General features: G+C 29.0%; 11 protein-coding genes and 2 non-coding genes across 14 annotated transcripts; 6 read left to right on the top strand and 7 right to left on the bottom strand.

The window, feature by feature from the left end:
• Positions 1–1,068: 1,068 nt before the first annotated feature.
• On the bottom strand, positions 1,069–1,641 carry LOC123300008 (histidine triad nucleotide-binding protein 1-like). The gene is made up of 2 exons (XM_044882460.1): positions 1,487–1,641; positions 1,069–1,429 (listed from the first exon to the last, which is right to left on the bottom strand). Exons 1-2 carry the CDS (start codon positions 1,595–1,597, stop codon positions 1,157–1,159), a joined length of 384 nt encoding a protein of 127 aa, XP_044738395.1. The 5' UTR covers positions 1,598–1,641; the 3' UTR covers positions 1,069–1,156.
• Positions 1,642–2,135: 494 nt separating this feature from the next.
• On the bottom strand, positions 2,136–2,768 carry LOC123300009 (histidine triad nucleotide-binding protein 1-like). The gene is made up of 2 exons (XM_044882461.1): positions 2,504–2,768; positions 2,136–2,441 (listed from the first exon to the last, which is right to left on the bottom strand). The coding sequence occupies exons 1-2, from the start codon at positions 2,600–2,602 to the stop codon at positions 2,169–2,171; spliced, it is 372 nt and encodes a 123-aa protein (XP_044738396.1). The 5' UTR covers positions 2,603–2,768; the 3' UTR covers positions 2,136–2,168.
• Positions 2,769–3,321: 553 nt separating this feature from the next.
• Positions 3,322–4,491, bottom strand: LOC123300005 (deoxyuridine 5'-triphosphate nucleotidohydrolase, mitochondrial). Its single transcript, XM_044882458.1, has 4 exons — positions 4,360–4,491; positions 3,946–4,176; positions 3,519–3,664; positions 3,322–3,455 (listed from the first exon to the last, which is right to left on the bottom strand). Exons 1-4 carry the CDS (start codon positions 4,379–4,381, stop codon positions 3,399–3,401), a joined length of 456 nt encoding a protein of 151 aa, XP_044738393.1. The 5' UTR covers positions 4,382–4,491; the 3' UTR covers positions 3,322–3,398.
• A 1,811-nt stretch (positions 4,492–6,302) lies between these two features.
• LOC123299974 (protein ERGIC-53) lies at positions 6,303–11,101 on the top strand. 2 transcript variants are annotated; one of them, XM_044882415.1, is made up of 8 exons: positions 6,303–6,531; positions 6,837–6,991; positions 7,048–7,220; positions 8,433–8,731; positions 8,827–8,918; positions 9,463–9,785; positions 10,450–10,746; positions 10,928–11,101. In XM_044882415.1, exons 1-8 carry the CDS (start codon positions 6,351–6,353, stop codon positions 10,962–10,964), a joined length of 1,557 nt encoding a protein of 518 aa, XP_044738350.1. In that variant the 5' UTR covers positions 6,303–6,350; the 3' UTR covers positions 10,965–11,101. The 2 variants fall into 2 exon arrangements, with proteins under 2 accessions (XP_044738350.1, XP_044738349.1); XM_044882414.1 differs by having other exon boundaries at positions 6,305–6,531; positions 8,806–8,918.
• Positions 11,102–14,394: 3,293 nt separating this feature from the next.
• On the bottom strand, positions 14,395–15,980 carry LOC123299998 (zinc finger protein 860-like). Its single transcript, XM_044882449.1, has 2 exons — positions 15,457–15,980; positions 14,395–14,639 (listed from the first exon to the last, which is right to left on the bottom strand). Exons 1-2 carry the CDS (start codon positions 15,974–15,976, stop codon positions 14,629–14,631), a joined length of 531 nt encoding a protein of 176 aa, XP_044738384.1. The 5' UTR covers positions 15,977–15,980; the 3' UTR covers positions 14,395–14,628.
• A 7,879-nt stretch (positions 15,981–23,859) lies between these two features.
• Positions 23,860–44,670, bottom strand: LOC123299985 (pyruvate dehydrogenase (acetyl-transferring) kinase, mitochondrial). The gene is made up of 7 exons (XM_044882432.1): positions 44,428–44,670; positions 27,910–28,117; positions 27,346–27,530; positions 26,734–26,910; positions 25,600–25,778; positions 24,726–24,950; positions 23,860–24,060 (listed from the first exon to the last, which is right to left on the bottom strand). Exons 1-7 carry the CDS (start codon positions 44,528–44,530, stop codon positions 23,875–23,877), a joined length of 1,263 nt encoding a protein of 420 aa, XP_044738367.1. The 5' UTR covers positions 44,531–44,670; the 3' UTR covers positions 23,860–23,874.
• Positions 44,671–50,764: 6,094 nt separating this feature from the next.
• Positions 50,765–50,836, top strand: Trnaw-cca. The gene has a single exon. It is a non-coding gene; the product is annotated as a tRNA-Trp (tRNA).
• A 13,959-nt stretch (positions 50,837–64,795) lies between these two features.
• LOC123299976 (glutamate decarboxylase) lies at positions 64,796–118,647 on the top strand. Its single transcript, XM_044882416.1, has 9 exons — positions 64,796–65,171; positions 85,700–85,936; positions 97,800–98,116; positions 98,537–98,788; positions 100,058–100,125; positions 115,022–115,100; positions 116,661–116,810; positions 118,118–118,312; positions 118,379–118,647. The coding sequence occupies exons 1-9, from the start codon at positions 65,066–65,068 to the stop codon at positions 118,550–118,552; spliced, it is 1,578 nt and encodes a 525-aa protein (XP_044738351.1). The 5' UTR covers positions 64,796–65,065; the 3' UTR covers positions 118,553–118,647.
• On the top strand, positions 103,435–106,314 carry LOC123299990 (luciferin sulfotransferase-like). Its single transcript, XM_044882440.1, has 2 exons — positions 103,435–103,622; positions 105,326–106,314. Exons 1-2 carry the CDS (start codon positions 103,520–103,522, stop codon positions 106,162–106,164), a joined length of 942 nt encoding a protein of 313 aa, XP_044738375.1. The 5' UTR covers positions 103,435–103,519; the 3' UTR covers positions 106,165–106,314.
• On the bottom strand, positions 116,838–116,930 carry Trnai-uau. The gene is given in 2 exon segments: positions 116,838–116,873; positions 116,893–116,930. It is a non-coding gene; the product is annotated as a tRNA-Ile (tRNA).
• A 3,427-nt stretch (positions 118,648–122,074) lies between the features above and the next one.
• Positions 122,075–125,494, top strand: LOC123299986 (fumarylacetoacetase). The gene is made up of 7 exons (XM_044882433.1): positions 122,075–122,240; positions 123,111–123,221; positions 123,283–123,404; positions 123,850–123,990; positions 124,058–124,518; positions 124,581–124,726; positions 125,250–125,494. Exons 1-7 carry the CDS (start codon positions 122,157–122,159, stop codon positions 125,439–125,441), a joined length of 1,257 nt encoding a protein of 418 aa, XP_044738368.1. The 5' UTR covers positions 122,075–122,156; the 3' UTR covers positions 125,442–125,494.
• Positions 125,495–128,367: 2,873 nt separating this feature from the next.
• Positions 128,368–131,783, bottom strand: LOC123300006. The gene is made up of 3 exons (XM_044882459.1): positions 131,436–131,783; positions 129,995–130,156; positions 128,368–129,139 (listed from the first exon to the last, which is right to left on the bottom strand). Exons 1-3 carry the CDS (start codon positions 131,503–131,505, stop codon positions 128,928–128,930), a joined length of 444 nt encoding a protein of 147 aa, XP_044738394.1. The 5' UTR covers positions 131,506–131,783; the 3' UTR covers positions 128,368–128,927.
• A 4,734-nt stretch (positions 131,784–136,517) lies between these two features.
• On the top strand, positions 136,518–141,282 carry LOC123300583. Its single transcript, XM_044883175.1, has 7 exons — positions 136,518–136,567; positions 137,081–137,267; positions 137,412–137,734; positions 137,884–140,529; positions 140,846–140,880; positions 140,968–140,989; positions 141,052–141,282. Exons 1-7 carry the CDS (start codon positions 136,526–136,528, stop codon positions 141,280–141,282), a joined length of 3,486 nt encoding a protein of 1,161 aa, XP_044739110.1. The 5' UTR covers positions 136,518–136,525.
• The last annotated feature ends 2,897 nt before the right edge of the window (positions 141,283–144,179 follow it).

Here is a 144,179-nt window from a genome sequence, read left to right as displayed (position 1 = left end):
ATTACATCGAATTTAACAACCTTCTATATGTTTTTTAAGAATTACATCGATATTTTTTAAAATAAACAAACGAACGTTTTGCTTTTATTGTGATTGCCATTTTGCATTTCGCCAAAATATTAAAATAGGATTAAGAAAATCTTCTATTTTTCTTCCCGTCCATGACATGTTCTTTTATGTATTCATTTTATAGCGTTCTGTACAATGTATGCATGTGTTGTTAAAAAAAGAATGGATAAAATTAAATCCCATAAATTCACCTTTTTTCTACGAAATGAGCTGTTAACAGTGTTCACCCAATTAGTGCAGGTTCTTGACTCCTAAAATTACGTCCAAATTCTCTACCCTAATTGATGGAATTTGTCTAAAGAATAAATTTCAATTATACAGGTACCTTACAACTTATTTTTACATTTGCTCATCTTAGTAAAATCTAGAAAAAGGTCTAAAATTTATTACATTTTGAATATTTGCAACATGATCATATAATATCGTTAGTAAATTTGGTCTACAGCAAAACCAAAAAGATATTTTTTTAAATAAAAAATCATTATAATGTGCGGATAGAAACCACAATGCATAATCTTTAATAAAAGCGTTTTTATGTACTTTTCACTCAAATAAATACATTCTTGATAGTATAATTCGAAAGAAAATCAATTTTTGAAAAAGCGTAAATATTCATCACATGCATATCATAATCAATATTTATCTCGAATATCCCAGGAAGTGGCAGTATTAAAAAGGCTTTGAAAACGCAACGAATTTTCCGATTTTTACATTCTATGTATATATTTTCAAGTGTTTTGGTTGTTTTGGCTGGTTCGATAGCCCGATCAATCTAAATTCTGGATACAAACACGCTAATGACCTAAATTACGCATAAATATGTCATTTTATACTTAGAAACATATCATCCATATAACACCATTCTTAAAACTTTCTAGTTAGCCCCTGATAAGAAAATGCTTTTGGTAGTCGATGTTCTAGTTATGAACATCAAACAGAAATGCAAAATGCAAGAAAAATCTGCTCTCGTGATTCCATTTATTAAAATAACAAAAAATATTTATTATCCACAAAATTTTTATTTAGAACTATTAAAGCACAAATTAAATAGTGTGCTAATTACAAAGAAAAATAGTATAAATGAAAATTATCCTGGTGGCCATTGCATTTGTCTACCACCTAAGATATGAATATGCAAATGAAAAACAGATTGAGCTCCATTTTTACCATCATTGATTACAAGTCTATATCCAGTTTCGTCAATTCCAACTTGTTTAGCAACTTTGCGAGCAGCAACTAACAAATGTCCTAAAACAGCTTCATCCTCATCGGTTGATTTTGATAACTGGCTAATTGGTTTGCGAGGTATCACTAGAATATGAACCGGTGCTTGTGGATTAACATCTTTGAAAGCTACACACTGCAAAAACAAAATTTTATCAATATTTTGAATTTATCCATTTAAAAAAATTCTTACTTGTTCATCTTCGTATAGAAATTCACATGGAATTTCTTTACGTAAAATTTTCCCAAAAATTGTATCTCCGCCTGCCTTGGCAGTTTGAGCTAAAGCTACTTCATCTGACATATCTGAATAAAAATAATTTTTCGACTAAAAACCATAGATAAAATATAGTGCTAAAAACGTGATAAAAGTACAGATTACCGGCGTCAAGTTCATTTCGTAAGGGGTGTACAATAATGACCATAAATCATGAGTGATTTTATAATAGCCTAGGCTTTCGCAACTTTAGAAATAATATTGACAAACTAAAATTACTGATTAAAAAAAATTCATGAATTACTTTTTTTAAAGGTATAATATAGTATGCCAGCCGATAGAGTTTCTAAGAGGACAAAAGACAAAATTTTTAAATTTTAGCACATTATTCATTAAAAATTCTACTCGCCAAGAAAGTAAAACTGTGGGGATTCCCGATATAAATCCCCTAGAGTTCAGTAATGAAGATATTTTTGGTTTATTTTTTTCATATTCAAGTAAACTTAGTAGATTCTGGGCAGCTTTTACTTAAAAATAATTGGAGAATATTGATTTTAATTTTTAATTATGGGGGAGGATTATGGGTATAAAGATAAATATAATGAAATAAATTTATTCGTAATTAGATACTTTTTTATTAAAAAATTAATTTTTAAAATTAACAAAAAAATGTCGAGACACCCCTGCATCCACCTAACACATGTACATGTAAATGAAATATGGTTTGATATCCATTAAATCCGTCATTAATTACAATACGGAAACCGTCTTTAAGGCCTTGTTCCTTTGCTAATTTTCGTGCCACAATTAATAAATGTCCTAATAATAATTCATCTTCATCCTTGGCTTTGGATAATTGTGGTATATATTTTCGTGGAACTACTAGAAAATGTACAGGTGCTTGTGGGTTGATATCGTGAAAAGCTATACACTAAAAATTAAAAAAAAAACTATTAAAATATTAAAATCGGCAGAATTGATTATTTTTATTACTTGATCGTCTTCATATATGATTCGAGCTGGAGCCTCTTTTCGTAATATTTTTCCAAAAATTGTATTATTTATTGTACATTGTTCATTTGGTGAAGCCATTTTATAGATTATAGTGAATCAATTTGGTACTAACTACTAAATTATATTTAATATTGACTGGGCAGGACTATCGATGCACTTGATTCTTATATTTAAGAAGAATTATTGCATGTTCTTCTTTTATTAAGGAAAACAAAAGTTTTTAAATCAATTCTTTTACGTAAATTTTACTTTTTTTCTCCCACTCTTTCCTGCACAATGATGAAGAGGAAGATGATTGTATATATTATAGGATAGGAGACGGTTTTTTTTTTTTTTTGTAAAAAACGCGGACAATAGACAAATTTTCATGAGTATATTAGCAAGTAAACCTTTTTTAGCAAAGTGTAGGAAATATAAAAAAAACTTTTAAAACAAAAAGAAAACCGACTTCATAAGAAAAACTTTTTCAAAACAAATTAATATGCACTAAAAAGTAAAAAAATAACGATAATATAATGTAGTTAAAATTATTGTTAATTTTGGAGTCGGTGTCAGCCAAGGAAACAATTCTGATAGAACAGTTTGCTACATTAGCTTGGCTGAAACCGACTCCAAAAATAACAATAATTTTAATTACATTATATTATCGTTATTTTTTTACTTTTTAGTGCATATTTATTTGTTTTGGAAAAGTTTTTCTTTTGAAGTCGGTTGAAAATTTACAGTTCTTCAAGAATTCGTCTTAACAAATATCAAATTTTAATAAATAAAAATTTAAAAAATCAAAACATATTTTATTAAAAATTAATATCGCAAAATTAGGTACAAAAAATCTTAAAAATAAATTCGAAAAAGCATTCACACATGAAAACAATTATTTGGTACCAGTGGATCCAAAACCTCCCTCGCCTCGTTCGGTTTCAGATAAAGACTGCAAAAAAAAATAGTTCAAATAAGTAAAGAATTTATCAAGTTATGAGAAAAATTATAATACCTCAACTTCTTCAAGTTCAGGGTAGTAAATTTGTTCACAAATTAATTGTGCAATACGGTCACCTTTCTTAACAACAAAAGGTACATCCGAGTGATTGAATAAAACTACTTTCAAATTTCCACGATAATCTTCATCTACAACTCCAGCTATAATAAATAAAACAAAAAATTAATTCATTAACCATGACACATCTAGTGATTGCTTCCAGGGCGCCAAAAAAAAAAAAAGAATTTTAGGACATTAATGTAAATAATATTTAAAAAAAGTTATTTTGGTTTTGAACTTATTTGTAATCATGCTCTTCGTTGTTTATTCAGTTCTGAGGTAACCTGGACAAAAGGCTCAAGTTTCCAAATTATCATTTTTTGGCGCCATAAACAAGCAACAGAATACTCTAGCTTTTTAAGTTAACAAATAAAATTCTTACCTCCAACGTCAATTCCATTTTTAGCTGCTAATCCTGAACGTGGTGCAATACGTCCATAGCATCCTCGAGGAAGCTCAATTTGAATATCAGTTGCAATTATTTCTTTTCCACGTGCAGGAACTAAACCATCATAAGCAGCTCTTAAATCGTAACCAGCAGCTGTTGCAGATCCTTTGGTTGGTGCACTAGCATTTTCAGATAATTTTGCAAAACGAAGTTTTACTTGTTGAACTGGCATATTGAAATATAAAATTTATGAATTAGACAGGAACTACTAACAAGTGAACTCGATGGCCGTTAACTAAAGAATGAGTTTCAATCTTTGAAGATATATCATTTAGGCGGCTAATTTATTGATTTGGCGGTTAATTTTGGGCGCGTAAAACATGATTTAATAAACGAAAAATAGCTCACCGATAAAACGATTTCTCCACATATTATTCTTATTTCACTTTCCATTAGAAAAATTTAATATCCCAGAATTAGATCGTTAAAATTGCTGAAAATGAAACATTCGCGTCATTGAATGATGATGGAATTGATAATTTTGACATTTGTTTATAAATGCCGCTATGACTTAGTGTTAAATTTTTAAACTAGATGGCTATTCATAAATCAAAGTAATCACAGACCTATATTAACTGTCTGATCCGACTGACTAGGAAATAGGAATAAACAGTGCTCAAAATAGCAGTGAATATCTGAGCATCCTTAAAGATATCACTGTTAATTATTATTTCAATTTCATGAACTTTTCCATTAATATTTGTTAAATTAATTTGTATAATTAGGAAAGTTGTTATAGACCAATACCAAAAGTTTTCAAAATATGCAGCTAGATAGGAAAACTAGGAAGAACCGAAGAAAGGTTTTATGAAATTTCGACACAGTGTGTACTCATGGATATAGGAATATTTTAAAAGGGATGGAGTATAATCGAGTGGGGTGAATCTCACTCAGGGAGGAGAGGCAGGGCTGAAAAAATTTTGCTCAAATTTTGTGTGTGGCCCAAATTACGTTAGCTGTTCAGTTTTATATTGTAATCTTTTGTACGAAGGAACGGAACCCTTCAGGTGCAAGTTAGATTCGCATTCGACCGGTTATATTTTTATACCATGTATATATGAAATATACATAGTATATTAAGTTTAGTCCCAAGTTTGTAATGCTTAAAAGTATTGATGCTACGAACAAAATTTTGGTATAGATGTTCATAGAATCACCTAATTAGTCCATTTCCGGTTGTCTGCCCGTCTGTCTGTCAACACGATAACTTAAAAACGAAAAGAGATATCAAGCTGAAATTTTTAAAGCGTACTCAGGGGGTAAAAAGTGAGGTCGAGTTCGTAAATGAGCAACATAGGTCAATCAGGTCTTGACCTATGGGTCCGTAGGACCATCTTGTAAACCGTTAGAGATAGAACAAAAGTTTAAATGTAAAAAATGTTCCTTATAAAAAAATAAAGAACTTTTGTTGAAAACATTTTTTTGTAAACATCACTGTTTACCCACGAGGGCGTTAATTAGGTGCAAATTTTATAGTATGTATTAATATAGAAATATCAGTTATGTGTGTGGCTATTTAAAAGTGGATATCTTCTGTTATTTACGTGACGTCAAAAAACAGACGATTGCGTCATCAACACTGTCTATAAATGGTATTTCAACAATAAACTCAGTCAATTGTTTGTTTTCATTTTGCAGCTTGAGTTTGAATACCTACACAAATCTTTAACTGTTTTTTTTATGAAACCAACAAATTTTTGAAAAAATATCATGTGTGTTTTCGATTTCGTGTTTTTTTTAACTCCTAAATTCTAAAAGAGAATGTATGAATTTGAAATATCAAATAAAACTCAAAGTTCAATTTTTCGAATAGAAGTTTAAATTGCCCTTATCTTTCGAATTTTTACTTTTCCACATATAGATTTTATGGACTATAATTTTTTCACTGCCTTAAAAGAATGTCAATTACAAATATAAAAAAGAATGTAAACAATAAATTTTTTGCTCTTATCAGTTTATAAAATTTGTTGGTAATTTTTTGCCTTGAAAAATTTTATAACGAAAAGTTATTTAACAAAAAATTTTTTGCTTTTATCAGTATACAAAATTTTTTTGGTAATTTATTTTCCTTGCTTGTGAAAAGTTTAAATATCGAAATGTATGTTTATAAATTTTATTGAAGAAAAAACAGGTAAGTTGCAAAATTTTTACTGCTTATTCATGCAATTTATTGTTATCAGACGTTCGAATTTAATAAAAAGTTTAATGTTATTACCTATCTATTGGTATTTTGAATGCATATATTAATTATTATTATTATTATATAAAAATGATTGAATAAAAAACAAGTATGGTTAGAGGATTCTTCATTAGATGACAGCAGGGTGTGCGAACACATCATGGCTGTGGATGTGCGATTTTTCAACTGCTCAAGTTTATTAGTGATTTTTTATATATTAACAAATTTTTTATTATGTAGTGCAAATATTCCACATCGTAAATTTGAATATAAATATTCGTTTAAACCCCCATATCTAGCGCAAAAAGATGGTACTGTACCATTTTGGGAATACGGTGGATGTAAGTATTAAAAAAAAAATCACAGCTTTAATAAATTAGACACGTAGGAGGTTTAATAAACATATACGTGGTTATTTATTTTGAACCATATATTTTACAATTTTTTATGTTTAATTTCTAAAAGAAAATGTCTAGGATTTTCAAATATTATTTGATACAATTTAATAAATTTATGAATTATTAAATAATTTTTATGATTTTGCCCATACTTATTTTATAAAAATATATTTGCCGGGGGACCATATGTAGAAATTTCGATAACAAATAGATATGTTTTTTAATACGTTCGGGGAATTAAATTTTAGATACAATCGCTAGTGCGGAAAATGTTCGAATTGTACCATCGTTAAAAAGTCAAAAAGGTGCAATATGGACTGTACAACCAACAAATTTCGATTGGTGGGAAGTCGAAATTGTTTTCCGAATTACGGGACGTGGTCGAATTGGAGCCGATGGATTGGTAAATATTAAAAATGTTTTTTTTTTGCTTGAAATTTAATTTTTTTTAATTTATAGGCTTTTTGGTATACGTCAAATAAAGGTGCTTATGGTGGAGATGTTTTTGGATCGTCTGATAAATGGAATGGTTTAGGAATATTCTTCGATTCATTTGATAATGATAATAAGCATAATAATCCATATATTTACGCAATTGTAAATGATGGAACGAAAGCTTTCGATCATCAAAAGTAAGAACCTTTTGATAAAAGTTAATAATTTTATTTTTCCTTACGTCTAATTCTCTGTTTAAATTCTATTAAAATTCTAATAATAATCCAGAAAATAGTCGCCATATTTTCTCTTGTCAATATTTAATCATGAATTATCAGTAGATACACATATTTTAAAAATAATGATAAGGATAATCGTAAACAAGCGTGTGTCCAGCTTCGAATCTAATCGAAGTTGTCGAAGTAATTTGGCCTTGCGGATTTTTTTTAATGTAAAGACGACTCACGATGGAAACCTGTTCGTGTACGAATATTATTTAGCTATTAAAAATAATATTCAGTTTTAAAATATATAGTGTGTCCCCGGATAGAGGTAACTATACTTGTAAATTTCCTTATTTTGCATTTTAAGAAAAAAAAAGTTATTCTTTATAAGATGTTTTGCTTATTATGAAAAGTATGTAGGAATATTTAAAACTTCTAAATAATGTATAGGGTAGCCAAAAATTTGGAATCACTATTTTTATTTTTGGTAAACTACCCTTCTTTTTTATAAGTTGGCGAAATGTTACTAAGAAAAGTTACTCGCAATTAACAATTATGACTCTATACAAAATATCAAGAAGATCCGTGTACTTTAATTATAGCATCAATTTTTATTTGAACAAAAGCTGTAATTATAAAAAAACGTGTCAAAGAAAATATTAATAAACCAATTAACATGTACTATTCGAGAGTCTAATTTTTTGTGAACTAGTTTAGAAAATTAAAAAGAAAATTTATTTTCTCGGATAAACATTCACTAAGAATGGAATTGTCAAAGTTGGAAAGATCTTCTTGATATTTTGTATAGTCATAATTGTTAATTTCGAGTAACTTGTTTTAGTAACATTTTGTCAACTTTTAAAAACGAAGAACGACTTGATTCCAGAAGTAAAATTTATTAAATTCAAAAACCCCCGACAAATGAAGTTTTTCCTTGCAGCTCTCTTCAAAATGAACTGATTTTGAGGATCGTCGCTTCTATTTTAGTTGTTTCGTGTAGGGAACCCTGAACTCGCAACTGAAACATAAACTTTTAAATAATAAAAAACAAAATCGGTTCATCCATTTAGGAGCAACAGTGCCACAGACAAGCAACACCCGTCTTTTTGGTTCAAGGGTTGATACAAATTTAAAAAGATGTATCAAATTTTATAAAAATAAAAATAACATTTTAATAATTTCTAGTGACGGAATGACACAAGCAATCGCAGGCTGTTTACGTGATTTCCGTAACAAACCATTCCCAACGAAAGCAAGAATTGAATACTATCAAAATACTTTAACCGTTTCATTCCATAATGGAATGACAAATAACGAACAAGATTTTGAAATGTGTTTACGTGCCGAAAATGTTTACTTACCAAAGAATGGTTACTTTGGTTTGTCAGCTGCTACAGGTGGTTTAGCGGATGATCATGATGTATTCCATTTCTTAACAACTAGCTTGTATCCACCTGGCCAATTTCCAGATCATACAGCTGGAGGTATTTTTTTGACTTTTATTATTATTATTTTTTTATAACTTATAGAATTCAATATGAATCATCTGTATTTTTAGCTGGAACGCCTGTTAACGAAGAAGAGCAATTGAAATTAAATCAGGAATATCAGGATTACCAGAAAAAATTAGAACAACAGCAAGATGACTATCGAAAGGAACATCCTGATCAGGTAAACTTCAATTCTTCAAAATTTTAACACGAGAAGGTATAATATGTAAAAAATGCTACTTTTTCTTTGCAACAGTCTGGAAAATTGGCAAAACACACCCTAAAATTACGTTTTTCTGTTGTAAACATGCTAGAAAGATGGAATTTTCACCAAACGACACGAAATAAAATCAAATTAATAGAATACTTCGAAAACTTTCATTACTCATATCATAATTCCCTGGAAAATCCCCCAAAACTACGTTTTTCGGTTTTATACATGCTAGAAAGATTTAGTTTTTTGCATTTGACGTGGAATGGCTTGAAACGGGAAAAATCGGAAAAAACTCTAAAAATTACGTTTTTCAGTTCTGCAATTTTCTTATAATTCATATTATTTCCTGTGACGCGGAGCCAAGTCCGATTTAAAGCAAAGTTTAATTTCGAGATTCGTTATCTGAAGGTCTAATAGACTTCAAATTAAATTTTGTTTAATTTTTACAAATTTACCTTAAGTCTTGTTTAAAATATAATTTTTAAGAATAACAGTTTAATTTTCTTTGAAGGTACCAAAACATAAACAAGAAGAATTAGATGAATGGTATGAAACAGATAATCAACGTGAATTAAGGCAAATATTCCAAGGTCAATCTTCGATATTTGAATCGATACGTGAATTAAATCGTAAACTAGATGAAGTTGTTGGACGACAAGAGCGTACACTAAGTTTATTATCAGCAACAGCGGGTAGTGTTCAAGTTCCAGTGGGAGGCGGTGTTCCACCTCCACCGGCAGGTGGCGCGGGTTATGTTGATACAATACGTAGACATGAAGTAGATGCTATCTTGACCAATCAAAATACAATTGTTCAGACAGCTCGAGAAATTAAGTAAGTATTAATAGATTATTTGACAGGCCATATTGTGTGTAACCACATCTTGGCTATTCAACTGTGCACGCCTGAAACTCACTAGAGCACAATTGAAAATAGTGGCGATATTCTTGACAGAACACTGTCAATTGAATTAGTACCTTCATAACAGAGGCATCTTTGTTGACCCCAATTGTAGGGCCTGTATGGAGGCGATGAAGTCTCCATACATGTTATTTGCATCTGTGAAATCTACAGGGCGTCAGGTTTAGAATGTTTGGGTCCGAAACCTTGAATCCATCAATCCTAGACTTTTTTCGTGGCGTCTGGCTTCGACAGATTCTATAGCTTTATCTGCTTAAAATAGTATCGTTTTTCCGGAGACGTCTCGCCTTCGGGTGACAGGTTGTTCTCAAAGAGAGCACAGAGAACCCTTTGGTCTAGGTGGTGCGGTACCCTTTGATGTATTATTATTATCGATTATTAAGGTGTTTCAAGAATAAACCAAAAACTTTTAAGAAAGAAATAAATGTTCAGTATCGTTTCACGGAGGAGATAAACATGGAATAATAATCCTGCTCCATTTTTCTCGTATTTTTAAAATGCCGTTTCTGCGCTAGTTATCTTCGGTATAAATTTTTTTTGCGTTTTATCTGTGTAATAATGTTTGATTTTTTTACAGGAATTTTGTGACTGATATTAAAGCACGATCCGATCAAATTATAAATACGCAAGCGCGTCAACCAACAGCTCAAGTTCAATCAGTTGGCTATGATATGCAATCAGTTGTAAATGAAATGCGTGATGGATTGAATCATGTTAAACAGAGTATAAATTCCGTGGCACAAGTATTAAATAGACCTGGTGGTGCACAAGCACAAGTTGCTCCATGTCCCACACAATCGTGTGTGTCTGTTACAACATTCTTAGTCATTGCAGTTGTTCAATTGGTTGTTACACTGGGATATCAAATTTACAAGTAAGTAATTTTTTTTTATGAGGTTTCTATTTAGTAAACTTGTACCAAGAAAAATGAAATACTGACATTAGAGAATATTCATTTATTTTTTTTATATTTTTAATTCATTGTTTATTTATTTTATTTTAACAATTAACTCAGTCAGTTGTTTGTTTTCACTTGTTTTTTTTTTAATTTTCAGGGACAGCAAAAATACACAATCAAAGAAATTCTATTGAATGGAAAAAGACTAGTTAATTGTTGAAAATTAAAAAAAAAAATATTGTTTGAAATTTTTTTATATGAAGCAAAAACTCATCCTACTTTGTACCATTTAAGTTCTTCCTTCCTACAAATATATTAAGTAGAAATTTTTTTTATAGTCTATAAGTATTTAAAGAAAAATAAAACTACTTAATCATTAGAAAAAAATAATTGAATATTTAAAATATTCAATTTATTTATTTTTTTTTTTAAACGAATTTCAAACGGAATATATAATCAAATCATGTTAAACATTGTTACAAAAAGCTGAGAAAAATTATCTTCAAATTGAGTCGAAATTTGAGAATCATTAATCAGGGAATTATTAATGAAATTCAATATTTATGATTAAAAAAAGAAAAACATTTTTCTAAGTCGAATTACTTTAGCAAAAGTAAGTAAAATATGAGTTTTTGTTTTAATCGCCAGGTTGGAATTTTTGAAATTTTTAAGTTTAAAAATCCAATCTAATAATTATTTTCATTGATAGGAGGTTCTTGTTTATCCAGTTCTCGCTCAGGGCTGCCCGTATTGCCAACCTTTTTTATTCCATTCGATCACTGAAATTAGAAATTATAGATTACTCCCAGGATTAATGGATCTAAAGTTTTGGACCCGAACATTCTAAATCTGACGCCCTGCAAATTCCTGCAGGTGCAAATAACATGTATGGAGGTTTCGTCGTCCTCCATATAGGCTCTACAAGTGGGATCATTAGATATCCCCATGTTATGAAGGTGAGTTTAATCGACAGTGTCCTATTGAGAGCCCCACTATCCTTCTCAACTGTGCTCTAGTAGGTTTCAGACGAGCATAGTCGAATGACTTAGCTTTGGTTATACACAGTTTGGCCTGTGATATGCCCTGCGTAAAGTGCCAGTAATCAAGATAGGCTTATCGTAGCCATTCTTTGATTCGATAAATAACGGAGCATCTTGCTATGGGAATGGCAGGCTCAGGTGAAAGGAGCGGTTGAGATGAAATATAGTTTACTTAAAATTCGAATTTTTCAATCATGAGTACGAGCTGGATACAGAAGATAACTAAATTATTCTGATTTTATATCCAATTATAGAATTTGGCAGCCCTATTCTAGCTAATCCAGGTTCGACTGTAAATTTAAAAACCTTCTTTTTTTGTGGGGGGTTAATTAATGTCGCAAAGTTAGTTTCCTACCTAATCGTGATGAAAATTTCGCTTGATGAAAAGAATATTCTTTTGGAAGTATTTTACGCTTAATCCAAAACCTCTTAAACTCGTCCTTACCCTGTGATGATTCCAAATACAAGTTTAATAAGCTACCTCTGTAAATCAAATTAACTAGTTTTTAATCATTTAGGCAACTCAATTTAGAAACAACGATGAAGATAATATTTGTAATTGAAATAATAAAACAGTAGTCTCAAATTCCAAAAACAATCGAAAAAAAAAAAACCGAAATGATTTTGGATGCTGTTAAATCGTTTCGTTTTTTTTAAAATCGTTTTCAATTTTTTTTTAGACCAGAAAATTATTTTTATTGTAAATATTGGTTTTTTTTGTGTGTAAATGAAGCATTTATTAAAGTTTTTCATTAACTTATCGCTAACGTTACTTGTGTATTAATTGAGATTATTATTTTTATATTTTATCTAATCAAATTAAAAATTAGTGATTAGTGTTGATTGAATTCAATAATTCTGATTCATTGATTCATTTATTTGATTTTATTCATCATAGAAACTTATTTTAAGATTTTAAAGAAGAAATGATTCAACAGCAGGGAAATATGAAATAAACCTTTGGGTCGTGTCAGTTAACAGACATTTTTACTAAACGACCTTAATACATCATTTAATGAACTGTCTGGCTGATTCTTAGGCCATTCATACATTATGGTCTAAGAATCAGCCAGAAAAAACTCATATTTGATTATTATTATTATTATCCAACTGTCGCAAAACATGCCAGTCTTCAAAAAGTTTGCGAAAAGTTAAGTTATTATTTGAGCTTGTGGTTTGTTTTTGTTTGTCCGTTTAGCGGAAAACCGGCATTAGAACCAACTACAAAATTGAATAATTTTTCAATATTTTAATAAAGAAGTTTTACTTTCCTTGTTATATAAGGAAACTTTCTTGGTACCATTTGTTTTATACAAATATGTTTAAAAAATGTCTCGTTTTGATTAATTCAATTAAAAGTTCATGAATTAGAATTATTCAATTCAATTAATTATTTAAAATAGTACTTATATTAATTTATATAAAAACATTCCAAAAAAATTTCCTGTAAGTACTATTCTGTTAAATTTTTTTATCTTCATTTGGATTTTCTGCAATCAAATTTCGAAAAAAAAAAAATTATGAAAATTAATTTTGAAAAAATAAAAACTAAATATCGCTGTATGATAAAATGATACGTCTTTTAGGTTGTGTATTAATTATAAAAAAAATTAATAAAATTTTGTACAAATTTTGTTGGGAAATAATAAAAAAATATTTTCAAATCTGATATAAAATTGTTGTTTCTGCCACACTGAGATCAATTTAATCTCTACAAAAATTTTACACTGCCAAAAGATGCTCAACAAGGAAAGGGGTGTAATAAAGTAGGCCTTCCCTGGTGGAAAAAATATTTGAAAAAATAATAAATCTTAATAAGTCTTAGGAAACTCTGAAAAAGTCTTAGAAACTTTAAAAAAGTATTAAGAACTCTGAATTAGACTAGTCCGAAAACGTTGAGAAATTCAAAGTTCCTAAGACTTTTTCAGAATTTCTTATTCTTCAAATATTTTTTCCACCACGGTTCAGTCTAACATTGAGCCTGTTCAGTATAATTAAAAGAGCGTTTGTTTCTCTCTGCCGCTCGCTTCTTACCATAGAAAAAATATCAGCCATTAATTTCTCTTATCCACACTTGGTCGCCCTTTATTTTAAATTTGGTTTCATTTTTTAAATTTTCTACTCTATTTTTTCTTTCAGTAAATACTTTTTAAAAATATTTAAAAATTAAAGAAATGTTATTTAAATGAACAAATTTTTATTTAATAACAAATAAAAATAAGTTTTACTTAAAATAGTTTTTATTTTTCGTACATTTCTACTATCAATTACATTAATCCCACAAGCTTGGGAATGCGCCGATCCGGAACTACAAGCGTTAGATACTTTGCAAGTTGAGCGGAATTTCTGCTGGACCGTTTGCAGTTACGAAGAGGAGCCTTGCTGAACCCATGTACTTTATACAAAATGCTTACTTCGTTGTTCCTTATCACTCCCTATAAAAGTATCAAGTGAGAAGATAGGTTTAGCAGTTCAAAAATAAGGTGATTTTACAGGTAAATAGGTTTCTTTATGTGATTTTTATTCTACATTTTCAATTTATTTATATTGTTACATTTTTAAAATTATAAAATAAATTATTATTAGCCACCATATACAATGTTACTTCGGTATTTCAACCTTTTTTGATAAGGTGATGAAAAAAATGACTATCCATCACCATGGTAGTTGATTTACGGGCTCCCATCAATCGGTCTTCATGATTATTTATATTAATCTCATTTTGATTACAGCACATTGCTCAAAAATTTTTTCCATTTGTTATACGAATATCATACAACGGCAATTTTATTTTATTTACAAATTTGTATCTGCTTTGTTACCCCCGAACTAAAAAAACGGGGTGTTATAAGTTTGACCGCTATGTGTGTCTGCTTTTCTGTCTGGTTGTGGCATCGTAGAGTCTAAACGGTTGGATCGATTTTGATTCTTTTTATTTCTTAAAAGGTAATTTAATGGAGAGTGTTATTAACTATGTTTTAAGTGCGAGTTTAGGGTCCTTACCCGAAAAACTCTAAAAATTGGTGATGTTCTTCAAAATCAGTTCAGTCTGGTAGTCTTTTCCAAGGAAAAGGGTAATTTAATGGAGAGTGTTCTTAGATACGTTTCAAATCCGAGTTTACGGTTCCGTATCTTAAAAATTTGTCGAAGATTTTTTAAATTAAATAAATAAAAGTAAATTTTACTTGTTATCGATTGTGAATACGTTTATGTCGAGATAAATTACTTTGTTGATTAAATGTTTTCTTACAAACATCACATGAAAATGGTTTTTCTCCATTATGAATACGTTTGTGATAAGCTAAAGAGCCGTGATGAGTAAATGTTTTATTACAAATTTCACATGAAAATGGTTTTTCTCCACTATGAGTACGTTTATGTGAAACTAAACGATGTTGGTGACTAAATGTTTTATTACAAATATTACATGAAAATGGTTTTTCTCCACTATGAGTACGTTTATGTATAATTAAAGCACTTTGATGTATAAATGTTTTCTTACAAACATCACATGAAAATGGTTTTTCTCCATTATGAATACGTTTGTGATGAGCTAAAGAGCCGTGTTGAGTAAATGTTTTATTACAAATTTCACATGAAAATGGGTTTTCTCCATTATGAATTCGTTTATGTCGAGATAAATTACCTTGTTGATTAAATGTTTTATTACAAATATTACATGAAAATGGTTTTTCTTCACTGTGAATGCGGTTATGTTTAGTTAAATAACCTTGCTGAGTAAATGTTTTATTACAAATTTCACATGAAAATGGTTTCTCTCCGGTGTGAATACGTTTATGTAGAATTAAAGCACTTTGATGATTAAATGTTTTGTTACAAAAATCACAATAAAATAATTTTTCTCCTAAAACAGTTTCATCTAATATTTCATCTTTAATAATCAGTTCAGTATGTAATTCTTTTTCAAGTTTAATATTTTCATAATTAATTGTGTACAAATGTTTATCATTTTCATCACTCACAGGTTCATGTTTTACACTCACAACACCATCACTTTCACTATCATTGCTGTCTTCTTCTGGGATTTCATTTTTAATCCGTTCCACTTCCATTACGACATTTTCATCTAATATTTCACTTTTATTAAGAATTAGTTCTGTATGTAATTCATTTTCGAGTTTAAAATTTTCTTCATTGATAATCATATGATTATTTAATATAAATATTATCGAAGATAATAAATGAGAACTCTAGGATATATCGAAATAAATTTCGATTTTTGCCCCAATTTCCTAGATCAGTATCCAAAAATGAATTATTTTGTTTAATCTCTTTTTATACTTGTTTTGCTTATTCAAGGTTCAAGCATCAATTTTCTTTAATACCTAACCTAACATATGTAAATTTATTTTGTGTCATATTCTCCTGATACAAATTCTTATAAAATTTTATATGAGATAAAGAAGATATCCAAAAAATATAAATTGTGCAAGAGTATCTATCATATAGGCAAAGCACGTTACAGGTTATTTTTAGCTTTTTGAAGTAAATATTTTAAAATTTGGTATTAGGAGAATATGTAATACAAGTGATTTTACATATTCAATAAGTCTATGAATATACATATTTTTTATGTCTATGGTAATATAATAAAGACACACCTCCTATTATATGAAGTATAATAAAAGGTGTGTCTTTATACAGCATTTCTATTGGTCGAAACTACAAAAAACATGGCTGCTTTAATAGAGTAAGATATATAGATATTGTATTGAACCAAAAGAGACAAGTATATTAGTAATACCAATGCTGCCAACACAAAGATATTGTAACCAACCAAGTATACCAACCTAACATATGTACTTTATTAGATTACCATAGACATAAAGAATATGTATATTCCTATAATATCTAACATATTCTCCTGTTACCAAATTTTAAAATTTTTACTTCAGAAACATAAAAATTACTTGTAACGTGTCTTGCCTATATGTTATTTATAAATCGATATTGTTAAATCCTGAAAGAAAGAATTAAAAATATTTTAAACATTATACATTGATTTATAATATTTGTAATTTCATATACAAAATAAATATATTCATTTGATTTGATTTTTTTTTTGGCTGGCTCTAAAGCCAGCCGTTTTCGAGATATACCCAATTTTCCATTTTCAGATGTCACTTTTTAAATACTAATTCAACCATAAATTTTTTAATTTAAAAATATAGATTCTGTTTGGTATTCCTGAAATCGATGTAAAGGATAAAAGATAAAGGTAAGTAAAATATTGAATATTAATAATTAAACCAGAAAAATTGATAAAAAGGATATTTTATTATATTCACATATTTGTACATATTTCACTTAAAATAAATATGAATGAATAATAATGAATATTATACAGTATAAAATCAATTTTCAGTATAACAATTTTTTCATTTTTTCTAAATTAATAATAATTAATATAAATAAATAAAAATCGTTATATTTTAAATTTTGTTTTATTTTTTTCTATACCATTTATCCTTTCAGAACAAAATTATTAACTAATTAATTATTCCTAAAAGTATTAAGTTAATTATATGGTTATTCATAATCCGAGTAGCTGAGTTGATATAACACTTGTCTATGAAACTACTTAATCAAAAAAATCTGACACTTCAACCACGTAATAGCTCAGAAACAACACACTGGGCTTCCACGCCGTCAACCAGTGTTCAAATCCCAGCTGTAATTATTTATTTTAACATAAAATTATTTTTTTCCCCATCAGTGATTCTCACCCGGTGAATAGACCAAAATATAATTAACACATAGGCAATGGGCAATAATGCTAGAGCGGTTGCCTAAAACTTAAAACAGGTTTTTAGTGTATTTTTCTGTAAATGAAATAATGAACATTTATAAACACACAATTTTTGAAATGTAATAATATAATTATCTGATTTGCTATTGCGAAATAGCAAATTTATATTCTAAGCAAAAAGCAAGGATGAAAGCTGTGTATAAACAGCTAATAACCTTAAGTTAGAACTTGAATGTATAAATGTTATGTAGTTAGTTTATCAAACTCTGTACATAAATGTAATTGTTATTTTATTGAATAAATTTTATTTGAAGTTGAAGTTGTCTATGAAACCAAGGTATGCTGGTTCGTACTATTTTTTCTTTTAGATTAAATGAATTTTTTCTGAAAGTCGTTATATATTTAAAATTTTCTATTCTATTTTTTATTTCAGAACAAAATTATCAATTAAATAATTATTTAGTAAAGGTAAGTTAGTATTAAGTTAATTACGTGGTTAGTATTAAGTTAATTACGTCATTCTTTAAAATCATACACATTCTCTTAAAGATAAGTATTAAGTTAAATATATCGTTATATACAAGCCAGGTAGCTGTGTGGATTTTGTGTTTAATTTAATTTTTTTTTTCTTTAATTGTATGACTGAGACTTATACATCCTCCACTCCCCTTTTTATTTACAGATTGAAAGTTTATAAATTTGAATTAACAGGTAAGGAATGAAGTGTATAAGATTTAAAAGAATGAGTTTAGGACAGGTAGGTTTTTAAAAATTATTTAAGTATTAAATTTTTAAGAGATAAAACATGTATCAAATAGCTCAGTAGGTTGCGCTTCTGATTACGGATACAAAGTACCCTAGTTCGCATCCAAACGGAGTTAATAGTTTATTTAAAACAAAAGTTGATAATTTTTTTTTAATTTAATAAGGTTTTAACTTAATTGTTTTTTTTTTTTTTTTTAATTTCCACTCACCACAAAAGTTTACAGACCAATAAATAACTTTCTGATTTTCGAAGTTAAAACAATTACTTACCTATCAGGATATTCCTTCCTGTTCATTATGTGTTTTCCTAGTAAAAATGTGAAAAAAATCAATCATTTTTTCCTCCATTCAATCAAATTGACTTACTTTTTCATCAAAAAGTACGAAAAAATCTTCAATTTTTCAACATTTGTACTAGGAGAACATAAGTACGAATTAGTAGTTCCTGATAGGGAGAAAAAGCAAGTAAGTGTTTTCACCCCGAAAGTCTAAAATTTTATTTTGACAGAAAGTTATTGGTCTGCCCAGAAGTCATACTCACCAAACACGGGTGTGCAGACCACTAACTTTCTGACTTACGAGGTGACAACAATTACCTTGCTATCAGGTACTACTAATTCCGTCCGTCCATGATGTTCTCCTAGTAGAAATGTGAAAAAAATTGAAGTTTTTGAACGAAAAAAAACTAAAATTTTTCATCATTTGTACTAGGCAAACATGTTGTGGTGGAAATTTAAAAAAAAAATGAAAATAAAAATCAGAATTTGCTTAACAGAAAGAAGAAGAATTTTTTTACTATAGTCCTACTACCCTAGTTTCGAACCAGGGGACTATCTATTCGTAGGCAGATACGCTAACCACTATACCACAAGGGCTCTGTTTTTCATATTAATAAATAATTATATTAATATTTTCGACTTTCACTCAATATTCCCTAATAAAAATTATAACAAAAAGTAAAACTCATTTTCGGAAAATTTTTTGATGTTTTATTAGAAAAAGAAATGGCAAACGAAGTTTGAAATACTTACCTATTGCAAGGTTCGAAATACTTACCAATTTTTAACTGAAATAATAATGTATAGCTACAGAGACATGGGGAAAAATAAAAGAAAAACAGGTATATATTAAATTAATCAATAATGTAATATACATACCTTTTACTCACCTGTTTTTCAATAAACTTACCTATAAATTAATAACTGTAGTATTATTTTGTTAAAAATATAGGTTCTGTCTCATATTCCTGAAATCGATGTAAAGGATAAAAGGTAGGTATAATATTGAATAATAATAATTAAACCAGAAAAATTGATAAAATCGATATTTTATTCTATATTTTTGTACATATTTCACCTAAAATAAATATAAATGAATAATGGTTACTTTATACAGTATAAAACTTACTAATCAGTGTAATTAAAAAAAAATTATTGTAAAAAAAATTACGAACTTACCTTTTACTTACTTTCTGGTCAAATCGCAACTTTAAAATGTCGAATTCATCATTTTCTGAAAGTGGATTCTGTAAAGAAGGATTTTTTTGAAATAAAAACCGTACTCCGTAAATCATATTATAAATACTTACTGCCAATAAATGTCATAATTTTTTTCAATAAAATCCCATTAATTAATATATATCATTTTATTTCCTCAAATAAATATCTAATAATAATAATAATTAACCAATATTTTAGAAGAAATTTTGTTACAAATCAATGTAAACAAATTACATTTATGATATACAAAAAATAATTTTTACTTTTTCATTGAATTTTTCAATGTTTAAATCAGTCATACATAAAGAATGTGAAGTCACCTCACCATATTTCAATAATTGAATCTGTGTCAAAAAACGATTCAAGAAGATCGGAAGCTTAATATTGCTAGATGTCGGTTGTTTTGTTGTTATAAAAGAAGATAATCGAATATAAAAACTAGAAAGATAATTTTGTTCGACATTTAAAATTATAAAATAACGGACATCCCGTTTTATCGAATGTGGTAAAATTTTTTTCCTTTGTTATTCGATTGTCTTCCTATGTATTCGAATAACAAGAGAGTCCAAATCTAACAATTTTAAGCTTGCCCGCACAATTAAAAAATTTTCCAGGTTTAATGAACGTTCGTCTTAGAAGAAAAATCACAAAAGAAATAATTTATTTATCAATGACAATCTACGATGTAATGCAAACAGATTAAAAAACATACAGTGGAACTCCGGTAATCCCTTATCTGGGTAATCCGGCACCCCCTGTAATCCGAAATGTCTATTATAATTATTCGGCATATATGAAGTATGATTTGTACTTCAGAGTATAAAATATAGAATTTTATAATTGGATTTGTGATTTGTCAGATTACAAGGTACTTTTTTGAAAAAAAATCCGGATAATAAAGGCTTTTAGGCAATACTTTTAACCTGACAAATTCGATAGGTAAACACTGCCTTCCAAATCTCTGTTTTATTGAAGAGATTGGTGGGTCGACTTCATACATACTCGAAGTCATATCTATTTTATTTTCAAAATAAAAACACAAAACAATAAATCAAAAATAGCAGTCTATTAAAATAATAACTATCTGATAATAATTAAAACTAATTAATTAGAAATATACAATTATATAAATATATTTTTTGTAGTTTTTTTTTTTGTGTTTTTTAAATTTTTTGTTTTAAATTTCAAATATGTACATAACAAAATTTATGTTTTAATAAAAATATTTACAAGAAAACAAATATTTTAACTGATATAACAACTAAAAGTAGTTATTCAAATAAAAAAATTTATATCACATTTAGTCGAAACAAAACTATGTTGGGATTTATTATTATTAAAGGAAAGCTGTTGAGAAAACACTTTATGAATTTATAAACCAAAATTCATTGAGTTGCAAGGTATCTTAAAATAAGTGTAAAAGCTAAAAGAAAAAAATTTGTTACATTTTCACCGAGACAAACGAAAATTCTAGCTTTTTGTGTGCTCTAATATAAAGATAAAGAGGTTTCCAATTAACAGTGTTCGAACGAACATATTTTCCTTCCACTATCAATACAGCGGCTGCTAATGATGATTGCAAATGAAATATTGCTTTACAATCAAAACATTAACAGATAGCTCGATGTATCATTGAATATTATGCTTAGTTTGAGACGTTCAACGCCTCTTAGCATAGATTGTTTTAAACGGGATGTATTAACAGTTCGAGTACCAGTCAGCTGGGATTTGGACAATTTGTAAATTTAATGAAGCGGTTAATTGATTAAACCGTAAAAAAATATATAATTTTATTGTATGGATAAAGCGAATTAAGCGGCTCATCGATAGTTTTCTACAGTTTCCTTTCGCAAACTCCAAGTGCATGTCGGCATAATATAATAAAACTTTAAGAGTCAGATGTAGAATCATAATCTTGAATTTAAATAAAATTCATGAAAATGTATTTTAATAGATAAAGGTTAAAAAATATGATGATGTAGATGGCCTCCGTTATAGAAGAGTTGGTGTGAACAGCGCGGGAAAATTCTTCACTTGATAGTATCTAATTTTTAGCTCTTATGGCACTTTTTAAAATTTTATTAAATTAATTGTAAAACTATTCGACTTTTTTCACTTCTGACGGGGGGTTGTATGATTGTTGTTGGTATAAGGATTATTACTTGAATAACTACGTTTCAACTCGAAGTTAACAAATAATTATATTCATTTCATATAACTGGAGGGTGTCCCAAAATTAACGCAAAATTTACCCACTTGCTTGGTAAAGTGTTGAAGAAGCAAAGACAGCGTGACAGCTGTCAGTTTGGGGTTTTTTAAAATGGAGGACTCGGAGAAATAAGAACACGTTTTCACTGTTTGACAAAATTTAAAACTTTAACTTGCGTTAACTTTGGAGCATCCTTTACAATAGTAAAAAAAATTCTACATAAAAATTTTCCATTCGACATATGTAGAAAAATATTTTTTCTCTTCCTTATCTATCCATTTCCTATCTCCTTTAAGTATATCATCGCTTCATTCATTTAAAATATACCACTTGTCATAGTAGAGCCTTGAAAAATAAACTTTTCTATTGAAATAAATCGAAAATCAAACGAAATCAATTGATTACCGATTCAACCCTTAACAGGGAATACAAAGTTGTATTTTTCAAATTCGAAAATTTTAAATAAGGCCAGAAAATAATTTAATTGGAAGCTTCAATTTTCGATTCATTTCATTACAAAATTTTTTCTTAGAGGTCCCTATTCCCACAGTTTCATCAATCTCGTTATTACACTTAGTTAGAACTTTAAATCGCTTGAAAAGACGGTAATTGTCGAACATGGGATTCGAGATAATTTATATTCAAAGTGTGATGCCCTCATTAAGCGAAAAACTCTCACAATATGTTTTTTTTTGTGAGAAACAAGTTTTTGTTTTACAAATTTGTTCATTATATACAGAAATTTTCAACATTGCAAAAATTTTATCAAAATTACTGAGCAATTATTTCATACCATTCAATTTAACTCAATTTAAAAAAAGAATTAATATTACAATTTTGTCAAATTTAGTTATTTTTATTATGAACCTTGTGAAATTATTACAGGATTGATTTTTTAAATTTTGCTTGTGTCTTTCCCGAAAAAAAGAGAAAATTTTGATGAAGACTCTTTAATTTTGCACGATAATTTCCATGACATCTGGATTGACGAAATTCAACTATAGCGAAAACGCGTTAACGAAGAGGACGTACAAAATTTACTCAAAGCAATCGATATTTGCAATCAAAATGCGTTTCCAAATTTCTATCAAATGCTTCGCGTTCTGACAGTTTTACTTGTGACAACAGCGATGAATGAACGCTCCTTTTCAACTTTACACACCTAGAGAGCAAAAGAAAGAATGTCTCACCTCTCATGTTCATTGTCGCCCAAAGCGAATCCGTGGGGACAAACATGAAATCTGAGACATCGTTTACTTGCTCCCGTGGTGTGTATATTATTTTTCCTCTTGGCGGAGGCAACTTCGTTTTCACAGTGGGCATAAAGTCGACACTTTATGCCCGGAGAAAGTTTTTTTCCTGTACCTCGCAGACTTAATAAATTCATTAAAAATAGTGATCACATTTTGACATAATAAAATGTTCTCTCATTCAAAAAAAGAGTTTCTTATTTTTATTGATTTTACGACCTAATATGATGAACAAAAGTTTGAACTCCTCTTTGGATGATCCTACGCACGGGCCTGATTCATAATATCGATACAATTAGTACTCATAGTTTTAATTTTTTTCTAGTAATTCCGATTTTGTACTATTGTTAAGGTATGTATTTCTTTTTTAAATATGTATTAATATAAAATATGAATTTAAAAAATTGATTTTCAAAAAGCTAACTTGCATTACTCGATATTTTAATGTCATATCATCAAAATGTTTCGCTAGTTAATATATAAATAATGCCCTTATTACAAAAGAGTGGTATGTATGTATGTATGTCACGTTTAAAAATTAAATTAGTTATATTAATATATTTACTATTTATTAATTATTCATTAATTCTTGTATTGATTGAGTTAAATTATGTTTTGTTTGTTTTGTTGCCATCTGTCGTTCACTCATATGACTAGCTTGATTTGACCAATCACCAGTTGGTATTGTGGCACGATAAAATCGTGTTGATGTTTTGTTGAAGATTGGTAATAGTTCATTGGCTTCATTTGTTAATGCCTGAAAACAAAAAACATCAAATAAACTTATGTCCTTAGGGAATGTAAAGTTATGATAATAGTGTCGGATTAACCATGCCCGGACCCGGATTTATTCTTCTTTTTAATTTAACTTTTTTGGGGCTCGTAGGCAGTTGCTTACCTAATGGTTAATCCGATCCTGAATGATAATGTAGGTTAAATATTACTAACTTTGGCTAAGTTCTAAATCTCTTATTGTAGGTCAATAAATATAGATTATAATTGCATTTCGTTAAGAAGAAATGATATTTTTGGTACGAAAAAAGGGTAAAAAATTTTGGAATGCTGATGCTTTTTAGATTCAAAGAAGTGAGTTTGGTTTATTACAAATAACTTGCACTTTGGAACAAGATTCAAACTGAAGTCTCTAAGTTATAAAATTTTACTATAAAGACGCTTATACATTACAAGTAGACTTTCTCTTGCTAGACTCAAAAGCCACATTTACTTAACATGCGCAGATCCAGCCGTGAAAAAGGTTGTGATCTCAGTCACCCAAAAATCGATAACTGGGAGTTGAAACTCGCCAGCTGGCGATAATAATTCGTACTAATTAAAATAAGAAGTGTGTCCAATTTCAGTAGTTCCAATTTAGACTACCAGGTTACTTAATATTTATCAATAAAAAAATAAAATAGCACAAACCTTCATATAAATAATGGTGTCAGTTCCATATCCTTCACATGATAATAATATTAAATCACCATGGAAATATCTAGCATATAATCGTGATATTGGTAAACCATATCCGTATCCAGCTAATGGTACTGTGTGTGCATCACTTTTACTTGGTTGTGGAGCCGTTGAATACATATATTTAAATAGCTGGTCTGTTTGTGATCGTGGGATACCGCCGCCTTTATCAGACATCTATAAGAAAGCAAGATAAACAAATAAAATTTATTAAAGTAGTATAGCAGTATGAACCTCGAGTTAACTATAATTATAAAAAAATTTATTCAAAAGTCCTGAGTAGCATATATTTCAAAAACTACTTGTGAGATGTTCATAATGAAAATTATTTTCTGAGCTAATCAGAGCTCAAAAATTACGAAAATTTGGTTCAAAAACCGATTAGAAGTATGATTTTTAAAATATGACCATGTCTTGATTTAGAATTCGAAAATTCCCGATTTTAGAGCCCTGAGTAGCATATATCTCAAAAACTACTTGTGAGCTGTTCATTCCGAGTGGTTTCTCGTAATGTTTGGGTCAAAAATACCTTAGTTAATGATTTTTATCAAAATCGATAAACAAAAATTCGTATTGGGGATTCCCTAATACGGCATAGTTTTGGTACAACACGCCATTTTTAATAAAAAAAAAAAGTGTGAAAAAGTTAATAATTGCGCCTACTTGAACATCGTTAGCAAATAAGTCCTAGTAAAACCTTCTACAATATTTTATCGAGTCCGCTATATAATTTTCTATGATGAAAGAACTTTGCTTCGTCACGCGGTTAAATACGAAAGTAGACACGGGCCTTATATTCTTTCTTGTACGCCAAGTAAAACCTTACCTTAACACAAATATCTTCTTTCCCTCTCACAACGGTAACTTCAATTGGTGGATATTGATCAACAGAACTGCCATGATGTTCCATAACTGCACGCATACTGTTCTTAAATAATTCGAATAGCATATGATATAAATGTGATGGAACGTAAACTATTCGAATATCACTTCCTTTTTCAAGTGCTGTTTACAAAAAAAAAAAAAAAATACATATACATAAAAATTTGTTATCTAGTTTTTTTTTTAAATTTTATAAACATTTAATAAAAATTTGTTTGAAATAGGAAAAATCTCAAAAATTGAAAATTTTGAATGTTGCAATATTTACATAATAATGCAATAAGCATAGCCTTGAGACAAGTTGAAGCTAACACGTGTCAAGGTCAGTTACTTTTTGGTGTTTATTTTGACGCAAATAAACAATGTAGACCCATTTAAATAATAATCACCATTAAGTATTCTACCTGATTAAATTTATTATTTATTAAAATTAATAGACTGGCAGCTAATAATAATAATGGCATGGAACTTGAATGTGAGCCTTTGTGGTTAGAAACTACAGACCCGTACTAACTTGACCTTTGCAAAGGCCAATCCGTAAATCACAAAATGCACGTACATAGAAAACTTACTTAAAGGGTAAAAAACCCGCGGATCCGTGCAGGCCTGTGCTAACATGCTCTTATTAAAAGCCTAATAATCCCGTGTAACCCCTGAGTTTTTCAATCACAGGATTAACATAAAGGCCAGAAAACTCGTGGACCCGTTCTAGATTGGATCAATTACAGTCATGACCAATCCGCATGGGTTTTAAAGACATTTATCTAAATTGAAATAATTGGCTTTTGAGTTATTTGAAATTAACCAATGAAATTGTACCTATTTTCACATTAAATATTTTGGTCATTTCATAGTTTTGACATTCGAGGAGTAGCAATCCACTCTTAATTTAATTCGAATGATATGCTCAGCTTTTTCCTAATCGTCTTCAAACACAACAACTAGGGAAAGTTGTGTATCCAATTGAAACATTTCAATTGTTTATTTAAACAAAGCTAAATATACGGACAGTATAGATTCGGGGAAGGACGATTATACATCTCTACTCCCTTATTATAAATTAAAGTAATATATTTACCATTATGTTCAGTCACAATTAATTTAGGCGAATCTAAATAATATTGATCACATAAAAATCGTGCATTTTCGTACGCATCCCGTACAACACCAACCAAGTCACATAATGAATCAATACAACCAATATGTCGATTTGCAATTGGTGCTGGACTATTTAATTGGCCACCAAATAATAATGCTAAAATAAAAATACAAATTATAATTAATAATCTCTCACATAGATGGATCGTTTGAAAATAATTTCTTTCACTCATACAGAATAAGGATCCAATTAGGCTGACAATTGAATGCTGTTTTTAACAAATTTTAACGAAAAGGAATTTATGATTTTACTGATCACAATTCGGATGTGAAAATTCAAAATGGCATAGTCAGAACATTCAAAAAGACATAGCTAGGGGCGGTACGGATTTAAGGAAAAAATCTCAGTGGACAAAATCTGTAAAAAATTTGTCCTTGTCGTGCTCTTTTATTCAAATTTGTCTTTTCTCCCTTTTTTAGTCTTCGTAAATACACTTCGGGTCCCCTCGTAGGGTACCCAGCTCTTTTGCCATCCCTTAAATCCGCCACTGGACATAGTTATTAACTATTATGATTTATCTTTATAACTTACTGTGTTGATTAATAAGCATACGAATTGATATACGAGACATATAAAATCGATCCAAGAAATATTGAATACTATGTTCAGTTTGATGATCAACATCATGTGATTCTTTTAATTCTAAAACACCTTGTGCCATTGTTTGGACGACGTCTGCATGCCGATTTCGTATTTTTACTAAATCTTCACAAAATCTAAAAAAAAAAAAAACATTCAAGAATTAATTATTTTGAATAATTGAATCTAATTAGTTATTAAATGCTTGCAGACTTCTGGAGAAAATTTAAGAAACTTGTACACTGGGGTTAAATCTACTGAGGAAATTGGTAGTGAGGTTTCACGGGATAAAATGACCCAACCCCAAAAAGACTTTCCACGATCAGATTATATCACTCCATACTTCTAAAACTGATCCCATATGATTACAAAAGAAAGAAATAGCCCCAAATAAAGCGATGGAGGAACAAGTGGTGGAAAGATTCGGCACTTATCGTAACAAATGGGGGTGGGGGTTTGCCCTGCAGTAGGCTGATTAATTTTATATAACTTACATAAAAAATTTATATAACTTACTTATCTAGTATATCAGTTGTTGGTTCTTTCTTTTCAAATTCAACGATTTCCTCAAATGATTGTACATACCAATCATGTACCAAACCCACACTGGGCATCCGTAATAAATTCTCCGGCAATAAAGCAATTTCTTTCATAATATTTGCTAATCGTACTGGTAATTCTTTACGTAAAAATATGTACGATTTTCGTTCACATGCATTTAAACCTGTAACAAAAAAAAGTATAATTTTAGTGAATGGTTCAATTTGTTATGAATAATTGTGTACGAAACATATAGACTTCCGTTCAAAAAAAATGCGACAATGTATAGGAAACTCATATATAAACTAATTCGATTTCGAAATTGTGAAAAGGTATTTTAGTTAGTTAGTCCCAACATTTCACTTTTTAGCCAAAATTTATCCAAAACTTTCCAATTTCATAGAAAAGAGTAAATTTTTTAGAGTGTTTGCAACTTTTTGAACATTGCAATAAAAATTTTGGCAACAGATGTTTTGTTAGTAATCCAACAAAATGTTTAAAAATAAATTTGATGTGATGTCACGAAATTTCTTGTTTTCTTGGGAATCGCGACTTAATAATTGTCTTATATCTTTATATTTTTAGGTGAACTTTGGACTCGTGACAAATATATATCCAAAAAAAAGTTGTACGTTTACCAATGTTTACAAAATAATAATCCCACAAGTTTCTGACCACGCAAATTATGTTACCATGCTAGTTTTTGTAATTGTTCAACTTTTCCGTAATTTTATAGTATCAAAATAAATTTGTAAATTTTTTAAATTCATGTTATTCTATTGTTTTAAATATTGTTTTCAAAGTAATAGTAATCGGGCTATGCTTGAAACTCGAAAAATAAATTCAATCAAGAAAAATGCTTCAAACCAAAAATGTTAGTTTCAAAGGCACACATCTTATACCGGCATCGAATTCAATCTAAGTTTTCAGGTATAATTAAACGATCTTTCTGATTCGTAACTGACAAACATTAGATGAAAGCTTTAAATTAGAAAGTTGTTTTTTGTAAATATGCAAACATTTTTTTGTAAACCGAATAGTTTAGACCGTAATTCATAGCAAAAATCTACCTTTTTGTGAGTTTGTTCATTCAATTTGAACAAAAATGGTCTTTATAGAAAAACAAACCACTTTTATTGGATTCATTGGAAAATTTTTTTGGCCTAGATTTCGAAAAAACAATTATACGTAATAATAAATTTGGCTAAGATTATTCAGTCTGTTTTTGCCTTAACTGTACAGTTTGCGGAAAAACGTTTCGAACAAAAAATGTTACTTTGAATCTACCGTTTATGATCCAAATAACCTGACGACCTTGACTAAAACCGGAGATGTTGGGGTAAAATTTGATGCATGCACATTCCAATATATCAATGAATAATCAGTTCTATTCTATAAACTCAGTATTTTTTTATCATTTTCCCAGAAATATATCAAAATTCTCTGACTTGTCCAGGTTTTCAAAGTCGATTTAGTTTTCATGTGAAAATTCGATTATATGTTGCGTATGTCAATATATCGACTTTACTTTGTTAGTTAACTCGAAAGGTATGTAAGCTATGACTATAATGATAAATATTATTTTTATAAAAAAAAAATTATTATTATCTTTTTCATCAAAGTACTAACTAATGCATTGTTTACCAAATAAAATTGTTTTTCCAATTTTAATCAATAAATAATTTAATCAAATTATAAATTTCCGTCTAGAATGTAAATAAATCGATCGATTAATTTTGTTTATCAGACAATAAATATTGTATTGTGTTTTTCAAAAATTTGATTATCGGGATTTTGTAAAATATTTTTATTGTATATTATTTTAACTAACCATAAATGAATACTTTTTCTTACAAAAAAGAGTGGAAGTACATCCGTACTCATTCCTATAAGATTGAATGAAGTATATTCCTTATTTTGCCCAAAATAAATATCCGGGACGTTTTAAGGTTGGAGAAGGATCGTTACAATTAACGTGAAAGGAATACATACATTATTTTATCAACTCAATGAAAAGCTATGCAATCATGGGCGCTACCAGGATAGGATTATATTCAGGAGAGTGCATCTGTACCTACACCAGACTGGGTCAAAACAATTATCAACTATTTTCTTTTACTTTCGAAAAAATGTTTGTTTTGCATCTCTGAAAAATATGTATGTATGTTACAGGAAAAGTTTACCCTCCAGTAAGAGTTGAGTCTTCCTAGGTAAAGTCGATTGTTACTGGTCTTTTCAGTAAAAGTTAAATTTGATCAACATAGTATCTCTGTAAGAGAGAGTCGTTTTTCCCTCATGGACCTCCGTAAGTGAGACTGCTACTTAACTATACCTCTATAAGCGACAGTCGAGCTTTATTTATTGATATTATTTAGGAGGAACTATAGCTACAATAAAAACACATTTTACTTGCTGCGCCTTGCTATTGCTGCGTACCTCTATAAGAGAGAGTTCAAGGGAGATTGTGCTCCCTTGAACTCTCGCTTATCCAGGTTTGACTGTATTACGGCAAGTTAAGAATAAGATTATCTCGTTCCCTCGGAACGAGATAATTCCCTGGACGTTCGGGTCCAGGGAAAACTAAGCACTTATCCTATCTACATTAACTAAAAAAAAAGGATTCTTGTTAAATTAAATTCTCATAAAGTTAACACGGGGAGTATAGATCTTGACTGCTACTTTTTGTTTAAATTAGTAAAAGTGTAATTATTTAATTTTTGATAAAAATTTAATTTTATACTAAAGGTTAATACAAGGTCACGTCGATTATAAAATTACATAAAAACAATTATTTTGTTCTAAATAGAAAATTCTACGATTTCAAACAATAAATCTTTTGTGTATTTTTAGAAAAAACAAAACACTTTTATTTATTTTCTTATCTTCAGTAAAACTTTGTATGCTTTTGCTTATCAATTTCGACTGAAACTATAAATTTTATTTCAAATAATAACATGGCTAAGCCATTAAATTGCAAATAATTTACTCAAACAACACTAGATAATATTTTTAAAGTGTTTTTATAATCACTTGAAAATTTTATACAGTGTGCTCATTTCAAAAATATTCACCCTTAAGAACTTTTGACCTGATATGATTATTGTTTTGAGTGAAAACACGTCGATTTAGATGTCGAAGGGGAAGTTCAGAAATGGTACCTAGAGAATTTTAGGTTTCATACCTTTACCCTCATGTATCCCATCTTTGAAATTTCAAATGACACTACTGGTACCTAAAGAATTTCATCCCTTCACCCCCAATCACACCAACTTTGAAATTTCCAATGACACCGAAAATCTTGTGATATCTCACTTGAAAGGAGGTAAAATTCTCTATTCAACCATGATAAAAAAAATGAAATCGATCGTTCGCTTCGGCAGCCACTAGATGATACTGCCGTGAGACGCTCGGCAGCATCATAAACATGGCGACCGATCTTACTCAAATATATAGAGCCTTAGTTTTATACTAATGTAATTATGTAAATTAATGAATTTGCAATTAATTGTATATAAAAAGTCACAATAAAGAACATGAAGGTCGTTGCGTCCTTCAATCTTTTTGGCTAAATATTTTATTAATTATTACATTTCTTTATAGATAAAAGATAGACTACACAGAAGATGGAAGGTACGAAATCCATTATGATTCACATATACATATTTATGCTGCCTTAGACGATTGAGAGAATAAATCTTATGGATAGAAATAATATTAGACTTTAGAAAATAATCATAGAATTAACAATAATTATGGAATTATTAATTACTAATGTGGGTGTGTTTTTTTGTTTATGAATGATTGTAAAAATAAACATTATTTATTAATTCTTAGATATAAGCATGTCATATGGATATGATATTTGTTTTTAATATTGGAATTTGAATCGAATACAATTTGAGCTCCGTACCAAAGTGAACCTCCTAGATATCAATTAAAAATTTAAACGTTGGCTTATTACAGCCTGGCGTGGGAATTTTAAGAAAGCTTAGAGTCAATAGAGTAACTTTTGTATTTTGCGACCTCTCGAGACTTATCGTAAATACAGTTACCAATAAGATATTGTCAATTGCATTACTGGCAACACTAGTAGCGTATACAACTACGTTCAGACGTTTTGTCTTTATTTTGAGCCTTATCAACTTTATTTTGGACCTTGTCATTGGAATTAGTCAGCAAATTTTTACGTATGCACATACTTTCACTTTATTATAAAAATGTATTAATCGAACGACTATCGGTTATAGCGACCAGAATTATTGGCATCGTCATTAAAACGGATGTTTACTGTAGCGCATAATGAAGATAGCATCATGATGCAATATAATCCAAATCGCTCTTCCAAAGACTATAAAAATATTCGTATAGTAACAACTAACGTACTAACATACTTAACAGTTTTATTTTTAACAAAATAATATCCCTCTTGTCTTGTTATCAAACAAGTCAGTCTACTAATGATAAAATAATATATAACAATAAAAATAAATAGCACATTATTATTAATAATGACAGTTGTGGAGATTTCATGAGTACAAAGACCATGGAGGTTTGTCACATTATTTAATATTTACAATTGTGGGTGTACTTTGTACCAATCCAATCATATATGACGTTAGTATCAGTTGTTTTTTTTGTCATTAACACTTTTGAAAAAGAACATTTGTTTAATCAGTCCAGTGACCTTCCATTCTTAACTTTTGGTTAAAATTTTAGCATAAAGATAATACCACAGAGCTGCAAAGTCGCCATCAAAAGCTTGATCGCAGTAGTGAGAGACAGAAAAATAGGTGCGTATAGTTCCCTTCGCCTCTCTTATACACCTACAATAGGGGATAATTCTGATGTCAAATTGGCCATATTACCCATAAGAATGTATAACTAGACTTGATACCATGACAAAATTTGAAAGAGAAATTCAAATTCAATCAAAGATTGCATTCAAAGGTTGTCCATCTCCTTTTAGCAAAACAAAGTTTTATATGTAATCTCTATGGTGATACCCACGTATTCTCAGTTCACGCGTTCAAAAATGGGACATTATTACAGAAAACGGAGAAATTAAAATTAAATAATATTAAATTTAAATCTAGTAACATTTGATTATGTCAAAATTAGTATGCTTGATTAGGCAGCTACTAAACGATACTGTCGTGAGGCGCTCATATATCAAGTGAAGAAAATGTTCTCAAATACATTTTTTAAGTTAAGTATTTAATAAGTTAATTTGATTATTATATGATCACTATACGAAAAAGACACATTTTCATGGAATATAATTGATAACAAATTGATTAAATACATAACCTACACGATTGTATACTCAGTTTCACAAAAAATTCACGGAGAACATATGGTATTACATGTAATCTTGACATTTTTTGTGATACAGAGAGTGTATGTATGTAGATATTTGAAAAAAATCAATTTTTATCCAAAAAAGGCGTCAATTGCGTGCAGCAATTGATATTATTAATTTAAAAAACAATACTAAAAATAATATTGAGAACATTTTGTCTATTTGACATTAGCATAAAAATGGCGACCGATCTTACTCAAATATATAGAACCTTAGTTTTACACTAACGGAATTAAGTAAATTATGAAATCGCAATTATTTGTATGCCAAAAGTCACAATAAAGAACATGAAGGTCGTTGCGTCTTTCAATCTTTTTGGCTAAATATTTTATTAATTATTACATTTCTATATACATAATTTCTGTAAAATAGACACACCTCTGTTTTAAAAAAATTTCGAAATTAATTTCAAAGCAACAAATTATACTTTTTTTTTCAAAAATATTTTCAATGTTAATTATATTATGTAGTCATGTTACAGCTTATAAATTTTTGGCACTGATCAAGAGAATATATTAAGCAAAAAACTTATTACACAGTGAAAGTATTTTAAAAATTACGTAGGATGAAAATAAAAAGAAACTATTTTTGTGGGGTTGGTCAATATTATTTATTTTTAAAAGTATATTTTATGTTTTTGCTTTTAGGTAAACAAACTAAAGAGATTAAAGACCGTTATGTTTCGCAAAGAAAATTAATTTGCTAATAGATTTCCGGCATGTTTTTTTATTTTTAATTGAAATTGATACATAAAAAGTTTAGTCTCGAATGTGCTTATAATAAATAAATAAAATCTATAATAAGAACTTCAAAAACTTTTATTTCTTTTTTCTTTGCAAATTCAGTTTAGTTAGAACGAATGTAATTTGTTTTTGTGTTGCTCCATTTTATTAGGGTCTATTCATAGTAATGCAAGGCTTAGATTGTAAATTATTCCTATGCTCCAACTAAACCAAAAGTTGTAATAATTTTTGGAGCCCTTTTCATTTTTTTAAGGAATATTTAAAACTAACACACTATTGTCAGTGGATTTTGAAAGAATGGAATTAACTCGAACTTTCGTTTGATTCTTTAGCTTTATAGCCTCAATCTACATGGAATTCCCTTCCGTAACACTTGAAGGGATTGTTTTACGTAACTAAAAGATATGCACAGTTTTCAATTTTTTAAATTGTAAAATAGTCATAATTCATTGAGTATATCAGAAAAAGTGATCATGAACTGTTTGACATTTACTATTATAAATTTTTACAGAAATCTTTAATTTATGGTTCAAAATGATATCATAGATTTGCTCCATCTGTGATCATCATTTTGAACCATAAATTATAGATTTCTGTAAAAATTTTAAATAGTAAATGCCAGATTAAATTTAATTAATTTAATTTTTTTTTAAATTTAATATATCTTTATAAATTATAGGTCATGTGTTGTTCTGATGTATGAGCTATATTGCTGTACATTTTCATTAAAAAAAATTCGCTATTTTTTGCGTGAAAGCGTAACAAATAAACAAACATCCTTACTTTCACATTTATAATATATAGCGTTACGGATTTTGAGGAATAATCTAGAAATTGTAACGTTATATGCAGGAGTTTGCAGAAAATTTGACTCGACTTGATAACAGGGAAAGAGGGGCTCAAAAAACGAAATTTTGCGTGACGTTTTTTATGGATAGACTCATTGACAAGCCTTGGGAAAAGAGTAGCAAACTAAGACTTGATTTATTACCTTTGGCCAAAATTTGGAAAATAGTTGGCAAAGTAAAACTTGATTTAATATCCTTGACCAAAGCGTACGAAGTTCTGCAAATGAAGGCTTGACTTATCAGAATTGTTTAAGGCTTGGGTAAGAGTTGGCAAACAAATACTTGACTTCTTAGCTTTGGAAGAGACTTGTGCAAGGATTGGCTTGTCCAATGTTGGCTCAACGTCTAGTTTAACATTTCCTTTCATACATGGGAAATGACAAAATTAAAAACTAAAATAATTGGCATAATGAAGAATATATTTATCATATTATATGGTGTACGTGCTGCTGTAAGGTTAAAAAGATTATTAATGAATAAAAAAAATAATAATAATCTAAATAAATTACAATCATAATATTATTTTTATTTGCATACACAATTACAGTAAGCCAGTCAAGTAATAGACGGGGATTTGTATATTTGTTTGTATGATTGTATACAGTCCAAAGTTCATACACTAACTACATCAGGCTAAAAAATACAACAAAAATTTCAACATTTCATTTCATTACAAGTCGTCATCACACACCGGATTATAAATTTTACTTACACAATTTAGTCGCGGAAAGAAAACACTAAAAACAGTCTTGAACTTGTAAGACGGATTCGAATGCGGTTTTCTGCATTCGATTTGTTAGAGCGTCTGAAAATTTTGTGACTTAAATTGATTTAGAAGAAATTAAAAATATATTCGCAATTCGGTTAACAGTGTTGAAAATGATTCTAAACTTGTTACTCGGAGGTTTCTCTGGGTCGTTGAGCACGAAAATCGCGTATAAATTGGTCTCCGAGGTACCTGATTCAGAGGTTTTTGGTGCCCGATTCTGTCTCGATATTTGTGTTCAGAGACTAAAAAAACTCTCGAGTAACGAGTTTAGACTGATTACAAAACAAAATTCTCGAAAATTCCAAGAGACGGCGGGGATACCGTTCACCCTGGGCATCAAATACTTCGGAGACTGACTCTGACGTGATATTTGTGTTCAGCGACCCCCAAAAATTCCCGTGTAACAACTTTTGAATCATTTTTATCACTGTTAACCGAATTGTGAATTTATTCCTGACGCTTTAACGAATCGAATACAGAAAGCCGCATTCAAATCCGACTTACTTTTTAAATTTTTCGAACTTCATTGCTTTGTTTCTGCGACTATTACACAATTCATTCTATTGGTTACTTGACTAGTTTTGTGTGCTTAGTGATATGTTTCATTTCTCATGTAATAAGTAAATATTAAGTTGTGTTACTTATACACGCTTGACGCTTCACTGCATTGCCAATATAAAAATTTTTTTGTTTGAGATCTTATTTGACATGTGTGGAAATGAAGGCATCTGAAAAAGCACGCTTTCCCGACTATAAGTGTAATGAAAAATTGCCAGGACGTGAAAGGATTATGATTTAAAAGAGTTAGTAAATCCTTTCATCTCGTTGCTAGCTCTTCCACAACGTAACCTTTGGTTAGAAACTAACTCGAAATTATTCTAATTTTCCATTACATGAAATTGTTAACACGCTACCATGCGACTAGTTATGGTGATAAATATAATCTGTATTTAAACAACGACATTAGTAATTCAATTCAAGGCTCTATTTCAATTTATAAAGGTTCTGCTACAATTATTATCCATATTTTTATAAATATTAATGTAATATCGAGATACTGATGTATTTACGATGATCCGTATCAAAAATTGGCAAAATTAGTGTTCAAACCTTTAAAATCTATCCCACGTAATATTATACTAGCCTCTGTCGCGGCTTTGTCCGCGAAACTTTTGGAGTAATTTTAAACGCATCATTATCTTAAAAATGAATCGAGTCTCGATATTTTTACTTGCATTGGAAAAATATTCACCTAAAGCCAATTTTACCATTCCGGCATTTCAACTTTTCGAACGTTAAATTTTCGACTTGTCTATTAATTTAATAGAAATACGTATGTCAACGAAGTGAATAAAAATAATAAATCTATCAGAATTCTATTCAATAATTTATTTCTCTTTGTATATAAAATTCATTATAATATGTACTTGAGTGAGCTTCAAGTACTTTGATGATATTCTGATTGACTTTCTGTTAATAATAATATTATTCTTGATATTACAGAAAAATCAATTCTTTCATATTTATTATTATTATTGATAGGTAATAGAGAGTTATTTTCACCGTGAAAATTGATATTGTAAGTAAAAGGACTTCCACGTAAGAGCTTTTAACACTTACGTGATCAGGAACGCATTATGATTCGATGTTTATTATTTTTAAGATTTTCATTTTTTGAAATAATTTCAATGGATGTTTATTGTTTAAATTCTAAATTATATGACTAAGTAGAAACTACTTAGTATTTAATATAAATAATAAACAACCTTCGATTTTAATTAGAAATTTTAATAATTATAATAATTAACAACTCTATGTAAATTATTAAAATGTTTATAAAATATACCTTCCGGTATTACCGGAAAAAAGTCTACTTATGAATGCAGTAACGTTAAGAAGCGTCCGTAATGTAACGGTGAATTAGGGTTTCTGCTCAAGAAGTCGTGAGAAGTCGAAACGGAAAAAAAATTAACGAAAAGTCGAGAAATAAATTTCGTGCGATACCTCCCACGTAGTTCGTCAAATTAACGCCAATATTTTCCGTTCGGAACCACTTACGGAAGTTTTACAATTACAATATTGTTTCACATGACCTCAATTTTCATATTTTAAGAAAAAAATCATATAATCTAACTTTCGTCCAATTATATAGGGTAGCAAATTAAACCGAGTCCATATACGGACATCAAATTTTGACTGAAGGGATCTGAGGAGCTAGTCTATAATAAAGACAAAGAGAATGAAATACTTGATAAAATTGACCGCTCTGTAGAAAGAGACAAAGCGACTGTGTGGCCAACACCTCTCTCTTTTCTATAGGTCTGTAGAAATCCTAGAAAGAGACAATTATTGGCCGTACATTCGCTTTAACTGATAGATCTTGCCCGTATTTACTATACAGGTGAATAGAGAACAAACACCCAGCCCATTCTCTATGTCTTTGGTCTATCAGCACTGCGCACCATAAAAGATTGTAATCCGAGCATATGCTATCTTAAAGAATCGTCACATGACTTTGTTTACAAATAATGATGACTGTTTCAAGGTTAGTTAATACTTCAGAATTATCAGATGAAATAAAATAAAAAACATATAAACACAATATATCCAATTAATAGTTATAATTATTTTTTTATTTACAAATAAAATAGAAGTTAAAAAATATAAACAAATAATTAACTAGCCGTGTGGATATTGCCTTAAGAGGCCACCCTAATAGTCACAGACACGAAGAGAAATAAATAAAATTAAGTCGAACAGTAAGTAAATCGAATTTAAATGCGGTTTTCGGCATTCGATTCGTTAGAAATTTTGTGGCCTAAATTGATTTATCAGAAATTAAAAATATGCAATTTGCATAAATAATAGGCATTTTATAATTGCATTTTAAATTAACCGTAAATATATTAAATTCATAATTCGGTTATTAGTGATGAAAATGATTCCAAGCTTCTTGCTCGAGAGTTTTTGGGGTCGTTGAACACGAATATCGTGTCAGAATTGGTCTCCGAGGTACCAGGTGCCCAGGATAAACGGTATCTCCGTCGAGTTTTCGGAAAATTCGTTAAATAATCGATCCAAACTTGTTACTTGGGGGTTTGTAGGGGTTGCTGTGCATGAATATTGCGACAATGAACCTATATTAGTTATTTACGAACTCACTTTTTATATCCTGAGCCCGCCATCTTGATATGTATTTTTGTTTTTGAGTTATTGTGTTTACCGACAGCCAGACAGACACATATTCAAACAACTGGAAATGGATTTTATGAACACCTTTACCGAAATTTTGTTAAGCGTTACAACTTTGGACTAAATTTAGTATACCTTGATATATTTCGTATACAGTGGCAACCATTTCGTTAGCTATTTAAAATATATGAAGTAAGAAGAATTTTTATGGACGTTCTTATGTATAAGACAAAGAAAAAGGTCTTCAGATAATGTACTGAGTGTAAGGTAGGGGGTTCCAAAGAGTTTGAAATTGAGCCACGTAGTGTATGGGCGCTCTCTTTCATAATTTTGGCATATAGACTCACACATACACAAACGCATATACGTGAATTTTTCTAAATGTCATTTTCACAATGAAGATATTTATAACCGTAGAGATATCATAAAACTTCCGATTTCAATTTTCTTAGCGAAAACAACCACTTCCTATCAGAAAATGAACAAATCATAATAATTTTATGGAGGTCATAATTATTAAACATAAATTAAATATCCATTTTTTTTTAATATTTTTGAAAGGTGGAATCTATAACAGAAATCACATGACTGAAAAAAAAATTATAAATTCATCTCAGGAAGTTTCCGTTTTTAGACGGAAAAGTTTTAAAGTCTTGAAGATTTAATTAATTTGTAATTCTAAGAATTTAATGGTAAACAAAATTTATTATTTATTATATTGATTACATATTGGCGTGTGCCTCATTATAAAAATTTAGCAAATAATATTTAAGGATGTATGAGCGCCAGGGCAACAAGTTGGACTAAGTCTAAATCAATTCTGGAAAATTTTAAGTTGGGGAGGGGGGCTTTCCCGGTTATTTAAATAAATACATGACTTCAAAAGTGGGCATATTTAACATTGGTCTGGGAAAACGATACTATACTTTTTTTGCGGTAAACGATAGTTCAAAGTCCGTTCATCACAATAAACACAGTTTTGGAGCTTCTTGTCGGGCAAAATTTTGAATTATTTCATTTTAAAATTGTGATTTTTAACACAGTACCCTTATGAAATAACTCACAATAATGTTAATTGTACAAAAATTAATCGGTGATTGAGTTTCAAAAAAGTTTTTAGCATTAAGAAAATTTATCAGAGATTCTGTTTATGCAAAAAAAACTGTACCTAAAACGTAAAAAAAATTTTTGGTTTGACGCTTTTACTTTATTTTTTGAGCATTTTATTACATTTACGTCACACAAATTGCCTAGTACTAGTTAACTAGTCACGTGACGGCTGGACTACTTTTAGTTTCATCTCCTTGGATTTTATTTATGCTTAGAATAGAAAAGTAAAACCTAGATTTTCTTATCATTTCAGAGTTTAAAAAAAAAAAAATTATATTTTAAACAATATTTATTTTGATTTTGAATATTTTATCACAAATTCTAGATAAAATTTAACAAGTTCACAAGCATTTTGTCTATAATAATAAAATGATTGTTATTTATAACATTTCTAGAAAATTAAATTTATTGATGGCACTTAAAAAAGTTAATCACATGACAGTTTATTATTAATATGATCATTTCAAATTATATTTTTTATATTCATTAACATAAAAATTAGTCATAATTATTTAAACTAGTTTAATCCAATTAATTATTGCATTATTTAAATTTTTATAAAGTTGAAAATAATATTGGCTGATTTGTTTAATTAATTATCTGTTTAATTCATATCTAAATGTTTCTAATCAATTTTATTGAGACACATTGTAAGAAGCGCATTATTCTTCGAAAAAATATATCAATGTTTGTTATTTTTTGTTTCTAAGGAATCAAAATTGGATTCTTATTAAAATTTTCTAAATATATCATAAAAATTTCAAAAATTAAAAATATTACCTTTTGGGCTTTTACAAATTAGAAGAAAATAATAGGGAATAATCCTGATGTCGAATTGGCCATATTACCCATAAAAATGTAAAACTAGACTCCTACTAAATTTGGGTCATACTTTTCAAATTTGTGGTCAAAATTAATCTAGCTATAAAAGATTTCAAGAATGTGGAGTCCTCGTCCCGGAATTAAGCACATAAGTGATAGCTAGCAAAATACTGACATCAAAGCTGAAAAGTTCGAGCCAAAATTAGTGGGTTTCAAAAAAAATTCCAATAAAATCGGATCCAATATGCCTCTGTTATCAAAAAAATTAAATTTTTTAACTTCATGACGTCATCAAAATCCACAAAAATTAATTTTGCTCTATCTTTCCCAAATTTTACCCAATTTTGATAAACCAAGTATGGAATCCTACTAAATTTGGGTCAAACTTTTCAAATTTGTGGTCAAAATTAACTTTGCTATAATAGATTTCAAGAATTTGGAGTCCTGGTCCCGAAATTAAGCCATATAAATGATAGCTAGCAAAAAACTGACATCAAAGCTGAAAAGTTCGAGCCAAAATTAGTGGGTTTCAAAAAAAATTCCAATAAAATCGGATCAAATATGCCTCTGCTATCAAAAAAATTAAATTTTTTAACTTCATGACGTCATCAAAAGCCAAAAAATTTTATTTTGCTCTATCTTTCCCAAATTTTACCCAATTTTGATAAACCCAGTATGGAATCCTACTAAATTTGGGTCATACTTTTCAAATTTGTTGTCAAAATTAACCTAGTTATAATAGATTTCAAGAATTTGGAGTCCTGGCCCCGAAATTAAGCCATACTGATTTATTATTTAAAAGGGAAACCCGCAGTTAGTAAAGGGTCGATTACTTTTCACATGTTATATAATTGAATGTAATAAAATATTCCATACAATAAAGTCGTGTTATATGTGCATTAACTATAATTGGCAATGCACATGACTTAATAGGAGAACATTCAGTTTCACGTTTTTATCTAGTTAAGCAGAATTTAACTAACTAGCTATAAAAACGTGAATTTATAATAATTAATCAGAGGAAAGTATTTCCTCGATCCTACAACAAAAGTTGTGCTGTATTATTTAACAATAACAATGATTCGTCAATAGGTCGAAATTTCTATTACTAGTTTGGAACATGTTTTCAAGAAATCATGTTCCAAATTTCATAGCTGCAGCCAATAGTGCAACGTACAGGCTCTTTTCATCGTGTACCGGCAGCGCTTTAAATACAAACAATTATTATATAAGGAGCATAAAATTGAGTTACTCCTTACTCAGTTACCCACCCACAATTAAAAAATTAATTAAAACAAATCAAATAAATTTTTTTTGCCAAGGCTGATATCAATTCAGTAATCTTTATGCTTGACCTACTTATTAAAAAAAAAGTACACTTAAATAAGAAAAAAATATTAATTTTTTTGATAAAAATCAATCATACTAAAAATTTAAAATAAATTAAAAATTTACGATATGAAAATTTTCTAAAAACTTCAAGAAATCAAGTTTAAATTCTTTTTTTCATAATCATTTCTTAGAAAATAGGTCAACATAATATCATTTGATGACGTTTGTCATTTGATATACATATACAATGTTTGAAGAATGGATAAGTATTGGAAAGACATAATCTTATACTCATCAAAATTTTTATTTTTACTGCTATGGCGTATATGACCGCTTAATAAAGTAAATAATTTAACTCCAAGATATTTAAATTTATTTACTATAAAAAATGTCTAAGAGTTCAATTATTTACTTTATTAAGCGGTCTTAGCAATGAAAATAAAAAATGAAAATGATGATGATTATAAGATTATGTCATTTTCCAATATTTACTCATTCTTCAAACACTGAATTTCTTTAAAAAAAAAGGGACCGACATGTACGACATCTAGTAGTAAAAATAAAAACTAAAATATGTATGCATTATAAGAATATGTCAAAAATAAACAAATTTGATTTCTAGGTCGTCCAGGAGTAACATTGTAACTACTTCTGCAACTATGCAAGGGAGATATATCGTAAAAGGTTTTATTTTCAGTGAAAAACTCGTAGTAAATGGTTTTTACTGTACTGCCATGATTTCTGGATTATGAATGGTACCATTTAGTACGAAGACGTAGTATTGTTATACTATTTGAAAAATAGTAAATAAAAAATAAAAGGTTATCGACCTTAGATCAAACAAATAGATATAATATATTGTTAATATTTTATACATTTTCATACGCGTAATAAACTTAATTTTTATTTGCGAAAATATTAATAAGATCAGTCTAGTTTATTTATTTAAATTAATTTGTCCTACTTTTAACGAAATTTAAAACAGTTCCTTAACATTTTTAACATTTGTGTATTCACATAACGATATGTTGTTGCAAAGCTATTAACATTGATTTAAAAAAAAAAAAGGAACCGGCTCTTAAATAAATACACAAAACAAGTGAAAAATAATTATCAAATAAATTCCATCAGTAATCAGTAATTTTCGAAAAAAAAAATAGCACTTTTTCTTGAATCTGGAGATGAAAAGTCGAAAACAGCTCGAAAAAGTTTTGTGGCCGTGAAAACAACATTTTGGGGTTGGTTTGAAATAGTTTCGCAACCACGATTTATTGGCCCCCTAACTCCGTCATCAGGATAAGTTTTTATTTGCCAAAGATTTTTACCAAAAAAAGTATTAACTGGATTATATGTTGATAAATTTTATTCTAAATGTTTGGTACCAAATAAAAGGCTTTGAAGGACTAAATCAAACAATTACCTATATTAATATGCCATATAGGATAATAAATTTTAAGAAAAGATATCCCCGTTTGGTATCAAATTAAAGGCACTTAAGGGCTACTTAAACCTAAAACCAGACTACGTGAAACAAGAATCAAAAATAGACGAAGATCAAAATTCTGATTTCATTAGAAATTTTGAATTAAAATAGTTGTAGTGAGACAGATTTTTCATAAGTTTTGAATCTTTGGGTAATTTGAATTCAATGTACATCAGAAAGAATCCAAAAATTTTGATCTCACGCCATATTTTTTGCTTATAGTTGTCTTTTCTGCATTCGGAAGTTATTTTTTTAAGAGTTTTTATGAAATAAACTCGAAATTTGATCATGACAAATTATAAACATATTATATTCGAAAAGAATTTGACAAACATAATATAGGTTAAGAAAACATATGATTTGTTTTATTTTTTTGGTACGGATTCCTAAAAATTGGACAACTTTTTATCTCCGCAATAAAAAAAATTGTTTATTTACATGATTTATACTGATTTATATCTCATTCAGCATTGAAAATATACAATATACACTAAAAACAGTTTTTCAACAATTTAAAAAGAAAAATCGAGAAGAAGAAAGAAGTTTTTCTTGATTAACAAAAAATAGAAAGCCAATGTAACTTGTTTAAAGCTCGAAAATTGTAAAAATTCTAAATTTTCTAGAATAAATGATCATCTGACGACCTATTTCACTTGATCTTTTAATCAAAAACAAAATTGATAAAATTTCATTTCAATTATCGCATGATACATGTGAATTTTTTAATTCACACAATTTCTGACCTTCTGAAGTCATTTACTAATATAACTAACATACGTCTGACCTAATGAAAACAGTAAGAGACTAATAAATAATTTAAAAAAAAATTCACTTACCGAAATCAATAAACTGCTTAATTGATAGCGGTGATGGATTAAATTGTGAATATAAATCCAACATTTTCGCTAAACGCGAACAACTTTGCGGTGACAATCGCATCTTGATAATTGTTTATAAAAAAAAATATATATAATTTATCAACAAAAATCACTTAAATTCACAACATTAAAAACAAATTCTATTTTTTGGAACAAGTGTATTTGTTGTTGTCAATTCAAAAACTCATCATCAACTGATATATTGTAACCTGCGATTTTAAAATTGGATATTATAAGCACAAGTCTCAGTATATATTTAATATAAAACAGACCGTATTACACGATACTTATCAAAGAACGATTCCGCAAATTTTTAATACACTACAATATTGTTATTAGTTAGTACTTTAATCGTGTAAAATATAATTAGTATGGCAAAATATTACAAGTGTGTGTGCAATGATTGGGGCACTTCAGTTATGCTAATAAAATAATCAACATATGATTTTATACTGATTTTAAATGATAACATTCATGTTTTATTCAATTTGAGTGATATTTATTGCATAACTATCATTATAAAGCCAGATTTTTCTAATTTTTTTAGAAGCTACTAATTTATTTTTACTAATTGAAGCCATTTTTAGGTGCACTGAACGTTAATTTTTTTTCTCGTGTTTGACATGACGTTAAATTTTTTGGTTAATTTAACTTGTCTTATCTATGGTTAATTTAACTACTACTATTAATCATATCTATGGTTTACAGGCATCGTTATTTAATAAATTATTAAAGTTTATTAACATATTTATCTACGCTTTAAGAATGGCGAATTCATTTTCATCTGAAAATTTAAGTTCTTATAATTGCAAAGTTTATACTGTATTCTAAAATATTTGGAAATGCGCTCCTGGTTATATTTATTACAAAGTTTTATTATTACATTGGGTTAATGATTTTATTTATATTTTGAAAATATTTACCTTAAAAATTTTCTAAATATTAAAGATTTATGAAATTTCACACCTAAAATATAGAAATATGTGATAATTTAATTATTAAATTACTTATAAATGAAATTCAGACATTGTTAAGTATTATTGGTAATAAAAGGTGCGAAAATTACGAAATCTTCTCCAAATGGAAACTTTGTACGAAATGTAAATAAAGAAGGTTTGCATGTTTTAATTAATTTATTTTTGTGGAAAAATATTATTCATTTATTAATGATAATTAAAATATTTCAAATATTTGTTTTTCCATGGAGATAGATGTTTAAAATAACTAGCTAAATGTTAAAATTTAAAATTTAGTTCAGTGTACAACTTATGTTTGAAGTATGAAGTCAGCTGTTGCACACTGTAACTGCTCTGATATTTGCTGTTATCGATTACGTAATATTATGAATACCAACCAGCACATTGTGTATGTTTATAAATTTGATCACAGAGGACACTATTAAAGAGAAATAGTGTAGATATAAACCATTTAATTCAGATTTCATTTAGCTTGTACAAGAAGATTATAACAGATGTCATATTCATATACGTATATAAAATGTAAAGTTAGTTGCCTATTACATATTTTTATAGTACATATTAAGTGAATATTTTACCGCATTTGTCCTTGGCAGAGAATATTTTACTGATATTGTCTCTGTCCTTGGTTTATGATTTGGAATACATACAGGTGTCTGCGGGAACACATCATTCAGTTTAGCTCTTGTTTCTTGATTTAATTCAGTTTCTTTTTATTCAAAGACCAAAATTTAAAATAAAAATAATAAAGTTCAATCGTGACTATATCGTACCTATTTTTTCAATTATTTCAATCGTAGATATAATTTCCGGAATGTTCACAAAATAACTATTTGCATAGAAAAGAACATTCAGTAATAATCTTCCAATTGCACCTTCTTGTGTTAAATTATTAAACTGCGGCTATTGAAAATCGTTAGTACAAGTAATTAATCTGAGAATATTAAAGTAAAATTTTGAATATTGCCAAAATATAAATCATTAAAACAGATCCAAGGGAGGAAAGCTGTGTTTTCTCCCTCATAAGATTTTACGTTTTTGAGGCACAATGGTTTTATAATCGATGAATACAGAATTACAGTAAAAAGTTTAAGATCGTTTTCCAAACAAGAACAATTTTCAGCGTTTTACCATGTAGAAAGTTACCAAATTTTTCTGCAAGAATCTTTTTGTAAGCGAATTTTATGGCCTTCTTAATTATCTATGACAGTTTCTGAATTTTTCATTTGATCATTAATTGGAAACCTCATTCGTTACGTGAAAAACCGAATATACCGCCGCATGTGTAAATATTACTAAGTTATATAACTATTTCTTTTCATTATATTATTAACAAGACTTTTCAGACCATAATTTTATTGTTTACATAATGATATATCATCTATTGACCATGATTTGAAATTTTGAAATAATTATATTATTTATTTGAACACATAGGCAATATTCTTACAGAAATAATGAAACCATTGTATGACTTGTTTGAATATGAATATTTAAGTAATTTCAACAATTTTTAGCAGATTTTATTTTCAATTACTTCAAGCATATTTATTTAATTGGGGAAAAACTGGGGACACAAAATTTCGGATGTATTATAGGATTCGGTTGTCTAATTAGATTAATTTGACAATCTCCCGTTTTCTCGGAACTTTGAGGTGCCGAATCTAGTTATAATAAAATATAATTATTTTGTTTCCAAGAAGAGATTGGCAATGAAATCTTTCTTACCAATTAATTACCAATTTAGCTGCATTTCTAGACTAATCTGTAGTTTGGACTAAACACAAAAGACCATTTGTAATAATAATTGAATTAAGTAGAGATTTTTTATTATCAATAATTTACAAACAAAATAACAATAATGAAACTTAAATACATTTTTTTTTTATAAAAAGCGCAGCAAATAGAATTTTTAATATATCAAGCTATACAAAGTGTTTCAAAATTATCGTGTCGTCAATATTCAACAAGTTGATCATTATTTTGAAACTCCTTTGTATATAATATAAAGCAATTATTTGATAATTTATTAATTATTTTTTTTTTTTTTACAAAAGCCTAATTAATGAAAAAAGAATTGTAACATATTCATTACATCAATATTTTTGATTAAATTATAGGCTTATTTATTGACAAAAAAATTAATTTTGTCAAAGCCATTTTTTACTAATTTTATTTATTGTCGTTTCACAACAGTGTTTTTTCATTTTTTTTTTAATAATATTTTTTTAAAATGAAAATTTCAAATAAAAAAAACCAAATTTGTACACAAATATACTAGAAAATACATATTTATATCGATATTTCATATCTCCTTCATACAAATTTTGATATGACGATTCCATATGTGTAATATAGATTTTTTTATTCTACAAAAAAATAAAAGTTTGAAAACATTACAATTAATTATTTTTACAATTATTTGGAAGCCCTTTTGTGAAAATTGTTTTCGTTATTTATGTATAAAAAATTGAAAATATAACATTTCTTTAATAAAATTAAAAACATATATATTTTTATTTATAAACATTTCCTTTGTAAAAAATAGAGAAAATAAGAGTTTTTTCTTGTTCATATTTAGAATTTTTGTTCTTGTGTTTATGTTGAGTTTCGTTGAATTTCTTAATAGAGATTATTCCATGTGTATATAATAAAAATAACATCCACTAAAGCTCCATGGAATCCACTATTTTATATACTTTTGCACCATTTTAATAAAAAAATAATTTTTTCAAAACACAAATAAAAAAAACCATGAATGTTTTCATATTAATGATATTCTTGATTTGTTTTCAGATTGGTTTTATCGATCGAATCACAAAATCCATAGTTGTCATATTTCTACACAGTTTTGTGATTTGGTCCAATTTTATGTGTCCTATATGGACACATAAAAACACGCATTTCTGCGTGTTGAAGAAGTCTTTCGTTTTGATGTTCACATGACTATCACTGAGTATGAACTGAAGAAAAGATTGAAATGTTTTTTGAAGTAAGTGGGTTGAGCGCGACCATGAATACATTTCTAATATAATATGTTCAAAGTTTTATATATTCAATCTAAATTTCATTGGATAAATGAATTTAAAGTAAACACCCATCGGAAAATGTAGTATATAGTGTTAAAGCTCGTCGCTATGGATACGAAATATACGCCTCCACTATCTATATAATGAGCTATGTACGCCTACAATTTAGTGACGTGAGCTATACTCGAAAATATTGATTATACAATAAAGCCTTGCAATAACAACTCTTCTATTACGTTTTTGAGGGTATATAGAAATATATGAAATATGTTACCCATCAACGATGGATTTAAGCGGGTGGAAAAGGGGTGTTTGTTTTGTTAGACGAATTTATACACACACTAACTTTTGTAGGATAATGAAGGATGTAAAACCAGGATTGAATATGATAAGTGGTATCTGGTATGCTCTGTTATGTGATTGCATACTATATATAGTGAGTGGCTCTTATGGGCTGCTCGCTTCTAGCTCGCACGCTCGAAGCTTGACTTTGTATGTGCTTATCCTATGCGATTATAGCATGTTGATGTTTTGAATTAGGTTGATTTTGTTATTTTAACACTTTAAGAATATTTTAGTTAAAGCTTTCTTTTGAAGATTTCTTTTCTTCTTTGTTGCTGTATAAGATATTTACCGAACTATATATGGTTTTATTTAAAAATCAATAAAGCATTTATCGTTGAAAATGATTGTTTTTGTATTTATAAGTTTCGTTAGATCGTTAAATTAAGCTTCCGTATGTTTATGGCCCGCAAAACTCGAAAAATAGTCCATGAATCGACTCATCGTTGCATTTCCAATCCAAGAGTGTTAAAAATAATTGAAAAAGGGATGAAAGTTTGTATGAAGATTCGTTATTAACATGTAATGAAATCTTACAAGTTTTGACCAACTTTTAATTGTTCAATTGACTTGAAAATTGGCAGACATATCAAGGTCCTGTGTTTATCCTAATATCCTGACTAAGATCATCAGGATAAACGATCTTTTCTTTATTACTTTAATAATATTATCTATCAAAATCTGCTATAATATTATTGAAAGCTCCCAGAAACCAAGTGTAAAACAAACCAGGCAGCGAAAACTATCAAAAAATGAAATTTTTCTTACCATAGATCAAAAGCAGTAAAATTAATATTTTTACTACGAAACACCAAATAACTTATACATCGGCATAAGTCTTTGTTAAACGATTACCTAATACGATCACCGGAAAGTCATCTATCGAGAAATATAGTAAATGGCTTTAATGGTTCATTTAAAACAACGAGGGATCATTTTACCCTGAGGGATCATTATATAGCATTTTAACCTACCAATTAAATTTCAATTTTTTCTCCTAATTTCCTAGATCAATTTTTATACATAATTCGACTATCATCTAGTTATTAACAGTATGAATTAGTTATCTTTACAAACAGTGTAAGATATTCTCCGGCGACGGTCTGTACCGTATAGTTCTGTTTCGTAAATTTCTATGAATATATTAAACTTACCAAAAAATAACCTGATGACAAATTATACTCCATTTTATTATCAACAACTTTAATTATTGATTGTTGAGAGCTTCAATTTGTGGAAGTCCATGATAATCCTTATTTTGTTTAAAGGTAAAACAAAAAGTTGTAAAATTAACTTATTTTACCTTTAAACAAAATAACAACTTTAATTATTATAAAAATTTAAGTTTCCCTAATTATCGTCGTTACTTAAAATTAACAAAGATATTGAGCGAGCTTTTAATCTCCAAACAACTAAAAACACCAGAGGACTTTTCTCCTTTTCCCCTAGAATCTTCTAAGGAATATTTAGTTGATTGCTTGGTTCGGTAATTTTGGGACATTCTGTTAATAATAATAACACATTTTTTCGCACTTCAATAATTTTTTTTATTGTATTGTGTAGATAACAAAGCAGTAGAACTTTTATATAAAAAAAGATGTAGGCAATGATTCGAATAAGTTATTGTATTTATTGGAAATTTTGAGATATTGTTATTATTGTATATACCTTGAACTAATAGTAAATGATGGATTATAATATAAAATCGATCGAAAATTGTTGAAGCAATCGTTTACTTAGAATTAATACGTAAATACGAGGAAACTCAAAAAGAGATCATCTTTTTTAAATTAAGATGTAATTTAATGACGATTTGCAAATCGTTTACTCAAACTTAAAGAGGTACAAGGTATTATTATTACTAAAAATTTATATTATTATTACTTCTAAACTAGTAGTAAGTTCAAAATATTGATTGGAAATACACTTTAGATTGTATTTAGCAACGACTCCGTGGCGCAACGGTAGCGCGTCTGACTCCAGATCAGAAGGTTGCGTGTTCAAATCACGTCGGGGTCATATGTAATTTTTTTAAAATTAATTTACACCAAGTTACAAAATTTTGTTTTAGTGCCGCCTTCTGTAAAAATAATACCCCTACAATCCTATTGGGCAAAGGCCTCCTTCAACAACTCCCATTTCTTTCTGTCTTGGGCCTTTCGCAACCATGAAACACCTCTTGTACCAGCCTCTGTACCTATTCCTACTAAGCAAGCATTATTTCAGTTTCTTAACGAACAACCGAAAAATCTAATCATTGATATCCAAAACTGCCTACGATTTGTAAAAAGAAGACAAGTTAGTTTGTATTATAAACAATGAGATTGCTAAGACGATCAAATAGTTCAAAGCAGTATTAATCTACAGAGATTTACATAATAGCTATTGTTCGTTGTCTAATGTTCACTAGGTACATGATATTTATAAAATTTATGTTACAATAATTGAGGATATACAAATACTAAATTGTTAAATACATAATGTGTTTAAATAAGATTTAATTAATGCAAATTTGTCATAGCCGAAGAGCTGGGTGGCTGTTTTGAGTAAACATATTTGAGGCACATTGAAAATATTAAAGTTGATAATTTTCGAATGTCTGGATGGTGAAATCGACTGCCTGACTGAGAGGTTGGAGGGTGTTAGTATGCTATGGATTTGTTAATTTGGCATTTTTTCTATGCGAAAAATGTTCTTAAGGCACTTAAAGAAATGCGAAACTAACAAGTCGATTGTGATTAATGATTTAAAAAGTGCAGTTATAATAAATAGTAAATGGTGACAAATGATTTAAATAAAGCTCCTTAAATTAGTTTGTAACACTTTTTCGGGAATTCGACTTTTATGCCACAAAGTTCCTGAAACACCTCATTTATTTTAATTGGGGTCGCTAAATTCGAATACGAACATAAAAAATATGAAAACTCAAAATGATGCCTCAGGGGTTTTCGATGTCGCTGAATCTAAATCTAACCATGGAAGATGTGCAAATATATCAAGAAAATATTATTATTCTGTATAGGTTTTCGAAATCACAGAATACTAATCTGAACCTTAAAAGTTTAAAAGCTTTAAACAAAAATATCCATTTTTATACAATATATCACTGTAATCGTTGGATCTAAATGTGTACCTACCTTCATAAAAATGTAAAAATTAAAAATGGTAGCCAGACTCTTGATAATAAATAGAATTTTTAAATTTTAGTGTCAAATTTCTTTATTTTTGTCTTTTTGGTTGTTCAAAATATGTTTTTTGGCAAAAAACTTGAATTTTCCGGTCGTTATTTTGATTTTTAGATTAGACAGAAATATCTTAACTCGCCTTGAATCGAACAACAACCAAATAGAATTCTTCATAAACAATTTTAAAACCAACAGCAAAAACTTAAAAATCTCATTAACGGTACGATTGACATCACTTTCAAAAGGTCTTTCCTCTGACGCTTTAAAAATTTTTCTAATATTTAGTTAAAATTGTTGGCTTGATGTTAGACATTTCTGTATAATACAGTAAGTACCATATGTGGTTATATCATAATCGTTTTAAACGGTAGTAAGTATGCATTACATATATAGTATAAGTATAGTACATCTACATATATCGTTACTGATAAGAACATATTGATGTTATTAATATAATTTGAAGTGGCTTAAATATATGATACTTTAATAATATAAATACTACTATATATATATACGTATTATATACGACATATTATTACACATTTGTATGTAATATACAAATGATATTTATTTTATTAAAAATTGTCTATAATGTAAAGCTTATTTTATATATTTACTAAAATATACATAAAATGTACAAATAAAACTGTGAAATTTCCTTCCGTTTTTAGTTTTATCAGATAACACATGCACCCTAGTTAATAAAAAATTTTATTTCACTTCCATTTTAGCATTTAAAGATGATTTTGGGTGAAATCTGGCCTGTTGTTAACGAAGAACAAACTTTAAAGCATAAAATGATGCGTCGAAAAAGTTCATCGATGCGTTTTGTAGATAAGTAGTGAAAAAGTAACTCTGTTCTGAATTTTCTACGTATCTAAATAAGATGCAAATGTGTTGTAAAAAATTTCAATTTTTAGGCTTAAAAAAGAAAATTAGTCTAAAAAAGGTTTTTTTTGGTAGGTACTCTTAAGGCATGCCAATCAGGATAATGCCATTCTATCTTAATGTAGTACAGGGGAAAAAGTTGTATTTTTTATTTTCTGCCAATACAATTTCTTGAAAGTTTGGTAAAAAAAGGATATCGTCGTCGTAAACAACAAAAAAACGAACAAAAAAATCATATTTTAAAGAAAATCAGAAATTTTACTCTAACTTTAAACCAGAATCATTCAGTTAAGAAATGACCGATTTCGATCAGTTCGAATTATTTAAATCCAAACAAAAAATCAATTTTCATCCCGACAAATCGGAATTTCTCGTTTGCCTCAACCGGCTGCAACGACGTACTCAAAATAAATTTATTTGCCAGTAATCAGTTTTAAAAGTGAAATTGTGGGTATATATGCTTTTGTTTTACTTTCATTTACTCCGAACTCCGAGCCAAAAGAGGGGTTTTTGAGTGCTGTATGTATATGCCCGTCTGTGGCATCGAATACTGAAAGATATGTGAAAAATAGTACAATTGACGGAAACTTTGATTGGCTCTTATTACTCACACAGTAAGTGAAAATTTATGGGAATAAGACTTACAAGTTAGCAAAGGTTTGACATAATACAAAACTTTCACAATTGCTTTGCTTAGCGATTTCATTTTTTGGTCATTTTTTGTATGTAAGCTATTTAGAAGCCAAATACATGGCTTCTACGTGAGGCATCGTCCACAATATTAAATTATTTTTACACCAAAAATATTAGATTTTGCAGACCTTTTAAAATTCAACTCTTTCTCAATCAATTTAATATTTATGGTGGGAGCGCAAATAAAAAGATGTATTATAGTAAGAATGGATATGCTAATTATTTAATTGCGCTTTCACCATTTATTTACAAAAAATATCTTGTACAATGAAGAAATAAAAGTTGTAGTGGTTTAGTTGAAAATTTGGTAAGGCTAGTGAGTTAATAGAGTAATTTGACAAGCCTAATATTTTTGAGAAGCCAACATTCAACTTGATTTTTTCATTTGATTCTTTTCTTAAATCAAAATTTTTTTGGCGTGAAATGTGTTAATAATATACAATATGTCCTATAAAGCCTTACATCAAAATTTTGTTCGTAGCATCAATATTTTTAAGTGTTACAAACTTGGTACTAAACTTAGTATACCTTGATATATATTTTATATATACAGGGTATAAAAATCAGTCTGTATATTAATATACATTATGTGTGCTTAAAAAATGAAATTTTTCTTATGACTTAAAAGTGTTTCTTTCAGATAAAGTTAATGATAGATATTTAATACAAATCCATTGACAGCTTTTTAACAGAAACAACATAAATTATGGTGATGTAAAATATGCTTTATTAATTCAAGTTGTGTATGTATGTAATACACATTACATACTGAAGTGTTATACATCTATAAATTTTGTGTCATATACAGATATATAATATGACACATATGATACGTTTATTACAAAATCAGAATAATACGAGCACGGAGGGGACTTTTATATTTACGAATTGTCAAATTTAATATCATTATATGTATGGATAAGCAAAAAAAATCGATTAATCGAACATCGATGTTTTCCATTCGATCATCGGCTAATTTTCTAAAAAAAAGTGTTTTTCCATACAAAATCTTAGTTATTTTTGAATATAAAAATTGTTATTTTTAGCAATGTAGAAAATGCAAAAAGAATATTGTTCATTTTTCAGCAGATAGGCTGTTGTTTCGCATGTATATGTTACGGGAAAAGTCGATTGACTTTTGTAACTGATAATTAAAACATCAGTAACAATTGATTAAAAATGAGTAAACACACTTTTCCTAGGAAGAGTTAACTATGCCTGCTGTGGTTTAGTAAAAGTTGATGAAAGTAAATTAATTTAGTTTTTGTGTAATATTTATGTCGGATTCCTTGTTGTTACAAATGTTTTTTTTACCCGACTGGCAAGGAGGTTTTAGCCTTTACTAGAGTTCAGTTAGCACGGGTCTTCCTTTTTTTGCTTTTTGGTTAGCCCTGTGATTACCTACGTTCATTCATAGACCCTCAGAAAATCTGAGAAAGGCTCAATAATCTTACATGGTAGTGTCTGTATAACCTCACCCTTTTTTATTACAGTGGAACTGCGCTAATCCAGCACTCCTTGTAATCCGACATAACTATAACGGTAATTACAATGCATAATTACAATGCAAATGCAATGGTAATTTGTTGGATTACAAGGTATTATTCTTCAAAAAGTTGCTGGCTACAGAGGGTTTGTGGCAGTACTCTATAGTTTGACAAATTCGATAATTCCACACTGCCTTGCAAAATGTTTGTCGGATTATCGTGGTTTCACTGTATATAGTAATTTATATTAGTTTTTTAAAACTTTTCTATGTTTACGAATTAGAATTACTTATAGTAATTTTTATTAACTATTTTAAACTTTGCCATGTACACTTAAAAGATTTTGCCTTTTTTATTTGTTTTTTATTAACTGGTAGACCGTTTCCTTGCAAAAAGTCAATTTATATCAAGACCGTGAAAGTACACTTTACCTAGCTATAGTTAGCTCTAACTAGTACATGTTTATCAAATTTTAACAGTTTTAATAATTTGTAACTGATAAGACCGTTAACTGTAGACTTTATCTAGGAAGAAGCAACTTTTCCTGTAACATATATAAAAATACAAATAAAAACATATTATTTTTGGTAGTGCAGTCAAATGTCAACTGTCAGTTGCACACAATTTGAGTACATATGACTACACTATAAGCTTAAGCGCCCCTTTAGGATTATTTCACACTAGATTGCACATTTAGTTAGCCGCGTCCTTACCACATTATTGTTATATATATACATAAACACAATAAATTATATTTTTATCCTTTCATAAAAATATAATGTTAGATTTATTTACAAATCGTTCGTCCTTATAATTCATAAAAATACTTTCTAAAAAAATTGTTTGATGAACCTTTGAAAGTTCATATTTAAAATAACAACAAAAAATATATTTAAGACTGGCAGTGGCTAGTAAAGAAGGCAAAAAAGTACTAGTGGCTAGATTTATTTTTATTACAATTAATTTGATAAAAATTTAGACATAGGTCCTCCTCAAACGGCTGTGATTTAGGTTGTAAAACGTGAATACTTCTTTAGAAATTTCAACTTGGCGGAATAAAATGCTTTTCAACTAAAATAAATGCACCCTTTGATTCCAGACTTGTTCTTTCTTTATGGCATAAAAGGGAACTTGTCTGTATCTATCTATTTATCTGGTTACTCATAAAATCCTCGCAATCTATACCCTCTCAGGTGCTACTGGATATCACTATTTCCCACCATACTTTTACAGGGGATAGTGGCTTCAAGTACCATTTGGGAGGTATTGGAAATTATGTGGTATAGTATGGCACCGGACTATTTACAATACCACGCTGTTCTCACATTTTTAGCAACTTGTTTAGGTCATGCATATTTTCCTACAACTTTGAGCGAGCCTAGAGTCTCCAGTAATGCTTGGATTGGAAATCATATGGAAAAGTTTGACTCTGGTCTGATCTACAACTTATATTAATGCAAAGTTTTTGAGAGACGGCAATAAGCTCACGTGCTACAAATTTAAAAAAGCTTATGAAGTATACACTACTTTAATACTGAGGACTACAAATATACAAACAATTTGTATTATAAACATATATTATTGATTTATATAGAGGTTCTACTGTATCAAACATACCTGGATTTCACTTAATATAACAGCAAACGTGCTTTTATTAATAAAAAATTTACTATTGTTTTTTTTTTGGTCAAAACCTCGTAGTTTAAAATATCTTTTTTACATTAACATTATATAATATTAAATAAAAATGTTTAATTTTTTTTTAAAATCCCCGGGTACTGGCTACAGGCAGACAGACAGACCGTACCACAAGTAGTAATAGTCCATATCCAGCTCGAACGATCCATAGTAAAATAGTTCGTTTATGCTTTTAGACAAGGATAGAATCGGATTGACGTCATCATACAAACACACAAAATGTGTACACACAACCTTTGCCATTTTGCTTAACACAGGAATAAATTGTATCATCTAACACTCTCCTGTTTGTTCTCCTTTTTTGTAACTCGTACTCCTTTGACATTATCCACCCACATAACGACCATATAACTCATTCGTATTTCATAATTTTACGGTTTAAATGGAGGTATTTGTAGGATGGTTTTAATTATTAATAATTTTTTTCGCGTTTTTGTGTGTTGAAAAACGTGAGGCGCATCAATTATTTTGATGATGTTTTATTTTGGCGGGGATGGTAAATGTCAAATGATCAAATATTATTTTAAATAGGAATTGATTTTGGTATAAAATTTCCTTGATACAGAACCAGTACCGTTTTTATCATTTCACATATTTTTAAGTCACATTTCCTCCGAAAGCTAACGATTTTCGAAATAAAAAATGTTTTTAATAAAAAATGATTTTTTTATTATTTATTATTTTAAGATTATATTACTAAAAAAATTCATAGAATAATCATCATTGGAAATTGTACCACTCCGAAGACACCGGTCTCGAAAAAAGACACTTCCTACACGATTTCGACTGATTGTCATATCTGTATGAACTAGAATCTGGTGAAAATATTGAAAATTAAATTATTGAATTTGGAAAATTTAAATGTGATGATTTTTTTGTATGTTTTCGTAACCAAACAAAAAAAAATACTCGAAACTTTTGGATGATTTTAGAGGAACACTTTTTACACATTTTAACATGTGCTGAATCTACCTTATAAATTTTAATTTAATCGGTTGAACCGTTTTTGAGTTATGATGGAAGAAAGTTTAAAAAACAAAATTTTGAGAAAAATGCGTTTAAAGTTTTTATCTGAACTTACCAATATCTGTTTCTTTTAACTGCTGTATATCTATAATGATTACGAAACTTTACCAACATATTCTACACATGATAAAGAATCAATTTACGCTTTCCCTTAAAGAAATCGTTTTTTTTAGATAGAAGCTTTTATTGTATACTAAAAAGTAGAAACGTGAAAAGTATAACAAAATTAATCATCAAAGTTGAAAATCAGGTACAAATAATTTCAACCACAAGCCTAAACTTGCTTTGGCGCTCGTACTACCTTAACTGAAAAACGTATGTATATCAAATATGGTGGAAGAGATGGAAAAAACAGGTCATCCGATTTACATGCAAAATTATAGCTCAATCGGAAACAGGAATTTAAAGTGCAAGACTTGATTACGAATAACAGGCAGATACTTAATTTATAGATTGATACAGGATAATACAACAATAAACTAACCTATAAATGATTTTATGAATTTAAATTTTGCTGCGTTTAGTATTTAAATAGTATTTTACAAGTGTGATAAAATTTTCTATTTTCATTCAGTTCACGTACATATATGTTAAACACAAATATATATAAAATACATAATATATGTAGAGGTTTGTTTACATAGGAAACTGTATAAATGTATTATTTACAAAGATGTTCGATATTATTTATTATTCAAAAAACGTGAAATTTCCGTATTCAATATTCGATTCCATGTTTTTCTGTGTTTTATAGAAAATATCAGTGCTAATATTGTGAATATAGTTTGCAAGTTTTATCAGATTTATTCATTAAAAATGTGTACTTGCAAAGAGGGGCAAAAATGTTTAATTTTTCCACAAAAAAATGTTATTTTTATTCATTCGAAACAAGTGAAATTTACAAAATTAAAACAACCCCCGACAAATGCGATTGAATTCTTGTAAACCTCTTTTTGGAAACTTAGGTATAAAATGTTCTCAATCAAGTCGGTTCGACTGTTTAAGGGCTACGAAGCCACTGAGAAACACATAGACGCACAGATAAACTCTTTTAACTTAAAACACTCTTTCTTAAATCAATATCAAAGTGATGGTCAAGGAAATCAGATGAGATGAAAAGGATACTTAGAGAGCTATCATTTTTTGGGACCAATTTTTGGAAATATTTTAATTAAAATTGAAATATTTGAGTTGACTTTGTTCTTTTGAATTATTGTTTTGAGTTACCTAATTATTTTATCATTTCACTTTTCGAAATGAATGGAGCCATGTTTATTTGACCATTCATTTCTATATTAATTATTTATATGTTAAAATTTTATATCACGCCTTTTCCAAACTGAATCGATTTTGAAGATCATCGCCAATTTTATAGTTTTTTCGGGTACAAAACTCTCCGTTAAATTTCCTTTCAAATGAACCAAAAAAAAAAAACAAAAATTAAAATCGGTTCATCCGTCAAACACACAGACACACGCACATAGCGAACAAACTTATAACACCCCTTTTTTTTAGTTCGGGGGTTAATAAAACCACATTGATAATGACAATCATTCTTCAGCCTACCTCCGTTCTTATATAAAATATTCTCATTTCAAGCAATATCTGTCGAAAAAATAGCTATATTTGGACATTAACTACAGAAGCTTATTAGTGTATTTAAAATTTGGAATAGTTACAAATCTGAATGGTTCGTAGCCATTATTAATTTTTATGTGTTGTTTTGGAAAATTTCTCGAAAGAACATTACATAAAAACGAATTGTTAATACTTTTTTTTTTTAATATTACATATATTGTACTGTAACACATGCGTCACAAGATAAATGATAATGGTGTGAATGACAAGAAATTGGTTTTGTTAAAAGTTTAAACATAAAAACAGATTTTGTTAACAGTATAATTTAGGAAATACGGGCTTAAGAATAATTTTCTCTAAAAAGACCAATTTGACTTGGATATAGCCTGTTTCTGTTCCTGACCAAACGATAAGAATTCAAAATGTTCGTTTTAAAATATGCAGTTATTTATAGAAAGTAAAATTTGTTCTGTTTGCAAAATTTCAGTATTAGAAAGTAACTCTTGGTAAACAAGTGAATTTACAAAATTTAAAAAACCCCCGACAATTTTTTTCGACAAATTTTTCAGATACGGAGCTCTACTTGAAACATATCTTTTTAATTTTAAGTCTATAAAGTCTTGTAAGTTCCTTTCTGATTAACGTCCTTGTTCATGCCAACTTTTTGGGAAAAACGACATATAAATCTCCCTCAATATAATTCGCAGCAAACCAAGATGATTCATGGATAAATTATGACAAATTTCTGAATGGTTAACAAAAAATTCTCGATTATCTCGGTAAGTCTTTTTGAAAATTACTTCCGGGGAAGAATTCATAATAAGTCGGATGGTATCTTTCTTAACTTAAAACTCATGCTTACCAAGAAATAGGACAAAACAAATTTTCATTTCATTTTGGGAGCACGAAATCCACAGTTCAGGTCAGCTTACTTGTATACTTATTTTTTAAATTTTTCTTGTTTTACGATTACTTGAAGTTCTTTATGAATTAATAGTATTGCATCGAAATCTCGAAAAAGCTGATTTCCCTAAATTCGATACTTGCGAGCCATGGTTAAAATATTCACAGTTTTTTATTATCAAAATTACAATTTCCAATCTTCTAAAAGGTAAATAAAAAGAATCATGGAAATTTCATTTTATTATAGGCTGATGGTCTATGAATTCTGGCCTATTTAAGAAAGTTGTAAAGTATAATTAGTAGTGTACTCATTATTCATTAGTAAGTTTGAAGGTAAAGGTACGAAACTTCGATGTAAACAAATAATATAAATTACCATTAATTTATTATATTATTCTATTCGGAACATATCTATAAATTTCCTTAATAAATAATTATTATTATTGTTATTGTTATAGTATTCGAATCATTTCGAAATATTATTTTATCTATAATATATAATAATAATAGTATTGTATAATATTGATTTCTGGTTCATTTGAATTTTGTCATGCGCAATTTTGCGAAAATAACTTATTTATTAAAATTATCATCAGTATAAATTTCTATAATCAAAAATTTATTTTGAAATAATATAAATTTTGTTCTATTTAAAATTTAAAATTTTTTAGTGAAAAAGAAATTTTAACAATTGAAAATAACGTATTTTAAATATAATTTTATTTTTGCAAAATTTTTTACAATGCAAAATTCATGATTTTGGTGGATAAATAATTCCAATTTTACGAATTTTTATCTACTCATTAAAAGTTTTATTAAGAAATTGTATTTTTTTTATCCTAAAAAGACGAATACAGACGAATACTTGAGCCAATTGCGTTACCAATTTACCAAAATTAATTACACGAGAAAATTTTCGATTAAAAATTAATAAATTTCTTCATATCAAAATATCGACATATAAAACATTATACAGGATGAATCAAAGCTGGTTTTATTATTAAATAATCATAAAATAACTTATACAAAAGTTGCGAAGTTTAATGGGGGACATCATGTTCTGACATCAAATTGGTTCTAGTTCTTCGGGTTGCTTTAATATTCAATTAAGATCCTAAAAGGTAAGAGATAGAATAAAACTTTAAACTAGAAAGTTGATCCTCATAAAAGAATTTAAATTTTTTCGAAATCGTTAGTTTTCGGAAATATTTTAGACAAATTTTATTCATGACAATAAAGGCAATTCGTCTGTGTTAGTAATTTTCTAGTCCAGGTAAATTTTCAAGATCATTTGAAGATCATGGTCAGATGACCTTGAAACTAGAATTTCAGGTTAAAGTTATGGTAACAGGTGAATATTCGCTATTGTCTTTCACAACTTTTTGCTAGATAATTTTTCTGTAACCAGCGCGTTTTCTTTCGAATAAATGAAATTATGATATATTTTTAAGTCGCATTTCCTCCGAAAGCTTACGATTTTCGAAAAAAATGTTTCAAATAAAAACGTTAGTTTATTTATGATGGTCAACTTTCGAATTTAAGTATTATTCTATGTCTTACCTTTTAAGGATCTAAATTGGCTATTAAAGAAACCCGGCGAACTAGGTCCAATCTGATCTGTCAGAGGCCTTCTTCAAAAGCTGCAACTTTTGTTTAGTCTATTTTTTGATTGGTTAACTACAAAACGAGGTACGGGCTATAGTGGATTAAAATGACCCATCCTATAGAAATACCATTATCGGTCCAATCTGATTTTTTGATAGGGTAGCTACAAAAACAGCTATGGGCCATAATATATTAAAATGGATCAACCACTTTACAGGTAGATTTTTGGAATCGATTAACAAAAATTATTTCAAGCTTAGAATATTGTTCTTCAACATGAACGAGCCATAAAAATGGGAACACGCAGTTGAAACTTTGAATTTCAGCTCACGGACAGTTCGAAACATTAAAAATGCAAATTATGTAAACATGGTACACAGTTATCTAATGAAAAAACAATGTTATTTTTTTTATGTAGACAACATGTATATGAAAATATAAAATGGTATTTCCCAAATCGAAATAAAAATTGATTATATTTTTTTACGTAACAACCTCTGCTGTTTTCTTTTCTCGTGCAAATCCTTTCAAGACTTCATCAAATAGAAAGATCTTCGTGTGTCTGTGTTTTTTTTTTCAATGCATGTAATAGTCAAAACATTGGGAAAAAAATTCAGTTGTCTTTTTTTTAGAGTAGAAATATCTTTCTTAATAATGTGAGATGAAAAAGGTTAAAGTGAGCAAGACTAAAGGCGCAAGCTCTCTCTCTATGTATAATGGAAATAAATATTTATATATAATTGTAGAAATGGGAGAATTGTTGTTTTTTTAATATAAATGAGTTTGTATTATATATTTATGTGATTTGTGTAGGTTTTTTTTGGAAAATTCTCAAAAAAAATGAAAAATTATTTGGTATATACAGGATAAACTTGAGGATAATGCAAAATTTAATCTTGGCCACGGTAAATGACAGCTATTTGGAGTCGGCGAAAAAGTAGAGCATAATAATTTTCGTCAATGACTATTCGATTATGGATTTTATTAAGAAAAATAAAGCCTATAGCAAGTTCAAAAATATCAATTAAGCTTTAGTTATCCTTTGCCTCACAATAATTACGTAATTCAACACTTTTTTAAGGTGTCTATATTTGTGACAAATCTTTTGAAATTTTGTACCTGTGTTTCGAAGCTTAAGAAATTTTAACCACTTGGAAATTATAAGTTCATCATATATTGTTAGATTTAATATTCTATTAATACTCTTCCCTCAATGCGGTAGTTGCCTGATGTTGAATTTGCCGTATTACGAATAAAAATGTAAAACTAGACTTAATACCATTACAAGATTTGAAAGTGAAATTCAAATTAAAACACGAAGAAGTTTTAGGCATTCAAAGATTGTTTCCCATCTTCTTTTAGCAAAACAAAGTTTTATATGTATTTTATATGCATCTCTATGGTGATATCGGGCAATGACGTCAATAACACTTCTAAAGATTTTCAAAACTAACTTCACTTGTCTGCCCGTGCAATGATAATTCTTCAAATGAAGTGATTAAAAAAAAGTCAACAAGCCTATAAGCAAATATGAAACCACGTTTTGAGCTCTTTCAATATTAATCAAGATTCTTTAAGGCTCTAATAATATCATTGTGGATCAGAAATATTCTTGAATAGAAATTTAGTTAAATTATATTCGGATTATTTAGATTTGCTGTTTTATTACTATTGGAGAGTTGCACAATTGAAGGTATTGTGCTCTGTTTTAATCCACCGTTAAATAGAAGTACACTTTCCAAAATTTCCAATTGAAATAAGAATAAGTAAAATTTCTTTAGGGTATAGTTTCAAAGCGCCAAATCTAAAAATGATAACTTATTGTTAAAGGCTGTTTAAAAAAGGGTTCGAAGTTCGTCAAAACATGTTAAGATTTCATATTAAGATTAATAGAAAATATTAAGTTTTTAACTTGCGACTGAAACCCAGCGTTCTATATCGCACAGGTTCTTAGCCACTGATGAAGGAAGTATTTTCTGCGTTTTAAGATTTTATCGCCGAAGTATGAGTAGAGATGATGGCGCGGAGTCCATAGATTTTGCCAACTCTGGTTGTCAACCAACTTCTTTAATGTTTGTAATCAAATCTTGCAAAATAAATTTGACCTAATTTCCGGTTTTAGATTGAACTGAAAATTTGTATATATATGTGCATCGGATGACAATGCATCTTTATGGTAAGTAAACTGATTTTGCCATCGCTTCCACTGTATTTGATATACGTACGTTTTTAAATAAAAAAATCTTTTTTTAGGGACAAACTTTTATTGTATTAAAAAGTAGAAAATAATTTTTCTTATGAGTCATATATAGAGTAACTCATAAGTAAAATTATTTTCTACTATTTAGTGCAATAAAAAGCTTGTCTCTAAAAAAGTGGTTTTTATTAAAATTTTTTGTTTTTCTTATTTGCATTCCTAGATACGAAAGTATTTCAAGATCACGAAAAATCTCTAAGTTATTTGTATTATTCCGAGAAAAAAAATCTAACTAAATCTCTTTGTAAACACTATGAAAAAGTTTTTCTTTACATAATTAAAATCATCATAAATTTTTCATGATATTACGATGAAAATAAATTACACGTCGAAAACTTATAAAAATTTACTAATCATGCTTTGTATGCACGGTAAAAAGCTCTAAAAAGTTTTTCTGTATTCGATGACATTTTCAATGTGTGTTCTTATATACAAGTACACATACAGAATTCGAGAAAAACTTTATATATACCATCGTCCATAATAGAATTATATTTCACATAACTCCTACATAAGCACGCCTACACGAAAATGTATAACTCCACCTTACTAATACAACAAGCTCCACCTAAAATGAAAATTCACGCATGTGTATTATGATAAAGAAAAGTAGGTGACCTAAATAACAACGAGTCGAGTTACAAGGCGAAAACTCACGGCGGTTTGAAGAGTTTTGCTCTATACATATCACAAACAAAAGCAAGCCAAGCATTGCAATAGAACTTAGGTTACGTTTAAGAGAGTTCTACCACTTACATTCTGGAGGTGGAATTTTTAAAAATATCATATTTAAAAAATTCACAAAAAACGACTATATATATATAGTTCGAATATTTTTCCGGTGATAATTGTTATTTAAAAATCCGTCAAACTGGACGCGTTTTTGAAGTACGTCCCGGACGATTTATATAAATATTTAAATAGTAAAATGACCGGGTCGGGTCAAACATCGGCGACGGGTTCGCCTGTTAAATCGAAAAATCCTGATTATAAATATCCGTTATCAGCACAAACAGCGAAATTGACTTATCAAGGTAAGTTGATTTTTTTTTTTGTTAAGTAAATAATTTAATATAGTTTTCATTTTCTAAAAAATTACGATAAAAAAGGGTTCAAACAATTAAAAAAAAAAGTATTTCGTTCTTGTGACGAAAATTGGATGACCTTAAGAATAGAATCTGCTAATACAAGATGGCGGCTAAGTAAATTCTTTGATTGGATAATAACTAAATATTGATTTTCCATAGTTAGATAGACTAGACTCGTCCAAACCTATATGTTTGTGTTTCAAATCAAATATGGCTTCCGATTTTCATTTGAATGTTTGTTAAGAACATTTTCCGAAAGCTATTAAGATATTGATTGATTATTAAAATGGTTATATTTTATAATCTTTAAAAAACTTTTATTAAATTTTCAATCTTTGTCATTGGTTAAAATTTCATTGATTTTCGACTATTTTTAATCGATCTGCTTTTTACCATTCTTTATTTTTTACCACGAAAGAAATAAAGTCATTCAGAAAAAATAGTTTACCATAAAAAACCGTGGGGTGCTAGATTTCAATTATTGTAAATATTTTATTGATAGATATTGGTAAAAGTATAAAATCATTTTTATATGTCATTATAAAATATCTTAAAATCACCTCATGCTTTATTACGATAAAACCATTTTTTCCTTAATCACTCTATTTACTTTTTGAACCAATTATAATTATTTTCTACTTTTAAGTTCAGCTAGTTACAAAAGCGTGTTTTTTTAGTTCTTTTAATCAATTATTTATTTTCTTCTTTTTAGTTCAGCTAGCTATTTAAAAATATATTTTAAATTAAAGACTGAAAATCCGTAACATTTACCAAATAAATGTCTTATTTGCAACTTATTAAATGATTGTATTGTTATCGGCCCTTGATAAGTGTGCAAAGTTTCATTCCGACGTTTTGAAGTGGCTGAAACATAAATCACATTCAAAAATTCTGTTACATAGATAATATGACGATAGCGTCATAATAAGAGCAAGTAAAAGCTATGGACGACTTTTATAAGCAAGCTTTTATTAGAATATACCTAATAGTAGACAGTAAGATAGTGACAAATTCGAGTTCCTCATTTTTTCAGTTCTGTTTGGTGGGGAGGCCTGAAAACTATTTCAGTATTGACTTAAGTGAGGGAAATTTTATGAGTGAACCGCGTGTGTTCGCTTTCCAATTTTTTTAGACAGCCACTCTTTTCTCATTTTGTCATGTTCGCTGCGTAAACAAAGAATTGAAGGAGTCTTTGCTTGGTGCAGAACTTAATTTAGGGCCACGCGAGGACATATTAATGAAAAGATATAGAAGTTATAAATGTTTCTGATTCATACGGCGCTTTATTCGTGTCTGCCTACAACGAACACTCATTGGGTATGCGTTGCAAGTGACAAAGGGATTCAATATGATTTTAGAACAAAGCACGGCAAATTTTTCCGTTTAAGACATTCTTGTCAATTAAAAGTGTGCAAAGTGGCAAGGTCTACAAAAAAATTTTGGTAGAAATTTTTCTTAATTTTAGTCAACACTGAAATACTTTTCAGCTCGAAGGTAAATTTTTTCGAGGCCAATATCTCTATATCTTCACAGTTATGATCGATTTCATCTTAATTTCTTACAAGCACCTAATTAAAGAGACCTGATTTTTAGATCCGTTGATTTGCGAAATTCAAGGTTTTCGTTTATTAATTAGGCAATTTCACAATCCTGACCGTTAAGCACTTAATGAGCGCCTAATTGTGTTTCCTTAACATTCATAATTTTATTACTATTTTCATTGCTAAGCGGTGTAAGTTACACAGCTTCTAATGTCTGACTTTGATACCTAATTAGCACCTAAAAAGTTTTGGCATTCGCAAGTCGATGCCGTAACAGAGCTTAAATAATCGCCGAAATGATCGAAAATTTTTGTGAATTTTTATCGTTTTAATTATGATATTATTTATAATTAGGTGATTTTTTCACCACTTAAATCAAATTTTGTTTCTTGCATGCCTATGCGCTACAAACTTGAGACCAAACTTATTATATTCTGATATATCCATCATATATACAGGAGATAAAAAGCAGAATATACCAACAATATTTATCAATATTAGCCAGACACAAAAAGGTGGCTTTTAACAGTTTTTTTATAATGCTGCATATTCTTTTTATCATAAGCATATACCTAAATAATAGTTATAAAGATTGAGTCTGTTATTTGAGAGGTCCCATAGGAATTTGTATATGTATACTATGATATGAATGTGTGGTAAAAATAATGTTAGTTATAGGAGGTAAATAGATTGATAGTCAGGATCAAGTGGTGTTATCCCTTGACAGGAATGTATATGAATGGGAAAAAATGAACGAGCAACTTTATTTATACATTATTATTGGGATTTATGAATAATAGACAATAAAATTTTAGTATTATCATTCAATGAACAATAGACTTATCAATTTTTTTTTAACCAATACCTCTGTGGATGAAGATACTGTGTTTTGTAAGGTTTCTAAAAGATAATTAAGTTACGAAGAAAATATTTTAAATATTTACTAGAAAATTATGATAGCATCAAATCATTGTGAAATTCGAAAATATTTTAAGAATAACAAATTTGTCAAAATTTGCGAAACTTATATTGATAATACTGATGCAGCAAAATCGATGTTAAGCAAAATTTTTAATTTATGGTTATTTATCTAAGGCTATAAGGCATTTTAAGACTCTAAGGCAAATTTTCTAATTCGTTTCGACACCAAAATGAAAGTGTTAACAAAACTGAAATTTGTGTCAATTAATGAGTATTTAATACGCTTTCTGCATAAAGTTCAAATCGATTTTTCCTATTTTGTAGACGTTCGATTGACTTAAAAATTTGCACTTGTATCAAGGGCTAATGACAATACAATAATTTTAAAATTTTATCCTTATATCCTGACCAGGATCATTAAAAGATAAATTATCGATATGTTTATCCTTATTATTAATTTAATAATATTATCTTGAAATATAGTACGATCAAATGGTGTAGTGGTGGTAGTGTCCGCTCCTCATGTGGAAGGTTGTTAGGTCAAAACCAACTCAAGTTAATAATTTTTTTGCTACTTTTTTACCAAAAGAGTACTACACAATCTTTAACTTAGTATGACAGTCTTTCTTGCATTAAAATGTGAATGATAATTTTAATTGTACCTAATGTAAAATTCAAAGCGTGGGATGATTGCTATCTGGCAAATTAGCTAACTTCAAGAATGAATGTAGAGAAAACTATACGCTTTGAAAATTTTTCATTACAATTTGAATTATTATCCACTTTTTAGCGGAATAAAGCGTGTTTTTTAGTTTTTAAACTTTAATTTATGTTTTAATCTATCATTTGATGAAATTCTGCTGAAATAACTTGGACCACCCCATATATTTCCATCATTTCTAATGAAAAGTTTGGAAATTATATCCATCGTTTATTTTCTTTAAAATTATTTTAATCTAGATTTAATTACACAAGAAATGAACTTAAAAAAATTTAACGTGATATTTTTAAAAACACTACGATTTTTCTTTTTTTTAACAAAAATTTATATTATAAAAAATGAATAAAGAAATTATTTTCCACCCAGACGAGATGAGTAAAAACTGATATTACAATAGAAAAACAGAAAATATGCATATGTACGCAATATTAAAATATAAAAAAAATTATTGTAAAGCTCTCTAGCTTACGAACATTCTTGTTTTGCCCTCCCAATCGTAATCTCAACAAATTATGAACAGTTCGCTAAACTTATATGGGTCGTATAATCTTTTATTTTATTCTGACTTTTTAATAATATACACTAGCTTACACACACAGAGTGAGCAGCATCTGTTATCATGATGCTGTTTCTAAGGAGAGACTTTTCTTTTTTTTTTTTGTTATTATTTTAATTTGTTTGTGCTTTGATTAGAAGAAATTATTTTTTTAATATATTTGAAAGTTTAAAATTTAAAATTAATGTTGATTAAAATCAAATGTATTCAATTGACAAACAGTTTTCGTTCTCGTAATTATTCTTCGCTGAATATGATTCGATCTTGATCGTCGGTCTTTTTGAATTTTTGCAAATGTAGATCAAGTAATTTTCATAAGTAACTGAAAAGATGATAGTCTTCTGCTTGGTTGATGGTTGATAGGGTTGTAAAAAATTCCCATTTATTTTTATGATTTTAAAAAGTTAATACCGAGTGCAAAAATTATCAATATTTAGCATGAAAACCCATATTCAACCAAGTCAATTGAACGTTACAAAATGGGAATTTTTAAACCAGATAATTTAAAAATTAGAACCTTTATAGCAACTGAGACCATATATAGGTTAAATTCAGACGCAGCACTTCAAAATCTATGCAAGATGATATTGCAAACACAAAGTCAAATTATATTGATCAATGAAATTAACATCCTTATGCGCGAAGGTAATGCGTGTAAATTATTGGAAAAAGCAATATTTTTTTTAAATATTCAGGCTAATTTTCCGGGCAAAATATCGGTCTAAGCTGCTGAGGAGGCGTCCATAGACTATGTAGCTTAATTTCAGTCTCGTTGGAGCCCATCCTTCCCTCCATATAGGCTACCGTGGCCTTTACCATGACCCCTTTCCCCTTCGGATGGAACGTAATGTTTTTTATTACCAAGAAGACTTCTTGTATTTTCGGAAATTCTTGAAAATACCGCAACTTAAACTTTGTCTCAAAAAAATTACGTGGCCTCTTTGCCACCATCCCCTGATGAAGCTTACCGTAGTTTTTGAACTAATTCCCACTTCCTCTTGACGTGGGCACGTGGCTTATGGATGTTCCCTTATCATCTATTATCCTATTTTGAACATTTATCGACTGAACTAGGATTAATTAAACCTACTAATTAATAATTGTTCAACTTTTTGACAAGCACATATTTAATTATTAATAGTTATAGAGCACAAAATTATGATGTAAATTAAATTTTGATTAGCAGGTGTTAAATAAATTTTATGAATCGCATCACTTTGTCTATATAATAAATTATTAATTATAATAGTATTTAAACCCCTATTAAAACCAATACATCTGTGTCCTTTTTTAACAGCAGTATAATATGAACGAACTATACACTTTTACGTACACCTATGGTAAACACCACATAAGAGGATTTCGTTAGATAAATCTCTTCAATGGGTACTTTATTATACTATTTTGGAGTGGTTAAATTCCCACATCAAATATATACTTATAGACAAAATAACATCAAACTATTAAAATCATTTTATATTTAATCAAATTTTAGCAAATCATTTGTGTTTCAATTATTAATTAAGGTAGTACGAGCACCAAGACAATTTTAGATTTAAGGTTGAAATTATTTTTATCTTATTTTCAACTATGATGATGAATTTTGTTCATGAATGTAGACAGAACAATTTTTTTTTTTGCCTTGGTTTTCGAAGTATCGAAAGCTAAATAATTAAACAAAATTTTCAATTTTTGATATTTTGAAAATTACTCCAGATATCGAAAAATGTTTTTCTTACTTTTCTGCTTATATTGCCCAAGTTATAACATAATTCATCATCAAAATTGAAGATATATTTTTTGTTATTTATGTCCCCATACCATGCTCATACATCCTTAATAAGTCCGGCACAACGGGTTTTTTTGTTTTCAATAATTTATTAAGGTTTTAACTTTAATTTAAACAGTTTTTTTTCATTTCCACCGACTAGTTTTGGAGTTTTGGAGAACTCTATGAAAACATATCATTCATCTACCTTTAACAGAAAACTTATGTTAAATCTGCCTACTTTTGAAATCAATTATTTATGTAAATAATCGAGCAACCCACTTAGAATCGTAATCTCACCTAGAAAGACCCATTTATCTTTAAATTTAATGTTTTTCAATTACAAATTATAGTACAGAGGTCAAGGTGGATTCGCTCCGTATTTGGCGTACCCTTTTCCGCCCAATTTATTTTATCCCGCTGCTTATAACAAATTTCCAAATTTTCGGTTTTGCAAGAAAAACCAGAATTACGAACCAGATATGTTTCAAATTTTTCAAAATTGCAAAATAAAGGTCATGGCGCGACAGTTGTCCCCGTTACGCTCACTTTTTCTCTTATATCATCTCTACTAATACACCTAACGAGTTTTATGACCGCTCGCTTATTGAGAAGGAAATAAGAACAAAATCGTTATTTAATGCCATCAGAGCAAAATAAATTATTACAGCCCAAAAAAGCGAAAAAAGCGTCAATTTTCCTAATTCCCATTTTTTATTAGCTCCAATGAACCATTAAAAACACTTTTTCGGTTATCTATTTCTGACCTTTAATGTTTGCCTTGGCGTATGTTACCACTTCCTTGAATTATAAAACCATTTACTAAAAAAACACCCGGTATAGGAGTAAAAATATCAAGCACCAAAATTATCATATAATTAAAAAATTTATTCCTGCACATATAAAGTTTTTGGAAACTTGCCTAAGATAAGTATCCGACACATAATTTATTTTAACCACCATCCTTATATCTATTGTCGTAAAAAGATACAACTTATCGTAGCTATCTCTCTAAATGTGAAATGTGGACGATAAAGTATACTACAATAATATTATATCTACGAGAACACAGATTACAGTTTGTTTTTGATGTAACCGGAAATTATTTGGTGATGTAATGTTATGAAAAAATATATCCGGAATAAATTCAATTTTAGTATAGTAGGTAGGTATACAACTATGTCGAATCAAATAAATAATGTTGTCTTTTACTGGAAAATCAATAAAAATATATTTTATGATTTCAGTTTAAGTTTAATTGATATAAAAAAAAGTTTTTATGTTGTGTTTTTATGCCAGTAATTAAGGATATATGAGCACCAGAGTAATTTTGAATAAAAGGCTTAACTTTTTTTATATGAAGTTGGACTAAGTCTAAATCAATTGTGAAAATTTTAGGGGGAGGTTGCCCGATTATTTAAATAAATAAATGACTTCAAAAGTAGGCATGTTTAACATTGGTAAAACGGTAGAAGGATGATATGTTTTCATAGATTTCTCCAAAACTATAATCGGTGGAAATGAAAATATAAAAACTGTTTAAACCTTAATAAATTATTGAAAAGAAAAACCGTTGTGCCCGAATAATTAAGGATGTATAAGCACGGTAGTGTGGGACACAAATTATTGAAAAAATTTGAAAAAATTATTGAAAAGAAAAACCGTTGTGCCCGAATAATTAAGGATGTATAAGCACGGTAGTGTGGGACACAAATAAAAAAAAAAATTCTATGTATTTTCAATTTTGATGGTGAATTGTGTTATAACTTGATAATATAAGAAGAAAAGTATTGAGAAGAAAAGGAATAGGGGAAAAATATTGATAAGGGATAGGGGATAGGACAAAATTTCTTTTATCACTTCAGGTAAAGAATTCTCACTGAACGTGTAGAAAAGTGAAGCTGGTTTTAAAAAAAATCTTTACTCGTATGCAAGATATGAACGTTTAAAATTCCTAATTAAACAAAGAGGAAGATACCCCCTAGCGACGTCATACGTGGGTATCGTCATTTGCTAAAAAGAGATGGACAACCATTGAATGCAATCTTTGATTGCTCATAACTTCTTCATTTTTTAATCAATTTTAATTTCACTTTCAAATTTTGTCATGGTATCAAGTCTAATTTTACATTTTTATGGATAATATGGCAAATTCCACATTGTAGGGAAAATAACTATGTCTCTCCTAACTTTCATGAAATGTGATTGGTTTGTTTAATTTTCTTAAGAGTAAATTCATTTATTTGAGGTAGCCCCTGCTTTTTGCAAATTGGGTGGTTGATAAGGATTGAAAATCGCTTGTTACAATGAAATCAATTTTAGATGTTACCAATTTCATCGGATCATCTAGTGTTTAATAAAAATAAGTTCACCCGTTTATATATTTTCTTGATTTTTAATGGTTTTTCCTGTATATTTCACTTGTCAAATAAAAAAAGCTAAAGAAATTTACGAACGTAATAAAAATAAAAACATAAATAAATCAAGTTAAAAAAACAATTAATAAAAAAAGAAGTTTAAATTAATAAAACAAACAATAATAAAATAATAATTTTTCATCACATTGTTCACATTTAATTTTGAATTACAACCAATGTTATTGGGGTTATTTAGGTTTTCTTCTATTCAAAAGGCATTCTAAAATTAAGGGGTATCATAAGTTTTAAACATACATACACAAGCCCAAAAAATATACATGTTATTGTTACTTCCACTTACAATCAAAATTGTTTAAAATGACATAGCAGGATGAAAGTACTGGCTATTTATTGTATAAGGCTTATTTGTTGAGGAAATCAAGTTAGCCGCAATAGCCGAATCAAACCTTTTCAATCTGATGTCTGTGTGTGTGTGCGTGTACGTATGTGCGTATGTTCGTTCGGATTCTTTCGCCTCGATTATCTCGCGAACCAGTTGTGACATTAACACGCGACTGGGCTTATTTGACGCGTAATCGCGTATTTAAGAACTGAAAGAGTTTTCAGAAGAATTAGTTGAGCCGTTTTTTAATGGTAATAAAAAAAAAAACTGGAAAAAACTGAATAAACAGAATCTGAAAAGTGGATAAAACACATCAGTTATCTATGGAGATAATGATCGTTCCAGCATAAGCTGCAGTACATGTTCGAAGAATAATCTATGAAGGTTAACAAGACCTTTTTTTTTAATGTTTTTCCCCCCTCTGGGAAGTTAGTCGTGTGGACTACAGGAGTCGTACTCACACGAGTTCAGTACCACACCGACTATGTACTGCCAATTTATTAGAAAAAGTTTTTAAATAGAATGACTTGACGGTATCATTTCAATGTACATCGTCACTATGTCACTATAAACTATTTTCACTGTATGGATTGCATTACTGTCATTTGAGTTTACAGTTATTGCATGTAAATAGTTCAAAAAACGTGCCCAAGAGAATTTTAATTAAAATTCAGCAAAAACTACTAAACATAACATACATTCATATTCCCCTTTTTATCCCGTTCTATTCTATACCCTTCCCGTATAACATACCTAATATTTGTGTATTATTCGAACATATATATCGTAAATATCACAATATAACTATACTAGTAAAAGCATCAGTTTGACTGATATGTTCTGTTCGTATGTCTATCTGTCTGTCGTTTGTATAAAGTTTTCGTGGTTCATTCGATGTGAAGTAATTTTGTTCTTTTCTTGTAACATGTTTTTATAAAGACAGGTGATTCGAATAATAAAAACTCTTCGAAGAATTACTTATGTATAGGTTGTGTAATTTTGTCTACATATAAATATTTGAGCTAATTCGAATACTTAAAAATGTCTAGGTACACTAATCTTATAAAAAATGTATTGTTTTTCAATTTCTGCTTGTTTATCGGGATTGATTTTGTATAGAAAGGTGGTAATCGATGTAGACTTTTGTTAAGACTTTCAGCACTGTTATACCCTGTCTAAAAGCCGTATAATTATGCCATTATTTCCTTCAACATTAGATGAATTTTTAACCCCCGACTAAAAAAAGGGGTATCATAAGTTTAACGTATCTGTGTATCTGTTTTTCTGTGTGTGGCATCGTAGCTCCTAAACAGTTGAACTCCCTAGACCAAAAAATGAATAGAATATTTGCTCGAAATTTCTTTGATGTCTTTCTTCTTTCAGAAGTAAGGCATCCAAGGCAAGATAATAATTAAGACAAAATTCTAACTCTTTATTTATTTTACGCAAAAGACTTCAATTTTCTAAGTATGACTAATTTTGCAAAAATCATTTATGTAATAGCATTGCCTATATTATTAAATAATTGTAATATTATTCTCACAAAAAATATAGGCAATATTATTACATAAATGAGAAGGAATAGAACTCATAAATATTTCCGTGCGCAAAGCTAAATTAAGTTCGGCACGCACCGCTTAAATATCTAGGCAATATATCAGTTTTTGTTCCGTCTTGACTAGTCACTCTTATTTTTTTACCCGTCTGCGCCAGGAGGAGGGTTATATTTTTGGAGTGAATATACGTATTTATGTATATTTTTTTTGGTATGCTTTGTAGCTTAAACAGATAGATTATAGGTGTCGTTAGATTCGTCTTAATTTGATAGTGGCACCGACTATACCAAAGTTATAAAAATTACCCGACCACGTTAGAAATAGGAGTATCATTGAATGCTATGTTAAGTGGGGTATCATAGAATAGGCATTTGATAAATCTGACTAAAATCCGGCTGCGAGAAGTAAAAACTGAAAAGAAAAAAAAGTTTAGTATTTTACATAATAATTTTAACAGTCGGAATTCATTAAAAATCCAGACCGACTCAAATCATTCCAATATTAATGGACCTCGACAGTTAAAGTCGCTATATTTAAACTACTGAACTTGTTTTATTTTTGTTAAATTTATTATTTTTATTTATATTACATCGAATTTCAAATCATCCCTTACAACAAAATGAACAACAATATGTGTGCAATTTATATAGAAGGGATAAATCTGCCTGCTGGATGGATTTAAATGAGAAGAAATATCGGACATTCCAATAACATTATGAAACATCTGCGCGCTTCTACCCTATATACAATAACTACACATAGCATCTCTTCGAAAGCTTCATCCATATATTCCGCTTGAAAAATATGTGTATGTAATCACATTCCAACAATATGTTTCACTTGAATGCTTGTTTAAGTTTTCCTTTTTTTGTGTTTTAGTTTGAAATAACTAAACACGGTTTTTTTTTTGTTATTAAAAAAATTGAAAAATTCCTTTCTATTCAACAAAATGATGAACGCCTAACAATAATTTATCTCTATATTCAATTTTATAATTTATTGTGCTATTGTTATTTTAATAAAGAATACTTTTTTAATGATTTCACATTGTTTTTTTGAAAAACACATGTTGGAAAATATTGAAGGAGAAAAAATTAAAATTCATTTAATGATACCAGAGAAAACAACGTTTATGAAAGTGAACTTGCACCAGAGAGCGATAAAAAACGAGAGAAAACTAAATCATTTTTTACCCCCGAACCAAGAAAAGAGTTGTTATAAGTTTAACCGTGTGTCTGTCTGTCTGTGGCATAGTAGCGCCACTAAACGGATGAACCGATTTGGATTCTTTTTAGTTTCGTTTGAAAGGTACTTTAATGGAAGACTACGTTTTAAGTGCGAATCGGTTCAGTTTATAGGACGCTCTAAGAAAAAAGATAATTTAATGGAGAATGTTCTTAGATACGATTCAAGTACGTCTTTAGAGTTCCGCACCCGAAAAATTTATCGGGGACTTTTAAATTTGTAAATTTCACTTATAATGTTGCAGCCACACTAAAATGATTTGTCTGGTGCGTTGTTAGCAGCGGAAAAATTGTGTAGCAAATTGATTTAAAACAAGCAATTGACTGAGTTAATTGTTGAAATATCATGTATAGACAATGTTGATTACGCAATCGTAAGTTTGTTTTACGTCATGTAGGTAAAGAAAGATAGTCACTCTTAGAGAGCCGTATATACATACATTTCACGCACACATAGCTGATATTCCACTCACTGGTAAACAGAGATGTTTACGAAAAAATGTTTCAAACAAAAGTTGTTCATTTTTTTATGAACTTTTGTCCTATGTAAACTTTTGTTCTAATTAACGCTTAAATGGATGGGTTCTATGGACCCAAAACCCCATTGACCTAAGTTTATTTATTGTGTTGTCGTTACCAAATTTTGCTCATAGCATCATTATTTTTAAGCGTTACAAACTTGGGACTAAACTTAACATATTTTGATATATTTCATATATATGCATGGTATAAAGATGTACAAAAATGTTTCTTCCAGTGAAAGATTAAATCTTCATCTTTACAAATAATTAATTAGTTCGAAAGACTTTTGTTTTAAATACATTATTTATTTTAAGAATATACTATATTAAAATTTATTCGACCATATTTCACAATGTCAAATAATTAATAAACTATTTCAAAATAATACATTGTAGTTGCTAATGACCTAGATGTTAAAAGCGACCTTAAATAAAATACATAATTAAACAATACTTTGAATGCAAACTAATTATTTATATCTATTCAATTTTAATTATGTATAATTGTTATTTTAATAAAAATATTTTTCAATTATTCAAATATTTTTTCGAATTTACTTTAAAAATTACTGAAGGTGGAATAATTGATTATCGTATTTCTTTTAATTTAAAAAAATAAAGAATCAAATTTACAAAAATTGACACATGACACCATGTTTACTATCATTTTTGTAGGAGCTATTCAATTTTATTTTTATTACAATTAAACCTATCGTTGTCAAATCTATTTTGCTGTTTCTGAACAGCTATAATAATGATCCAAGGAAAATTGGCTCTGTGTGGAAGCGAACTATATCTTTTCATAAAAGACCTGATCGTCTTGGATTCAGTGTGTTCGACTGGATAGTCACTACAACCTATCCTAATCTAACAAAACCACTACAATATTAGATTTTAAGCTTGTGATTTAATTCAAAAATTTTTCGGGTTTCGTGAAAACTGCTAATCAAAAATAAGTATATAAAATACCCTAGATTTACAAATTCTCGATCCGAGATATAGTTTTTCTTATAAACTACTCGCCCAATAACAAAATGAACCTGATTTTTGAATTTTTTGGGTCAAAATTACCATATAAACTGACTCTGAGCAAAATCCGAAATTTAAAAAAATTTCTAAATTTTTCGATTTTTTCAAAGGGGTACCCCTTAAAAAAATTGCAAAAAATCTAAAAAAATTTTTCATTTCCGATTTGGATAAAACTCATGTTATAAGGTAATTTTGACCCAAAAAATTCAAAAATCGCGTTCATTAAGCATTTGGGCGAGTAGTTTTCCAGATAAAATCAAAAATTGATACGAGATATCGTTTTTCTCCGAAACTATTGGTTAAATCGCCAAATGAATGCGATTTTTGAATTTTTTGGGTCAAAATTACCATATAAACTGAGTTTGAGCAAAATCCGAAATTTAAAAAAATTTCTAAATTTTTCGATTTTTTCAAAGGGGTACCCCTTAAAAAAATTGCAAAAAATCGAAAAAAAATTTTCGTTTCCGATTTGGATAAAACTCATGTTATAAGGTAATTTTGACCCAAAAAATTCAAAAATCGCGTTCATTAAGCATTTGGGCGAGTAGTTTTCAAAATAAAATCAAAAATTGATACGAGGTATCGTTTTTCTCCGAAACTATTGGTTAAATCGCCAAATGAATGAGATTTTTGAATTTTTTGGGTCAAAATTACCATATAAACTGATTTTGAGCAAAATCCGAAATTTAAAAAAATTTCTAAATTTTTCGATTTTTTCAAAGGGTACCCCTTAAAAAAATTGCAAAAAATCGAAAAAAAATTTTCGTTTCCGATTTGGATAAAACTCATGTTATAAGGGAATTTTGACCCAAAGAATTCAAAAATCGCGTTCATTAAGCATTTGGGCGAGTAGTTTTCCAGATAAAATGAAAAATTGATACGAGATATCGTTTTTCTCCGAAATTATTGGATACATCGCCAAAAAAATGCGATTTTTGAATTTTTTGGGCCAAAATTACCATATAAACTTAGTTTTATCAAATTCCAAAACAAAAATATTTTTGTGAATTTTTCGATTTTTTCAAAGGGGTTTCAATAAAACATTATAAATATATAAAATAAAACAAAATAGATCACAATGAAGTACTCCAAAAAGAATTTTCCCGAAGTGCTAATTTTCGATCTCATAGATTTATAAAGCCCGAATTAGAAAAATCGAATGTTTAAAAAAAAAAATTTAATTTGTACCCGGTAGAAGTGAAATATTTCACGCATTGTATTTATCGTAAATATCGAAATATCTAAGCTATGAAAAATACAAGTAATTGAAAAGAAAATTCGATAAAAATCGATTAAAATCAATGAAAAAATTTAATTAAAAATCGTATTTCAACTTTCAAATTCAAATATCAAGAAAATTATTGGTCAAAAATTGCTTATCTCATAAAAGGTTGTTTTCTCATCGAGAATTTTTGAGGTTCACTGACCAGAATTTGGTCTGCCCATCGTAGGAAACATTTCTATCTACGTCAATGAAGATTTAGTGAAAAAATTCAACGAAAGATTGAATAGAGAAATTTTATGATCAACGGCAACATGCAAGAAAATTATATGTTAAAAATTGCTTATCTAATAAAAGATTTACTTTTCACTGAGAATTTTTGGGAGTCACTGACCCCCTTAGGGGCTAGCCACCCTCGGAAAAATTTCTAACTACGCCAATGAAGATTTGGTGAAAAAATTATAGAAAAATTTTATGATCAACGCTAACATGTTTAAAATTTATGTTTAAAAAAATTATTATTAACGTAAATCATTATTGAATAAAAAGTAACTGTTAAAACAAAGATTAAATGCAAATTTTTACTAAATCTATTTACCTTTTAACACTCTAAAAGTAAATAATGTGTATCTTCACAGTTCCAGTCAGTGAATATACAGAGAATCAAGTTAAGCTGATTTTTTTTAATGTAATGTATTGCCATTTGCCTATGTATACAAAATTATCATTCCCCTTTTTTTCCCTTATTGTAAACAAATTTAAATTTATACTGTTTTTTATACAGTAAGTTGAATTTATACAGGGTGATTCAAGTGATAATAATATGAGCTTCAACAAATGGTAGTAATGTTAAACAATAACTTCTTAATACACTTATAATCGGTTTAATATAGAGTATATATATATCCCATATATATATAGACATTGACAACTGACCATTTTCATCATGGCATCTGGTGGTTGAATTTCTAACTATAATAAAGTTGCATGGGATGCTGTCAGTACATAGGATAACTGTAAGAATTTCGTAATTGACTTTAAACTGACTTCCCGGTGAGCTAAAGACTTTAAATTTGGACCATAGCTCAGAAGTGGATAATAATGCATGAACATTTGAAAAACGAAGAAGAAAAACGAAAATGAGGAGAGAAAGATGAAGAAAATAAAAGGCAAAAATCAATAATAGAATTTCAAAAAAATTCTGGTTACCATGTTTTTATAACGGACTAAAAGTAAAAAATAATTCCTAGTATCCTTATGAAGGATAAGGAAAACGAAAATCTTGGAGAAAACTAAATTTGCGACCCATGTTTTTCGTTTCCATTTTCCTTCATAAGGATTAGAGAAACTATTTTTTACTTTTTAGTCCGTTATAAAAAAATGTTAGTTGTTATCTTTCAGTTTTTTCGTTTGCAAAAAAATATATGAAAAATAGATATTAAAATATTGTACATTTTATAAATAATGTAAATATATTGATATAGTCATGTCTATTATATTTATACTGTAATTTATAATACTTGAATTTGTTTGGGGAGAAAATCAACCACAGTCAAATACGATGATAGAGTGTTAGTTTTATTTATTATCATAATTTATTTATTATAAATAGATTGTGGTTAGCTTTTAAAATTTAAAATTTATTTATTTTATTTTATTATTTTAATTCAATATTGTGGCAGCTACCATTGGTTTAATTTTATACCACTGTACCAAGTGTGTAAGTCTAAATCATAGAAATTGTAAATGGCAAAAGTCTACTTATGCGAAGAACAATTGAGAAGTACGTTAACAACTTACTTATTCAGGATATATGCAGTTGGTCTTACCGGTGGGATATTTGCGAAAACGAAGGTACACCTCGTAGGTGCATTAAAGAATCTCGAAAAGGCAGCCAATTCTAAAGGGTTAAAGATTAATGAAGAGAAGTCTAAATATATGACGCTGTGAAGCAATTTTTTAACTCCAAGGTCATATCAATGAACACAAAGATTAGCAAAACAATAAAATGTATGGTAGCGATTTATGGAAGCTGAACCAGAAAGAAAAACAGACACTGAACATTTGGAAGAGAAAGGTATTAGGAATATTTGGAGGTCGGCATTTTTGGGAAAAAAGCCAAGAACTGTATAACAAACGTCATAAGATCACAGAGATTGAGATGGTTGGGTCATGTATTTCGATTCCCCTTAGATAGAGCAGAGTGGCAAGTCTTGATCAGAGGAAATACTGAAAAAAAGAGAGGTAGGTCCAAGACCAGATGGACAAAGTTAGTGGAAAAAGATTTGAGAGGACTGGGAATTGGAAACTGGAAACGAGAAGCCGAGAACAGAAGTAGATGCTTTTATCTCCCCAGGAAAGCTCTCAATAAAAAACTCTCAGCAACAAAAGTTTCGAGCATCGAGGAGGGCATTTAACGACCATCTTTGATTTGGCGGCAAGCTTATTTTTACTATCTAAATTTTCTATTTTCAGAAAAAAACCGCATACTTTTTTACTTTTTTTGAATCACATTCCCAATTATTAACACAGAAAATTCTAAGTATCTAGGATAAAAACGGTTAATAAATGATTTATCGTAAAATATAATTGAAAAAATATACAAATTTATATTAAAAAAGAAAATCTGTAAAAATCTATTTTTCATTACCATCATCGGAATGATCCCATACACTACTAGCCTCTGTTATTTCAGATATAGTATTATTAGTTGATGCTGTTATCGGACTCTTTAATGAAGTATCTTGAATGGTACTGTCTTCTGAGGGAAGAATTTCATCTTCATACAATGCCTCTTTATTTTCCGGGAAAATATTCAACGTTTCAACTGTTAGTGGTTCTCTAGGTGCAAAAGTGTCCGCTCCAATGGTATCATGATCTCCACCTTGGGGTCTATATTGAAAAGAAATTAAAAAAATTATCGGACAACAAAGTGACTCGGAGACACCTACACATGTGATTGGTCTTCAGTTTCACCATAATCAGGATATAGATTTTCTGTAATATTATGCATAATATCATGGGCTAAACGTTTTGCATAACGTTTTCCTAAATGCTGCCTGACTTTATATTGTATTTTAATTATGGCATCTAAATCACGTTTATCATCTGGTTTAATTCCTAATCTATCAAATGTTTCTTGTACTTCTGGTGGATATTTACTAGCATCACTATTTTCTGTAGCATTAGCAAGCTGTTCAGCTTCGGTTTCGTCATGTCTCTTCTTAAGCCTTTTTAAATAACGTCGTGTATAATATCCACGATAAGCTGCTTGTATGGTAGATGCAGCACGTCGAGCGGTTTCTTCAGGTATACCTGCATACAAGATTATCAGATACATCGATTTATTAAACAAACGGAAATCAACATAATAACGCAGAAAATGATAAACTATTGCTGAGAAATCTCAAGATTTTCACGATAAATTAAAGATAATAAAACCTCACCTACTATAACTTTGTAATTTCCATAACTTTTGCCAAATAAAATTCAGTTTAAATTAAAATCAAAATTTGTTATCTATTCAAGATTAACTCAATGTCAAATATGATTTAACCCTTGTAACAGGTGCTGGATTTGATGGTTATGACCAATGACTGATAAACTAACTTCAATTACGATAAAAAATATATAATTTCTAACAAGGTGATACTCGTTTGTGACAACAGTGTACAATACTAAGACATTGTCACTGTACACATACTCAATACACACACAACTACAAATCTATAAGTTGTGTCATAGTGGCTTTTGATTTCAAAGTAGGCTGTACTTTTTGATAAATAGGATTTCAAAACTGGCGATAATAATTCGTACTAATTAAAACCAAAAGTGGACCCATTTTCAGTAGTTTCAATTTAGACTAGCAGTTTACTAACAATTTATTAATAACTACCTGTACGTCGATACAAAAACATAGCATTTTGTAATGCTTTACGCCAGTTAACAAATTCTACATCACTTTCAAATAGTTTTTGACGTTCTTTGTATGAATTCCATGCTGATTTTATTGCTATTTGAGCTTTTTCAGCTTTATAGCGTGGTAGATCTAATTCTCTTAAAATCACCTCAATCATATGCTCTTCGCCACCAACATCTTCTGTTTTTGGGTAGTATTTACGTTCTAGATATTCTCTGAAAAATTACAACAATTTTTCTTCAGATATATATACTTTAGCTAAAATTCAGATTAAGATTAAGATTTGGATATATCAAGATTTTTTGACCACCATGATTTTATTTTTCCTCGAAAAGGATGATTTTAGTGAAAGATCCACCAAATTAGCCCGTAGAACGCAATTGCTAATTAATCCTTTCGTTGATTATAATTTTCCCTTTCTGTAGCTATAGCCCACCCTGCGCTGTAGATATCACCTCACTGATTGTAAATTTCAAATTAAACTGAATACTCAAATTAAGCCAATTTAGATTAACTAGCCTTAAGTACTAGCTTGCTTCCTTGGACAAAAAGAATCACATAAAAAGTTGATCATCAATTCATTGATTTCAGACCTCCAAAAGTTATAGTGCCAAACGTTTATTTATCTAATAAATAAAATTAAACAATTACCTAAAATGCTTTTGAATAATAGACGCTTTATCATCAGCTTCTTCCCATGTCATTCCCGCACTATGTAATAGATCAACAATCGTTACACTACAATCCGTAACATTATCAACAACTTGTGTTGCAATTCGTGTATTTTCACGTGTTATCATCAATGCATCACAATAATCAGCAATAAATCCATAAATATTTGATGGTTGAGAACGTAATACTTCACGTGATATATCCATCATTAATTCTTTTAAACCTTCTGGTATTACGAATATATGACGAGCACCATGACGCTGGAGTACAGCATTCATTTTGCAAATAAATCACCAGAAGTGTCTTTGAAATGTAAAAGAAAATTTATTTGGAAAAATATAAATATTTTGAATGTTTTGACAGCATTTAACAATGATCAAAGCAATCTTCAAGACGAAAAGGATCTATGGAATTTCGAGTGTCAAAAATAATGGCATTAATATTGGCAGGAAGCACAGTAGATGAAGATGCGGCTAAAAAGACCACAGCGCTGTTATCTTATAAAATATTCTTCAAGTTTTAAGCATTAAAATCATATCAAAAATAAGAACTGTGTATAACAATAAACAAATTTTTTTTTGGTAAAAACGCTGACTTTGATAGTTAATTTCTTCTAAACCGTACAGAGAATCGATATGAGTTTCGAACAAGGGGTACCGAGGATCATAAGTTCGAGGAATCCCGTTATAGATTCGTATTATTTTCATCTATTATATATATTTCGAGTATTTAAATATTAGTGTCTGTACTTTTCCTAAACTACCGGACGGATTTTGATGAAATTTTGTGTGTATGTTCAAGTGAATCCGATGATTATTTAGATTTACCATTCGACCCACCACAACAGTCTTAGAGGATTCCTCACCAAAAAAAATAAATTTCATTAAATGGTGGGAGCGCATATAAATCATTTTTAATAGTATTGAAGTATTATTATTAAAATTTCATTATTATTACAACTTACTATGTACACTACGTTTTTTTTAATAATATTGAGGTATTATTTATTACTATTCAGATATTGTGAATAGGTATTTATTAGAGGTCATAGCCTGTCCAATAGATTGAAGTAAAATTTGGGTTTAGCGGGATGGGTTAAGCGGTAAGGATTTAGTGGGCAGGCTAATCATAGTATACGTATTAATGAATTGGAGCTACATTTACACAGAACAACGCCTGTCGGGTGCGATAGTTGAATATAAAACAGCATAAAACGACTTTCCTTTTTTTTCTATTCAACTTTTATGGATCAGAAAATATATAATATTGATTGAAAAATGATAGACTTTATCTGTTTAATAATATCAAAATTTATTATCAGTTGTTTTCATGATAATACCACGCATCATATTAAACCCATCGATCGTCTTAAAGAAGAGAAAAATACTCTTCTTGCCAATGCATTTTCATTGTGCTATATATTCTAAAAGAAAACTATTAGAGCTCCCTTTAAAAAAAAAGAATTAGGGTGAAAATTGAAATATTTGACTGATGGAGCAGATTAAAGGATGTAAAAAAGACTATAGAATAGAGATAAATAAATACCTTATTTTATATATTTTAAAAATAATACGTAATAAACGCATTTTTATACTTACTAAAATTATTTTTTGTGAAATATATTCAACGTAGCGAGGCTTCGATCGCGAATAATACCATCACAGAACTGATCGTAGTAAGCCGCCTGCTATAACAATAAATCCCGATTTTAAAGTTTTATAGTGCTATAAAAAACCACTGGCTTTCATAAGCTCTATAAGTGGACCACTTTCGTCAAATTGTTTGCAAAAAAAAAAAAATAAAATAATAGCTTCTTTGCACAAAAATCAGAAAAAAGATTCATGTCAAGTCGAAGAATTTTCAGTTCTGATAAAATTATACTAACCTACGATTTCATTTTCGACAATTTGGATGCTTATCTTTTGTAATAAATAACTAATACTATATTAAAAAGGAGCAAAATTGCTCGTAAGAAGGATTCTCGTGGAATCATTTGAGTTTTTGATTTTAATATTTATATTAATTCATTGTTTTTTTGTTACAGATATTTTGCCATTAAATGAAGAAGGTTATCCAGTAACCAAAGAATTTTTACAACGAGTTGTCGATGTATTAATGGATTGGGTTAAGGATACACATGATCGATCACGTCCTGTATTAGAATTTCATCATCCAGATGAAATGTGGCGATTAATAGATTTAGAAATACCTGATCAACCCGTAACATTACAGAAATTAATTGATGATTGTGCGTTAACATTAAAATATCAAGTGAAAACAGGTATGTACATTTGAAATATTAATTTTTTTTTTTTTGCTCGAAAAATAATACAGTGTAATAAATACAGTGTAGGACATTTAAAATGTCCAAACATAGCAAATTTTAAAATAATTGTAGTATTAGTTTCAAAAGGACATACTTCTGATTTAGTAGTCAACCCCATATGTTAGCACATTACGTTTGGTTTGATTAGGATATTTATTATAACATAACTCATTCGCAGCTCAATTTTTTTGAAATGATCAAACATAAAATTTTGACAAAAAATACAAATTGACAGTCATATAAAAACAATTTTGCATTTTCTCAAAATGCATGGCAACCAGAATCGATTGAAAAAGTTTTTCACTTTCCTAGGTACCTAGATGTCGGTTTATGGTTTCTGTTGCAGTTATTTTGTTTTAAACTCCCAACCAAACAAATATCGTGCGATAAGGAACATAGTTCCAAAATAGGGCCACCAACACCGGACTCCAGATTATAGCAAATATGCTCCGAATTCTCAATAATTATCAGTTTATGCTCGGTCTTTTTCGACTCAAACATTTTTATTCATGCAGCATTTGTGATTCAATGCATGAAATGCATCTTTATCAAGGAAGTGAATCTGTACAAGAGCATTATATTCGACTTTCCTAGTATTTAGAAAATTTCATAGAGAGATTTTCGTATGTTTTCCTATATGTAAAGGGATTTTTATTTTATATATGTATGTTAAAAGAGTTCTTTCACTATGTATGATGTGAATCAGTGAAGCATATGACAGTTTTGACACCTGACGGTCGGGGGTCTCTATAAAAACAGCAGGATATGTAATACTTTGTAGGTGGTAGAAGTATGTACAGAAGAGGTATTAGTACATCACTTCACTATAGTACTACATAATGCTTTTAAACTAGAGTATATATGTCGAAGATGGATTGCTGAATCAGTTGTTTTACATCTCGGAAACTATTGAGTCTACAGGAACGATTCTAGTCTCATATTGTACCAAATTTAGTCTCATTTAAAAACATTTAGAAAAGATACTTCAAAAACTATCCCTTTAGGGTTATAATCGCCAAAATCTGAAAAAAACAAAACTTTGGCGGTTTATTTCGATTTTTGATAAAGTTGCGTTCGGCGCTCGAGCATCATAAGCAAGTTTGCAAAAAATTCAGAACTCCCAGCTTTGACGCAAAATACCCTATACTTTCAAACGACAAAATTCGTTTGTCTGGGCTATATGCGTATCGTAGTTTTTTAATCGAAAAGTGTTCATGGCTATTTTTAACTAAATAAATTTTAATCAACTGTTTTTTTCAGGCAAGCCTATACCATTATTTTTGTAATTTAATTATCTTTCTTTCGATACCAATTTCGATTGATTAACCGATCGGTATAGATCTGTTCATACTATATAAACAGGTAAGTCATTGTAGGTAACTACTCCGATCTGTTAACCAATCGAAAATGGTATCAGAAAAAAGATAATTTAATTACGAAAAAAAAAATGGTATAGGCTTGCTTGAAAAAAACCGTTCATGGAACATGAACACTTTTCGATAGAAAAACTATGATAAGAATGTTTAAATCAATAAAATTTCATAAAAAATATGTCTCATTTGATTATCAGATGGTTGAAGATCGACCTTATACCGTCTCTTAGATCATACGTATAAAATAACTGATTTAGCAATCCATCTGCATCATATACATACATTTATACACACAAATGAGAAGATATTTAATGTTGTTTTTTTTTGTATTTATATACTTATAATACATTATATTTGCTAGCAGAGGGAAAGCTATTAGCTTCAAATATACGATTACTAATCACTTAATACCATACTTGTTTTATTTTGAAATGAATGAATATAATAATTTATATTATGTAGGATAAAATATATATGTCAAATTTTAATATTTAATAGAAACTGTTTTATAAGAGATGATCATTTATCATGCATAGTTATTATATAAATGACGAATATGATTTATGTAACAGACACGGAAAACGGTGTTCAATGTTCAAAAACAATCAACGATAACAGTTTCTAAATTAGTTTCTGTTTCCCAAATTTCATTTGACCAAAGAATAGACACCTCTTCAGTAGTTTTTTATGGGAGCCGGTGGAAAATGTTTGCCTGAGTGTACTTAAGAAAGTCTATATACATGCGAACTTGTACTTTTTCGATTTATCCCCATGGGGTGAGACAGAAGTACTCTATTTCCGAGCACACCATTCTCTTTACTTTATATGGCGTTATACTTTGGACAATTTTAAAGACTTATCCTCTTTTGGCGTTGTTATTTTTTAATTGTGTTTTTCAACTGTATGTGGATTTTTTTAAGATCCTTTTTATTATTTCAAAATTTCTATATAATTGAATTTGATAGACAATTAAGACAGTTATAATCGTTAAAAACACTGCTACATTAATTTCAGTATAGTTTTAAATGAGGTATTTAAAACTAATGCTTAAAAACAAGTCAAATAATTTTGTGTAGAAAGCTTTAAAATAGTTTTCACTAAGTAAAACAATAATACTTTTCTAAATAACATCAAACATCAGGCTTTAGTATTAGATAATATGTTACATACACAATGTCACAAAATTAACGGAACGGTCCAAGAAGGATCTACTTGAAGAAACTTCCAAGGGTCAAAATAATCAATTTCCTGAGCATATTTATGTGATTTAGAAATAAACATGGTAAACTATAGGAAAATCATCTTCAAAATTTTAAATTGAAAACCATTTTTGTCGTCGATTCGTGTAAAAGTTAAATGCATATTCTGCCCACAAAGTAATGGAATAGATGGATATTCATTATTGGAATCATTTTTTTAAAAACCTAAGCCATTTTTAAGTAATTTTTAACCAGAAAATTAATGGTTTTCTTAATTTTGACATTTACGTTGAATTTAGAGGTAGGTAATTTGAAGTTAAACTTAAAAATAAATCAAAAATTTCCTTTTATCCATAAGCAGTGAAAACAGTGCCCATAGCCAGGAATTTTTACTTTCAAATATGGACTTATCCTGACTATAAATTTTCATTATTTTGCTGCCCTATAGGGACAGCTCTTATACTTTGTCCTGCTCTTATTGAAGATTTTTCGTTTAGGTCCCACAAAATATCAAATTGTGAAAAACTGACTAAAGATTCTTATTTTCACGTTGGGATTTGCCATTTAGATCCCTCTCAAACCAATTAAAGAATTCCCGGTTGGGTTCTGATTGAGCCATTATAAGGATTTTTTTAAAAAACATACCTCATAGGGTTCCAATGAGGTCCAGATGTATACCGTCGATAATCCCCAATTAATTTCTAGGCGGATAGATTCTAAGAAAATAATGTAATTTGAAAATATTTTTTTGCATAGGTAGAATTTTGCATTGAAAATCGACAATAGAAAACGAGAATTTTCATTTTAAATTGACTTGCACAAGTCCTTCCATGGTCATTGCTAGGTCACGCAAATATACAATTTTTTTTACCCTCGATAATTTTATCCAAAAAAAATGCTTTACTGGAAAATTCTTCGATCATCGTACGTTACTTCTGTTTCATCCGATATATAAACAAAGTAAATAGAAATCTTACGCTTCTCTAAAGACTAAAGAACTAAAGACTATAGTAATACGTATAAGGGTGTGATTCGTTGAACCGATAATAAATTGCATCTTTGTTGTAAGTAAATGTTTCAAACTTTACAATATACTACATTACATTATATGATGTTACATTTACATTGGATCGGACATTGAATGTTTTGAAGGATCAATCTCCTTATTTTTTGTTTTTTTCTGTTTTGTGTGGGTGTGTGTGTGTATCAATTTATTGGACATTATCTTGAGCTATGGCTTGGAATAATTGAATATTTTCTGTAAATAATATGTTATACTACATATCATTGTAAAAGAATGAGAATGTAATTTAATCATGGTTTTTATTTTATTTTTGGGTTTGATATAAATAACTCATTATTTGTTTGTTTCTTCGATCATTTAAGAAATTTTGTATTTGGTACATCAACGAATATTTGGCAGAAATACCCCGAATAGAAAATAAGAAAGGTTAATTAATAAAAAAAAACAGTGGCTGGCTCGAAATGTACATTTTGAAAATATTATCATGGCAACGCTCACAAGTGATATCATATTATAATTAACTAGCTGATAACTACCCGCTTTGCTGGGAAACTGACTGACTATCATAACTGTTATTTATATGCATTATACAATCTGTATAACAATTTTCAGCTTTAGTTAACTCATTTAAATACCACGGCAATCATGACTGAATTTTATTTATTTATTGTACATACACTAGAGCTGACTGACCAGCCCTGTTCTAACATTTAACTGACTGACAGTCATAAATGTTATTTATATGGAGTATACAATCTGTATAACGATTTTCAGCTTAAGTAAATTCATTTAAATACCATGGTAATCATGACTGAACCATATTTATTTATTGTGCATACATTAGGGCTGACTGACCTGCCGTGTTTTATCATTTACCTGACTAACAGTCATAACTGTTATTTATATGCAATATAAAATATTTATAGCGATTTTCAGCTTTATTAAATTCATTAAAGTACCACGGAAATCATAACCATTAAGATAGCATCTATCTGACCACCGTTCTATCGTTAGCTTGACTAACCGCAACATGTGTGTGTACACAACTATTATAACCAATCCTCAAATGATATACTTTAGTAAATTCAAGGAATTTTTTTTGGCCTGGCTATTTATTACTTTATATCATTATTTGTTAATAGGGAATCTTATATGCGCTTCCACCATCAGAAGATTTTTTAGTTAATGGATAATTCTGTAGATCCTGATTAGGATAGTCGGAAAAATTTATTAAATTATTGTATTGTCATTGGTCCTTGATTATTGTGTGCATGTTATTATGAAATACACAACAATATATTAAACAAGTTTCACTGTACTCAGATTATAATTGAATATTTGTATATAAACACCATAATTCCTATACTTTATAAAATATACGTTCACATTGATTACAGTGCACTGATCCATATCCATATTGCGTAATCTTTATGTACTTTCAGTATGCACCACATCTTCCCTTTACATTTTTGGGTAGGGTTGACTGTAATAGTATTACAACTATAATATGTGCTACTATTATATGTTTAGGGGAAATAAGGTATTTGATGGTTTGAGGACTACAAAAAAAAAAACAGGAATATCTATACATGGTTAGGGAATGTTTGAGTGGTGTAATTAAGGGCACTCATGTCGTCTCATTCCCTTCAAATATATGCCCCGTATATAAATATACAGAGAGTGAAAGTAATGGGAGTTTTGCAAATCGTATAGTTTTTATTAAAACAGGGTAGAGTTTAAAATTTTATGGCTTATTATTAAAATTATTGTATTTTCTCTTTACTAGGTAGTACTATCGGTAATAGACTTCATAGCATTCAGAATTTAATGAAACTTGGCATAGTTGTCCATTATTATATCACAATTAACCAGTTAAATTTTTAGAGGCCTACATAGAACTGAAAACAAGATATTTTAACATTGATCCTTATGGGAAATTACAGATTTTATTTTATTTCACAAAACTGGACGTTCAGGTTTTCAGTTCTTTGAAGGCCCCTAAAAATTTAACTGGTTAATTATGATATAATAATGGACAACTATGTCAAGTTTCATTGAATTCTGAATGCAAAGTCTATTACCGATAGTACTACCTTAAAATATATTAAGATGTAATTTATTTTTTAGCAGGAAAGTTAATTTATAGCCATATGTTTGGCGACGCAAATATACTTTTATATAGCGTGGACCATTTTAATGTATCCAGCCAAATTTTTTGGTTTTTCTATAACTAATTAAAAGTATTCTTCTTTTTGTTTGAAATAATGTAAAAGTATATTTAAAAAAGCTTCTTTCAAGTTTTACACTGAGTCATACCCTGTTTTTCAAATAATATTCCGAAACTTTCAAGTATTCGATAGTTCTTTTACATTCGATCGACGTTCTAGGTACTATCCGATTATTGTCACTTCAACCCCTCAATTCCTGTCGGTAGATATCGTACAAAAAATATGATACAATTCAATTCAACATGTTTCTACTGATTTTTGGAGAGCAACGTCCTATATTTTCGTATACACACAAAAATATCTGTTGATGATTTTTCTATTTTTAGATAGATGATACTCAATGTTTATTATCTTATCATATCTGATTACTAAATCAAACAGAACGTCAAAAAAATTGCTCCTAATAGTTAAACACAGAAACCACTCATTTCAATTTTAATGCTTTAACAACCTGCAAAATGGTCAATCATTAAAATTTCGACAACGGTATGATAATAAATTATTTCAAAAAAATGTACGCTAGCTCTATACCTAATAGTTTTGGACTGTACACAGAATTTTCTTAAAACCAATAGGGCATGTTGACTAAATTTTTTTTATCACTTCAAGTGCAGAATTCTCACTGCACGGGCAGAAAAATGAACTTGATTTTGAAAATCTTTAGAAGTACTTACGCACGAAATATGAACGTTTAAAATTCCTAATTAAACAAAGAGGAAGATATATAGGTTAGTGACGTCATTGTCCGATATCATCATAGAAGATACATATAAAATACATATAAAACTTTGTTTTACTAAAAGAAGATGGGAAATAATCTTTGAATGCCTATAAATTTTTCGTTTTTTAATCAATTTTAATTTCACTTTCAAATTTTGTCATGGTATGAAGTCTAGTTTTATATTTTTATTTGTAATATGGCTTTGACATCAGGCAACTATCGTATTGGCTGAATATTTGAAGTAAATAATATTCAACAGCGAAATTGTATGTTTGTATCAGGAAATGTAAGATATTGTTCGTACAATATGTGGGATCTATGAATTTACATTTTGTCCCCCTTCTGATTTTGAACTTATAAACATAACAAACATAGTCGACGTGTTGAGTTATTCAATATTTAGTGATAAAACACTGCACACATATTGTTATTCAAATATTATTTGTATGAATATAGATAGATTTAATATTATTATTAACTTTGAAGGGGTTCAAATATTTTCATATTCAATCAACTTACATAAACCATAATAATTATCTATTTGAAAACATATCATAATTTACAAAAAGTCAATTCTGTAAAAAGTATGTTTTGATTAAAACTTAGGTACTTTTGAAAAATTTAAAACAAACAATTGACTGAGTTAATTGTTAAAATACCATTTATAGACTGTATTGATTACTCTGTCACATTACACATACATAAATGTCAAACATATATAACTGATATTCCCATATAATACATACTATACAATTTGCGCATAATTTTCGCTCTCACGGGTAAACAGTGATGTTTACGAAAAAATGTTTCAAACAAAAGTTGTTTATTTTTTTATAAGGGGCATTTTTTATATTCAAACTTTTGTTCTATCTCTAACGGTTTACAAGATTTGTCCTACGGACCCAAGATTCAATTGACCTATGTTGCTCATTTACGAACTTGACCTCACTTTTTACGTCCTAAGCACGCTATAAAAATTTCTTTTTTGAGTAATCGTGATGAGAGATGGACAGACGATAGACAGGCAGACAACCGGAAATAGACTAATTAGGTGATTTTATAAACACCTATATACCCAAATTTTGTTCATAGTATCAATATTTTTAAGCGTTACAAACTTGGGACTAAACTAAGTATACCTTGGTATATTTCATATACATGGTATAAAAATTATGATACGAATGCCATCAAATTATTTTTACATTTGCTAAATTTTTACTATTTTTAAAGTTGCTAAATTTTTTTTTCAAATCTTACTATCGGAAACAGTTGTTGCATAATCCAATCCTATCGAATGTGTTATCCTATCGAAAAATTAGGTGAAACAGAATGTGGGCATACAGGTTAAATTTTTGAGCAGAATTTGAACTACTATGTGAATATATTGATTTTCATGATGATCAAATAGTTATAAAATAAACTATCTGATCTTTTCTACAAATTTTATTTGAATCCAGAAATGTTCTTTTTATATTGAGAATTACAACTTTATTATAGCCCAGTCTAGTTAGGTATTAAAGTTGTCTCAAAAGTCTTATAAAATCTTGTGTCTTCGTCGTAAGTTATTCAAGGTTAAACTATCGCTTCAAAGATGTTAACTCTAAGCTCTAGATTAGAAATTGTTTATACTCTCTTCAACAGCCACTAAAGTGCCTTCTACAGTTTCTTGAAATCGCGAATAATAGTTTTTGACTTTTAACAGTTCAATGGGTACTTGTATATGGTAAAGTTGAGTAGAGTCCCGCTCCAGATTTTCATTTATGAAAACCAAAGTTTATCATATTTAAAAGTTTTATTTTAAAATATTATTCTATTTGCTATATTCACATATATACATATACTAACAGATAGAATAGCTTTTATAGATTTAAAATAATTATTTGGTTCAATAAATTTTAATAAAATATTTATTGAACAGCAAGTATAGAGTAGTTTTATAAGTAAAATCCCTGTATGATGTATGCAGGCACCCGGATTTGAATTAAATGACCTTTTAAATTGGTGATATATCTATTTGAATCAAATATGGATGATTTTTAGTAGTGCATAGTGTTTAAATCTCTGTTAGTAATAGGATTACAATTTACACAAACGTATTTTGGTAATTAAATTTTAATTGAAATAATATGTTTGTCATGTTTTTAGGCATTTTAATTTTTTATGTAAAAAATATACAAACGATATTATCAAATTTCTCCCCACTAAACCAAACACCCCGTATATGCAGAATATTCGATTTGGTAGGGGAATTTACGGTATAACAACGATAATAATATTCGTTATTTATTAAATATTTCAGTTGACAGGTTGCAATAAATTGGAAAAAACTTTGGGATATTGTTCAGGGATGGTTGATTAACATTTTCTCAAGTTTTCGCTCTCGAGGACCCAGTACAAAAAGGGGGAGGGGAGAAAACTGCAAAATTTTTTAAACTTCTTCCGGTTTTTCTTAAATAACTTTTTTTCCTTACGCCCTACGGCAAAAACATTTTCTTTTTGTAGAACATTTCTCAAACATGTATATATGTTCATTCGTTACCAAGATATGGCACTTCAAAAAAAAGGTCATTTTTCAAAATTCGCTAAAAAAAGGCCAAAATATGCATAGTTCCATCTTATTTCTTCTGTTATACCCGGATTTGAAAACCAAATTTGGCCATAAAAAATGTGAAAATTCAAAATGGTTGGCGGACAATTCAATTTTTAGCTATAAGCCCCCTTTCAACTCCCTATAATATAAAAAGTGATTTAAACAAATATATTTAGAAAATAATATTGTTCTGGGGGTTTTCGAAGTGGTTGAATCCAAATCTGAACTTAAAGATTGCGAAAACCCAAACAAGCGGCCGGAAAATTTAGGTTTTTTTTTGGCCAAAAATTCTGTTTTGACCAATAAAACAAAAATAGAGTCAGATATCTTTTTTATGAAAAAAGTGGTGGTGAGATTGGGGATTTTGAAGAATTAAAACTGAAACGACATCCCTAAACAACATCCCAAGGGTTTCATTAACTTCCGATTTATTTTCACTTGAAACTACCTGTCGACTAGCCTAAAACTTTGTTCTAACTGAACCAGATGTATTAAAGTTTTACATCTGTTTCGATATGCGTCGCGTCGTCTTGAACACCATTTCGACAGCAGGCATACATCGAACACAGTCACTATAAACATTTCGATTTAAATTTGCGAAAAGACTACAAAAACTTTGTATCATTTGAAATGAAATATAACACCACAATGTAAAAGTCAGAATAACAAAAAAAAAAAAATAGACCATAGATATCAACAACTCTATCCGATAACGGAAGGACATGTAGACGTAAAAAATAAAAAATAAAGTGACTGCTAGAAGAAGGGTAGATATGATTATATTTATATGACGTGTGGTTTAAAAAACTTGTACTTAGGGTTGCAACAATCCCAATGCAATATGTTGATGATATGATGATGACAATAACAGTAGGTATACACAGATCATAATTGAATTTGTTATCAAAATATTATCAGTGAGGCGTTTGTTAACAAGCCTATTCAACGTTATCTATACTATACTAAAATCACCACAATTCATAATATATTACATTAATACTTACTCGTTCACTTTCTGAGAGAAAGGCATGGTTTTCATCCTGTAAAACGATTTCAAAACTTCAGTCAGAACCCATCAATACTTGAGTTGTTTTATCGAGGCCAACTTATTGAACTTTGAAGTGTGTTTTCGAGCCAAATTGTATAATTTATTTGATTTGATATGAAATCAGAATGAAAAAGATCGAACTAATTAAATTAAACTATGTGCTTTAAAAATGTAGGTATACTTTGTCTTTTAAATTGTTGGCCTCGACAAAATGATTTAAGTATAGTATACCAAAAACCTGCTAAATATATAAAGGATGATCGAAATTGAGTTTTCTAGCTTTAATTTAAAACACAATTACACACACAAAACGTAATGTCATCTTACTTATATTTTTATTAATCGAATATTAAGTTTAGTCCTTTTAAGTTTAGACTTGTGATCTAGGGGTTATTCGAGGGGTTAATTTGGCTATAAATTGGCGGATGTTTGTTGATATAGACGCAACTCTAAGGAAAACCCCACACACTTAACGCAAGTTACAATCAAACACACGCACTATCTTATCCCAAATGCTTCAAACTTCCCCGAACTTTTGCACAACGATGCCAATTTTTCGATTACTAGAACGATTAAATTAGCCTTAATCTTCCCTTAAAAGTCCACATCCAGTTCAGAATTGTTATTTCTGTAGAACAAGTGAACAATTTGAGCGTTGAACATTGTTGAACGTAAATGAAATGTTTCGAACTAACATTTGACGTTTGAAACAAGCGAAAGTATTCAGAAGATTCTAATGAGTTACAAAAATAGAAAACTGAAAATAGATCACGAAGAAACGCGGTATAAATCTACACAAAAAAGCAGAGCCGACAAAGAGGATTCATACAGAAAATTTTTGTTTCGAAATATCATTAATTCAGAAGCGAATCAAGGAATGCCCAGGAGCAAAAAGTCGACCAAACGCATGACATAAAAAAGTTTTAAAAAGTTTTTCTTTACGTTTTTCAAATGAAGTCATCAATTTAGATTGTCATGCAGTGAAAAAATTTTCAAGCTTCCTTTCTGCTACTATGAGAATTTTCATCAAGTAAAAAGCTGTTACCAAAAGGTCATATCTACCAGAGCTTATTTTAATATATTGTGTTCAGTTAAAGTAGTTTTTTCATGAATAAAACTTGGATGCATGTGAATAAAACGTGGATGCTGTATGATGATGCTTATTGTCCTACTATTACGACAGTTGAATAATAAAATAAAGTTTAGTAAATTCAATCTGTTCATAGCTTACCAGCAGGATATCCTTCACTTTATCTGCAACAAGTAGAACTTTCAAACTTCTAAAGTAAAACAAAGAAAACTTTTTTTGTGTGTGGTATTAAAAATTATTATATTATTCACTATTTTTATAGTTTGTCACATTTTACACCAAGAAACCGAACTAATATAAGAGTTATCTATAAAGAAAGGCCTGGTGAAAAATTTCAAAAATCCCTAGATCAAAATCCTTCCTAATCAAGTTGAATAAAAATTTGAGAAATTCATGACCAAAAAGCCAAAAACAAACACAAACCAGTCCAAATCATGTTAGCCTCATAGAATAAACTTTTCCCAAGACGGATTCTACCTACAGATTCTTATTTAGTATAACCTTAATTAAAATTATCTAAAGTCGTATTTTCTTTTTATTTACAGGTCATCCAAGATTTATGAATCAACTCTCATGCGGTTTGGATTTGGTAAGTATGGCTGGTGAATGGTTAACAGCTACAGCAAATACCAACATGTTTACATACGAAATTGCACCCGTTTTTATTTTAATGGAAACTGTTGTGATGAAAAAAATGCGAGAGTTAATTGGCTGGGATGGTGGAGATTCAATTTTAGCACCAGGTGGTTCCATTTCAAATTTATATGCATTCTTAGCTGCCAGGCATAAAATGTTCCCACAATACAAAGAAAAAGGTCTAACAAGTATAAAAGGACAGCTGGTTATGTACACATCAGATCAGGTGAGAATTTGTAATTAAGTATCCAGGATCAATTTTTTAAATTAAAAAATTAGTTTTCTTCCTTTTGAACTATTTTATTGACAGAATAATGATAAAAACCTGAAATCCAACTTAGATTTTCTGATATTATGAATACGTTGTAGACGGTGAAATTCCACGTCGAAGTCATTCATAAAATTTCATGAATTAATTTTTTCGAGCCCTCAATATCTTTTTTCCTTATCTTAGAACATAGATCAGCAAATAATTGCTATCTTTAAGCAGTTTAGATCTCAAAAACCCGTAACCTAAATTCATAAACCAGAAGGTCTAGAAAATAACTCTTCTATTCATTATTTTCCTAACAATAAAAACACGAATAATTAAATTTTTTTATGTAAAATTTATCAAATTTATCCGATTTTTCTTTTTTTTTTCAAGTGCCATTATTCCATAAAATCATGCGCAGCTGTGTGTGGTTTGGGTACAGATAATTGTATTATGGTGCCTTCAGACGAACGTGGACGTATGATACCCCAAGAATTGGAACGTTTAGTTCGTGAAGCAAAATTACGTGGAGATATTCCATTCTTTGTGAATGCTACAGCTGGTACAACTGTTTTAGGTGCCTTCGATCCAATCGATCAAATCGCTGATATTTGTGAAAAATATGGTATTTGGTTACACATTGATGTAAGTATGTTTAAAGATTAATTAAATTAAGAACATTATTATATTTTTCCATATTACCCATAAAAATGTAAAACTAGACTTGATACTGTGACAAAATTTGAAAGTGAAATTAAAATTGATTAAAAAACGAAGAAGTTATAAGCACTCAAAGATTATTGTCCATCTCCTTTTAGCAAAACAAAATTTTATATGTATTTTATATGTTTCTGTATGGTGATGTCCGATAATGACGTTATTAACCTATATCTTCTTCTTTGTTTAATTAGGAATTTTAAACGTTCCTATTTTGCGTACTTGTAAAGATTTCCAAAAACCAACTTCACTTTTCTGCCCGTGCTGTGAGAATTATTCGACCGAAATAATTTAAATAATTTAGTCAACAAGTCTATTGGCAAAGTTTTTTTTTAAATTAATTTACACTGAAATCTGGCTATCAGTAAGCTATTATAAATTATTATCATATTTTATTGGGTATTATCTTTTTATTTATTAATGTTTAAAACATAATTAAATTTTCAAAAAGATAAAAACAAAATTTTCATTAAAATTAAATTTAATTAGTTTACATCCATACGTTGTTCCAAATTCTGCTTAATTAAATATATAACATGTTTATAAGTTTTCCCAATTGTTTCCCCGGAAGTGTGTCCCACCCTAGGACAGTCACTCTAACCTAACCTAACCTTCCCCGGAAGTGTATTCTTACCTACAAGAATTAATAGACCTCTCTGCACTTTTAGGCAAATTTTCTCTCTGAAGAAATGAAACAGTTGCTCTTACTGATGATGGAATTCTCCTTAATCTAAATTAAATTTAAGTAACTTTTTTTTTAAATTAATTATTCCATTTTTTTATTAATTATTAATAAAAAATAGTTATATTTTTTAATAAAAACAACGGTAATGACGTTTTTACACCCGTTGAGGCAGTGGGCCAATTGGAATCATGATAAATTCACATTTTTCAGCTTGTTTCTATGGAAAATTACGTTTGAATATATTTTAAGCCAGTTTAGAAACAAACCATTAATCATTCTGGATGTTACTTCATTATTTGTTCGTGCATAGTTTAACAAAACCATTTTCAATTGTAAAATTACACGAAAAAACAATTAAAATACATTTTTTTCTTAATTTTTCTTAGTAATTTTTGGTAAACTCGAAAATAAATAAAATTAAAAAACATGCAAGCTTGCATGAAATAGTTCTCTATTATACCTAAGAGAACAAACTCAAATAAATAATTTTTTTATTTTAAAATTTGTTATAGGCTGCATGGGGTGGTGGTTTATTATTATCAAAAAAACATCGTCATCCAAAATTCACAGGTGTTGAAAGGTAAGCAATTTTTTAACTGTTTTTTTTTTTATTAGATTTCTTACAATATTTCAGGGATAAATTGTCAATACAGAAATATTTTCTCTTTAATCAATTATTCTACAGTAAAGAAGGAAAAGTTGTATGTCTAGTAAAATTACCATATACATTTCTAGGTTAATATTATAATTGAAACATTGATTTTCACAAACAATTTTCCATGTAAATAAAACAGTTTGAAGTTAACATCTCTGTTTCGAGTGTGTTGTTGAAACAGATGTTACAAATCTCATGTAATCAAAAGTAGTAGTAGGTGCAATGTTCAAACTTCAATAACGCCTCTTATCAACTACATGATTTCGCTTTTTACCAATTCGTATTCAGAATATCTATTAAGAATATTCACATAAACGGAGTAAAGGGAGGGGGGATGTTGAATCTTGGATCACAATTTACATTTATTTCTTCTTGTAACTATATGTTCCTTATCGCACTTTCGTCGGACAAATCAAAGTGTCCGACTGACACTTTTTTTATAGTTTATTACTTTGATATATTAATGGTATTATAAATGATGATATGGTCTTGTGGTTACAGTGTCCGTTCTTCATCCTTAAGTTCTTCCGATCGAATCCCATCTACGTCAATAGATTTTGTTTTAATTTCTACTTTTTTAAATAACTTCTGATTACAGATGCTCTCCTAATACTCTAGAAATATAATTATTATTTTTAATACAAGAACTTTTGACTTTTTTCACCACTTTTCTACGAAATTTGTTGTTTGTTGTTTTTAGCCACGGGTACAGGAGCAGAATTCACGGGTCCAGCTAGTATTTAATAATACAATGCCAATTTTTATAACTTGATAAACGAAAACTTCACGAATAATAATAAAATTCAAAATTTTATCTATTCCTTCATTTTACTGTTTTTTAAAAATACCCACATAATTTATGAAGGAACATAGTTTCTACCAGGTGCCCTACGACACCTTTTGTTCTTTTTCAAAGCCATTTTTAAATTTCCGTCACCGAAAAGAAAAAAAAATAAAACCTTTAAAGAACACTCTTTTGTTTGTCTATTCTCTTATTTTCTATTTGCTTCAAATCTATACTTTATGAGGAAAATTAAAATTTTATTCATGCACAGAGTCTGATTATCCAAAGATACGTCTAGCGTAAACAAACGAATTTTTTCTCAGGTGTCATCACTGACAGACCTGTTCAAAAGGTTTCTCAAAGTTTTAAAAACAATAATTTTTCATCGTAAAATTATTTGTCAGAATTTGTATAGAATGTAAAAAGGCGTGGAAAATTTTCATACCCGATTATATTGATTTAAAAAAATGTTTTTCAAAGTTTTATAAAATAAAAATATTCGTATATATTTAAAAAAATTATTTTAACATTTACTAAAAAAATTTATTATTTTTTTAAAAGTTTTGCTAGCCGCTTCTCTTATACAAAATCTATGTTTTATAAATTTTCTTTTACAACTAAAAGTATTGGAAAACTTTTCAAGATTGACAGAATGTAAATAAGTTTTATTATGAAACATTATTCAAGCTGAAATATATGATTTCTAATTTATTATTTTTAAATTTTAATTTTAATTCTACAGTAAATAAATCTATATAAAAATTTTAATTAAATTTTTTAATATGTTGTCCTTTTTTAATATTGATGGCATATGTTGTCCTTAGCTCTGCCAAACAAAATTATGGAATAAATTAAAGATATAAATATTGATTGATTGTTGGCTCTTTTCCAATATTTCCGATGAATTTTCGGGTTTATAAAATTAACAAGAGTGTACTGTTTTTAATGCACACTTGTAAAAAATATTATCATTGGTTGCAATTAACTAGTTCCTGATGTGGATTCAATGGAGTTGGAGACGATGGATGTCTCAGATGATGCTGCTATTTAATACTCTACGCTGCGGGACCTCTGCTCAGGACGTTGAAATATTTTCTAAAAGAGAAGGATGAGTAATCCCTAGCCGAAGACGGGGGGTGAACGACGAAGGGGCTTGTCTGGAGAGGCATTGCGCTAGGGTCCTCTGTTGCTGCTGAATCTTCTCAGAGCCGTTTTTGACACATATGATAGCCGAGTTCATAGTATTCGCCTGATAAGAAGCCATCCATCCGGTTCCGATCTCTGAAGTTCACAAGCCTGTGAAGCATGGTTTTCACAACACTTCACGCAGCGCTGAACCCCACGACGGAACCATGATCCGTGTCAATAGGACTGACATCTGTAACATTGAATGGCCCCTCGATGATTCTCGAACTCTTACCGAAGTCCCGAAATCCTCTTCCATTGGTGATAATGTTGGTGTTAGTGTCAACAGATGAAATAACCAATTTTTTAAAAATGAACATTTTTGAAATTCCTTAGTAAAATAACAAAGTATTTTTGATTGTACCAGCTGTACATCCAAAAATATATTTTAATTTACACTTGCAGCAAAATAAGATAAATAAAAATAATCTTGTTGTCAGAGATTATTTACACAAAACAAAAAAAATATAAAAATTTTGTCAAAACAATATTTAAAAAAAATTGGTGAGATAATAAAAACAAATTAAAAAAAGTACGATTAAACAATTGACTGAATTAACTGTTGAAGTATCCTGTATAGTCTGTGTTGAGTGCCTGAACTTATATTTTTTTATAAATTAAATAAGTTTAAAAATCTGTGATCCCCTGACCACCCTTTCGAAATTTCGAAAATTTTCTATTTGTCTACCTTTATATTCCCTATTTGATGGGTTTAATATGAAATTAGAATCAATAGACTCAGTATTTGAAGCTAATGTCTCATACAAAAGTTGTTCATTCTTTTATAAGAAATCTTTTTTATATTAAAATTTAGTTCTCTTACGGATTACAAGATATGTCCTACGGACCCGAGATCCAATGACCTATGCTGCTCATTTCTGAACACAAACTAACTTTTTACATCTTTAGCATGCTATAAAAATTTCAGCTCCATTTTCGTTTTTGACAGACGAACAGATGGGCTAACAAACAGGTATGGACTAATTAGGCGATTTTATGAACACCTACACCAAAATTTTATTCGTATCATCAATATTTCTAAGCTTTGGACTAAAATTAGTATACCTTGACATATGTTTCACATATACGGGGTATATATGCATAATTTGTAATAAAAAATTTGTGATCAGGTGATGTTACGGATAACAACACCAGATAGCCAATCACTACTTAATCATATTTAAATAAAAAAATAATATTTATATAACTCTGATACCCTTAAAATCATTATTTATTGTTTGTTGAAGTGAGATTCGTACTTTTTCATCTTCCAACGATAATCTCTACTTTCATATATTTTGTGATTTGTATTGTAATCAACAGTTTGGAGTTCTTGAATTAGTTACAGAAATGCATTCATTTAAAAAAATCGATCCGCAATTGACAAATTCAAACTCGGATAAAAATTTATTGAAATATTTCACTAATTTTAAGAGCTTCATTGAAGTAACAAATAAAAAGTTTGTCTTACCAGAATGCTATTCAGAATTTATGGAACAAATTGAAAATTTCGAAGTTTATGATAGTGATGTATTTATATTATCATATCCAAAAACTGGTACTACATGGGCCCAAGAAATGGTATGGTGTATTGGAAATAACTTAGAATTCAGCGATGTATATATTACTTTACGAGTTCCACTGCTGGAACATAGTTCGCTTATTGGTAATCCCGACGACTACCCTGAGTCTTCCTACTTACCTCCTTTGGAATACATTCGTGATTTACCACATCCAAGATACATCAAATCTCATTTACCTTGGGATCTTTTACCCAAGCAAATACGAACGGGTGAACGTAAACCGAAAATCATTTGCACCTTTCGTGATCCAAAGGACACAGCGGTGTCGTTGTATCATTATTGTCGAAATTTTTTTGGATTTTCTGGGGACTTAAATGATATGATGGATTTATTTTTAAATGGACGCACACCATTTGGTCCATTTCCAGCGCATGTATTAAGTTTCAACGACCAAAAGCATCGTGAAAACGTTTTAATTATCAAATATGCGGAAATGAAAAGTGATTTGAGATCAGTAATAAAACAAGTGATACAATTTTTAGATAAAAATTATTCGAATGACGAAATTTCAAAACTTGAAAAACATTTATCGTTTGAATCAATGAGGAATAATGCAGCTGTTAATGACAGCCATCGTGATAGTCGTGATGGTGCCAAATTTATGCGTGCAGGAATTGTTGGTAGCTACAAATCGGAAATGACACCCGAATTAATTGAACGATTTAATAAATGGATTTTAGATAATTTTGGCAAAATGAAAACAATATTTGAATAATAAATTGAAATATATTAAATAAAAGATTACAAATTTAAATTATTTATTATGTTAATTTACGTTTTATTAATTAATATTTTATGAGAAAAACTTTATTTTGAGAAAAACAAATCGGAAACGAGAAATTTTTTGCGATTTTTGAAACTTTTGTAAGTGTTATTTTTTAAATCTATTTTAACCCCTTTATAAATTCGAAAATTCTCAAAAATTTTTTTCGAAATTTGATAACACTCAGTCCATACCTATAAATAAATTACAAGGCTTCTGATGTATTTTCGAGTCTATTGCTTTTAATTCGCACTTGTTAAAAAATATTATCTTTGGTTCCAATTAACTAAAAACTGAAACAATCTTAATTTAAGGATTAAAAAAACTCCCCATAGAACTAGAAAAATATTTCTTGAATAATCCATATTTTGGAAATTTTTCTAGTACTTTTGACCTAGGTCTTAGTTCGTTTTGGAAACTGCTTTCGTGTCCAAAATTTTTTAATCCGCATCTGCATTTAACTTTAGTCAAACGTTTTTTAGTGATTTATGGGGGGCTTATTATTAATATTTTTATATTAACGTAATTCAAGTTTAATCGCTAATCCATCTTTAAATAAAAAAATAATATTTATATAACTATGATACCCTTAAATTCTTTATTTATTGTGTTGAATTCGAAGTAAGATTCGTTCATTTTCATCTTACAACAGTAACCTCTACTTTCATATTTCTGACTTGTATTGTTATCAGTAGTTAAGAGTTCTTACAAAAATGCATTCATTTAAAAAAATCGATCCGCAATTAACAAATTCAAACTCGGATATAAATTTATTAAAATTTTCCACATACGACTTCATTGAAGTAACAAATAAAAAGTTTGTCTTACCAGAATGCTATTCAGAATTTATGGAACAAATTGAAAATTTCGAAGTTTATGATAGTGATGTATTTATATTATCATATCCAAAAACTGGCACTACATGGGCCCAAGAAATGGTATGGTGTATTGGAAATAACTTAGAATTCAGTGATACATATATTACTTTACGAGTTCCACTGTTGGAACATAGTTCGCTGATTGGTAATCGCGAAAATCCTGAGTCTTCCTACTTACCTTCTTTGGAATACATTCGTGATTTACCACATCCAAGATACATCAAATCTCATTTACCTTGGGATCTTTTACCAAAGCAAATACGAACGGGAGAACGTAAACCGAAAATTATTTGCACATTTCGTGATCCAAAAGATACAGCCGTATCGATGTATCATTATTGTCGAACTTTTTATGGATTTTCTGGGAATTTTAATGATATGATGGATTTATTTTTAAATGGGCGCATAATATTTGGTCCATTTCCAGCACATGTATTAAGTTTCAACGAACAAAGGCATCGTGAAAACGTTTTAGTTATCAAATATGCAGAAATGAAAAGTGATTTGAGATCAGTAATAAAACAAGTGATACAATTTTTAGATAAAAATTATTCGGATGACGAAATTTCAAAACTTGAAAAACATTTATCGTTTGAATCAATGAAGAATAATCCGGCTGTTAATGACAGCCATCGCTTTAGTCATGATGGTGGCAAATTTTTGCGTGCGGGTATTGTTGGTAGCTATAAATCGGAAATGACGCCGGAATTAATTGAACGATTTGATAAATGGATTCTGGATAATTTTGGCGAAATGAAAACAATATTTTAATATGGAAAGTAAAAGGTAATTATTGGACTTACGTTGGAAATAAATCATCAATTCTTGAAAATAAAATGTTTATCACAGATGGTTATGTAATGCCAAACATCTTAAAATTGTGTGCCTTGTCCTTGCCAAATAATTATTATACATATAAATAAAAAAAACGCTGTAATCTGGTAATAAAATAATAAAAAATAAATTTTTTTGTCGAATAAATAAAATGAAAATAAAATAATTTGTTTTGAGAAGCGGAAATAGTTTTGGGAAATCAAAATCTATTTGATCGTTAATAAGGCTTTACAGACCAATTTGTTTTAATTTTAGTAGAGTGAAATTACGCCTTGTGTACGGATTAAAAGTTCGAGCAGTGAAACTTTGGGGTTTTTCTTTTCACATCAAAATAAGTATTTTTTGAAATTTTTTACTTTCCCGGAGTGGTGCAACATGTTTAAAAAACAAAATGGCGTCAAAAATGAAATTTTTTTCAGAAATTTTATCATTTTTATTTTATATTCGCAAAAGGAGACATCGGTGCATATCCAAATTTGGTAGGTTTGTAGTCCATGTTAAGAACTACTCCTCATAATTTTTTGGTGGGGTTTCGTCCCTTCCCCTCCCAGTTATATATATATGTATACATACATATGGTAAAACAGTTCATTTGACTATAACTTGAAAAATATTCGATTGATTTTAATGAAACTAATATCAATAGTAGGTTTTATTACTTACAACTTTCGGTTAAAATTTTAGCGAAATCCGTTAAATAGTTCGGCCAAAATTTCCAATTTAGGGAATTGTTTAAAATGGCTGCCATTTTATGCCATTTTGTCCTACGAGGTTAAATTTTTTTTTAAATTGTAGCATTTTTTATTATCTTTCGATTTTATAATAAATGGCTTACCCGTAAAATGACTCCTTGATCCATATTTTTGCGAAAAACGGAAAATTTAACACTTTCTGGAAATAATTGTTTGAGGGGTGTATAGACTGGCTTTGGGGGGTGTTTTTTGCTTTGGCATGAGAAAACTATTTTTAAAAGAGGTCTATATGGTTTAAAGCAAAATTTGAAAGTTTTAACCCCCGCGCTGTAAGGGGGAAGGGGTGTATGAAATAAATGTATCTTAAAAGATTTTAAAAAGAGGTCAAAATAGTTTAAAATGCTAAAGTAACCCAAAATTTTCGATGCTTTTATTAATATAGCACTTTTTACAACATCCACCCCTTCCCCTCCCGCTTTCATATTTTTTGCAAATTCAAAATTTTTATGACGTATAAAGGGGTTTTGGGGGTCGCTGATCTCGAACTTTTGGCCCAAATAAGTACACCCCCTAAAAATATTACAATTGTTTTTGATAATCTATTGCAAAATTCGAGATCAGCGACCCCCAAAACCCCTTTATACGTCATAAAAATTTTGAATTTGCAAAAAATATGAAAGCGGGAGGGGAAGGGGTGGATGTTGTAAAAAGTGCTATATTAATAAAAGCATCGAAAATTTTGGGTTACTTTAGCATTTTAAACTATTTTGACCTCTTTTTAAAATCTTTTAAGATACATTTATTTCATACACCCCTTCCCCCTTACAGCGCGGGGGTTAAAACTTTCAAATTTTGCTTTAAACCATATAGACCTCTTTTAAAAATAGTTTTCTCATGCCAAAGCAAAAAACACCCCCCAAAGCCAGTCTATACACCCCTCAAACAATTATTTCCAGAAAGTGTTAAATTTTCCGTTTTTCGCAAAAATATGGATCAAGGAGTCATTTTACGGGTAAGCCATTTATTATAAAATCGAAAGATAATAAAAAATGCTACAATTTAAAAAAAAATTTAACCTCGTAGGACAAAATGGCATAAAATGGCAGCCATTTTAAACAATTCCCTAAATTGGAAATTTTGGCCGAACTATTTAACGGATTTCGCTAAAATTTTAACCGAAAGTTGTAAGTAATAAAACCTACTATTGATATTAGTTTCATTAAAATCAATCGAATATTTTTCAAGTTATAGTCAAATGAACTGTTTTACCATATGTATGTATACATATATATATAACTGGGAGGGGAAGGGACGAAACCCCACCAAAAAATTATGAGGAGTAGTTCTTAACATGGACTACAAACCTACCAAATTTGGATATGCACCGATGTCTCCTTTTGCGAATATAAAATAAAAATGATAAAATTTCTGAAAAAAATTTCATTTTTGACGCCATTTTGTTTTTTAAACATGTTGCACCACTCCGGGAAAGTAAAAAATTTCAAAAAATACTTATTTTGATGTGAAAAGAAAAACCCCAAAGTTTCGTTGCTCGAACTTTTAATCCATATAACAGCCTTTTTTTGCTTAGATTTACTCCAGTATTTATAGATTTCCATTTTTCCTAAAATATCCTGTCTATTTAATTAGTACCTCCATGTGCTTATTAGGTCTGTGATTAACAAGTAATTAGCATGTGGTGAGTCTGACTTCTTTAATCTGAATGAATATAAGTAAGCAACAAGTCCGGAGTAAACGAATTAATATGTAGAAATTGTAGTGAGATTTTCCTGTTGCAAACTATTTAAGGTTTTGACACACGACGAAACAAACATTTACGCTTAAAAATTTAAATTTAGTTTTCAACGTCAAAATAATGCGATCAAGGAATGCGAATAATAGCACTTTTTTCAAAGTCGAGTAGTAATATTTCTTGTAATAGTATATCACAAAAAACCCTAGGCTTCAGACCAGGACCCTAGGCCAAAAAGTTGAGATTTCCCGGCGTGTGTGACATAAATGCTGAGGCAAAAGCGAGTTAGTACCTCATTGTAATGAGATACTTGTGAAGTAAGACGAGAGTGCTTCACTTCGGCTAACAAGTGTACTCGGAAAGGATAGGGGTCTTCACCAAAAAGGTCCTTAGATTGTATTTTTTTAGATTTACGAGGACCTAAACAAGGGAAGAGTTGAGAAATAGAAAGAAATCGTACATATCTAATACCAAAACAATATGATCGCCTTTCGTTACTTGCAGGCATTTAAAGAGAGTAATATTTGACAACTTTTCGTTTCACTAATAAGCCTACAGTATTAATTGTAACAAAAACACAATTCTTTTACTTTTATCTCTAAAGAAAAAAAGAAAAAAACATTTTTGATAGAAATAAAAGGTTTGAAGAGAATTTCAGAACAAAAATTGTGATTATTTTTGTTAGCCCTCCAGCAAATTTAACAATCAATTCGGCTTGCTTTTCGTGTATAGTGAAAATCATGTGAAATGATATCAAAAGATCCATTAGTTCTTAAATCCATAAGTTACAATACGTCTAATTTTATCTACTAGGTAAACTATTGTATTATTATCTTAGTTGCACGGTTTTCCGAGCAACAACTAGTAACTAATTTGTTCATTGAATGTACAAAATTTATTTGTCGCTCGAAAATGCTTATTACTATAGTAATCCAGTTACTATATCACATTTGCTCCAGTCGGAAAGAAATTGAGAATTTGAATTGCTTCAGTCATTTGAAAAGCCAGATTCACATTCTGAAGGACAGAAATTAGTGAGGAAAGAGCCATTTCTTTTAGGTTTTCGAACTATTAACACGCGATTATTCGATGAAGATTATTTGCTATTCCTAGAGAAACCGCTTTTCCTATATATTAATTTTTTATATATAGGGTACCGTTTTAATCTATTATGGCTAATTGCTCGTTTTTTAGTTAAACAGTAAAAAAAATTAAAGAAATATTAATTTAGTTTAATGGAGGGTATAATGTTCTGACATCAGATTCTCCGGGTCTAAAAGTAATAAAACTTTAAACTAAAACATTTTTCAGAAAAAATTCGACTTAAAAATTTGTTATTATTGCATTTAATCGATGAAACAGAGTAGTTACAGAAAAATGCTTTTGTCAAGGTCAATAAAGGACTTTGCCTGCGTCTATGACTTTGACCTGGAATGCTAGTAGCAAGGTCATTTGACGGTTAATCAAGGTCATACTGACCTTGACCTTCAAATGATCTTGAAAATTTTACTGAGCTTTAAAGTTATTAATTACCTGTATTGTCCTTGATAGCTTTTGTCTAAAAAGTTTTCTAAAGCTAGCGTATTTGCTTTCGAGTAAATGCAATAATGACATTAAGTTTCATTTCCTCCGAAAGCTGACGATTTTCGAAAATTTTTTAAAAAGTGTTACTATTATTTTAATAATAAGGGAATATTTTAAGAATTTACTATGGATAAATTTATTGTCATACTTTTAAGGAAAATTTCACTTTTTTTGATTTTCACTATATCTTTTAAAAACATATAAAACTGTCTATTATAACACTATTTGTCTGATTTCGAATTAAATAACTTTTAATCTGTGCATAAACACACTCACACACACACATATTGCAGTCAGAGTGAATATTATAATCCCTACAATTCCTTCAGGATAAAGGGTACATATTGATTAAAAACAACATGTACATAACAGTGAATGATGAATGATTTTATTATTAAAAAAATGGAAAAACATCTGTTCCATCTAACAAAATCTTTGAACACTGATTTTATCCATTTTTATACCATGTATACATGAAATATAAATAAGGTATACTAAGTTTAGTTCCAAGTTTGAAACGCTTAAAAATATTGATGCTATGAACAAAATTTAAAGGCGTTCATACAATCTATTTCCCTTGTCAGTTTGAATGTACGTCCGTAAGCACGATAGCTCAAAAACGAAAAGAAATATCAAGCTGAAATTTTTATAGTGCGCTCAGGACATAAAAAGGGAGGTTGAGTTCGTAAATGAGCAACATAGGTCAATTGGTTCTTGGGTCCGTAGGACTCATCTTGTAAACCGTTAGAGATAGAACAAAAGTTTAAATGTATAAAATGTTCTTTATAAAAAAATTAAACAACTTTTGGTTGAAACATTTTTTCGTAAACGTCATTGTTTACCCGTGAGGGCGCAAATTATATTGAGTGTATGATATGAAAATATCAGCTACACGTGTGTGTGACATATATATGTATATGTGGCTCTCTAAAAGTGGCTGACTTTCTTTACGTACATGACGTAAAAAAAACAAACGATTGCGTAATCATCATTGTCCATACATGGTATTTCAACAATTAACTCAGTCAATTGTTTGTTTTCACTATATATGCTTTAATTTTTATGAATGGAAAATTAATTTTTTTTACAATTTTTACTTTTTATGTTAGTTGATTTCACCTTAAAGCCTCCCTAGCTCAAAATTGAAACACCTATACCGAATACAATAAACTGCGTACATATGTTAAGGTATCCCCAAGCTTCATGAGACTAAAAGTAGTTTTTCACGACATTATACAGCGGTGGTTTGCAACGGTATAAAGTTGAAAAAAAAATTGTTAAACCATTGACCATTGTTTCTTTTATCTGCCATTAATTTTCAAATTTGTCAATATTTAACACGTAAGGTATATAGGATCCATATTTTATACTATTTAAAAGCCATTTTTGAACATTTTTTTTCGTGTTTTTGCTACAGTTGCAATTAAATGGCATCTTCCAGTTATTTTGGATACGAAACCATAAGCACGCCCTTGAACATAGTAGAAAACTCTCGATGAAATTACCGTTCAAACAAACAAAAATTAGTTCATTTGCTTAGAAGCTACGATGCCACAGACAGACACACAGATACACGGATACAAAGATACACTGACACGTTAAACATATAACACCCCTATTTTTAGTTGGGGGTTAATAAGAAACATTTAATTTACAAAAACAAACAATCATAAAGTTTTATTATTTCCATTCTGAAAATCCTTAGATAACGAGATTTTAAGAGAGTCAAGTTTTCTTTTTCCTCCCACAAAGTATTTCATTCTTAAGCTTCTCTAATGGCATAAAATAAATCCGTAGACAAAAATAAAAATACAAACAAAATATAGTGGGCTATAAAAATGACTGCACATAGATAGACGTCTATATGTTTTACTTTTTTTAAACAAAAATTTTGTGTGAAAAAGGATATGACCTCCATATAAAGTTTTAATTCATTCTTATCATTTACTTATAACTATGGGGTGATTAAATTGGTATTAATTCGATTTTAATTTGAAATAATTACTAAATGGTGTAAGATATCAACTTAGATATTATTTCATGGCATTTTTATTCACATTTTAGATAGTCATTTCAGAATGGCTGAAAATTTCATAGGTGTAACTCAGCATTGTCTCCTCAATCGTAAGCCTAGTCCGCGATCTCAAAGCAGGGGAATTTGGCCCCAATAGAATACCAGGGACATGGGAAGCACCAGTTTTCAAATAGATAAAGAATCATGAAAATCAATTCACACAGTTGAAAGTTCTGAGGTAACACACATTAAAAAAAATACAATCGAATTAATAAACTCCTCCTTTTTTGATTGAAGTCGGTTAAAAATAGACAACCACACAAATTTTAACCGAAACTACTTTTATGGTAGCGAATGATCTGAAAACTAGTATTACACCGGTTTGTATATGGAAGTAAAAATAATTAAAGATTTAGATTATTCTTTTTTTTTGCGATGTATGGTAATGTATTCAATTTGATATAAATTTTGGATGTTACACAACCACAGCAATTCACACATTTTATCAAGTTCCCCCTAATTTTATAATATCGAGAAAAAAAAACTATATAAAATGAATTACATTTGCAAATAAGGTAATATCATAGACATAAAAAATATGATTCAATGAATAGAGAGAGCATTTCTTCTAACGAAGAAATTCAATTGAAATTATTAACGTGTGTATAAAAAACTATTATGTATAAATAATATAAAAAAAGCAACAACACAGTGTTTTCAAGCGATCACTAATCCTAGAACTAAGTGTACTCGATGTTACTTAACTTTAGTGATCGGGTGATAATCATTGTTTTCAATGTGGAGCGTGACGCGTGACGATGACGCGAGTTCCATGATTTATGTTCACCTAAAATTGTGCTGAACGCTCCTAAAGAAGTTTTCACTTCAAAAATTCACCTCCTGAAGGTGTTGGCGTGAACTGAAGAGTAGAGGAACTGTTTATTGGTCTCGAATTTTTTTCAAATGCCATGCACAACAAGGCCTATTTTCAACATGAATTCAACACCCTGTTACTTGCAGTACTTAACAGTGAAAAAAGAGGGTTTAAATTACTCTGTATAGCGATACTACATAGTCAAACAATAGACCAGATACAAGGCATAGGCAAAGTATTCAATTTGATATGTGTTTTATATATCTAAAGCTCTAACTATTCGCTGCATATTTGAATGAAACGAAAAAGCTTTAAACATACGCCTGCAAATGATTAATTACCTAAAATTTAATTCTGTATATAATTAATTTATATACATTATATAGGCTAAAACTTTATAATATGACTATGAATTCTTGTAGCAGCGCTTGTTTATTGTTCAATGCGTGTGTATAACGTAGGTATTATAATAATTAATTCAAGCGCAGCGATTTATTTTAATACGTTTCTATTATACCTATTCTTTGGCTTGTGTGTTTGTAAATTATGTAATAATAAAAAAAAAGCTTTTAAAATTGAGGTTAGTTTATGTAATTAGTGGATGAGAATAATACTTATCTTTAAATTCGACTTCTTTTACTTCCTTGTACAATATTAAGGAAATGTTGTAATCATTTCAATTTTCAAGGGAAATGTTGTGTTTGCATTGATTGCAGGTTCATGATCATAAAACTTATTGATTAAAAATTCTCAGCAACCGAGAAATCTTTTTCAAGGAGCGCGGAAAATTATTGCAAACTTCAAACTGAAAGATTTCCGATTTTATATTATTCAGAAAGATAAAGATAATATTAACGGAAATATAATCGAATAATCAGTAAAATATTTTGGGCTGCGAATAGCTAGCTAGTTTAAGTCTTAAGCTAACTTAGTCACTTCAATATCTCGAAAACTACTTTTCGTAGAATAAAAACTGGAGTGAATTTTTTGCTAGGCAAGTCCTAAAAGATGAGTCTAGGCGAAAAATCGCAGGAACTTCCAAAGCTGAAATGCAGCACACTTCCCAGAGCCTCCGCCATAAAAACGCCTGAAAAATTGCGAAAATCAAAAAGGAAAGACGAGAAATAACAAATGCTTCCAGATCCCTCCAACAAATTTCATTTTGTAACGTAATTCATTGAATCAATACATTTCTTTTTAAAATTTATAGTCAAAATCACCGAAAATTTTTAAAAAAACCCAAATTATCTTAAATCTACAACAAAGAAACCATAGCTCAAGCGATTTTTGGCATCAAACCTAGCAAAATTTGCGAAATGTAAGCAAGTTTCGATTGAAAACAGACTCTATTCTAAATCCACTATTTTCAAGTTTGTACCCAAAATACACTTAAATTTTTGCATATCCAAAGAAGTACGCATACTCACATCAATCTAAAGTGTTTTTCCTAAATTTTGATACCACTTTGGTATCAAATATTTTCCATTTAAAGTATAGATCCAAAGTAAGCATATTCACAAGTCCCCAAAACACCTTTTAAGTTTTCACATAGCCCAAAGTGTAAGGAACGTGAATCAGAAGTGTTTCACTTAAGTTTTGATACTACTTTCGATTTTTTTGCTAGGAGATTTTTCGAAATATATATGATAGTGTATATCTTACTTTTTATTTTATTAAAACCTAATTATTGTTTCACATATCAAAATAGTTTAAAACGTCGAGATTGCACAGTATGAAGGTGGTAAAATTTTGGTGGATATAATAATTTGTAATTACTTGCTGAATTTTTTAATTATATCCGAATCCTAAATTTAAAAATCCAAAAAAAAAACCAATTATATTTTCCATTTTTTAAAATTCATTTCTGTCTTTTTCAGAGCACAGTCAGTTACCTGGAATCCTCATAAATTAATGGGGGCTTTGCTTCAATGCTCAACTATACATTTTAAAGAAGATGTAAGTACCATTTGAGTTTCTTAGAATTTTCTTGATATATTAAGTGTACACTCCTGATCAAAGAAATCCATCCAAGATATTTGCTAAAAGTGCTAATTCAAATAATGGTGGTCATTCAACTTTCTTTTTGTAGATAATTTAAAAAAAAGGACTTTTATGGCCAACAAAAAAACTCGTTTGTGTTTAGCAAAATTTTGAGAAGCCCTGAGGATTTAATCTTATTGAAATAAATCAATAATTTACTGATAAATCTAAAAATTATGGTAATTACAAATTGTTACAATCTAGCGACTTCATATTTCCCACAGAAAAAAGTCCATAGGTGTGAGTTTACACAATTGGAGAATTTTTTCATATTTTTGAGACATTAATTGTTGCGACACGAGTCCTGTTTTTATTCGAATGGCTCGAGTAAATTTGGGAAACTCCTATTTAAATAAAAAAAAAAAATTTCATTTGAACTCGTTTTCACTCGAATTACCGAGTCAACTCCTAAAATTGCTTCAACTAATTGGATCAGAATAACATCAAACTTAGTCAATTTGTTTAGAAGAAACGATACCACAGATATACTCCAAGGCATAAATCGCTTCAAACTTTCAACCCTTCAGTTGAACCTTTGAAGCGATTCAGCTTTCAACCTTTCAACTCATAAAAAGCAGTCTCGACATTTTCTATTTCTTATGGATAAAAAGAACTTTAGACTGATAATTTTATGTTCAATTCATGTATAAGTATACATTTCATACCGTTTTGGAGTGAGTGTACTTTCATGAGAAAAAGGGAAAATTTATCTAAATCATTGAAGAATTTAATTAAAATAGTCAAACTGGGAACATATGTTACAAGTATATGCATAGATATGTGATGTGTATCAGAGTTATAGCTTCCCCCAAATAAAATGTCAACAGTTATACAATTTAATATCTGTTACAAATTGAACGTTATAAAATACAGAGTTGTTCATAAAGATATTACCACGTAAATGTGAGAGATTTCGTCCAAAAAATAAAAGGTGCTAGACACGTTATACAAAAAGAAGGTATTATAAGTTATTATGGAACGGGAGCGAACTAATATACAAATTGCTGATATCTGCCTTAGTTTTCGAAATCTAAAACAGAATTTTCTATATTTTCAATTTTCTATATTTTGAAAACTACGCAAGATATCGAAAAATTTAATTTTTACTTTTCTTCTTATATCGTCAAGTTATAACATAATTCACTATCAAAATTGAAAATATACACCTTGTAATATATACCGACAAAATCGGTTATTTCTCTTCGCTAAACTGGGTGCCCAAAATTTTTATCTGGCGAAATTATGAAAATTTATTTATTGAAACCTGAAAAGAATGTTCAAATACTTATTTGTAAGCAGATATAGCCTGCAAATAATTAAGTGTCAATATTTTAATTGTGAAAATAATTCAGGAAAAAAATATTTCAGATCAAGCAAAATAAGAGCACAATTATCGGTACCCTAAATAAAATTCCCCAATGAGTGACACTTATCACACTTTAAAGATATCATTTTTTATTATTTTGTCTGTTTCAGGGACTACTTATCAGCTGTAACCAAATGTCCGCCGAATATCTATTCATGACCGATAAATTATACGATATTCGATACGATACTGGTGATAAAGTAATTCAGTGTGGACGTCACAACGATATATTCAAATTGTGGTTACAATGGCGAGCAAAGGTAATAAAAATAAATAAAAAAATTTAATTCCCCAGGTGAGGCTCGAACTCACAACCCCGGCATTGCTCACGACTTACTGTCTTATAAGTACCGTGCGCTAACCAATTGCGCCACTGGGGATATGTAGAATCGGTCAATAAATTTCATTACATCCATTCACACAGCTTTAGAATATTTATAATACATTTGATTATTAATGTTTATACAATTGGTTGTATATTCACTAAGTTATATAGCCATTTATAAAACAATATATTCTAAATATTTTTCTTATCTAATAAAACTGTTTTATTTTCAAGTTTAAAATGATAAAATGTGAAATAAACATTGCAACTTTAGGTTTATTAAATTAAAAATTTTAAATTTATTAAAAGTTTTCGATCATTTGACTTAAAAATAAAAGAATTAATATTTAAAAACTATTTTATTTGATTATGAATAAATTACATCTAGTTTGGGTAATTTATGTACAAAATTAAATACTTTTCACATAATTTACGCTTAATCAAAGTACCGTAACCAATAGAAAAAAACGGAACCATCATACATTCATCATGTTCGCCAAATCTCCAAAATTTCCTAGCTCCTCAAAATGGGTAAATATTCAAAATTATTCAAGGGGCCAAGCATAAATCCTAGCAAAGAAGATATAGCTTTCTTTTTATATTATGTGATACAGAATTCAAGCTACATATTTTTCAATTAAAAATCATAATTCCATACTAATAAAATTAATCATAATTAATTGAACTTTATATATCACTGATTATAAGTAAAATCTAGGCTAACGACTTCTTGATTGCTTGTTTTTAAGTCCCAACTTAATACAAAAGCTACGTTGAGCTTTGTGGGGGGGGGAGGGTGGCATTAGAATCAAGCTAGGTAATTTTGACATTTTTTTGCACAACGAAAATGCATCATTTTAAACTTTTAACAGAAAATAGTAAATGTCTTCTTGACTTGATAATAAAAAAAATAAGTTCCATCCGAGTGGAGATCATACTAAAAGCTACAGTTGGCTACAAAAAGGTTAGAATTGAAGTTTATGGACAGTATTTCCACGTAAAGTTAATGTTATTTAAAAAAAAGTTATTCTTGATCTTAGCTCATGACGTCTATTAGGCATATGATGGAATTAATTTATTGGCGGTAACTAAATACTAAATTTAAAATTTTGGATTATTTGCAACAATTGTAGTTTTTTTAATAATAAAACAGTACATATTTACTTATTTCTAACGAATAAATATTAGAAAAACAGAAAAGCAAGAACTGATCAGCAATAAAAATTTCATTTTTTGTCTTAGGGTACTGAAGGTTTTGAAAAATTAATAGATCGATTAATGGAATTAGCTGAATACATGGTTAATCAAATTAAAGCACAATCTGATAAATATTACTTAATTTTGGAACCAGAATTAGTAAATGTGTCATTCTGGTATATTCCACCACGTCTACGTGGAATACCACACAGTCCAAGCAAGGAACAAGATTTGGGAAAGGTATACATTTTTTTTTAAATTCGAAATTTCACTTACCTGAATATAAACTTTGATTTCTTTTTTTAGATCTGTCCAATTATTAAGGGACGAATGATGCAAGCAGGTACTTTGATGGTGGGTTATCAACCAGATGATCGACGGCCTAACTTTTTCAGAAATATTATTTCATCGGCAGCAGTTACTGAAGGCGATATTGATTTCTTATTAGCTGAAATCGATCGATTAGGAAATGACTTGTAAATAGTTTAAAGTAAGCCTAAAATTAATATCCTGCACATCTTCTCACAATTTTCGTTATATTTATTTTTGAAAAAAAGCACTTATTTTTTTTTAAACTCAAAATTGCACTCTTTTGTACAGAATAATTTTTGTTAATCTCTCATCTTAATTTAAGTATGGATGCACTTTTTAATTTATTAATTTCAATCAAAATTCATTACATAAAACACAAACGTTAAATTGTTAATACAAATATTCTTAAACGAATATTTCATTACTAATTAAAGTCAACGAATAATTTTTAAAAAGAAAACTCAACGTTAATGCCTTTAAAAGAAAATATAGTTGACTCTAAAACAGTCTTAGATGTTTAGACAAAAATAAAAAACATAAATAAAATGATAATTTTTGGTGCAAAAGCTGTGTCATGTGAACGTGAGCTTTAAGTGATTGATATATTTGTTAATAACCACACAGAAAATCACGAATTTGATTAATTTTAAGATGATTTTTGATTAAGTTTCATCTGACAATCTTAAATGTCAAAAACTTACTTCCTCGCATCTTTGAACTATAGGCAACTTTTATTACACTCTTGTCACACAAAACATAATAAACTATAAATTCTCCAAAATGTAACGTATTTCCTTTTTTTCGATATTAATCAAATTCGTTTCAAAACTATTTTATTATTTAATCGAAAAATAAAACTGAAAAATACAAAATAGTCCATATATATTTTAAAATCTTAGATATATATTATATACAAAATATATATATTTTATTTTTATTTTAAAAGAAAGTTTTTAAAAAAATTGTTGACTGAACTTTAAACCCTCAGTATAATTGTTGTTATTTATCAAAAAAAAAACTATATCACGAAATCAAAATGTACATTAATATACAGCCTAAAAATCATATTTATTCATTATTATCATAATATTATATATTTTATTAGATGTCGTAAAAAAAATATTACTTCGGAATCTTTTTTACAAACAGAAAATTGACATTTTCCACATTCTCAGTTGCATGTAAGGTTTGTCTAGTGCCCCATTCTGTGGCACATCTATCAGCAATGTCATGAATTTTTAAATACCTTTTTACTAACCTGAATCTCTTCATAAAAAATGTAGAATTGTTTAGGATTGGAAAACTTCAAATACAATTGAAAGTATAACTTCCTGCTTGACAAATTTGCTGTGCAACTTCCTGCTTGACAAATTTTCAAGTGCAAAAAAAAAAACGCGTATAAATATATAATAAAAAAATATATTTTTTCAAATTTATTCTCAAACAAAATCTCCTAAGGAAAAAGGAACCAATATTTTGAAACTTTATAAAACTAAAAATATTACAAGTTCTGTAATTCTGTAACTGACTTCTACTTTAATCTGCAGATCCCTCTCGTTATTTCGGTTCTTTTACCCCCCCCCCCAAACTGAGAATGTGAAAAATGTTAATTATACGTAAGTACGGCGAATTTTCCTAAAGACAATTATTTACAATTGGATATATGGCATTGCGATCATAGTACTACGTATTTTTATCCAAAAAAGATTGCGAAACTAATATGTATATTATGTAAGTATTTAACTAAAAACAATTACATAATATCAAATGTGTAGCTGCGCAATAAATAATTGTATAGAATATTTAAAGAAAAATTATATAAACTTTGCCAAAATTAGCTATATATTCTCTGTCCTTACCTTCCATATCAACTGTGCTATAATTAAAACATTATTATTGTTAAATTGAAGAAAAATTTTATTAATTTCTAAAGAAAATATTATTCGCTTGTTATAACCTTCAAATATTTTACAAAAATTTATATATACTCAAAAAAAAATAGTTTTTCATATAGTTTAATTATTTTTTTGTCGTAAAGGTTATGGAAAATTATTCTATGAAAAGTAATCACATGGTTTTTTTAAGGAATAATTTTCGAATTGTTATATACAGTCTTTTATGCAAAGACTTGTATACTAGAAAAAATTTATTACATAAAATTATAAATATATACGCTGGTTGTAAAGCTTCAAATTTTATTATTTTATTTTTTTAGCTAAATAGAATTAATAAACAAAAAAAACACAAATTATAAGATAAAATTATACATAGATTTATTATATTAAATGTACAAAGAAGCCGTTTAAGCCTTCTTTAGCAACAAACACGTTGTCTTCCATTACAAAGAAAATTATTAAATTAAATAATTAATTGGGTATATTTTCGTAATTTTTGGTGAATTGTGTTTTATTTGAAATAAAAACCAATTTTTGCTGCCAACTGCCATCTATTATCATAATACAACACTATACATGTATATTATGTGTGTTACAAAAATATGTCCGATTGAAACCCTTAAATGTAAAAACTTAAATAAATTATTAATTGTTACCAAAATAATCCCGTTAAAAGATACCCTATTTTAATTAATTGATTATACAAAACCACAAACCCTGTTTAAACATTAGTCCCATTGGAGTATTATTATTATACGTGAATTTACAACATTATAATTATATAGCCAGGCTAAAAAGCCTAATTATAAATTATTTAGTGTAATATTATTATAATATTCAATTGAAATTATTATAAAACCCAAAAAAAAGATTGTAAAACTTAAATGTATTTATTGTATATGTAAAAAAAAGGCCATTAATTGGAAGAAATAAACATATTAGAAGCTGATTTGCGTGTTTTTTTGAAAATATTTAAAACCTGATTTTTAGCATTCCGTACCGAAAATACAAAAAACTTTAAGTATTTATTTTATACATGGACTTATAAGAGAGAAGAAGCCCCTAACACATCGATAATTGCAGGAATCTGCAGGTTTACATAATACTTGTTTCCTCTAAACTTGACTGGTAAACATGGCATGACTGGTTGAAAGGATTTACAAAAAAATTTTTGTCCGGCCTCCTAACTGGGCGTATTATCGATTACTGAATGGGCCCGTTACCATACAGTTTTACAACCCGATGTATACAACGATTTTCTCGGAGCAAAAATTTATATGCCAACCTTTTTAGGCATCAATAGTGGATCCCCATACGATCAAAAATTGGGTAAAGTTAATATTTATCGATTAAATTTCTTTGCCAATGGTTGATTACAGTTTTCTTGCATGAAAGAAGCTGCAGTGAGGCGAACATATAGATATTCAAAGATTTTTCTCTCATATAGAAGTCGGTCTAAATAATTATTTTTTTCAATAAAACGAAAATTTGTTATTTATTTATTCGATTTACTAGCACGTTGATTGTACTGAGCCGCTAAATATTTTAGAAAAATGTTTATATGCGTGTTTATAGAAGAGTTCTGGAAAAAGCATCATTCACACACCTGCACACACCTCCTTTCTAAAGTATCATAAGTAAATAATAAATAAAATTATGTAAATTTTGTTTACAAAAATGATATTTTTTAATAATTTAATAAAAAACCTTGAACAGAAACGAGTTTTCATTTCTTTACTCAGTTTCTACCCGATAAAAATATTTTTAAGATAATAAAATGCATAAATAAAATTAACGTATCTACATTATTAAAACTTAGTATAAGACTGTCTATAGATTAAACCGGTAAATATTTTTGTTGTTATTCATTGTTAAAAATGGATTCTTTTATCAAATACAGTTCAGATTGTGATTTTACAATTGAAAATTTACCCTATGGAGTATTTACCACGAAAGACGATGTAAGTATCATTAGTTAGTAATTTCTAAATTTTATCTAATAATTTTATATTCTAATCTTTGAAATGTCAATTATGTTTTAGAGGCGCGATATTCAAACTATAGCGAAATATAGATTGTTAACATACCGCCCACCTTTAGTGTCCTTTACGGGTGCCCCTTCCCAAACTTGTCTGGCCGTTTACCTAAATTTTTGAGCAACAAATATTCACGATTTTTGCAAGAACATCGCTGAAATGAAAGCGAGAGCTTAATCATTTCTCTTTAAATTTTGACTTTTTTGTCGTAAAATTAAAAAATAATTTATCTTCTTGATAACTCGTTCGGGCATTCAAGCTATTTGGGAATATATAAATTTAGTGTAAAGTTTCTAAGGCTTAGAAATAATGATGGCAGAAACAAAAATTTGAAATATATTTTCATAAAAATCACCCAATTTGTCTATTTATTCGCCTGTCTGACTGGTCCGTCGGTTTGTCTGAAAAAACGAAAAGAGATAGCGAGCTCAAATTTGTACAGCTTTTTCGAGGCCCAAAAAATTATTTCGAGGTCCTTAATCAGGAAAATCGGTCACTTAAGTTCATGGGATTATTATTTTAAATCGTAAGATATAGAAAAAAGTTTAATTACAAAAATTGATCCTTTCAAAAAAAGAAATAACTTTTGACCTTGAAAGTCAGTTCAAGATTCAGTCAGTTCAATTCACGCAAAATATTTAGATATTTGAATTTATTTATCTCTGTTTACTTTGTGTAACAAAATTAATAGTTATCAAATATATGCAAGGTATTTAAACAATTAACTTAGTTATTATCTTCACTTATTCTTTAATTCTTTTGACAAATGTTTTATTCCAAAATATTATGTTACAGTCCACACCACAAATAGGGGTAGCAATTGGAGACGAAATTTTAAAATTAAAAGAAATTGCTAATTTTTTTAAAGGACCAGAATTAGCACTTCATCAAAATGTATTTACAGAGGTAGGTATTTCATAAAATTTCTCTTCAACATAGATAGATACTTAATATGACTATTTTGTAGACAAAACTTAATGCATTTATGAGCTTAAAACCAGCAGCATGGAGAGAAGCTCGAGAAACAATACAATCGTTACTATCCACAAGTAACACAACTTTACAGAATGATCCAGTACTTAGGCGTAGGTCAGTATAAAACTTAACTTTGATGAAATACGTGTAGTCATCCGCTAGTAAGATAATTTTTTATCTATCCTATCGCGCAAAAGAAAAAATTTGTAAATATTCACGTTATTGCTTCATGTGATCCAAGCGGAAATTGCTTCAGAGGATTCAATTTTGTTGTGCAAACTTTCCTTGTTTTAAGAATTTTTCTTCCGAAAAGAGTACTACGATATTTGTGGCACGATATCTAATGAGAATATGTTCTGGTCAACTATGTAACTTGCAAAAATTACCATACTTGAGCTTGTAAATAGGGAACGATTCGGCCAGGAAGCGACTGATATATATTTATTCGAGTAAAAACTTATATCGCAAAACTTTTATAATTGGACAACATTATTTGTAATCGCACAAGGAGCAACCTAGCGATTGAATGGCAAAAAATAAATTTTAATGCATTTTTCAGAGCATTTATTTTACAAACTGAAGCCATTATGGAAGTACCAGTCGATATTATTGATTATACTGACTTTTATTCATCGATTCATCACGCTACCAACGTTGGAACTATGTTTCGAGGAAAAGATAATGCATTGCCTGCAAATTGGTTTGTATATTAATATATATGCAACAATGCATACGGTAATACTAATAATATTGCGAATATTCTTTAGGAAATATATCCCAATAGGATATCATGGTCGTGCAAGCTCTGTGGTTATTTCTGGTACACCAATTCGTCGCCCAAAAGGTCAAACAATTCTCAATGAAAATGAGCCACCTGTTTATGGTCCTTGTAAATTAATGGACTTTGAATTAGAAATGGCATTTTTTGTTGGAGGCCCTAAAACAAATTTAGGAGAACCAATTAATATTAGAACAGCCGAAGATCATATATTTGGTATGGTGTTGATGAATGATTGGAGTGCACGTGACATACAAAAATGGGAATATATTCCCTTAGGACCATTTACATCAAAAAATTTAGGTACAACAATATCACCATGGATTGTAACAATGTTAGCATTGGAACCATTTAAAGTAGCAAATACACCACAAGATCCAAAACCATTCCCATATTTGTATCATGGCGATGATTATAATTTTGATATTAAATTGCAAGTTGATTTGAAGAGTAAGTGTCAAATTTGCATTGATTTGTACAACAAAAATATTCTCTATCTAAATTTTTTTTAGCTGAAAATAAGATATCTACGGTAATAAGTAACTCAAATTATAAATACCAATATTGGACTCAAAAACAACAATTAGCTCAGCAAACTGTTACTGGTTGTAATGTTAAGCCAGGCGATTTAATGGGTTCAGGGACAATTAGTGGTGAAGTAAGTAATTTTTTTACATATTAAACGGAACTAGCCTGCTAACGAAAAATTGTGTTGATTTTGTTAGCCTTTAGTTTTAAACTATAATATTGTAAAAACAAAGCCGCCTGACGTTGAAACATTGACGTCTGCTACCTAGGTAAATTTCGTCAAATCCTGGACGCTCTCGGTTATCTTCGGTTCCCTCGTTTGGCCTACGACTTTATTTCACGTGCGTTGTATAAGTTGTATGAGCATTCTTCGTGCACTTCTGCTTAGCGTACGAGATATTTTATATTCAGTGAAAATAAGTCCAAATAGTCTAGCAAAAAGCTTTAAATGTGTCGTCATCATTTCCTTCATGTTGAATAGGTAGATAATCAGGTGTATTAAATATTTGGTGTCTTTTCTAAACCAATTAAAATCTGGTAGTTCAGCGGACGAATGCACTTAAGGTACAGCCGCCCCTGATGACAAAAGTGCATGATTATATTTATTTTTTTGACTTGCCTTTTAAAATGTATAGCAATGGGTTTTTTTCCAGGCACCTACCTCATTTGGATCAATGTTGGAATTAAGTTGGAAAGGAAGCAAACCAATTAAATTAAACGATGGTACAACTAGAAAATTCTTACTAGATGGTGATGAAATTATAATTAGCGGATATTGTCAAAATTCAAATTCTCGTATTGGTTTTGGCAAATGTGCAGGAAAACTAATTCCAGCACTTAATTAAGTGTACGATTCACCTTTTTATACATATCTAATAAAAATGTTTTTTTAAGTAAATATTGTAACTTTTAAGTTATATTGTTTTCATTTTGAAAATCAATCACATTATCATATCATTTTATTATATTCACAATATTTTGATCAAAAACTTGTTGAATATGAGTTATGAGAGCGTTAAGGTAGTTTTCCAAGGTTTTCCTTGTTTATATTAAGCCTTCATGATATTAAGATAATATGTTTATATAACCTAAATTTGTTTGACATATTTCCACAGACATATTAATCATATATTCTATAGACATATATTAATTATAGAGCGCGGTTTTGCTATTTTACAAGGCTAATGTCGAACAAAAATAATTTTTTAATTAAAAAAAAATTAATTTCGTACATAAAACCTATGTGCATATTGTATGATCGTAATTTATATTAGTAATATATCTTTCTAGAATCTCTTCGAAAAGAGGTCTTAGAGAACTACAACTTTCAATTTTTTTGAAAGAGGCTTTGGAAGTCAGCCAGCTTTCGGTGACCAAAGATTCTAAAAATAAGTTGAGGCATTCACGGAATTCAATGGGGAAAAAGCACTAAACTCTCGTGACCTTGAATGGGAGAAACTAAACGCTAAAAATTCAAGATGAGTTTAATCTACTTGGTGTGACAGGGTATCACTGCTAGGTTGCCATTCAGAAAATTAAAAATACAATATTCGATTTTAAGAAAAATGTGTTTTTTTTTCTTCAATCTCAGGGGAATTCGTTTAGCTAACGCAGTTCCTGAGCTTCGCATTTTTGTAGATTGTTTTGTCTTTTTTATAAATGCGAAAAACCGCTTTTTCGACTTTTCTGATTGTTTTAGATAATATTCTGCACCAGATGAAAAAATGCATAAATTGCTATGTTTCTTCCGAACAATATTTTTGCTTCTCGATAGCATACTTTAGGGTTTTATCAATGGGTCATTCGCAGTCTCCCTGGATTAAGAGGTAGATAATGAAAAAGCTACAAAATATTTTTTGTTGTATTCATTATCCTTTTATTATATATATTTTTTCAAACAACAGCTTAGAAGTTTCTGTCCTTTTAACAACTTGGAACACTTTTTTTTTACTGTACTGTATACATTAAGTATATGCTGTAATTAATTAATTTGTGTAATAATAATTAACAATAATAAATACTTAAACTTATAACTATATTTTTATTTATTGATTCTGAGTTATGTAAAAGCTTTCAAATTTTTATTATGCTTCTGTTGCTAAATGTTATGAGTGATAGCATCATGCTATGATGCCATCAATTTATCGTGATGTCATCACATATAACTTACCTGTTTGCTTATTCTCTAAATCTGATTTCTTTGCGCCTAAATAGATTATGAATGTAAATTGATGACATCATATTGTGATACCATAACATATCTATTTACGAATAGAAACCTAAATACTATGACAGTATAACGAAATCGATATAGTGTTTGCATCGTTGAAGTCATACCGTAATGGTATTTAGAAACAGAAACTATATAAATCAAAAATAATTATAATTTGCTAAAATATACAAAAGACTAGATACCGTTTTTTTTAATTTTAGGTTTTTAAACTAAAAAATATTGCAGTAATTTGAAATAATAAAATTATTTTACAAAAATCGATTTTAAAGCCACTTTTTTTGTATGCTTTTTGCGTCTATTACTTCACAGTATAGCCCAGTCGTAAATTGATTTGAGAAAATTTGAGCTTGTAAATGTTAATCCAAAATTGGCACTAAGATTGTAAAATTAGCTAATAAAATTTTGAGCAAAGATGTGCTTAGAGCGATTTTGATAAAGTTAATATTAATGATATGAGAGAAAAAGTTTTTTTTTGGCAGTTGTTTTTTGATATGATCATAATGCATGAGGCACCGTTTGTATCAATATTATGTTACACTTGGTAATAATTTAAATCATGTCATAAACTCTAGAACACGATTTACGGCGTTTTCCGCTACATTTTGGAAATTCGGTATATTTCGTGCAGAGTTATTTATTGTGCAGAACAATGGTATAAAAGCGGGGGGTTGAAAATTCGAATGGCTTTTGATATCTTTTGACGACGTCACCATGTAAACCTCCTTCCCCTATCTTTACTTTTACAACTCCTCTAAAGTGCGTAACAGAATTATTATTAAGGAAGGGACTTTTGAGGGTTTTAACTTTCGAATCCTATTTCTCTTTTTTGTGTCGTAATTATATACTTTTCATCCCTTTTTAAGGCTTTTTTTGCGCACCTATACAGCCCGTTTAAATTAAACTAGAGAACTCTAAAGCCTCCGTTCCACCTCTAGGCGGAGGGATATAACCGTAGTAATGGAGCTTTTCTATTTGTTAGTTGTTTTTTATTCAATAATGGTTTATATTTTAGAAATAAACCAATGATTTACTTTCTGTACCTAAATATATGCCATCATAATGCCCCCTCACAGACCTTTAAGACCTTTATTGCCACAAACGGTGCCTTGCAATGATAATGACTGGACTATAAAACATTATTATATTTATAATTATTATAATTTAACGATATTTTTTTAATAATAAATCTGTTGTCTTTCTTTCATTTAAAAATAATGAATCTATTCAATTTAAACTATTTATTATATGTCACTCTAAAAATTCACTATTTGTAACCATAATCGTTAATTATTCTACCACGGAAGTCACACACTTCTAATTTAAACGCTATTTAAAGAAAATGAAAAGCGCATCCAAAAACATATATATCTCAAATTGTATAACTTCCAAAAAATTAATATGAGAGCGTTTTTATTAAAATGATTGTATCGCTTTTTTGTACGTGAGACCAATATTTTAATTTATACTCAAATATAGACCAGTCACATAAGTTGAAGGATTTGTTATGTGTTGCAGATTGAATTTTTTTTAACTGGAATAACTTGAGGCTGAAAATTGTTTTTGAATAAAGCTAAAGCTGATTGAATTTGTTTGGTCTGTATTTGAGCTTTATTTGATATATCTTAATAATAGTTTATTTATAAATATAATTTGTATATTTCTTGCCATGAATAGAAAAATTCTAGTTCTGGTTTTTATTGATTTTATGCGTATTTGGCCCAACGAACTTTAAAGATATGAGATGATATTTTTTTTTTAGATATAATCTAACTTTTTTGTAGATACGATATGAAAGTTTTCCTTTAGGTGAGTACTAACTTGAATATTTTATTCCGAACAATATTTACAAAAAAAATCGAACACAGATTTTACAAATTCGCATAGGCCGTAATGTTCTCGGTTGATACTCGGCAATATTCGAAGCTATTCGGAGTAAAATATTGAAAGTAGTATGCACCTGTAGATATGGCTACGTTATATAAATAATGAACGTTATTATATAATTTTTTGTTTTGTTTAAAATCTCAAATTTGAACTGTTTTTTTTTTTTTGGTTTCAACATAAATTAAAAATTATTTTTTTATATGTTTAACAAAATTTAAACATTAAAATAGTAAACACCCATAATCGCTGAAACGAATAATAACATATGGCCACTGATTGTGGCGGACGGTGTTGATTTGTTACATAAATCTGATTTACATGAGCATACTTCTTGACGTCCACCAAATCCAGAACGATGATAGCATTTACCTACATAATTTGATTCATCCCAACCACATCCACGAATTACTCGAGTATCAGGTTGTACTGGAATAGAAAAATAGATAACATATTATAATTTTGGTACTGAACCCTTTCATGGCTTATTGATGTTTTGTATAATAATTGGTTGAATGCACGCAAACAATATTTTTGTTATAAAAATCGACAAAACTTCGATTATTTATTTCATTTAAAATAGGATATAACTGGATATTTTTGGTACAACAAGAATGGTTTATTTCAAAAAGAAACTTATAAAAATAGACTTTGTATTTATATTAGCTGAAACCCGTTAAAAATTTAAATATAGTACAAGAAATGAATGTAAAATCATAGTCGAGTTTAACATCTCATTTTGTTCGTAATTGCATCTAGAAAAAGGCCCTTAAATTAGTTTGTGACCCTTTCTTACTCCCTTTTTCGGAAATTCGACTTTTATGCCCCCGAATATAAATGAGGATGAAAATATCAATTTAGGAGCTTTTGAGATCACTAAATACGAACCTGAAGTATCCCAGTTTTTTACTAGAGATCTTACAAAAACAGATTTAGTTTTCTCTTAACAGTTTATTTTAAAATTTAGATCTGGTGGGCAAAAAATTTCATTTTCTTTAAAATATTGTAGCATAAACTTTGAATTTTTTCAATTTTCAAGTTTATTTAAATACAAAGAATATCCAAAAATAAGGAAATCATTTTTGAAACTGAATGCTAATATTAATACCGATATTAAAACGGAATAGGTACTTCATATGATAAAATACATGCGCCCTACGTGACCTTGTGCCTACTAAATTTATTATCATTTTTATTCTCCAACTTAAACAGGAAACGCTTAAGGTTTTTGTTATATTACAAACAATTCGCAAAAACAAAGAAAATTTGAAAAATACTACTTACATCCATTAACTTCGAATTCAATAACCTGTGTAATTTTGCGACACATTGTACGTGGTTTATTTTCTGTATCTGTACAATTTTTCGCCAATGATTCTGGTGGAATATCTAATGCACATTCTGGACTCGTATGACTGTTACATTCATAACATTTGATTGCAGTTCCTGTAAAATGGAATTAAAATAATTGGAAAAAATCTCTAAAGAACGAATTCATAAATAAAAGCAAAAATCGTGATTTTTATAAAAATTATTCCGAATTGATTTTTCATGAAATTATTATTTATCATTTATACAGAAATGATAAAATCCAGAAGTTTATTGGTTGAAGCTACTTGCTGAAAATTTCAACTCTCTATCTTTTAAAGTTTTGGTGAAAATAGGGTAGACAATAATGTTTACAAAAAAATGTTTCAAACAAAAGTTGTTTATTTATTTTATAAAAAACATATTTTGCATTTAAACTTTTGTTCTATCTCTAACAGTTTACAAGATGGGTTCTAAGGATCCAAAACCCAATTTGACCTATTCTGGTCATTTATGAACTGAAACTCTTTTCATTTTTGAGTCATCGTGATGACGGACAGATAGACAGACGGACAGATAAACGAAAATGGATTAATTAGGTGATTTTATGAACACCTAAACCAAAATTTTATCCGTATATCATTATAATATTTCTAAGCGTTACAATCTTGGGACTAAAATTAGTATACCTTGATAATAAATATTTCATGTGCACAAGGTATAAAAACAGCGCAGCTATTGGTATAAAATTCAAATATTACAAGGTATAAAAATAGCGCATCTTTTTATTTGTAATTCTGTAAAAGTTACGAATAAAATACAAAAAAAAAAAATTTTGTCTTGTTATAAAAATCAGGAGATTGGCAATTTTGGAGCGCCAGAAAATTTTAAAGTTAGACTTAGTGCCTACCCCTCTACAACTCTAAATAAAAATAAAAATGCATGGTAATCCCACTTTTCTATACGTTAACTATTATTCGACAAATCGAAACTTAACAGATTGCATTTACAAACGATTCCGGGATTTAGAACCATGAGACCAGGACATTCCATAAAATTTAGTGTATTTAAAATTTTTTTTTTTTATGAATTATTTATTCTTTCAGCCAAAAAATGTATAATCGAAAAATAAAATTAAGATAGTTTATATTTTGAAATATGAACGCAACAAAAATATAAATGAATCCAGAATTCAACAATGAACTCCTTATAAAAATATAATCGTTTTATAACAATGAAATTCCATTATTGTATAATTCTTAAGACAAAATAAAATTTTCAAAAATCTTATTATAAAATTAATGGGTAATTATTGAACTGATAAGAACTAGTTTAAAAAACCTAAAAAATCTGAACAAAAAATCACTTTATATTTTATTATTATCTCTACTCAAAAAGTTCAAATTCACCAACTGACCTTCTCCAATGAAACAGCTTAACACAAAAATCACACTAAACAATGAAATTATTGATTGTATTGAATTCATAATTAATTTAAAAATTATTTTTGTCTAAATAATCAAAATATAATAAGTAATTTAAAATTTTCTTTTTAAAAGAAATTTAGATATGTTTTATTTTTTTATTTTTTAAATGTAATAAAAATCAACTTTGTTGTAATGAAATTGATTGAATCGCGACGGTGATATAAAACTGTTATACTAAGGCGCAGAACGTTTTCTTAATACACTTGCGCGTTCGCCGCCACCGATATACTCTGCTTTGATAAAATTGTGTATGGAGAGATGCTTCTCTGGACCAATATTTATTTAAAAGTACCCTTATTTACGCATAGTTTCTCAATCTGAATTTATCTCATCTTTAATAAAAGCTGACAACATGATATGTGAACATTGCTGCTGACACTATGGAAAATATTTTAGGAACAGCTTATACAGCTTACTACATACAATCATTTAGATTACACGCTATATTTTGTAAGCAGCTTGTAATAAATCTATGTAATATTGCAAGGTTTTACTGGGCTAGTCCATGTATATGATCGGTAAAAACTAGTATTAACTTGTGTTTAGAGAACAGGAAAATCTGGAAAGACAAAAGCTTTTCATTTGTGTTATTTACACTATTGTAATTTTATACGATTTGGATGAATTATTTTTTACAATATCATAGTTTTAAATAAACAGGGTGTTTCAGTATAAGTAATCTAACAAAATTCGTAGCGCAGAAGCTGCGTTAGCAAAGCGAATTCCCACAAAGATAGAAAAAATAACACATTTTTCTTAAAATCGAATATTGCATTTTTAATTTTTCAAAAATATAATATAAGACCCAATTGATTTACGTCCTGAGAACGCTGTAAAAATTTCAGCTCGATATCTTTTTTCGTTTTTGAGTTATCGTGTCCACAGACGGACGGACGGACAACCGGAAATGGACTAATTAGGTGATTCTATGAAAACCTATAGCAAAATTTTGTGCGTAGCATCAATATTTTTAAGCGTTACAAACTTGGGACTAAACTTAGTATACCTTGCATATTACATATATGCATGGTATAAAAATTTTTGATAAAGAAAATATCAAAACAAAAGAAATTTCATCGATTTTTGATGGGCAGATGGATTTAAAGATCAGTGGCAATAAAACCTAAGAATTTAGTATTACAACCACTAAAAATAGTAGGGTTGCGTTGAAAGACTAATGAAAAATTAAAAAATTCTTGTTAGGAAGAAATTTTTTTCCTGACCTGCACAACGAAACCGCACACAATGAGTTGACGTGAAAATTAAAACTTTCATTCCTCGGTTTCATAGATAGAAAGCAGTTTAGTTTTGTTGCAACTTCGATGATACAACAGGCTAAATGAAAAAAAAAATCAGTTTTACACTGTGCTAAAATTCGGTTATTATTCGAAAAATTCAGTTTCATTCAAACAGGTATGTGTTAATATTTACAAATGATAATGATATTTATAAATAAAAATGGCCTACACAGATAAAAGAATTGATAAGGAAAGTTATCTTCATGATAAATTCAATCTCTTTTCAAAATTTATCGTTCATTTTCTTCTAAGAAAAATTAAAACTTATCCTTGTGTGTAGAATGTAAAACAGATGCAATCAGAGAAAAAAAAACACTTTCGCATGCACCTGTCGATTAACAATTAATCGGTAAACAATCCATTTATAATTATAATGACATTACACATGTGATAATTGATTCTAATACGATTAGTTTATATTTTTCTATGATTCTAATCATAATTTATATGATGTAAATGCTAAATAAACTAATATCAATAATAATACCTAACAAATATACATACACTCAACGTTAAAATCAACGGAACCATATTATTTACCAAAATTTCAATTCCCTTCAAATAATCCTAACTTCGCGAAAACTTATTATTTCTAAATTTTATATTCATTGGAAAGCTAAAAATCTATACTATGCGTACGACGAATAAGAACAAAACCCTTTAAAAAACACGGTTATGCTATCACATAGGAACCGTGCATTTTTCCGGTTTTAAAAATAAGCCTATGCCATTTTCTGACCCCTAAACTACCACTACCTATGCAAAAAATCATGCCGATCCTTTTCTCTATGAAAAATTAAAACAAATCGTTCAAACGGGAACCATATATTTAACGAAACAAAAAGTCACCTATGTGCTATTACAGACTATAATCTATCTTTAAGCCATATTTCATCCAGATTCCAAATTTCATCCAGATATATATCAGATTGAGGATTTGTTTTTCAGGAGGAGTTACGCATAATGAACAGACTCTTATTTTCCGAAAAAGGTTTCGGTTTTACTAAATTCGAAACCTAGTTATCTCCAGAGGGTTTTTAGTGTTAGTGTTTCTAACCTTGGCCCTGGTTTGCCTGTGAAAAAAAAACTTTTCCAATATTCTTTTTCATCAACAATTCCTATTAACTTTGATACACTATAACTCCTGAAAAATCGAACAAGGTGTAATTTTCTTTTTATCCGCAGGAAAAAATCAAGTTTTTCTGAAAACTACTAGAATAATTGTATCTCATGAAAACGTTCAAACTTTGAAAATGTTTTGTGACCGTGGATAAAGTTAAATTGTAGAAATTTTTGTGAAGTAAATTTCGATAAAAAATTTTGTTGCGTTAATTTTTGAATCGAGTGTACAAATATAACAATAATAAAAAAAGATTTATAAACGAATATTATTCCAACAGTGTTGTGTTTGACCTTAATTTATCAATATTTATTATTATATAATCCAAAACGGAAATATTAATTAACTATCGTTTACGTACGCTTAAATGTGTGTGTATATGTATTGACGGGCTTGGTCCGAGTTAAAACGGGTCAATTGTTAAAATATTTGATTTTAAAAAGGTCAAGTATTTAAATTTTATTATACCTTTACTAACGGAAATGACATATGCTTTTACTTTTAAATGGAAATTAATATGTCTGAACAATGGTAACATTTTTTTTCTCCAGTTTTTTACAATTATATAAAAAGGAATATACAGACATCGTGATATAAGAAAGAAATGTAGGGACACAGTTATCATCCACCTGCGACTAGTTAGTTGGCCTTCCAGCCAAAATAAACTGGTAAAAACGTTGCTTGCAGTTTTCGTAACATAAGCCAAAAAACGAACTTCACATTAAGCGAAATTGATGGAGCGTGATTATTGATTGTAATCACAAATTAAAAACCACAATCCGTTTCTGGGAAAGAAACTTTGTGGAGTTGTTAAGACCGAAGTAAATGAAAATGAAACACCTTTTCGTGCAACAATTCTACACTAAAACAGGATATTTCAATGAAAAATTTTTATTTGCGAAGAAAATTCTTAATCGAACAAATAACATTTCGTGTAAAAAAAATTATAAACTTGTTCATGATTCATTCTTTAAGTAGTGTTCGAAATTAATTGATAATTGACGCTAAAATTATAGACATGTATAAAATTTAAGAAAATATCCATTAGTCAATTGAAGATTTACAAGCAATTGCGACTTATATTCGCGAAGGTATTCGATGCTTAACAGTAAAATACTTAAAATAGACCTTGGATATAAAATTAAAAACATAAAAACCCGACTGCGTAATTTAAACTGAAAAGACAAAACCAAGTCCTGTAATTTACATAGCGACTTTAACATTGAGGCCCATTATTGGGAAGATTTGAGCCGGTCAAGATTTTAATAGGTTAAATTTAACTCCCCCCCCCCTAAAATTTTCAGAATTGTTTAGACTTAGTCCAAATTTGGAGTATAATATGTGTCTAGTCAAATAATTATTTTACTAATATTTATTTATGCTTACAATATACTTGAATTCCTATTCTAGATTAAGATAACAAAAACTCTTAACGCCTAATCAAGGATATTCATCACATCATGTAAACTGAGATAAGTACTCATTCAACTCAACGATAAAATGAATAATTTGTGTCTTCCTGTAAAATTACAATATAAAATAATATCTTTATCATATTAAATTTAGTATTATTATGAGACGTGAATTATTTTAAACTTTTAACAAGTATAGTCCGTAGGCCCACGCTTAGTAAATTTATTCATAATATCACCGTTGAGACTTTGTATAATATATATATTTGGATTTATTTATTTTTTAAATTTACTTTTTTATTTTTTTAGTTAGAATTTTCAATACCTAATCAATGATATCCCTAGTTAGTCGACTTTCATTTTCAGCTTGTGTAAGTAGGTTTGGTCCTTTGTGGCACCCTAGAGACCAAAGGTGTGAGCCGATTTTAATGATTTTTACGTCAATCGATTTGTCTATTTAATAGCTATTCAATGATACCCCACTTAAAATAGTTAGTCGATTTTCATGTTTTTCTTTTTCACAATATGGCGTCTGGTGGTCGCCATATTGAATTTTCGTGACTGCCATATCTTCAGTCACGCAAGATTAAGACATTCTTCTTCGCAAGATTAAGACAAATCAATTGACGTAAGAATCATCAAAATCGGTCCACGCGTTTGATCTCTAGTGTGTTACAAAAGAACACACATTCAATGATTCAAAAATTTCCAAATTTTCCGCTCATTTTAAAATGAAGTATGCTTGCTTTTACAATTAAAAATAAATGCGTAACGAATCAACAATTGAAAATGTTTTATTTACAAAATTTATAACACTTTCTGTTCTGATTAAGGTGGACTTCGTTGTGATTTTTATTAATTTAAACTTTAAAAAAAAGATATTAATATTTATAGTGAATTAATTATGAAAAATAAATGTAACCATTAACGTGACCAGAAAAAAAACGGAATAATTATTTAATTATGATAAAAATATTATTCTCTACAAAAAATAATCAATTATTGAACTCGTTGTTATTGATTGAACTTATTAAAGAATCGAAAATCGTTTATTTATCATGCTTTTAATTGAACAACCAGAAACAACAAACTTTCAACTTCTTGAATCCATCAATATCTTTTATCCTATTCTAGTTTTTGTGTTATTATTATACTTTATAATTGTTATTAAATAAAGACTGACCGACTCTATGCATACAATAGCCGAAACACGGAGGGATTTGTCATCACAGGTATTTATTTGTTTATTTATAATTGAATATAAGAAAATGACAGCTAGAATCCCTATTGCTTCAACCTCGAAGAGGGTTGATAAGTATTACAGTCATAGATAAAATTTATTAGTGGAAAATTTCAGTATTGACAGTAGTTCCTTTTGAACGAAAAAGAAATCGAGAAAATCTCTAGAAATCTTTACAGATAATACTAATAATTTATTATCAAAAATTGGTACATAAGAGGAATCACAATTTCACTCTTTAAAGGGGTATTTTCTGAGTTATTTTACTTTTTATGTTTTTTTTTCATGTTTACTAGTTTCAAATCAAAAATTTCCCTTTTGACCAAATGAGAAAATGCTAAATGTGACAATATTCGTGGGAGCCTAATATTCCTATGGAGTTCCCTTAATTAGTCTAAAACTAATATACTTCGAGAAGCAAGAAAATGGGATACTTTGATCTGTCATTATCATATAGTCTATAAGTGTCAAAAAATGTATAAACAGAAAATTTGTGTATTTTTAGATTGACAATTTTCCTCCGAATTTATTAAATAATTTAAATGCGTCTGCACAGAATCGTGGTGGAGGGGATGGTGCCACAACATTAAATACTGGACAAACAATGATTCCTTTTGTTGGACAACAACCTATCAATTTACCATCATGCCGAAATACATCCAATTATTTTCATGCTGAACGAAATGATTCTGGTAAATCTTTCTTTCCCCATAACTAAAAAATACGAATTGTGCATGACATCTTTTGAGATGATCCGCAAATTGTTTAGCGTTTATCTAAAAGTTTACCCAGTGAGAGATACATATTTTCAAAATTATCCACTATTCTGGTTACAGTTCGTCATTTATGGAGACAGCAAACACATTCTTGTATAAGTCAAAGTACAAATTCTGCTAGTGGAGGAAATCAATTGTTACCTACAACTTCTTCGCCGCAACAGTCGCAAGCACAACATCAGCAACAACATTGTGGAGTTGTAAATCATTTTGGAAGTTTGGAACAAAGTCAACAACTTTATAGAAATCTCTCAGAAACGAATGCTGCTTATAATAGACAAACCCAATTTTTAAATAATGCATTGCATATTGAACAAAATCGTCGAAATTACTTAGCAAATACTATACATAATAATTTGTTGCAACAAGAGCCAGCGACAATGGTAGGTCATACTTTAAAATTAACATCTTTATGAGACAGTTTCATAAATATCTAAAAAGAGATTTTCTGCATTTTCGAACCGCAAATAAACGATGTAAAATAATTTTTATTCCTTTGATATAAAATGACTTGAATCATTTTTTTTTATAGGATCGAACACTTTTTTTAAATTTCACATCAAACAACATATCACAATATCCAAATCAAATTGGAGGGAATGCAAATAATTCAATAGCGCCCTATCCAACTGTTCCACAACAGTACAATTACCAAAATATTTCGCCGCCAGTTCACAATAATATCAATAACACATCAACACAGCAACAATCGAACCTAATACCACCTTCAAATTATCCAATTCATTCACCTTTACCATCTCCACAATTAGTATTTGGTCCACCGCCAAGAGAAAATCGTCGACCAAATATCAATCAACTTGATGAATCATTAAATCGAACAATTGCAGCAGCATTCCCTGATGCATTCAATACGACACCAAATCCAACATACTTTCATGAAACGTCACAAAGTATACCAATTAATTCTTTGTTCCAGTCGTTCAGTAATCATTTAAAAATTCCGGAACAAGTCGCATTAAATAGATTAGCGATGTCAGCACAAAGTAATAATTCTACTACCGTCAATAAATCACAAATTTTTAATAGAAATATTGAGCATCAATGTGTTAATGAGCTAAATGAATGTAATAATACTCAACTCCCCCCACCATTACCCCCAAAATCGTGTTATATGTTACCAACAACGACAGATCGAAATGGTGACGTCTTACCCGACTGTATTGTTGATGATACCAATCAAATACATTCAGCACGATCGAATATGAAATTTAAATTTAGTAAAAATGTGAAAAACATACCAAAGAAGATTGAAAAAAACGATTCAGATCAATCATCTTCAAAAGAATCGTTAAAAACTTGTACAAGTGATTTATATATTTCGAATAGTACAAAACAAACGTCTCAGCAATATTCCGAAGACATTTTTAATTGCCAAATTCGAGACTGTAACACGATCTACCCGATTAATGATAACAAAGAAGATACAAATAATACAAACCAAACAACAACGTCATTAAATCCCGAACAGCGACATAGTTCACCTTTTGTATTACAAGAAGAGAGTGCATTCATAGATATGATTGTAGAAGGATGTATTCATGGTGAGGAGATTGCAACAAAATATCAAAATGTCCCTTGTTTTAAAAATATTAAAAAATTATGTGAAAAAACTAAATCAGATTTAATGACACCACATTGTACCGCACGTAATATCCATTCACAGGGGATTCCGTGGGCAACCAAGGATTATATATTTGCATTTACACGTTTAACAAGTTGTTGGTACTTATTAAAAGGTTATTTAGGTCAGAAATCTGATGTATTTGATAAAATTGAACAATTATATAGCCCGGATTTACGACGATCATTTGAATTATGGGAACAAACTACAATGAATTTAGCTTTTCATGTTATGAAATCATTCATTGCACTTGGAAATAATAGTACGGTAAAATGGAATCCAAATGCACATAGTACGCCGTTAACAACGAAAGAAACATTAATACGAAAAAAACTTGTCGCTGCATTTCCATCATTAATATCAATGGATTTGGATGATAACAAAAATAAAAGTGAATTGGAAAAGAATAACAGTGGCGGCGGTGCCACACAAAATGATAATAAATCGACGAGTTATTTTAATAATACAAATCGTATGATGAAAGATTTCCATAATCATCATATAATTAAACCAATGAGTACACGATATGATTTTGATAGTGGGGATGAGGATTCTTCAAAAAAATATATAAAACCTGGTTGTTATTCAGTACCACAAATACAGAATCCAAATACGTTATCCTCTCCAACTGCTAGTCCTAGACCATCAATATTTAATGATTTAGGTAATCCATCATCAAGTAACAAGAAACAAATGTCACCAATCATCATTTTATCCCATCGGAATGAGCAAGCTAAACAAACAATTGATTCAGCAGCAGATTCTGCAATGAAAAATAACGGTATGGTTGTATATGAAAATCATATTGAATATATTCCATTTAAGAAAACTCCACAAGGTATAATTACATCAGCTTTAATGAAAAAAAGTCGTTGTGAAGATTTTCCCAAGTCGCCTCTAGACTTAAATGAAAATGAATACTCGGTTGAATCAAAGATGTTATATGATGCATTAAAAATAACAAAATTGGACGATAATCAACAACAAAATGATTCGAATGATGTAAGTACAAATAATATAAATTTGACTGTTGAACGTTCTGTCGAAGTCGATGACCATATTGAATGTACAGAATCTCAAGTTAATGGTGGCAGCACCTGTAAAGATTGTAAAGATGATGTCTATGAACAGCGCAACATCAACAGCTGCAATGTAAGTGGATTTACATCTACATCATCAAAATCAACATCAATTTCTTCACCGAATAAAATTTATGGTACCAAGAAACAATATCGTAATAAATCACGGCGATCCGATCAGCATTCAACATCTGATTATCAAACAAAATCTGCTTCTATCAAAAAAGCACATAAAAGCTATTATAATACAATTTTGTCATCTCCAAAATATTTAGCTGAGAATTGTAATATGAAAGGGCGTCCAAAATGTCGTCAAAATGTTAAATGGAATATTTGGTACAGTCGTAAGCATGATGGTTTGTCACATTTGGCTATCGAGACATTTGAACGTATTCTACATGAGTTGTGGAGCATGCCTAGCTCACATTATTTTGTTTTTGAAGTTGATGTTAGAGATGTAAGTAAAATTATACACTTTTTATACCATGTATATATGAAATATATCATATATTAAGTTTAGTCCAAAGTCTGTATCTAACGCTTAAAAATAATTAGTCCATTTCTGGTTGTCTATCCGTCTGTCTGTCAGTATAAGCACGATAACTCAAAAACGAAAAGAGATATCAAGCTGAAACTTCTATAACGTGCTCAGGCCGTAAAAAATGAACAACATGGGTCAATTAGGTCCGTAGGAACCCATCTGGTAGGTATTAGATTTTTTCAATTTTATTTAAAAATTAGAAGAATATAATCGTCTAAAACCGTTTTTTTAGGTTCCCGATTACTATGAAATCATAAAGCATCCAATGTTTCTAACAAATATTTTACAGAAATTAAAACAATATAAATATAATAATTTAAATCAAGTCGTTCATGATTTTCGAAGAATTTTCAGAAATGCTCGTATATTTTCAGAGGTAAATTTCTTAAAAATTTTTTCTATTGATCTTAAACTTAAATCTAAAATATATGTTTATAGGTACATCCTAACAAAAGATTACAACGCTTAATAGGTCATTTCTCAAATGCATTTGAACAACTATTAAACGATAATTTTCCAAAAATGGATTTCAGTAAAATAATGGATGAAGATAATGAAGTCTTACCTGGAACGAATTTATTATCCAAGAACAGCACATCATCCGGATCTTCAACACCATCGAAATCTGATGATAATGTTACTTCACCAAGTAGTCAAGAGGACAGATAAATACTCTCCTAAACCTATAATTTTTTTTATTACTATTTTTTTATTTTTTAACCAGTATTAATACTTTTTTTTATATAAGTTGTGGTTCAGTATATTTTTACGCTTAAAATTTGAGTTCAAAAACTGAAAAATGAATTAGACCGTTCCGTTAATTCCGTTTTTTGTTGTCTAGTAATGTGGGTGTAAGAGTTTTTGTGTTTATTTAATTCGTTAAAAATTTATTATTGGTTCGCCCTCATTTGGTCCGAAGCCTCTTATCTTATCATAGTTTTGTAGTCGTTAATTTTTAAAATAACAAGCACAAATTATTTGAAATTGTTTTTTTTTTCAAATTTTTCTGATATTATTTATGAAAAATGTGATTTAAATATAATTGAAGTAAGCATACGAAGAAAAACTATTGTATTATAATTTATATATTTTCTGTTTGTAATTTCTTTGATAATAATTCAATGATTTTATTTGAATAATATTTGTTGTAAAAATAAATACTCTTGTGATATTAAAAAAAAGTTTTTTCTTTTCATGTTTTATCTCCTGCCCCTCATCCAGACTCTCGCTGAGTATTGGCGAACGAAATTACCTAGAGATGGCTCTGGTGTGAATGCAATATGGCCGATATAGAGGATTTTCGTTCAAGTTGTCAAAATAAATTTTTGCATTTTTTTTTGTTTATTTGTTTTTATAACATGGAGAAAGCCCTGGATATTAATATTGGTGATATATTTTATCTACTTGGTGGATCAGTAAGGCCGTTGATGGAAGGAGAGACGCTTTCTCGTTCCAAAAACTTGTTTTTTTGTGGTATCCAATCGAAGCAAAATAATTGTTTATTAATCAAATCTTCATGTTTGCAAACGTCGAACATCACCGAGAAACCTCATGAGATCTAAATCAAAGTGTTTGTAGCCAATGACAACAAAAAAATCGAATGCTATTGTTCTTGCAAAGCGGGCGCGGGAAGCAAGTGCAAGCATGTTTTTGCGACATTGTGCGACAACTGACGCCTGTAGATCTTGTTTTCCCACACTGGGGAACACCACAACGTTTTTCATTTTTGATAATTTCCATCTCAACAACAAAAACATTCAGCACTTATGTAGCTGTCAAAACTCAAAATCCTCTATAATAGTTTCACTAATCCTCGCTGCGCGGCGCCACCGTATCTTGCGATCGCGAATACTTCCCAAGGTTAGCCGATATGAAGCACTCACTGCCACACCCACACTCTCAGGTTACCTGCAAACAGTGTTAGCATAGTTGGCCGACAGGATTATGTGTTCAGGGCCGTAAAATTATCGTTTTTTTTTTCAATTTATCGTACCAACAGAAAATTTTTTTTAAAGCCTATTTATGTGAGCTATGTTAATTTTTAATAAGCAAAATAGTAAATAAACAATATTTAATTACAAAACAATATTTATTTTTCTAAAATAATTTAATTTTTCAATAAATTAGAAAGGCATAGACGTCTCACTTATTATTATTTTGAGCGCGAAGTATGAAAAAAGAACAAGATGACACTGAATATAATCTCAGATTATATTCAGTGATATCAGTGGTGAAAAAAAAATTTCAGATAGTAGCTAGAAAATTCCAAATTATACTGCGATGATTAGAAACTCAGAAAGTTAATACGAGAGGGCAGCATAGTGAAATTTCAATTTTGGTGGGAACATTTGAACAGAAAAAAATTATCGCAAAATTATGTTGCATACGTTGGATTATCGTACAATTTGGTCACATAACGACACCTCTATGTTTTATCGTACGAAGGGTTAAATTATGTGATGTGTACGATAATTATCGTACGAATGCTAACGCTGCCTGCAAATCGCAAGTATTTGACTGACATAAAGGTGTCAAAACCCGTCTTACAAAATTTGTATTATATAAGACACTGTACAAACAATTCATATTCACTGTATTCACAGTGAATAAGCCGAAAAAGTGTCGATAGAGGAAAAATTGGGAAAAAGGCACCAATTTTAGTGAAACTTTTGGTAACGTGTGTTTATTACCACATTTAGAAATTATAGTTTCTTGAAAACATAACCTATAATTGTTGTTTTTTGACAGTATTATATGCCAAAAGCCACCCTTTTTTGCTCGAAAAGTAAAGGAGAACTCACACGCTTTTATGGATCTGTCCAGACTTTCATTTATAGGGACTTTAATAGAGACTACGTTCCAGAAAATATTACAAAAAATTTATATAAAAACTTCGAATTCATCCTTTCATGATTTTCTGCGGGAACTATTTGAGAAATTTGAGTATTGTGGATCTGATATCTGCGGAGATTCATAATTCCGAGACGATTCTAGTGGGAACAAATATTTCATATCGAAAGTTTTTCGATAAAAAACCCTTGTAATTTATAAACACATTTTTTTTTTATTAATCTGTTAATCTATTACAAAATATATAAATTGTATTTTTTTATTTACTTTTGTTAAAATGACACAGATATATATAATAAGATAAAATTAAAAAAATAATCTTTTTGGTTTAAAAAAAATATTTAAGTATGGGTAAATAAGTAAGCTAAGTAAATTTTTAAAGTTATAATATACTTAATTTAAGTTCAAAGTAAATCATAATTAAAACGAAAGAAAAAGAAAAAAGGTTTCTATATCAAAAATCGGTACGGTATCCTAAAATACTAATAAATGAAACCCCTTATCATATTTATACAATTACAACAAAATTTTTAAAAGAAAATTGCACTAAAAACTATTTTTTTATACGAGGGGTAAAAACTATCTTTAAAAAAAGTTATATTTCACGAAACGTGTTTTTTTTTTTTACGAGACTAGATTCAAGTTCCAGATGGGCCAATTGGTATGAACGAAATAATTTAAATGCCGATAAATTTGGATGAAACATTTTTATTTCG

This window comes from Chrysoperla carnea, chromosome 5, assembly GCF_905475395.1.
Source record: "Chrysoperla carnea chromosome 5, inChrCarn1.1, whole genome shotgun sequence".
Classification (NCBI taxonomy): domain Eukaryota; kingdom Metazoa; phylum Arthropoda; class Insecta; order Neuroptera; family Chrysopidae; genus Chrysoperla; species Chrysoperla carnea.
Note: the sequence above shows the minus strand (reverse complement) of the source record. Positions and strands in the feature narration are given on the sequence as shown.

Coding starts and splice junctions, on each gene's coding strand:
- LOC123300583 (XM_044883175.1), top strand. CDS start 136,526: ATGCATACAATAGCCGAAACACGGAGGGATTTGTCATCACAG. Junction 137,268..137,411: donor TGCTGAACGAAATGATTCTG/GTAAATCTTTCT, acceptor TTCTGGTTACAG/TTCGTCATTTATGGAGACAG. Junction 140,990..141,051: donor ATGCTCGTATATTTTCAGAG/GTAAATTTCTTA, acceptor ATATGTTTATAG/GTACATCCTAACAAAAGATT.
- LOC123299976 (XM_044882416.1), top strand. CDS start 65,066: ATGACCGGGTCGGGTCAAACATCGGCGACGGGTTCGCCTGTTAAATCG. Junction 100,126..115,021: donor AAATTCACAGGTGTTGAAAG/GTAAGCAATTTT, acceptor TGTCTTTTTCAG/AGCACAGTCAGTTACCTGGA. Junction 118,313..118,378: donor AGGAACAAGATTTGGGAAAG/GTATACATTTTT, acceptor TTCTTTTTTTAG/ATCTGTCCAATTATTAAGGG.
- LOC123299990 (XM_044882440.1), top strand. CDS start 103,520: ATGCATTCATTTAAAAAAATCGATCCGCAATTGACAAATTCAAACTCG. Junction 103,623..105,325: donor GAGCTTCATTGAAGTAACAA/ATAAAAAGTTTG, acceptor TTGAAGTAACAA/ATAAAAAGTTTGTCTTACCA.
- LOC123300006 (XM_044882459.1), bottom strand. CDS start 131,505: ATGAATTCAATACAATCAATAATTTCATTGTTTAGTGTGATTTTTGTG. Junction 130,157..131,435: donor AAGCTGTTTCATTGGAGAAG/GTCAGTTGGTGA, acceptor TCCATTTTACAG/GAACTGCAATCAAATGTTAT. Junction 129,140..129,994: donor TGAATTCGAAGTTAATGGAT/GTAAGTAGTATT, acceptor TTTCTATTCCAG/TACAACCTGATACTCGAGTA.
- LOC123300009 (XM_044882461.1), bottom strand. CDS start 2,602: ATGGCTTCACCAAATGAACAATGTACAATAAATAATACAATTTTTGGA. Junction 2,442..2,503: donor TCATATATGAAGACGATCAA/GTAATAAAAATA, acceptor TTTAATTTTTAG/TGTATAGCTTTTCACGATAT.
- LOC123299998 (XM_044882449.1), bottom strand. CDS start 15,976: ATGATTATCAATGAAGAAAATTTTAAACTCGAAAATGAATTACATACA.
- LOC123299974 (XM_044882414.1), top strand. CDS start 6,351: ATGGCTGTGGATGTGCGATTTTTCAACTGCTCAAGTTTATTAGTGATT. Junction 7,221..8,432: donor AAAGCTTTCGATCATCAAAA/GTAAGAACCTTT, acceptor AATAATTTCTAG/TGACGGAATGACACAAGCAA. Junction 8,919..9,462: donor GAAAGGAACATCCTGATCAG/GTAAACTTCAAT, acceptor TTTTCTTTGAAG/GTACCAAAACATAAACAAGA.
- LOC123300008 (XM_044882460.1), bottom strand. CDS start 1,597: ATGTCAGATGAAGTAGCTTTAGCTCAAACTGCCAAGGCAGGCGGAGAT. Junction 1,430..1,486: donor TTCTATACGAAGATGAACAA/GTAAGAATTTTT, acceptor TTGTTTTTGCAG/TGTGTAGCTTTCAAAGATGT.
- LOC123300005 (XM_044882458.1), bottom strand. CDS start 4,381: ATGTGGAGAAATCGTTTTATCG. Junction 3,665..3,945: donor AAATGGAATTGACGTTGGAG/GTAAGAATTTTA, acceptor TATTTATTATAG/CTGGAGTTGTAGATGAAGAT. Junction 3,456..3,518: donor CTGAACTTGAAGAAGTTGAG/GTATTATAATTT, acceptor TTTTTTTTGCAG/TCTTTATCTGAAACCGAACG.
- LOC123299985 (XM_044882432.1), bottom strand. CDS start 44,530: ATGCGATTGTCACCGCAAAGTTGTTCGCGTTTAGCGAAAATGTTGGAT. Junction 25,779..26,733: donor AATTGTGACTGAACATAATG/GTAAATATATTA, acceptor TTTTGTAAACAG/CACTTGAAAAAGGAAGTGAT. Junction 24,061..24,725: donor ACACCATTATTTATATGAAG/GTTTGTGCTATT, acceptor TTTTGTTTTCAG/GCATTAACAAATGAAGCCAA.
- LOC123299986 (XM_044882433.1), top strand. CDS start 122,157: ATGGATTCTTTTATCAAATACAGTTCAGATTGTGATTTTACAATTGAA. Junction 123,405..123,849: donor GATCCAGTACTTAGGCGTAG/GTCAGTATAAAA, acceptor TGCATTTTTCAG/AGCATTTATTTTACAAACTG. Junction 124,519..124,580: donor ATTGCAAGTTGATTTGAAGA/GTAAGTGTCAAA, acceptor AATTTTTTTTAG/CTGAAAATAAGATATCTACG.